General features: G+C 42.8%; 2 protein-coding genes across 4 annotated transcripts; both read left to right on the forward strand.

The window, feature by feature from the left end:
- Nucleotides 1-1,216: 1,216 nt before the first annotated feature.
- TRAPPC10 (trafficking protein particle complex subunit 10) lies at nucleotides 1,217-47,205 on the forward strand. 2 transcript variants are annotated; one of them, XM_074814477.1, is made up of 23 exons: nucleotides 1,217-1,409; nucleotides 11,651-11,732; nucleotides 12,429-12,564; nucleotides 13,663-13,859; nucleotides 15,606-15,801; nucleotides 16,933-17,044; nucleotides 18,056-18,303; nucleotides 20,585-20,731; nucleotides 22,627-22,741; nucleotides 23,918-23,994; nucleotides 26,658-26,749; nucleotides 27,288-27,428; nucleotides 31,168-31,280; nucleotides 32,357-32,871; nucleotides 36,667-36,808; nucleotides 37,897-38,055; nucleotides 39,189-39,418; nucleotides 40,613-40,713; nucleotides 41,172-41,298; nucleotides 42,124-42,294; nucleotides 43,568-43,745; nucleotides 44,146-44,340; nucleotides 45,140-47,205. In XM_074814477.1, the coding sequence occupies exons 1-23, from the start codon at nucleotides 1,319-1,321 to the stop codon at nucleotides 45,376-45,378; spliced, it is 3,804 nt and encodes a 1,267-aa protein (XP_074670578.1). In that variant the 5' UTR covers nucleotides 1,217-1,318; the 3' UTR covers nucleotides 45,379-47,205. The 2 variants fall into 2 exon arrangements, with proteins under 2 accessions (XP_074670578.1, XP_074670579.1); XM_074814478.1 differs by lacking the exons at nucleotides 1,217-1,409; nucleotides 11,651-11,732 and having other exon boundaries at nucleotides 13,622-13,859.
- A 626-nt stretch (nucleotides 47,206-47,831) lies between these two features.
- On the forward strand, nucleotides 47,832-67,606 carry PWP2 (PWP2 small subunit processome component). Of its 2 annotated transcripts, XM_074814479.1 has the most exons (21): nucleotides 47,832-47,958; nucleotides 48,050-48,162; nucleotides 48,973-49,067; nucleotides 49,437-49,536; nucleotides 50,607-50,750; nucleotides 51,186-51,321; nucleotides 51,843-52,063; nucleotides 53,279-53,422; nucleotides 54,218-54,288; nucleotides 54,988-55,124; nucleotides 56,232-56,380; nucleotides 56,984-57,131; nucleotides 58,308-58,458; nucleotides 58,806-58,986; nucleotides 59,933-60,080; nucleotides 61,190-61,298; nucleotides 61,765-61,830; nucleotides 62,192-62,410; nucleotides 64,779-64,929; nucleotides 66,024-66,098; nucleotides 66,274-67,606. In XM_074814479.1, exons 1-21 carry the CDS (start codon nucleotides 47,842-47,844, stop codon nucleotides 66,431-66,433), a joined length of 2,835 nt encoding a protein of 944 aa, XP_074670580.1. In that variant the 5' UTR covers nucleotides 47,832-47,841; the 3' UTR covers nucleotides 66,434-67,606. The 2 variants fall into 2 exon arrangements, with proteins under 2 accessions (XP_074670580.1, XP_074670581.1); XM_074814480.1 differs by lacking the exons at nucleotides 47,832-47,958; nucleotides 48,050-48,162; nucleotides 49,437-49,536 and having other exon boundaries at nucleotides 48,998-49,067.
- Nucleotides 67,607-143,228: the final 75,622 nt, after the last annotated feature.

The raw sequence follows: 143,228 nt of genomic DNA on the forward strand, positions 1-143,228 counted from the left end.
CCTGGAATGGAGATACACTTATGATTGTGCCTCCTTTGCATGAGCCAGTTTTGCCCTTGTATCTCATTCACCTCCCCTTACTCACCTGCCCATGCTATGTGCTCTTTTCTGTTCTTTATAATCCTCCCTCTGAGCTCACACTCTATACACACAACTCCTTATCCTTTCTTCTTCATGGTTTCCATGCTCCAAGAATGCAACCCGTGAATTATAGGGCCTGCCAGCTGTTGCCCGATTCACTATGATCTGTAAAGCCTGTCTTCAAGATGGCCTGCAACAAAACTGCTTAAAGTATTTGAGGTCAGTGGAAAATATGATCCCTAATGCACTTACTCCCATTAAACTATCTGAGCTGTAGGCTCTAACAGCCACAGGAGTGACCTAAGGCTCTGAAGCACGAAGCATGTGCTACGGAGTCCTGCGCGTATGCCACTTTTCTTTTCCCTGCCTGGGCTGAAAAGATAAAACAGTAGCTCTCCATGCTGCCACAGGGGATTATTCGAAGGTGATGAGCAGAAGCTTAAACCCACTTGTGAAAATTAGCAGCGCACCTGCCACACAAACCACCGCCGCCTCCTGGCCCAGGGACAGCCCAGCCGCGGCCCAGCCGGGCAGGTCCCTCTCCCAGCCCCCTGTCCCGCAGCCTGACAGGGCCACGAGATCTACCAGAGCCTCACAGAAGCCCCGTAACAAATTTAAATAAAGCTTCATGTCGCTCACGCCGGGTGTCAGCGAACCGGGCGGCCGGGGGGGCTCATTTCCCCCAGTCGCCTCAGAGCACCCGGCGGTGGCAATCTCTCCCCCTCTCGCCCTGCCAGCGCCCTGGGGCTACCGGCGGCGGGGACGAGGGAAGGAGCCCTCCGCCCGCCAAGGGCTGCCCCACGCCCGGAGCGCGGGGACCGGCGGCACCGAGGGGAGCGCGGCCCCGGCGCGGGCTGTGGGGAGGAGGCTGCGCCCCGCCCGCTCTGCGCAGGCGCGCCCGGCCCCGCGCTTCCCCTTTCTTTCACCCGTTTTCCGGGTTAACCCCCGTGCGGCCGCGCTGGGCCCGGGCGGCGGCGGCCGGCGGCGGCGGCGCTCCCCGGAAGCGGTAATGCTCCGCCGGTGATCCAGGAAGCGGATGAGCTCGGCCGCCTTCCCCTCCGGAGCGGCGCTGCGGGGACGCGGGGAAGGGGGTGGGGGGAGGCGGGGGGGGGGGCGCCGCGCCAGCAGGCCCCGAGGCGGAGCGGCCCGTCCCAGCCCCCCGGCGGGGGGGGGGAGCGGCGGCGTTTCCATGGCGCCGAGCGGGCGGGGGAGCCGGGGCTGAGGACCCCGCCCGCTCATGGACCCCGCCGCGGCGGCGGCCGCCGAGGAGGAGGGCAGGGAGAAGCCCCCGGTGATCTACACCATGGAGAACAAGCCCATCGTGACCTGTGAGTGCGCCTCGCGCCCCCGGACGGGCGTTAACGGTCGCTGCGGGGGGAGGGTGGGAGCAGTGGCCGTCCGAAGCGGCGCGGGGGGCGCGGGCCGGTGCCCCCTCCGGGCCCGGGCGAAGGGCGGCTCGGGGCGGTGCCCGGGGGCTGTGCGGGGCGCTGACCTGGCGGGGAAGGCCGGAGCGGGGCGAGGCGGGGAGCGGCCGTTCGGCCCGGCGGAGGTGCCGGGCTGGCCGCGGCTCTGGGCGCCGGCGCTCGGCCCTGAGGGACGCGGCGCCTGCAAGGGGCTCTGATGGCGGGTTTTGCCTCTTTACTGGTTCCCCCCCTCCCTTTTAATGGCAGTGGACAAACTTGGGTCTGTTTCTCTGTGTTTCAGGACTATAGTAAATAATAAAAACGAACGTCATGCTTACAGGTGCTTGGGGAAGAGTCAAATACGACAATAAATCTTAAACGCTAAACTTCTTGCCAGCGAGCTTTGTGTAGTTTTGCTCTGGGTAAGAGAAGTCACGAGAAGTAAGACATCCTCTGTGGTGAGGAGAGATTCCCGCTGACATTATAATTTAATTTGTAACTGCTGGGCTTTGGTTTCATCTCTGAGACAGTTTATTTAACAAACCAGATCGCGTGGTCCCAGCGATGAATTGGTGCTTCCAGGCGTCGGAGGCAGGCAGCTGGGACATGTGCGCGCGGGTCCTGGTGTAAAACGTGGGCTCCCATGCTCTTACAGGTATAGAGAGTTGCCCGCAGAGTTCACTTAAAACACACTGGTAAACTAGACTCGACACAAGGAAGCGTTTCTTTACCGAGAGGGTGGTCAAACACTGGAACAGGCTTCCTAGGGAGGTGGTCGATGCCCCAAACCTGTTGGTGTTTAAGAGGCGTTTGGACAATGCCCATAATAACATGCTTTGACTTTTGGTCAGCTCTGAAGTGCTCAGGTAGTTGGACTAGATGATTGTTGTAGGTCCCTTCCAACTGAAATAGTCTAGTCTATTCTGACTACATTTATAATGCTTGTAATAAAAAGGTGAATGAGAACAGTGTAGAGAATTCTGCTGCCTTTTTTTTTTTTTTTTTTAACAAAAGGTAACCAGTGGCTGTTTGTTCTCAGTCAAAAATATCTCTATCGGTGACATAACAAACTACATACTTCTACTTTATCAGTAGAACACTGGCAATGCTTTATGTGTGTGTGAAATAGAAACTTTCACAGGTCTGTGTCATGTTATTATGAAGCAAGCATTGATGATTAAGGTCTTCAACTGATAGTGATATTTAGAAAAAAATATCCAGCTATAATCTCATAACTATATAATTACAGAACTCTGTATATATATTTTCTTCAGACTGTTTTATAAATGTGCTTTTTTTCTTAAAGTTTTTTTCGGTGCAGTTCATAAATTGAAGTCAGAGATATCTATATTGAATCTTCTGTACTTACATACTTCAAGACTTTTGAAATCCATTTCACTTCAGATTTAAAGTCAGAAAAATGTACATATCCAAAACATCTGGAGGATATTGTTGCCGTCCTTGTTGGTGTTAACACTACTGTTCAGGCTGTGGTAGATTGCTTTTTAGGTTTGCTGACTTTATTCTGTATTCGGAATTGGAGTGTTTGGGGGTGGGGTGTGTGTCCATGTCCGTCCTTACTGTTCCTATATGATTTAATAAGTAATACATCTTTCAGTCTGTTGAAGTACATGCAGTTTTACCTCAGGCTTGCTTTTTTGTTGGTAAATGCAAAAAAGAACTCTTGCCTCTTTGTGCAAGGAAATTTAAAAAATTCCAAACATTAAATTTCATCACATTTCAGTCAAGCCCAATAATCTGATGCTGAAAATAAATATTAAAATAAAATAAAGTAGTGAGTGAGCGTATGTTATGTTTGCAAAATGTTTTGGACTTGCCACCATACGGTACGGTAGCAGCATACTTACAAATGAAATATGAGGTGAACATTATGTATCATTTGTATGCCTTGCTCCTGGACTAAAGGAATTCTTTCTGGTGCTGTGAACAAGTATGACAGTAGTATCGTCACTGGTATGGAGTAGAACTGCTTTGTCTGAGACGAACTAATTAAAAAATAAGGCTAATCGAGTAAAAGTGCTCAGAGATGACCTCTCTGGTGAGTGTAGTAAGGGTGACTGGCTGCCATTTTTAAACTAAAACATTTGCTTTTAATGGGGAATGTGTTTTGCTTTAGCTGGTTTAGTTTCCCTTTTCCTCTGTCCAGGGAAGTGGAGTACTTGGAGACCATAGTATTTCAAACAAATGCATTCAACAAAAATTACTTACTTGAAGGAAAGCTCTTCTAAGCATTATATTGGTTGGAGATTTATGAGGAGGTGAAGCTTGGTCTTCCAGGGAAAGAATTGTTGGCTCGATATTGGCTTGTTGGAAAACACATTCAAAGCCAAGGTATTAGAAGCTGTTCAACAAATACAGTTTATCTTTTGTTTTGGGGTTCTGATTTCAGGCAGTTGGGAGTTGTCTGGAGTAACTGCCCCACCTAGCAGGTGCACATGAGGGGAAAACAGACCTGCAAGGGGATGGCTAGCTTCTTATTATATTGCTACAAGGTTTAGATTAATCTGCCAGATAAATATTTGTATCATGAAATAAATACTGTTAACTCTTAGGGTTTATCCTTAATAAAGGAGAACAGAAGAGTGAGTTTTGTTTGGAATGAAACTTATTTTGAACACTGCATACCAGAGATGTTTTGTAAACAAATGTTTTAATCTACTTGAAATAAATTTGACAGTACTCTGAAAGGAATGCTTCTTTGGTAGAGTTATGCTTTCAAATCTGTGAGTTAGCCTGTATTGTAACAGTAGTTATTTGCTGTACTGGTACAATCCTGAGTTTAGCGCTTTATGTATGTACAGACTTCAGCCTATAGAATAAAAATGGCAGATTCCACGTGGCTTGTATATTTGATGCCAATTGCAAATGCAGTTTTTGTCATGACTCTTCACGTTAGTAACTTAATAATTTTGTCCTCAGAATTTGTGTATAGATGCATTAGCCTTGTATTTATGGTATTTGTATAACTGGTAAACCCCCATAGTTTTAATAGTTTAGATTAATAGAATTCAACTAGGCAAACTGTCTAACCAAAAACTTCTAGAGATGTTTTCTCCAGGCAGACAGACAACCATATTTTGTAAGCGTGGAAAAAGTAGTATATTAATGGAACGATGCTATTTCTTTATGGTTTTTTTGCTTTTCTCAAGATGGCAGTATCCTGTGTAGTATTAAATCATTCTTGTCACTTAGGACTGAGTGCTATGATGATTCCGTTCCAAATTAGTTTGAATCATGTTTTTATACTGTTGGTCTTAGTAGACTGTAAACTCTGTGGGGAGTTTCACTGTCCAGCTGTGGTTATGCTCGCTCTGGCACATTACCTTGCAAAGTCTCAAGTTTGTAGCAATTTAGCTTCATTGCTACCAGACCTTGTATGTTTATGAAGGATTTTGAGTCAGCTTCTAGCTTTCTCACTGCTGTAGAAATATTATTTTTAGCATTATTAATTTTTTTTTTTTTTTTTAAGAGGCAAGTTGAGTGTTTGCATCAGACATCTTAAACTTGGGTAGTTTCTTTGCAATGTTGACTAGACATAATCTTTATACAATTCAGATTGCTTTCCTAGAAAACCAAAACAATGTTGCTTCCTTCTTGTGAGTCCTATTTGAAACTTTAATTTGAGAAAGTCTTTGAAACTTTAATATAATGTTCTTGCACATATATATCAACCAAGTGTTCTGATGAAAGAACTTGTCCTTATGTAGCTGGTTTGCACTTACATTATTAGCTCTGTCTATCCATAGGGAGAGGAAGTTGAAGACTGAAGACAATCCTGCTAAAGGAAGCAATAGGTTTTTCAGAGCTTTTCTACCAAGTTGTTCTTTTGTAATTATCTTCACGCAGTTGTTGAATATTCCTTATCACCGTGTAGTATCTGTTTATATATTGTGTGTGTGCGTATTTGTTCTCACTGTCAAGACTCTGTCTTAGTACAATGAACTTTTTATATAATCTTTGGAGAGAATGGGATGCATCACTTTCATCTGGTCCATGTTCAGAATGTGCTGTGATAGAGCAAGAGCAAAACCATCAGCAAAATCATTGTAGGCCGGAGAATAGAAAACGTTTGCAAATATCTACAAGAGCAGCATGAACAGAAAAGGTTAATAGATGTGAAGGGGGGGGTGGGAAGAATTTACATCTTTTTGGAGTGAAAATAAATGCTTGCAGTTAAGAATATTGTTCTGGAACTGGAAGAGCTTAATTCAAAAGTTCTTCTGTTACTAGTAGGTAGATGTAATAAAAAATGTGCCAACAAGAAGTGGCGCGTAGCCCAAGTGATTAGAATGATTTGCTGCTAGTGAGACCCTTTAAGCAACTATATACTATAAATGCATTTTCCCTGTTCTCAAACAGGACTCCTGTCTGCATTGTAAGTCATCACTGTTGTGTAGTTGATCCAGTATAATTCTGTACTTAAATATCTGATTATATATGTTGTGAGAAGCAGCAGCGTATTCTTGTTAGTGTTAACCCCTATTTTACAGATTTAGTGGGGCAGCAGTAAGTAAAGATGTAAAGTTTCACTAGAAGGGTTTTCTTCTGCAGGCTACTAGTGAATCAGCTGAGATTTTTATATAGCAATTAAGCTGTCTTGTGTTTCGTTTTTTAGACCTTTTTTGAACATGAATCTGGGTGGGGGGGGGGAGGAGGACCTTTAAAAGAAACAAATACTAAAACCCCACTAGCCTTCCAAAACTTAAGCTGGATCTGCTTATAATAGACTAGTGAATTACGAAAAAATATTTATAGCAGAACTTTTTACCAGTGGAAAAATAAGTGGGATCAGTGGTTAGCTGTGACTGATATCTGGGGATAAAAACTAGGCAAAACCACACTGAAGTGTAGTCTTGGCACTGAGCTCTTTTAAAGGTATTTGAAACCTTTTATCTCAGTTGACTGGGTTTGTCATTGGTATCAAAGGAAAATATTTGTCTGCTTCAGTCATCTGACCTCAGGAGTTTTTGTTTTACACGGCCTGTGTAGTTAGTGGGTTGGGATAATTTTCTCTAGAGGAAAAAAATTGTGGAATATTCAGATATTGTAGTGACAAAGCCTATAAACATTAAGAAGATTGGAAAGTGTTAGAAAAAAATAAATTCTTTTTTGGTGTTTTTTAGGCAGCCATCAAACTAAAAACTGTCAGTATTTTATGGTTCTTTTGTATCAGACAGCTGCTACAAAGAGTATGTGGTCCTCTTGAGAGTCCTGGTAAGGCAGTCATTCTGGTTCTTATATCCTTTCTGTACAGATTTGCAGCAGAACAAGTGTCCTAGACAGGGGTAGAGGGAAGGGAGGGTGGCTGCATTGACTTGATTTACCAAAATGTCAGGGAGAAAGACAAGGCGGAAAGAATGGAAAAAAAGAAAATACGGGACCAATAGCATAAAATTTTTAAAATTAGTACTTTGAACATTCATGTGGTCTTTTAAAGCTGTATTTGCTAGGATACTCAGTCACCTTTGCATTATGCTGTAACCTAAACAAGGAGTGTTTTGGTATTAGATGCCTGTCTCAGTTCTTGGCTAACGTAATTTTCAGAGTTTTTCCCCAGGATTAGGTTTATGGTTATGAGCTGCTATGTAGAGATAGAGCCTGTCCTTGAACAAAAGATACAGACGTTCTTTACTTGCTTTACGTAATCAGTTTTTACAGCCAGGTTCACAATTAAGACTCATTTGAGTAAATTTTGTTCCTCTTTTGCCTGACCTGGCCATCTTAACATTTTGGATGTCAATTTGGTGGACATGAAGTCTTTGAAGGTCATAGAAACCTTAACTTACGCTGTCTGATTCAGTGTTTGATTTCGGCTTATTGTAAAACCCTTTTAAGGTTCTGCTGCTTAATTTGCATTTGGTTTCTGGACAGATACCTCTTTGTCTTAATTCGTTTCTGAAGTGTTTAGATAAATGGCAAAGGGCATACTCTCTGAACTTTGTATTGTGGAAAGAGAGGAAACATGCTTTCTCCTTTCTTCCCTTTCTCCAGAAGTGTTTCTTTCTAATGTATATCATTTGAACATTCCTGCTTTATATTATTTTGTTAGTTAAAATGTTACCACTTCACATACAGAACCACCCTATACTTGGAGTGACATCACTTACAGAAAAAACACGGTAATTCTTTATTTGTTGTATGTTGGCATCCAGATGGGGAGTAGATTAATTCAGACATACATGGTATAAAAGCTGAGGTAGGTGCTCCAGAGACTATGGATTAGCATTTTTTTCCTATAAATTTTTTTTCCAAAAAAATTATAATAAATCAAGTATTAAAATAGAGCAATGGAAAATATTTATTAAATTTATAATAGAAATTAGAGAAGTTGTAGAATATATTTTAAAATAGTACCAAATATGTATAATTTTGAAACGTGTTAAATCTATTAAATCTGATTAGTTTAATATTGTTTATAGAATAATTGTATTAGAGAAACTTAATAAAACATAAGATGTGCATTTCTTACTGTGTTTTAAGTGATAAAGGATGACTTTTTAATGTTACTCCCTAGTTATTGTCTCTATTGGATATTTAGGTCTTATTTAATTCTGATGATTCTAAAAGATTCTGAAAGAAAACCCTTTGCTAGCAGGCTGTTTTGTTTTAGTTATGGTAGGATTCCAGAATTACTTTTCTTACCCGTGTACGCACATCCTTCCTTCTCCTTTTCAGCTGTATCTGATCATTCTTTACACTTCGGCTAGGAGTGGCTTTTCTCCATTACTGAGAATCCTTTGAGTGAGGTCTTAGTGTTGAGACCCATCCACTGAAATGAATTTGCTGTGATACAGTTGTGCTTAGGTATCTGGCCGTATTAGTCTGTAGGGTTGTTTTTGTTTTTTCTAAACCTACAAAACAAAACTTCCAAAACAACCATACAACAAAAAAAGACCCCAGCCAAAACAAACACCAGCACCCCTATACCCCCACCTCAAAAACCCCTGACAAAAAACCTATAACAAAATCTTTGAAGCAGTTCTGACTTTTGTGCAGACTTTTGGGGTTTGCTTTAAGTTTGAATTCCAGGGTTACTTGTGGTTTTGGAATGTTTCATTCAAAATTCATAGATTCAGTCAGATGCAAACAAAATTTTCTGTAGTGGTGTGATTTGGTTTCTTCTCTTTTTTTTTTTTTTTTTCTTCTTTTACCTTTTTTAATTTATTCAATATTTTGGAAAGTAGATAATGGATGCAGCAACTACTAAGTCTTCAGAGGCATATATACAGAAGAGAATGAGACTTCTACCCTGCTTAAGGTCTTGAGTCATAGGAATCTTGTACAACATCACTCCAAAACTAGAGCGATCTTTGAGGACTTTTTGTTCTGTTATTTGTGAAGGTTGTGCTCATGCTCGTCTACTTGCTGTGAGGTGTTCCCCTCCCTCGCTGCAGTCCAGTAGCAAGCAGTTACCAATTTAATGTGCATCTTGCCAGTCTTATGGTGCTTACAAGTCCTTACTACTGATATTTGTCCTCTGTCAGTGCTGTGCTATTGTTGTCTGCTGATAACTTAATTTTTAGTTTTCTTGAGTAGCTCAAACATGCTGATTACAGGGTCTAGTTGAGTAGAATCTGAAACGTTATAAACCTTTGGGTGTTTGTAATACGTGGTAGCAACATTTGGTCTGTGTTCAAAAGATAGCCGATGTATTTTGCATTGAAGGTCTGTTCTCTCTTCTAATCCTAGATGCCTTAATCATAAAACACATTCCTAAATGTATTTTATATGCCCTCAAAACCAATGCAGGAGGAAAAATTGACTGGTTTTAAAAGGAATGTACCTTTCTTAAGCTGATAATGTGATGTGGTGGTCTGGAATAACAGGGTGCCTAAACATTATCATTTAGTAGTTCATTTGTATTCTGGAGCAGTCCTTTTTACTCAGGATGTTGAATTCTGAAACTTTTGTGGCATACATTAGATTTTTAGGTGCAGTACAGAAAGAGCACTTTGTTGTGCTCCAGAGGTAAAATACGTCGTTCGTTCTCTCAGTCGGGCTCCAAGCTTTGTGTGCTATCATTTTGATGTGGTCATCGTGCTGTTGCTAAATCACTAAGCCGCATTTTACTTCCTATGGGCAGTAATGACTTGCAAATCAATAGACTGTTCTCCATGGCCTAGCTCACAGAGATGTTGTAACTTGGCATAAGACAGCATTGACAGTATGACTAACACTTGTTTTGGTATTCGACATTTGTTTGTAGTTTAAATAAGATTTGGTACAGTACACTTAATTCGGGCAGAACAAGATGAAGGTGAAGAGTCAAGAATAAAGTGCTTTCTGGAGACTTAAGGCTAAAGCACTAATAGCAGAGTGGGCTTTTTTGTTTGTATTTTGTTTTTTAACTATTCTAGGAAATGCTATCATTGAATAATAGTTATTGTGGTCAGACATCAGAAGAGCTGTTTTTTCTTGTTTTGACAGCTAATCAGACCTTTAAAATTTAATTTTTTAAATTCTTTTATTGTGATAGAATTATGCTAGTGGCTGGTAATGAAAATAATATATAAGAAAATTGGGAAAAGGTGAGTGGACTAGAAGAGGGTTTCCAAGATAAAGTTTAGTGCTAAGCTACTGTGGAAGTAATGCCTGGCTGTGTGCCCGGAGATGAGATTGCGTGGTGGGAGGGAGAAGAAAGGATGTGGGATACTTCCCTACCTGTAGCTCCCTGTTCTGCAGGAAGGTAAGAAGATCTTTCTGTTCAGGTTGGGCTGTACAATGGCAGATGATTGTAAAAAGGAAACAAATGGAAAACTACCAGGAAATATCAGAATTGCCTATATACCTTTTGAAATCTTAATTGGAAAATGTAGCTCTTCCCCTGGGGGAGAGCGGGGTGGGGGGAGGAGTGTCAAAAGTAGAGGCTCAATAGCAGGAAATAAAGGATTTTTTAGAACTAAATTGCAGTTGCTGGTAGAGGGGAATGCAGCCAGCCAAAGATGAGGCAGTAAGGAGGAAGTACAGGGAAGGGAGCAATAGCTGTAATAACTCAGGGCAACATGCAGATGGGAGATCTAATAAGCGATACCATTAAACTAGTATGGGCCAGCTCATTCTCCCAGATTTAGAGAGTGAACGTGACATAACAGATTTTAGAACTATGATTGAATGCAGTGGCAAATATATTTTTGATCTTACTCCCTTCTCATTTGGATGTGCCTGTTTGCCAGATGTCAAATGCCATGTTTTCTGTTTAAGTATCATAAAAGACTACTTGGGCATTATGCATTGGGTGGTATGGTTGACTGATCAGTCTGACAAAGTACCTTGTTCCAGAGTTTACCAGCTCTTTGATCTAAGATGCTGACAGCCATCAGAAGTTGGAAGAACTTACTTGAAGCTTGTCTTTTCCTTGTCATGTCCTCTCCCTGTACCCAAAGGAAAAGAACAGAATTTAAGAGTTGATATTCATGGGTTACTGATAATATATTTTTTTCATATGGTAGACCCTAGATTTTGTTCTGTCTTGTATACAAGTAGCTACTCCAGTGGTGTTGCATTTCATGCAGTTGTTCAAAGCTCAAATGAATTAAGCCTGACCACATATCTGTGTGACAGTGTAGAGCTAGCTCCAGGGGACCTGCACCATGTTGAACAGACCTGATGTTTCTGAAGGCAGCAACAATAGCATGGTGGTCACGGAGCTGCTTCGTATTAACAGCAGCCTCAGAATAATGGGGAGAGAGGAATCAAACCCAGTAAAACACAGAACATACTAATGCTAATTTTTTCATGGTAGGCCCAGCTACACAAGGGATGTGAACCACTGTCTAACCAGTCTTCTGGTCTCAAGAATTTAGCCTTCACAGGTTTTTTAAATATATTTTGTTTAGCCAATGACTCCACCTAAGGAGCTGATTGTTTATGGATACTGCTCTCTTCGGTATATGGATTATGTAGCTATGTGGAGAATCATAATAGGAAGTTAAAACAGTATATGTATTATATGTCTTGTTAAAGTGTTGAATTAGGTCATGAGAGCGTGCGATTTTAAAAAGTCTAGTTCAGTGCTAGTCTCCAGTTTCCACACAGCAGACAAAATTACATCTTTTTATTGAAAGAATAAACCATTAATAGTATAGTTTATTAATCTCTTTTCTATAATTTGCAGATGATAATAGATTAATGCCTTTCACTTTTAGGTGCTGGAGATCAGAATTTATTTACTTCCTTATATCCTACACTTTCTCAGCAACTTCCTAGAGAACCCATGGAATGGAGAAGGTAAACTTACATTTTTATTCTGTGATACTATTTCAGTGTGTGCTTTCAGACTTGGGAGTGTGTATGTTTTTTGTGCTCTGAGAAGCTCTTACCATAAATTGAGTTGAATATAGCAACTGACTTGAGGAAGGGAGGACTTAGGTAAATGTTGTTCAGGATGATCATCTCTACTCAGCTATGTTGAACTTCACCGAAAGAAAAATTGTAGTAATGCTGTGTTTCTCTTTTTGATTTTGTGGTTTGTGGGTTTGTCTGGGTGTGTACTTTGATGTGCTTTGGCAGCCATGTTCTGAAAGTGACGTGCTTTCTTCTTAATGAGAATGAAGGTGGAACTTATGTGGAATTAAATGTACTTTCCTGCAAAAAGTTTGGTATGGCACACTGTTTTCTGATTGGAAAAAAATATTCTGGGAATTTTCTTATTTGGAATTTTGTACCTTTAGAGGTCCTAGAGATATAGACAGTCTTCTAATGAAAGCTGAAAAGCTTCTAGCTCCTGTTTTTGCAAAAAGGAGCATCTATCTCATTTCAAATGATACCAAGTTTTAGTTAACTTTATACAAACTGCAGTAAGTGTAATTTGTGAGTTTCCAATACCAGAGTATTTCAGTTTATTCCTCTTCCCCAAAATAAATGTTCATTTTTGTATTTGCTATGTATGTCTCGTCCACTGATTTCAGTTTTTAAACTTTGTAGGTCTTACGGCCGTGCTCCGAAGATGATTCATCTAGAATCTAACTTTGTTCAATTTAAAGAAGAGCTACTACCCAAAGAGGGGAATAAGGCTCTCTTGACTTTTCCCTTTCTTCATATTTATTGGACAGAATGTTGTGTAAGTATTAGAAAAATACTGGGAAAAACTGATTACTCAGATTTATAAGTGAAATGATTTTGACTTTCTGCTTGTGCTCTCTGGTATTTTTCATTTGCTTTTCACGCTTATTTGAACAATTAAGTCTGCATTGTATAAACATGCATACCCAATATTATTGAAAATAAAACTTAGTCATCTTGAGTACTTTTTGCCATAAGCAGTATTTCTTTGTAATGTTGCTTGATACTAAGAGGACAGGCTTTTGAATAATCTATTTTCAGTACTTTGTCATGAAAAAACCCAGGATCTAAGTGTTACTGCAGTACAACACACTTGCTTCATGATACAGAAATGTTGCCAGAGTATTTCAGTTATGATCTATTCATAAGATTAAATCTTAAGATATGTGTTTTTTCTTTAGCTCATCTTCCATATGTGTCAGGTATTAGTACATGTCAGCAATCAAACTGAGCAAGATTTGGAATGTCTTAATCCTGTTTATCTACAGTTCACTGCTTTTTGGTTGGCCTCTGTTATGAATTAATTTTCCAGTTGAAGGGCAAAGGTGACATCTGATCTGTGACCAATCAAAAAGTATCCAGAACCGCCCTAAGATCTAAATTGATTTGTTTGAAACCAACCCAGAAGCCAAAAAAGTGCCAAACAACGCTTCTGTGTTTTTTTTTAATTTTTATGAAAAAGCTTTTAAACAGACTGAGATTTGAGCAGTGTTAGAAGGCACAAATATCACACTTCTGTTACTATGTGAGAATAAAACAGTTCAGCTTTGTAATTTCAAACATTTTTTGTTGTGAAGTTCAAGAATGTGTAAAAATTTAAATTGTTTTTAAATCTTAATTTCAGTAAGCTAAAGAATGATAGTTTACCAAATACTAAAATATATTTACTGTTAAACAAAATACTAGAAATAAATTAAATTCAAAGAGTATAACCTTACTATACTTTATCTCATTTGATTTCTTTCAGTAAGTGAACTTATTGTCACTAATTCTATTTGATATGTCTTTCTGTTTGTCTTCTGTTGGAACAAAACTTGCCTTTTGAAATTGTTCAGAATGTCTGTTTGATTTGATGATTCACCACTTCTCATCCCAGGATACGGAAGTGTACAAAACTACAGTCAAGGATGACATCACCAAGTGGCAGAATGTTCTCAAAGCTCACAACTCAGTGGACTGGCTAATTGTGGTAGTTGAGAGTGATGCCAAGAAAAAGAACAAAACAAATATCCTTCCCCGAACCTCTATAGTAGATAAAATAAGAAATGACTTTTGTAACAAACAAAGTGACAGGTAAACATTCTTTTATCTGCAAACATTTTAACCTTTTGACTAGTGTGCTGATCTAAAAACTCAACTCCCTGTGTAACAGGTTCCTTGCTCATTTAAGGACTTTCCTTGATGTCCAGCATTCAAACTGGTGGTACCTTAAGACCTGTGCTTTGAAGAAGACTGACACAAGCAATAAAGGGAGGAGTTTATTTTCAGTTCTTTCTGAATTTGTGGTGGCTTTGAAATGTGTTCCAAAAAAACTTTCAAGTATCTCCTCCTGGTTAGGAGAGGCTTAAGAGGAATAGTGTGGTAATAATTTTTTAAAACTTCAGGGCTTTTTGTTTGCTGAAGTGCTTGCAAAAGTATTACCAGCATTAAAGGTAGTGGGAGTCAGGTGAGAGGGGAATATGAATCCAATAGGGCCTATTTTTTACCATTGTACTTTCTGCCTTTTCACTTAATCACCTTTCTGCTATAATTGACTTAAAGCCATTTTTTTTTCAGATGTTTTTATTCTAAGGAAAATAATAATGAATATAGGAAACTGTTTCTGCTCTCATTGAAGTCAACAAAATACACAAATGTTAATTTGAAACCAACTTTAATAGATACTGTCTTCCTCATTCTGAAACATTGCACTGAATGTTATATATTACATTTTTTTCTTTTAACCTTAAGAGTTAACTTTAAACAGGAGATTTTCCCCCTAAAAATGAGTGACAGGGTAAACATTTGAAGTTCAAAAGAGTAGATGGAAGCACTTACTCTGTACCTTGGTGTGAGCTGACAGTGACTGGCAGGTCATCATGTTATAACATGCTGTACATTGGCAGCACTTTCTTTGTACCTAGACAGTGTTTGATATATTACAGGATTATTTGGGCAAATAGTTTGAACAGCTCTAATTCAACAACTTCTTTTGGTTTCTAACTGATTGATTGACTTCATTTAATCATTTTGCCATGGGATGAGATTACTTTTCTAACCAGAAATGGTGTTTTACTTGGATGAGAAATTTTCCTGCCTTTAGAGATACCAGTAGTTTTTTGAATGTTACTAAATTATGATGGAAAAACTGAGGAAAGAAAATGCTCTAAAAAAGACTGATATATTTATGAATTAATGGGATCTTTTTATTTATTTTCTGAGAAAAGCAGTGGAAGTTTTAGCACATAGGATGTGTGTAAAAAAAAAAAAAAAAAAAAAAAAAAAAATTTGAGATACTGTAAGAATATATTATGGAGGATTATTTTAAGTGACTTAGGAAAGACTGACTATATGTGATCTAATGGATCTCGATTTGTATATTGCATAATCCTTGCCAGGAATAACTATGATTATTCTGCTGATTTGTATTGCTAAACAGACTTTTTTTTTCTTGGATAGCTACAGCATTACTTGTGTTTAAGTAATTGAAATGATGTATCCATTATTTGCTTCAAAAAAAGTAAAACTTTGTAGTACTCATTTTGTGGAAAACACTTAACTCTTCTCATAAACTCTGTCACAGACTTAAACATAAATGAAAAAGTTTTTAAAAAGCTACCAAAACCCAACCAACCAAAAAAACCCCTCAAACCCCAACATACCCCCCAAACAAACAAGGATAACCCTCAACTTTGTTTTTTTTCCTCTGATTAGTGTTGAACAAAAAACTAAATTTTACTCACTCTGAATCTGTCAGGTATGCACAGTATTCAAGTGTGCATTTATATGTGAATTTTATGTTTACCTCCTCAGAAGTAATTTTTGTCAATCTCTTTACAGATGTGTGGTACTTTCTGACCCTTTGAAAGACTCTTCCCGTTCTCAGGAATCTTGGAATGCCTTCCTGACCAAACTCAGGACATTGCTACTCATGTCTTTTACCAAAAACTTAGGCAAGTTTGAAGATGACATGAGAACTTTGAGAGAGAAAAGGACTGAGCCAGGGTGGAGCTTCTGCGAGTATTTCATGGTCCAGGTAAGAGTCTGTTTTTACTGAAGAAAGAACTTGAGTCCTAGTTTTAATAATGGCTTTCTTTTTTGTTGTAGTTGGCTTTCTGGTATGTATAATGTTCTGCTCGTTCTTTGAAGTTTTTGATTCTTTTGCTTGTGGCAGGAAATGTGAAGACAGGTATAAAAGCAGCATTTTTAGATCTTGTTTGCATTGTGTTGTAATACAGTGCTATTATAGAAGCAGAATCTTTTCAGGCTTGTCAAAGTTTTGTGAACCTCAGCTGAGGCAAACAAATTGCTTCTAGGAAGTGTTTTAGTAGTTGCTGTTGAATTTTGGGTAAATGTCCCATTACTGTGCTTGTGCAAAGACACTCAAATTTGTAATTGCTATTTAGTATGAACGTTGCTATGCTTTCTTTGATTGGGTTATTATCAGTATGTACAGAGGTGATTTTTAGAAAAATGTTTATTTTGAAGTAGCCCATATAGAGAATGCCTTGGATTCAATTTTTTTATATTTCTAAGTATGTCTTTTTTTTTTAGCTGGTATAGAAAAAAGGAAGAAACTCTCAGTAGAATTAGAGGTCTTCATCCCATTTGAGTTTTCTGGATCCTGTACAGTGCTGTTCTCCACACCAATTCCACCTCATCTTCATATCTCCTTTGACTTTATGCACTACCTCTTCCATATGATATACCTAATTTTCAGACATTTTCTACTTACCACTTTGGCTTTCTTTTCTGTGTACAACTGAACCTTTTATTAATACTGCAGTTGGTGCCTTCACAGTGTAAACAGAGGGGAAAAAATTATTACTGTTATGGGAAATGAGGCTTCAGCAATTTTTTTTTTTTTTTTAAACTCGAACTTTTAATAGATGTATGAACAATTATCTGCTAGTGAATCAGGATCTGGATATACAACAGAGTTTACTGGCATAGCTGTATGACTTAATCTCCTTTTGTGATCCTCTCTGTGTTAGGAAGAAATGGTACATCTGCTACAATGGCAGGTTTTCCTCTGTGTGAATACTGGAAGGGAAAGAATGTTGGGAAAAGTAGTTCCCTGAGCTCTATGTATGGATGGCGGTAGGCTGTAATACCAGACATGACTAATATCAGTAACATGCTCCTTGTGTTGCTTGTGTGTCAAAAGGAAGAACTGGCCTTCGTGTTTGAGATGCTGCAGCAATTTGAGGATGCGCTAGTGCAGTATGATGAACTGGATGCCTTGTTTTCTCAATATGTTGTCAACTTTGGGGCTGGTGGTAAGTGTCTTAAAATGTTAAATAAATTATAAGTGTATTAATTTCTTCGCTATGCTTCCACTAAACAGCCCAGTGCTTTGGGTACCATATGTGTACATGGGAGAAAGATGGTACGTTGCAGTGAAGATGCACTACACAGCCTGTGCTCTTGTTTTATGCTGTATGCAAACTCAAGCGTACATCAGTTAGAATCTATTAAAGTTTTGTCTTTCATCTCTGAGGCTTAGAAGCAACTTTTAATGAAAACCTGCGTTTTGCTCTTACTCTTGTGATCGTTACAAAGGGAGCCGTGAAACTCTATAATTACCCAAGTATCGATCTGGCTGAGAGACAGTTGCTGTTTTCGCAGCTCTCTTCTAAGTTATTCAATAAAGAGCTTCCTGGAGAAACGCATTCAATTTTGCCTCACATTACGTAAGACATTTGGTAATCGCTACAAAACTGAGTAGAAATATGTGCGTAATCTGCACTACTCAAGATCAAGAAAAATTACTGTGCAAGAAGTATTGAATAACTTCAAACTGTTTTAATGAACTAAAGCATATGTTGTTATAGAACAGTTTTAATCAGGTATGTGTTATGAATCTTGTAAAAATATAGTACAGGAGTAATTGCAGTGAAATACATTTGCCCTGACTGAACGTGATGCTATATCTGAAAATGGGGGCACATCTATCCATGATAGCTGGATAAAGCTTGTTTGTTTTGAACTTCAGGTGGGTTTAACTGCTAAGAAATACATTACAACTCATTGCCACTATACAAATAACTAATATGCCTAATAAGACAAAATGCCAGTGGTGTTTGAATGTTCTGAAATTCAGTTATCTAATTAGCTGTGGAAGTTCTGCTGGTTTTTTGGTTTTGTTTTTGAAGTTAAGACATTAAGCCAATTATCGGTATGATAAACTTTAGAGAAAATAAGCCAGCTTGCAACCTCTGGAGGGAGGAGGAAGCAGCTTTGATAGAAAGCAGTGGTTGATTCTTGGATGTTAACTTTTATTTACTTAGATGGTGCAAACTGGCTGACCTTTTTTTGCCAGCCAGTGAGGAGCTGGAATGGTTTAATTCTCCGAAAACCAATAGACATGGAGAAGAGAGAGCTAATTCAGAATCAAGAAGCTACTCTACTGGACTTGCGTAGTTACCTATTTTCTCGCCAGTGCACGTTATTAATCTTCCTGCAGAGGCCATGGGAGGTTTCCCAGCGAGCACTGGAGCTTCTTCACAACTGCGTGCAAGAACTCAAGCTATTAGAAGTGAGTCAGTGTAATATATTCCATTATGTGAATGATTTTATTCAATGATGATCTAACAGGATTTTTAAAGTTGAGATGTTGGTGACCAGAATACAGTAAGCACTGGCTGTGAGTTATCAAAATGATGCTTTAATAACAAATTGTAACAGTGCTACAGTTGAATGTTTCATCATGAGGATGTCTTTGGAAGGAGATTTTGGAGACATCACATCTGGAAACCAAACCTGTATTTAGTTAAACTATTCTAGTCTTCACCTGGAAAGTTACCTTCGTAAGATGGTAGATAATTTGTCTGCTTCTTCCCTGGATTTATTACTAGTCTCTTGAACTATAGTTCCCATCATTTAAATCTATAACAGTATTATATTGAAGAAGATAAGGCAGAGTGGTTAATGTGCTGCTATGCAGGCTAGTAGTCTGTAACAAAAAACAGTTTTGAATTAGAAACAGTATCTACAGTAGGACTTCTTACTGCCATGCCAGTTGGATGCTGCTTTGATTACCTTTTGTGGTTCTTACTGTGATTCCTTTTGGTGCCTGCTAATGCTTTTCTGTGTTATGCATGTGTGTCTGGCTGTCATGCAGTGACAGAAGGAAGAGATGGAAACGAGTGACAGTGCTCAAAGCTTTTTGTCATGTTGCATGCCTCCATGCTTTACCCCTCCTCCCTCCATACTTCAGTTTCTGCTGGCGGTTTTTAATCCTCTAAAGAGGCTTTATCTGGGATGTTGTACACTGATCATCTTCCATGTATGACCACAGATGTATGTGAATTGAAATACAGGAATAGGAACAGTGTAGTGTGTGTGAGAATATTTCTGGATTTCACCTTGTGACTCATCCATATCCTTAATCCCGTGGGTGTCTGCTTCTCTCTTAGTTTTATCTGTGCTATTATAACAGTAGCTGCTAACTTTTGCCTGTCTGACATTGTGGTAGCAAGTTCCATAAGTTCCATCTGTTCATCTACATTTAAAACCAGAAAATCTACTTCAGATGCATTGCTGACACCTTCATGTATTCTAAAACTAATATGTAATTCCCACAGATAGTATGTTTTTTGTGTGTGTTTTGTGGTTGCTTTTTTCTTTCCAAAACAAATACATGCAGCCTTCTAAATATCTGAATGACTTCCTGCAATTCCTCTTTTGCTCCACTCCAAGTCTGCCCTGTGCCTCCAGCATTAGGGGCTCTTCTCTGCACTGTCTCTTATTTCTGATACTTTTGTCTTGATGTGGTGATCCAGACTGAATGCTGGTGTTCAGGCAGTGAGACAGTGACACTTACCTGTGCATACCATGTAGTTATCCCTGTTGTGACCCTTTTTCTTAATACAGGCAAACCTTTTAATGTGCCTTGACACCACTGAAGACATAGCGGAAATCTAAACTGCTCTGTTCTTACGATCTTTCTCTTCCTGAAAATTCTTTCAGATCTTTATTTTTGTTTCAAATGCATTGTGCTTGCGTGTTGAACTTTCCTATCACATTAGTTAGTTACCTTGTTAGTAATTATTAAGTATACTAATTATTAGTTAATTTATTATGGGTTTCAAGACTTTCATAGTCTTTCTAAAAGGAACATTTTTGCATTGTTTATGAACCGGATTTTGAGACACAATTTTTGTGATATATTCCAGATCGTTATGCTTATCTTTATCTTGATTCTTAAAATATTCTCGTATCAAATTCTCCTGTCTCTTTCTATCATGTCCTGACTGATAATCCCTTCTTGGTCCTTTTTTTGTTTGTTTTTATCTCCATTCTTTAATTAGTTGTTCATGACAGATGTCTTATCCTTTGATTAACAGACATTGTTGTGAAGGAAACTTAGGCTAATTTATTTTATTCAGGTTTTTTAATCTACTCCTAGTGTACTTTTAATTTCAGTCTCAGTTAGATCTGATGTCTCCTTAGGAAAGTAGTAGTAAATTTACAGAAATTTTTCATAACTCTGCTTTCCTTAGGCTTGGTTTCCAAATTTTGGGAATTTTTCTAAGTACTAGTACCTATTAGTCCTCTTTTCCTTCTCTTTCATCTTGGTCAATGTATCAAATCTAGTTAATATAATCACTGTTTAGTTGCGTAGCTGTCCTTGTTTCATGAACTGATTTATATGACTTATTCAAGAGGTATCAAGAGTTGGCTTGTCTTTTGTGTATTCTTAGAGTAAGCTCTTCCAAGAGGCTCTGCTACGTTATATCAAGAAAAGTATTTTGCCGAAGTATTTTCTCATCTGACTAATGTTTATTTCCCAGTTAATTTTATCTGTTGATCTTCAGGTCTCTGTTCCTCCTGGAGCTTTGGATTGTTGGGTATTTTTGAGTTGTTTGGAAGTCTTACAAAGAATAGAAGGCTGCTGTGATAGGGCTCAAATAGATGCAAATGTTTCCCACACAGTTGGCTTATGGAGCTATGCCACTGAGAAGGTGAGCAAATGATGTGTTGCAGTTGTGGTGTTACAATTTTGTAGTAGACCATTTGTTTCGGTGGAACAGGTTTTTCCCTTTTTATGGTGGAATTTAATATGGGGTTCTGTATATTGTTTTGGATCTAGTATAGATGAGACACCCAGGTTTAAATCCCCTTTTTCCACTGTCAGATGAGGTCTGGGAATAACTAGAGTGTGTTCACCTCTGTGGTTCCCCCCCACCCCATTTTGATAATGACTGGCTAATTAAACTCCAGAACAAACTCTGTCCATGTCAACTAAGAGAGGGAGTATGAATTTCAGTTGTAGCAGGAGAAACTGCCCGGATTTGGATGCATAGAGATTACAGCAGTCTGTTTGCATAGTTTATTATTTCTTCAGAATGTTAATATGGTAGTAATAGACCCCTAACTTCAGTGAAGATGATACCCTTGGCAGCTTGTGAAAGAGTCAATTAAGTAATAATTTGCAATTTTTCAGTTACCACCCCTTACCATAAAATAAAAGTTGTGAAGTGGCCTTTTCAGTTTGGTTAAGCCCCTTCCCTAATTACATGAATGTCTTTTCAAGTTCCACTTACTCTGTTTCTATGAAAGAGATGGTGTCTGAGGTTGCTGCTGCCTTCCACTGTTGAAAAACAGTTTAGAAAGATTACAAACTCCAGAACCTACTGAAATAGCATGCTGTGATCTTTGTGGATATTTTTGAAGGCCAGCGTAAGCTCATCCTCTTGTTTGCATAGCCTATAGAATATTTTCTATTTATTTTAATCATAGTTTGTTCATATTTCAGTAGACTTAGGAATCCTCTAACTGAGGTCCTTGTCTTATTACAAAAGCAGAGAAAGACAATTTCACCTTGAGGAGTTACTGTTTAAAAAAAAAAAAAAAAAGAGGGGTGGCAGATCAAATAAAGGAAACAGAATTGTTTAAAGTTGTGATGGGTGTATCAAATTCTTCCATGCTCCTTACATGTTTCTATGGAAGGTGTGTACCGGGTTGGAAATGTTCTTCCTGTTCATAGCTCTTCTAACACAGAAGGTAAAGGGAAAAATTGCTGGATAATGAATAGCAGGAAGGTAGAAAAGACTGCATGGAAGAAATTTAGCAACTAGTGACAAAATTAAGTGGAACTTAAAAGGAAGAAAAGTTAATGGCCATCCCCATTTTATATGGTGTACGGTAATATGACAAGCTGAGACCTTTTTTCTTTTGCAGGCTTACCTTGGTAGTTGATTGAGTTATTGTAAATGAATTAGCCAAATGAGCAACAGAACTGAACTTCTTTAAGACAGTATCCTCTGCTGACTTCTGGGTCTCAAGTGCTGTCTAGAAGGGGGGGTTTATGGTAGTTGTGTGGCACTGTTTTAACACCATTAGCTATGCTAATCATCTCTTTTTCAAAAAGGTTTTCACCTGAATACAACACTGCAGGTGAATTTACAAGCTTGTCTAATCAGTGTACTGGAGACTGTCTGCATTTCTTGATTATATAGTTTTCAAAAATACAGACACAGTTATTAGAAATGATCTTCAGCGATAACTGCCAAATATCTCGGGCTTTGTCCATGTTCACATGGAAAAATAGAAGGATTTATTCCGATTAGGTGTTATGCATGTAAGGACATGTGTGTATATGCATGTGTTTTGACGTTGCATCAGTAACCTATATGCAGTTTAATTCTTAATAAAAGCAATTTGTACTGTGAGAATAACAGTTACTTTTAAAAGGTTCTCTACTTTCTTCACATGAAGCAACTTTAATACAGATCTTATAAGCAGTATAATGTGACAGCATTGGAAATGTATTGTAGGAATGATGTAATAGAATAAAAGGAGTGTTTTATATTGATTTTGTAGCCTACTGAAAACAAACATCTAGTTTCTCTTATAGTTAAAATCTTTGGGTTACCTGTGTGGACTTGTGTCAGAGAAAGGACCCAATTCAGAAGATCTTAACAGAACTGTTGATCTGTTAGCAGGGTTGGGAGCAGAACGCCCTGAAACAGGTATTACTGGGAATGCACTCATTCTTTCTAATAACTGACATTGTTTGAAATACATAGTGTATAAATACATCAGTAATTATAATTTCCAAGTATTCCTACATATATAAAAACATTGGTAGAACTGTTATCTCTTACGAGTTCTTCTAGTGTGTGTCTAGTACTTTAAATTATTAATGCATCTCCTTACTGTTCCAAGTATAAATGTTTCCATTAATACTCCATTTATCAGCATTTAGTTAAATAGTCTTGAGCAGTACTGGTTTTGAATAAAGTTTTTAATACTTTCAGACAAGTATTAAAATTATTTGAAAAAGAAGTGGAGCATCCTTGATTTGATGCAAATAGATAACCTGCAACTGGAGCTACAAAGTGATATTATCTGAGTTGAAGTGATATTATTTGAATGGCTGAACAATCAAATTCATTCACTCCTTGTGGATTTTAACACTTGCAAAGATATTTCTGAAGGGAAGAAGCTTTCAGATGTTAAATATGCTAGAACAATTAATATCTTTGAAGCATTAGCTGACAGGCTGATGCTTTACTTGTTCTTGCAGGTATGGTGATGTATGATTCTTAATTCAGTGCCATGGTGCCTGTTGTATTGATTTTAAAATGGGGGCTTTTTTGTTTTAGAAATATTGACACACATTTGGACTGTCAAGGACTTAAAGTGAGCACACTACTTCAGAAAAAAACTTGGTCTTGCTAACCATTTTCCTTTGAAGTACATTGTTTAAAGTAGTAAAATGTCTTTATATTACAGTATACTCTGTCACGCTGATTTATAAATCCAGCAGTGAGGAGTTGTGAGAATATTACTCTTGGCACAATATGGTATTTAAGTACAATTGTGTGTGTTTCTAGGTTGAGTAAGTGTTGTGAAATACTGCGAGGAGAAGTTAGTACAGTTACTGTACTGCTGCTTGCCTCTACACTGCTACCCTGAACATCATTCACATGTGCATGCACACACGGAGAGTTGTGAAACAGCCTTTCTTGATCTTATTTTAGAGCCTGGGAAAGAAACTCATGATCTGTCTCTAAGTGTTAGTGACGTTTCCCACATAAAATTGGTTTTAAGTTTTCTTGCCACTTTCTACTGAAGGGAAAAGGGGGGGTGTTATTAAAATAGGTGTGTATTTGTGACACCTCTTGTTCTGCTTTTTTCTAAAGCCAATGCCTCACAGAGCCCTTATAAGAAACTTAAAGAGGCCTTATCATCTGTAGAAGCTTTTGAAAAACACTACTTAGTAAGTATGAGTTTTGGTTATTTATATTAGTTTTGTGTGTTTACATTATAGACTAAAATTTTCAAACCTGAGAAGATAACATTGAGAATGTAAATATGTATTTTGGTGTCAAAGGTTATTGCTTACACACTGAACACAACAAGACTGATCTGTTTTACAACTGGAATCCTGTATGGGCCCCAAGTTTCAAATATTTGGATTAATTTTAATATTTACAGTTATGAGTTGGAGGTTATTGTCTGTAATTATGTATATTTCATTATTAAAAAAGCCAGTATCATGTCTATCATAGTCTGCTATCCCAAATTCAGCATTAATTGACTCTTCCCCAGAAGAATATTGATGTGTGAATTCAGCTTCCTTTTGAATGGTTTAGACTTGCATTTTGCAATGGGTGGTGCATGGTTTAAGTTATACTGTTGAATTTTTTTATGTAAATGGTGAGACATCTGTGGATAATAGGGTTGGAGTTGGCATAGATTGAAACATGAGAATTCTCATTGTGCTTTAATAGGTATGTTTATTTCCTGACAGCTCCCTTACTGAGGAGCCATTGTAATGATCTTCTGGGTTTTTTAAATAAAAGATTAAAAACCCCCTGACTGTCACAAGAGTGTGTTTGAGTTTTGGGGTCTGGTTTGTTTCAGGTTTTTTTTCCTTAAATAATTTTCTTCTGAAATTTCTTGTATTTGCAGTACGGCTCTTAAAGTTTTCTGGGGAAAAGTTAGAGGAAAACTGAGTATATTTTTTTTTTTTTTTAAATCTGAAAACTAGGTGGTACTTATTTTACAAAGTTGTATTGAAAGAAAAAGTCTCAAAAGATTTCATCTGAAGATACCAGGTTTCATTTTTATACTTCATTTTTTTGTAAGCTGGACCAAAACTAAAATCTTCAGAATTGCTAGCTGCTCTTACATATTCAGTTCCAACCTGCACCAGAAGATCTCTGCGAAATTCAGCAGTATCTTCCTAAATTTAAGAAACTAAGTGGGATCTGCAGAGTTTGCCAATGAAAGAATTGTCATTCCTGTTTGTATTTGACTGCACTTTTATGCAACAGAAATTCAGATATCAGATACACTCTAAAAGATTGTTTTCTATGTAGTTGTCACATAAATATATGCAATTTATATATACCCATATTTTATCCATGTATTCAGTGGAGACGTACATAGAGTTAGTTAAAATTTCCAGACATAGCTAACATAATTTATTTGCATTTAAAATTTTAATGAGTCTGGAAAGTAAAATGCAGCTTTTCAGACATGTTGAAAGCAAGAAGTGATGAGCTTTTATTACCAGAAAAGGCTTTGTTCTCATTCAATGGCTAGTCTCATGCAACAACTTTAGAATCTTTTGTAAGACTGTCAAATCTTCTACAAGCATGTTGGCTTGTACCTTAATTTGTGGGGAATGTAGCTTTTCATTTGTATGTGTAGCTGATGTCTAAGACCTCTCTGGTTATACTGATCTGTTAAGGAGTGATCACTTAGTTGATTGTAGGATATTGTTGTGAGTTCTTAAATAAAGAAGTGATTTTTCTAGGCTCTCCATAAGAAACATTAAAAATGGCCTAAGAAAGGCTTTGGGAGCTCATTTTAGGTTATTTTCCTGCCCCATAGGAATAGATAATTTCTGACAGATACTCTGCAAAATATTTAGGCAGTTGAAAGCTCTTAAGGAATTTGTTTTGAAGGACAGAGTAGTTCTTAATATGCTGAGTGAAGGAGAGTGAACTTCTGTGGAAGGTGACAGCCAGAAGAGGCTGTGGGTATGTAAATATGATGTGAAATGTTTTTATGTATCTGGCCAGAGATTATTATATACTTTAGAAAAAAGTTTGGTGGTGGTATATAGTGTGTGTTGTACCTGCTAATTTTGTGAGAAAGATTTTGTCACTGTTACTACAAGTTGAGGGTAAGGTGAGGAAGGTGATATGTAGACAGTGTGGCTGCATTGGAAATTAAGCTTAAAGATGGCTGAGAAACTTCAACGCGGGATTGCATAACTTCAAGCAAAATTCCTTTAAGGCACTCTTGCGAAAATACTTATCCCAATTGTAACTTAGCATTTTGTGTTTAATTTTATGTTTACATAGAGCAGACTTGCATATACTTGATGGTAGTATGTGCAGCTTTAGTGAAAGAACCATGTAGCATGTTCTGTATGTAGTTGATTTGTTTTGAAGTATTAGTTGTGAGTGTTTGAGGCAAGCTCTAATATTGTTCTAGATATGTTATGCTTTGGTGTATCCTGAAATTATACACTATGCAATCCTGCAGTGATAATCTAATGGCATGTAGTCACTGAGAAACAGGTGCTTTCAAAAAAAAGACAGAAGGATTCAAGTATAAAGAAGTGCTTGAAACTGTATCTCATCTATTATTTTGGTGGGTTTGAGTTGCCTTATCTAATTTTTAATAGGCTTTTTTCTTCTGCCATTTATAACACAGATATGGGATAACAATCAGTTGTAGAAAGTGAAGATGACCTGTTACAAACTCCTCTATATTGTGTGCTGGGGGCAAGGGGAAATCTAGGAAGTGACTCATTCTGGTAATTTTATGGTAGTAACTTAGTTACTGGCTATGAGTTTGTGTGAAATACCATTTAGCTACTAAAAAGATATATAAGCTTATAATAGTTTCTTTTCTTTTAAACAGGATCTGTCCCATGCCACCATTGAAATGTACACAAATATTGGAAGAATTCGCTCAGCTAAGCTTGTGGGAAAGGACTTGGCAGAGTTTTATATGTAAATGAATGTTTAAAATGTCTTAAATGCATTAGCTTTGAAATGTTTGAATATAATCCTTGATGAAAACACACTGTATTTAAAAAGGACTTTTTAAAACATAAACATACCCTAAGTTTCAGGCTGTATTTAAGCCTGATAATCGTGATACTTTCATTGAAGCATTTTCCTGCTTTAAAATTGTTGAGTAAGCATTTTTAGGTTAACTGTCAGAAGCTTGTGATGGTTCTTGTCACATTTGTGGGAGGTAGCTTCACCTCACTTGCTCTGACTTGGGATAGATCTGTATATGAAGCCTTTCATTGACATAGTATATTTACACTAATTACAGTTCTGCATGCTTAAGTGAACTGCATCAAGGTAGGCCAATACGTTGATCTGTTACCAGCAAAATAAAGAGCATAATGATTCACTGCATCGTGGTCTGCATTCATATGCAATGTTCCTCTCCCATCACCACTTTCTGAAAATATGTAGAGAGTTTTCCTGGCTGCAAAGGTTCTTATATCACTCTCTACTCATTTCTTTATTTTTAAAGGAGGAAGAAAGGTCCACAGAAGGCAGAAGTCTATCTTCAAGGAGCACTGAAAACTTACCTTGCTGAGGGCTGGGCACTGCTTGTTACACATACGAGAAAACAGTTAGCTGAATGTCAGAAACACCTTGGGCAAATAGAAAAGTATCCTCTAAAAGGCAGAGCCAGAAAAATCAAGACCAGAGAAAATGATACTTCTGATTGTTTTCTGACATATCCCTAAGTTTTATTTAACAGTAGAGACTGCCAAACATCAGACGGCTGAGTTGTTTCTTGTTTCCATTGTTGCTGTTCATTTGGGGGAGGGTTGGGTTATTTATTTTTTCATTTTTTTTTTTTTTAACATCTGGCTCACTTGAAACCTTTTGCATATAGTTGTGCTCTCCATTTTAAGTATGTCTAGGCTCTAGAGAGTGGCGCAACATGGATAGTGCGAAGTTTGTCATTAGTTCAGCAGATACCATAGAGTTTTTTTATGATTCTGTCATTATGGAAGTTTTTATGTGGTGCTGTTTTTTCATTGGTAAATATGGCATTATAATGTCTTCCTCTATTAAGGAGCTTAATTCCTGGGCTTGCTTTCTATAACTGCTACCACCTTTTTCCTGTATCTGACCTGGCAAGGGCTCTTCTGGTATTTGTAATGGTGACTTTTTCCAAAAGTTAAAACAGAGGCATGGAAGATGAAAATCTTGTGGCTTTGGTGTGGTGTGTGGTCTTTTAATATTTTTTGCTATTATTTATTTTTTATTTCTGGCTTTGATCTCTGCTTCAGAAGGGGAGTGGGAGTTGTTTGCTTTTAAGTTGTGTAAAAGCTCAGCCTTCAGTGTGTGAAAGAAATCTTTTCTGTAAATGCCACAGAAATGCTAAGTAATACTTTGAGAGAATGATTTGGCCCAATCCTAATGTTTGACAGGCTTCAAATTCTTCACTTTGATACTCTCTGCGTTATTTTCACACACCAACTTTATCCGCTACAACTGTACTTGTTTAAATATTAAATCTGTCTGTGCTGTACTGTTCCTACTTTCAGGATAGGAGGTGTGTGTGTAGGGAAGAGTCTACTGACTGGCCTTAGGTGTTTTGTTGTATTCTTTTTGGCATTAGAAACAGCACAATTTGAATTCTGCTTTTCATTTTAGGCTTATATGTTGTTGCCTAAATTTGGTAGCTAAATTAAGTAACTTGGTTCTAATCTGAACTGTTGTGCTGCATGCAGGATATTATGAACTATAGCAAAATGGCAGATTTTCATTATTTTTTTGGTGTTTTGGGGGAAGGGTGCTGCTTTCATTGGTGCCATAGTTGTAAATGGAATTCCTCTAGGTGTTCCAAACTGGGGTGGTTAGCTGAACAGAGTACTTTCTGCAGGACAGTTCTTGTGGAAATTGCAAGGAAAGACAGCTTTTCTTGAATGGTCTTTCTAGCTTTTTTCCAAGCTGTTGGGGTTTTTTTGGATTGTTTTTTAATTTGCCTAAGTGACAGTACTATGAATCTTATTGTAGCTGAAAATCATAGAATACCAGGTTTGAAGGGACCTCAAGGATCATCTGGTCCAAAATTTCTTGGCAAAAGCACAGTCTCGACAAGATGGTCCAGCACCCTGTCCAGCTGAACCTTAAAAGTGTCCAGTGTTGGGGAATCCACCACTTCCCTGGGGAGATTATTCCAACGGCTTGTTGTTCTCATTGTGGAAAATTTTCCTCTCGTGTCCAGTCAGAATCTCCCCAGGAGTAACTTGTACCTGTCCACATCTTTTTTGCATAGTGGAGACCAAAACTGAACACGGTATTCCAGGTGTGGCCTGACAAGCGCTGAGTAGAGTGGGATAATGACTTCCTTATCTCTGCTGGTGATGCCCTTGTTGATACAACCCAGCATCCCCTGGGCTTTCTTTGCCACAGCAGCTCACTGTTCACTCCTATTGAGCTTGTTGTCCACCAGGACCCCCAGGGCCCTTTCCGCAGAGCTGCTCCCCAGCCAGGTAGATCCCAGCCTGTGCTGCACTACTGGATTATGTTTTCCCAGGTGCAAGACCTTACACTTGTCCTTGCTGAAATTCATAAAGTTCTTGTTAGCCCACTCTTCCAGCCTATCCAGGTCTTCCTGCAGGGTGTCTCTCCCTTCCAAGGTGTCCACTTCCCCACTCAGTTTGGTATTGTCAGCAAACTTCATCAGGGAACACTTGATCCCATTATCCAGATGACTTATGAAGATATTAAACAGCGTTGGGCCCGATATCGATCCCTGGTGGGACCCCACTTGTGACAGGTTGCCAGTTTGAAAAGGAGCCTGTGGCTGTAGCCTGTCAGCCAGTTCCCCACCCACCACACAGACCACTTGTCTAGACCGTAACGCATCAGTTTCTCTAGGAGGAGACTCTGGGGAGCCATATCAAAAGCCTTGGAGAAATCCAGGTAGACAGTTGTGGGGGTTTGACCTTGGCTAAATGCCAGGTACCCACCAAGTCGCTCTATCACTTCCCCCCCTTTCCCCTTTTTTTCTCAATAGGGCAAAGAAGGGAAAGAAAATAAGATAGGAAAACAAAACAACCCTTGTGGGTAAAACAACAGCAGTTTTAATATAAGCAAAGCGAAGCAAAGGTCCGCGCGCGGAAGCAAAAAAAGAAAACGGGTTTATTCTCTACTTCCCATTAACAGGCGATGTTGGGCCTTCTCAGGAAGCAGGGCTCCAATACACGTAGTGGTTGCCTCGGAGGACCAAGGGTGACCCCACCTCCTTCCTCCTTTCTCCCAGCTTTATTCTGAGCAGACATCATATGGTATGGAATATCCCTTTGGTCAGTTTGGGTCAGCTGTCCTGGTTGTGTCCCCTCCCAAGATCTTGCCCACCCTGTCCCACTGTGGGGGGGAAATGTCAGAAAGAGCCTTGGTGCTGTGTAAGCACTACTCAGCAGTAGCCACAACACCAGTGTGCTATCAACACCCTGCCAGCTCCCAATATAAAACACAGCACCATGAGGGCTGCTACAGGGGAAAACCAATTCTGGCTCAGCCAGACCCGATACAATAGTGCCCACTGCTCACCCCACATCAGCCGAGCAGGTTACTGTGTCATAGAAGGCAATCAGGTTTGTCAAGCATGATTTGCTCTTGGTGAATCTGTGCTGGCTTTTCCCAATCACATGCTTTATTTGACTTGTGATAGCTCCGAGAAGGATTCGTTCCATAACTTTCTCAGGAATTAGGAAAGCTGAGCTAAATTCAAATATGTAGTGTATTTTGGGTTTTGTTCTTTTTTGGTTTTTGTTTGTTTGTTTTAGAACTAGACTTAGTGTAAATGTCTACCTCCTTTGAAAATTCTTATGCTGCTTTTAAACACTTCAATTTTTCTGCTTCAGTGAAAATGCTCTTAAAGAAACGAAGCCAATAATATTGCAGTCTTAGCTAAATATTTAAATGAGCATTTGTATCCCCAGCACTCAGAAGTATAAAGAATGTCTTGTGACTTAGTTATGATAAGTGATGCTCTAACAGCTGGCAGATTCTCAGCCAAGTGAACTGGAATATAATCAAATACTCAAGTTTAGTTCTAAATCTTGGGCAGCATAATGCAACACACTGGTCTTTAACTAATAAAGAATGAAGAAATCAAAGAATTTTCTATGCTCACTGATCTCTTTGGGTGGGGGAAGATTGAACAGGTTAACAATGGATCATATTTTAGTAGGTCTGCAAAAAGTAGAGAATATTCGCAGATGATAGTAAATCTTCCATTGTTTCTTTTGTAATGAAAGAGTGAGGTGATGATAAAAGCCAATCTTGTATTAAAAGATTAGAAAAGCAGTACTTGAACTGTCTCATTTTCAGTCAGATTTCTGAATGTTGTAGGTTTCTATTTCATGTTTCCTTAACTTTGTTAGTTATCTTCAAACAAGCAGCCTTTTAGCTGGTGATAATCACTTAACAGAAGATGAACGCAAAAGCTTTTGCCAAGAAATACTAGATTTTGCCAATCAGCAAGCAGAGAATCAAGGTAAGTCTAGTTCTTAAATACTTAAAACTTCAGCTGCTCTAATCTGATCTTTCCCTAAATGTAGAGTGGAAGGCTTTTTCTGATTGTTTTCATTACCTTGTATATTACTTCTGAACCAACATGGTTCTTTTCTTGTCACCTCCAGGACATTTATAAAACTTATGCAATAATTAGGAATAGTCAAAGATGAAAGGGTAATTAACATTTTCATCCTGAATACTGGAAAGTCTTTGTTTTCCTTCACTTATCTGTTTCTCTGCTTTGACAGCTCATAACTGATCTTGTGTTGGGTTTTTTCAATTCCTAACTTATCTTTGTCTCTGCATTGCTGGCACACAGATGACAGCATTGTGATGATACTTCTTTTGATGTCAGATCTGTTCCCATCCACTTGCAGCTTATTGTTTTGACCATTGTACTTCTCTTCTTCCTCCTGCTTCAGTAATACTTGTTCTCTGATATTGATCATAATTCAAATTCATACAGAATAATTCCTGTAGATCTGAAGACTGTTCATTTTTATGCAAAAGCTTTTCTTGATGAATGGATGTACCATAAGTAATATCTTATTTTAGACTTGCTTCTTAATTAAGTTTTGATATTGCCTCAGTGTTGGGTTTTGGAATCTAGAAAAGAGAATGAAAAGCCCTTGTGTGGTAAAGCTGATGGCTCAAGGCACCAGTCCAATCATTAATTTCTTAAACTTGTACTTACTCTTAATTTATGCGCTCTGGGAAGTTTGTCACTTTATACTACTGTGTTTGTCTAGAACGCTTTATGCAGTGGTGAAATGCTAAACTTCTCCTTAGACACTATCTCCTAGTTTAGTTGTCTTTAATAGCCTGAGTACTAAACTTGCAGTACATAAAACTGTTAGAAAACAAATCTCAGCATTCCTAAGTCTCATTGCTATGCAAGATAGAACTAAAATATTAAAGTATTTATTTGTTGTGAAAGGATTAATTGTGAGAACTTGTTGATCTGTTTAATTCTAGGGGTTAAATTTGTAGGAGAAAAGATTTGCTGATCTCCAGCAGCACTGGAGAAGAATAAAATCCCTGTTTTTATCTCTCCAGGTCAAAAGGTTATATTGCCTATGCACTCCTTTGCGCAGTTGAAAACTCTGCATTTTGACCCTCCAAATGCTGTTGTCCATGTGGGTGGAAAGTTGTCTATTGAGTTGACTTTGCTGAGCCAAATGCCCATCCCTGTCCAGGTGGATCAGATTGCCATCCATGTTCACTTCAGCATTGAAAAAAATAGTTACAGAAAAACAGCTGAGTGGCTCACAAAGCACAAAACTTCCAATGGTGTTATCAGCTTTCTAAATGAAGTTGCAGGCTTTCCTTTGTCAAGAAACAACTTGCCAGCACTGGAGCTATATGAAATGTACGAACGGAGTCCCTCAGATAACTCTTTGAACACTGCAGGAATTATCTGCAAAAATGTGCACATGCTACTCCGAAGGCAAGAGAGCAGCAGTTCGCTGGATATGCCCTCAGGGGTGACTCTAGAAGATGGGGCTCATGTGTTGAAATGCAACAACTTAATACTGGAACCAGGGGTCAATAAAATAACATTCAATACTCAGGTATGTTTTTGTATTTGAGTGAATGTAGCACTCGTGAAAGAAGAGCTAAGAGCACTAGCTGAGGAAGAGCATAGTGCTGGCAAGTGGTACCTGTATTGCTTCCTGTTACAGCTTGGGTGATGCCATTCTCATTGTGGCTTTCTTTTTTGTTGTTCTAGACCTTAATTTCTCTTGAAAGAAGGCCGTTGTGTTTGTGCCAAAATGTACAGGTGATTCTCCTGTTTGCAGTCATTCCAACACTTACTTTAAACTTCTTGGTTATTGCTGCTAAAAATTAAACTGATAAATTCATATGCAAGATAATGTACTACTCATGAAGTCTGCCTTTGCTGTTGAGCTCATTGAGAATAATGTTTAAAAATTTGGATGGTAATGCATTTTCTAGTCTTTAGTAAGTGACTGTGTGGTTAAATTTGGTTGATAGCCTGTTCTTCACTGTGGAGGGTGGTAGAATATTTTTTTCACTTGGTGGATGTAATAAAGCTACCTGCAAGAAGTATGACAAAGTTAAGCTCAGCTTAAAATATTCCAATTTAGAAGATGTCAGAATAAAAATTGCCCCCATTATTCATCTTAATCACATAAGATATGAAAAGACAAGAACATAAGGATTCTCTGCTACAGGAAGACTAAATTTGCGTGAGCAAACACCTGTGAAAATGGAGTGTCACCATCCAAATACCACCCTCAGAAAATGGATTACAGTCCTGCTTCAGCCATATAGTGTCTATATGAAACTCCCTCAATTCCTGACTTACACACGCACTCTAAATCAGCTTAATACTTAGAGTAATCCATTTTTTCCTCCCACTCTTCCCCAAGCTAGCTAAGTACTCCTGGTAATTGCTGAAATATTTGAGGACAGTGATGCTTATTGCTTCTGGTCACCTTGCATTGCTACTGGATGCATAGTAACTGGAAATCAACAGTCCTGTTGGGTGGCCTTGTGGTCGTGGTTTTTTTTTTGTTTTGTGGGTTTTTGTTTTTTTTAAACTGCTGCTCAATTCTGTGGCCTTGTACTCTGCTGATCTGTGGTTTGTTTGCTTGTTTTAATGAAATGGGGAAAGGGATTTACCTGCTGACTTAGTTTTAGGAAGTGAAATGCCAAGCATTTCCAAAAGCGAGACTCCACCATCTGTTTGGTGTTCCAGGAGTAGGAGCTTCTGGCCTCAATTATCATGTTGTTTTGTCCTTTGGGTTTCTTTAAATACTTTCTATCCCCCTCTCCACCTCTATAACCCTTCATAGCGAAGTATTTAGTAGACTTCAGTGCTACAGTAATGAACATCAGAGTAGGGAAAATTTGAGTGAGAAAAGGCTAAGAAATTCAGCGCAGCATCTGAATGATTAACAAGAGATGGGGCAGCACAATGAGGAATGCAACAAGTGTTTCATAGCTGCTTCATTTTCTGAGCATTATCCAGCATGTATATTGGAGAGGGTATGGATGCTATGAAGAGAGAAAGTTTTGCAGTCATGTATGGTGTATATATGGCTGCTACCTTTGCCATTTTTTAATTGGTTTAAGTTAGCTTTGGTCCCTTTTTGGTCCCTTTCTTTAAACTAATTTTCAAATAAGAATCTACATATCTGCTTTTGATGACTAAAAATTGATAGCTAGACAGAGCTGGCCAGGAGGTTTCTTTAGCATTCTTAGCACATTTTAAGTGCTCCACACCTGAGATTTTAACTTTCTCTGGTTTTTTGGGTTTTTTTTGTTTGGTTTTTTTTTTTTCAATTGTTAATTTCTATCTTGTCATAAAACTTTGTTTAGAGTGAAGCTTTCTATAGGCTTACATACTCTGCCTTTCCATTCCTCCAGCGCTGGGGCAGGAAGCACTAGTGTGATGTGCTTGGTACATGTGCACACACACATTGTGCAACCTGTGTGGATGGCAGGTATCTCAAGTTGAGTTCAGGTCCCTGATGATACAGTGTGAAGTGGCAATAATGTCACTTGAACTACCTACTAACCTAATTTTTTAGGATTCTCATTCTTTCAAAGGATTGGGACAAGTTTATGGGATTTGGAGATGTCAGAGGTCTTGGTGGCTGCAAATGTAGTTTTCTGTAAAAATATATCAGCATGTATGTAGAACTGGATTTCAGGTGAAGGAGCCTTACTAGAATAAAACTGTTAGAGACTGTTCTGAGCAGGCATTTTGGCTTAGTGGGATCAGGAAGCAATCTGAAACCATGGAAGAAGAGATACGGGTGAAAAGCTAGATATCGCTCTGCATTAAATTTGTCTTTTTCTGCATGCTTTTGGTGGCTATTGGAGGATGGAGAGCCTTAACACTTATAACTTTGCTATTTTCCCAACCTTTCTTTCTTGAAAGAACTTTGCATGGGAAGACTGTTCAATGTGAATCTTAAACTTAACTTCATACAGTTGTTCAAAGCATGACTTACGTGTCCTTAAATGAAAAATCTGACTGTGTTACAAATTTGACAGTGTATTACTAATAACATGGTGAAAACTTCTCTAGATTTGAGCTGCAGTATTTACAAAATATTTACTAAAAATCCATTATGATTGTAGAAGTATATTGTGTCTCTTCTGGATTACATAGCTGGCCAGAGGACAAAAACTGATGACAACTTGTTTTCTAAATTTTCTTACAATAATGCTTAATTACACTAATTTTGCAGAAAGAGGAATGACTGTGCTTGTAAGGTGCAGAGGGAGTTTGATTCTTTCCGTAGATCTTAGGCTGATGATTAGCATTATTTATGCTGATAGCAATCTTCCAGTGTATTTTTTTCAAGCTTTAAAAGAGATCCAGAAAGCATTCTCTAAATTCTTCAGACTGATATTCCCATCCGATGTTGAGGTTTAAAGTATATATATATTATGAAATACTCTACTTATGCTTTTCTGTTTATAAACTATTCAAGGAATAAAATTTAGTGACTTTAATTTCAAAATGTATAATACTGAATTTCAGTCAGGATTTGCTTTGTAAATAACTGTAAGTGAGGTTTGAATGTTCAGTTGTTACAGCTTTTGTCCATAACTTCTAATCTTATTCTTTAGATTTAATTATACCCAGCATCAATATTTATGTATTACACTTGTTAAAATGGCACATGGAAACAGAAAACATTTCCCATTCCCCAGCACTGGCAGCTAAGAGCAAATAGAATCAAGAATAAATATATTAGCAGATGTTACAGATTTGCTTTTTATGATGTTATTAAAAAACATCCAGAATCCCATTATTCAGAGTAAGGGAAGAGTTTGAAATTAAATATGTATGTATTACTTCTTTGTAAGCATTCACTCGGTGTGGGGTGGGGAGCATGTGAAATCAATAGCTTGAGCTGAAAGCTGTGCCTTATATAAACGTTGTAGGATTTTATGAATGTTAGCCAAATACGCACTTCACTGCTTGCTAAATATCATTTCAATACTTAATAAATAAAATTATGTTTTAAAGTATGTGGCACTTGGAGGGGGGGAAAAAACCCAGCCAACAAACAAGAAAAAAAGCACCCCAAAATAACAATTTGACAGCATAGCTACTATATTAGTTATTCTGATTATTGGTACATGTTACTTACGATGTTTTTTCCTGAATCAGCCAGCACTCTAGAGCTTCTATCTCCATGGGGCAAATGGTGCCTCTTTTGTAAAAATCTTGTCACTGACTCGGAAAACAAAGTCTCTCATTTTAATTTACAAATGCAAAGTATCTGATAAAAATAAGCTGAAAACATGCTGTTCTTTAGCAGAGGGTTTGTTCTAGAAGTATTTCCTAAATTGAAAAATCCGTTCAAATGTTTTCTTCAAAGGCCAAAGAACCTGGGACATACACGCTCAGGCAACTGTGCACTTCAGTGGGAAAAGTACAGTTTGTCCTTCTTCATATTTACCCAATTGTGCAGTATGATGTATATTCTCAGGAGCCCCAGCTAAAAGTGGAACCGATGACTGGTAGGTACAGTTGCTATGCTGAAGTTGTTTTAATGATTTCTGTTGTACTGTTGTGGGCCTAGATAAAGCATTTTCTGGCTTGAATGTTACTCAGATTTTTTTTTGCCTTACTCTTAGTTAATTTTGAGTCAAAAATAAATTCTAACTCTTCAAATTATTCATCAAGTATGCTTTGTCAATGGTGGCAACATCTAATTCCAGTGCTTGGCTGTGAAACATGTAGTGTCACTTAAATATCAGGTATGATTTGGGCTGCCACACTGATTAGAAGTGAATATTTAAATCTGTAATTGACTGAGCTCCTTATTGGTTAGTTCTGTGACGCTGCAGTCTCTGGTATTTATGAGAAACAGGTAAGAACTGGGATTCTCTACTAGAGGTGAGAATATAAACTTATTAAAATTTAATACTGAATGCGTCCATTGGTTTCATGGATGGCTGAGCATTACTTGGTGTAGAGTTTATTTATAAACGGAAGGTAATAGTGATTTTGTTTTCAGGCTATTGACTGAGGCAGTTGAGGAGCTAACATGCATTTTATGCCTTCATTCCAGTTACAGGGCTTGCAATGTGTGGTGAAGGAAGGGCAGGCATATTGGGCATTAATCAAATTAGCTACCCCTATGAAAGTGGTGGTTGTGATTCAGATGTTTGAGAGTCTGTGTGCATACTGGCATTCTTGTTATCTTGATTATGTAAATACAGCGTGTGGGTATGACTGGCATTGTAGGTGCAAAAATATAAAGCTGTCTACAGTCTGGAGAATTTAACAAAAAGCTTAGTAAATTCTTTGGGATTATTGTATTTCACTGAATTCTGTGCTGCCAGAGCTGCACAGTGTGTGAGCCAGCTAGTCTGAGTCATCCAGGTAACAGTGGTTTTGGTCACTCGAGTTGAAACAATGAGTTTCTCCACACCAGTGTATCTGAACTAGGTTTAATGTGTTGCATAACACCAAAACCCCACACTTTTACCCTAACACATGTGACAGATTGTCTGGGAATATTGCTAACAAGCCTTAGCAGTGCATTGTAACTATCTACTGATGAGTACTGGAATCCATTAACAATGTCTGCTTGCTCCTTCAGATAGCCTTTTGGCTGGCATTCCCCAGAAGGTGAAATTCACAGTGACTACTGGTCACTACACCATGAAGAATGGGGATACTTTGCAGCTCAGTAATGCAGATGCCATGCCTATTCTGTACCATCCAGAGAGCAAGGCAGTGATCTATTCCAACACCAGAGGTAAGAAATGAAGTAAAAATTAATAATCTTTAAATGGCTGGAAATTCAGTAATCCTGAAGTAAACCTGAACTTAACGGTATTAAGAACACTAGTGCTGTCTTTTTCAATAGTTGTTACTAAGAACAATTCTAGGGGCTTGCACCTGAGTACTTCAGCACCAGAAACGTCTTAAACTTTCACCCTCAAAGTAGTGGAATGAACTTTTCATCAAATATAGCTGGACCACTTTTACTTTCATTGATGAAATTCAGTAGTCATGGTGAAACTGCTGCCGAGGTGAGCATCTGTCATGACTTCCAAGTGAATCATGGTGCTCTTTTATTACTGTGCAGGCACTATTTTGACTAGGCCATTTTTATTGTGAAGTAGTTGTTAGTAGGTTTTTATGCAGTGCTGTATGTAAACGGAGCATTTCATTTGGCTGGTGTTTCATTTAAACAGATGACATCCCAGTTCCTTTTTTTTCCAAACATAAGTACTGTATAGGCTCCTCAGTTGCTCAGACACAACCAACTTTTACATAAATGGCAAGAACAGTCTTAACAGACTTCATGAAATTAAGATTAAAATAGACTATACAGAGGCACCCCATGTGTAGTATTTTAAAGATAGATCATGAATGGTGACCAAGAATACTGATGGATGTGTGTTCAGTAAGTTGTAAGTTTGCTTGAAGTGAAATTATGAGACTAAGGAGGTGCAGGACACTTCAACAGGTGTGATATGATGGACTGAAGTAGCTCTTTAGCTAGTTTGAAGCTTGTTTATTAAATTGTCCTCTTAGTTCTTTCTTGAACATTGGAAGGGACTACTACATGGAGTGTGGTGGTTACCTTCCTGCAGTTTAAGCAGGATAGAGCGTTACTATTTGGAAGTTGTGAATAGCAATGGTATTTAAAATGTGCAGATTATAGCTCACTTGAAGAGGTTACCATGGAGTTGCATAACATGTTTTTTTGTTGCTGTTTTTGCAGACATGGAGGTCTTGCTATGAAATAGTTATGGCACCACGTATTTTTCTATGACACTATTGCTTTTTAGACTAGTTTCATTACTTACAGATTAAAATGAAAATTGAGAAGGGATGAACAGGTTTTAAAACTACTTTTTTCCCCATTCTGCACAACTATAGAAAAGATCTCAGAATCATCATTAAGGATTCAGTCTTCTGAAAAGATCACAAGCATCAGTTTGCCAGTAGCTCCTGCATACCATGTGATTGAATTTGAACTAGAAGTCATGTATTTGCCATCAGCCACAGAATCTGCAGTGGAGAAAGAAAGTACTACAAATAAAGAAGTTCACAGGAAAAACAAAGAGAAGCAGAAACAGGACAACTGTATGGCTACTGTTGACCAAAAAGTAAGGTGTAATTTAATGTTTTTATTACAAAATCTGTTTGATCACAGGGGGGTATACTTCACAAAATAGAAGTGGTGGTGAGGGGGGAAACCTGCTTGCATTTGAAGTAATTTTCACTTAAAAGGTGTATGTGCAAAAATCAAGGCAAATGTTATCAATGTAAAGACATAAGCAGAAATATGCACTATATTGCCAACTGACTAGTAATCTGAGTTTTAATGTTCTAACACTCACAGTTTATACAGGATGAAGGATACTCGTGTCTTTGTAAAAGGTAGCATGGTGGTCTTTAAATTCTCCCTTCTGACTCATGGGAAAGATATTTCTTCCACTTGCAAAGAATCTGTGTACTGGGTTAAGGTACTTAACACCGTAGTGTTTCAAGCTGTCACATTATTTAGTTGGAGATAACATTTCCTGTTAATTTTCATTATGAAGGGTGAATAAGTAGTATGGGAAGAAGCTCTTGAGCTGACAGCAAAATGATCTTGAAACCATCAGCTTTTACAGTGTTACTCCTTGTTAAAATTGACCAAGTGTGCTGCCATGTGTCCTTGAGTGTGAAGAGTTGGGTAAAAAGGAATAGCTATAGACTAACATTGCTAAAATGTGATACAACATAAGATTTTTATTTTCTCTGCATATAAAAATAGGTTGTTACATATATATGCGTTACAGTTGGAAGAATGGCAGCATTCACTTCAGGAGAAATTCTTCAGTGAAGTGTGCTGCTTCAAGTTAAATATAAAATACATAGATTTTTTTTTAATATTTTAAGCTTGTATTTAATATATTAAAGTATTATAGAAATTTCAGTAATAGATCTTATAGCAATTTGATATTGACCTTTTACCAGATTATTGCATTAAGATGCTATTGGTATGGTTAGTGTCCTTTTATCTTTTCTTTCTTCCATTCCCCTTCCTTTATTTCTAGTCTTCAGAACTGGGTATTGCAGTTTTCACAGGAGAAGCTTCTTCAGGATTTCATTTCCCACTCACAGGAAAACAAAAACCCAATATTTTGTCAGACTAGTTTTTGACACACTGATTTTTATTTTTAATTTTTTCTTCTTCTGGATGCATTAGATGTAGACACTTGCTGAGAAAAGTTTTGCTTAGAAATGAGAATAAAAGCAAAATTGTTATGCCAAAGACCATTACGAATAAGAACTTTGTTCCCTTTTTCCTTTAGGTAACCATTGATTGTCCTTGGTCAATTTACTCCACTATTATTGCATTAACATTCTGCATACCTTTTAATGCCAAGCATTCCTTATTGTCAGCTGGCAAACGGTAATGTACTCATTAAGTATTTATTGTTTCTTTCTTCTTACAAAATATGGAGCTGGAGTTTCATAAGTAATATTTATAGCAGCCTTTTTTCTTTTTTTTTTTGATTGGACTTATGTTATCTTACACAGCTTTCCATTGGAAGCTTGTGCATTTCCTCTAGTGTTCTATCATAACAATAAAACAAATTTGTGGTTTCAGCTATTTTGGAAATAAGACCACAAGATAAGCCAAGCTAGCCTATTTCTGTGTAGTTATTTGGTTTTGTTTAATAGGAAAGAGGATGTTTTACAACCTTGTTTCTACAGACTTATAAGTACTGAGGAAAAGATTGAAGGAAACAAATATACCTGTCATTCGGTTTTTACTTGAGCTGTGCACTTTGAAAAAATTTTATGGACATATGCTCTTTCAGTGTAACTATTCAACTTTTATTGAACAAACTGTGTTATGTTTTTCAGGAAATACGTGCAAGTCTGTGTACAGAATTTGTCAGAACTCTGTTTCCAGCTTTCAGACAACAGCCTAAAAAATTCTGCTGGCTGTACAGATTTGCAGCTAGTACCTCTGAACCCTGAATCTCAACAGGTAAGGATTCACTTGGTGGTTTATGAGCTCATTGGCAGGACAGCTAGATGAAAGTTCTTGTCAGTGAAATTATTAACACTTCTGCACATTACATTGTAGTAAGTAAGGTTGATGGCTGATATTAGGTCAGACCTTTGTAGTCCTCTGAGTAACTTTGATTCTTAAAGATGCTTTAGAAGGCATTTACACCTATAGATCTCAGACTAAATTCTAAAACTTGCAAAGATTATTAGGTAAGTTTTCAAACTTGTCCATTTACCTCATGCTAAGTACTACATACCTGCTTGAACAACAACTATACAAATGTAATATCGCTAATACCACTGTTAACATTTTAATTTGTTCAACTTATAGCTACAGTTTGTCATTAGGTTTTAGGAAAAAAATCAAGTAGAGACTGTTTTCCAACTAAATACAGCTGTAAACTAGTTAAATTGCAAAACAGTCTCCTTGACGTTTCTTTCAGCCTTGTCTGAACATGATATTAAATTGGTCATTCTTGGTGCCTGGGAAAAGTGTATACACACATTATTATTATCTTTATTAAATTTGACTTCTGAATAAAATATTTTTCACACATACTTGAATGTGAAGTGTTCCCTTTTTGAAACATTGATTCTGACAGTGAAGTGTATCCCTCCTTTTAAATAGATGTGCATTGTTAAAAAGAAATCACTGTAAGTTATTTTGGCTACATATTTTCCCTAATGATTTAGGTAATTTGTTTTTATAAACTATATTAATGCCAGAACAGACAAACATATGTATGTGCATTTCCACTTCTTTCTCAGAGAAGGAGCTAATACTATAAACATTCTCTTTCAGGTCATATACAGTAAGCAATCAATATTCTTTGTATGGGAATTGAAGTGGACAAAAGAGCTTCCTCTCTCCTTGCAGTGCCTGTTTTCAGTCAGCTTTTGTCCAGCTACCTCTGAAGAGCAGTCTCTTACCCTGAAGCCGTTCACTTACGAATTCCAAGTGGAAAACTTTTTTGTAAGTACTCTTCTAAGTATAGCATATATTAGCTGAATCTGGTTTCCTAATATATGGAAAGGGAAAGTCAAGAAATATGTCAGAAAACTTCTGTTTACATAACGAGATTGAATCATTGGAAAGCCAGTTTGTTGAATGGTAGAACTGAAGCCTGATACATGGTGGAATCATATACTTGACACTGGAGTGGGTTGGGGGATGGGACATGGAGGGGACATAATGCTTGAGCAGGTATTTTTGGTCTTGTTTCATGTTTTTCCTGTGTTTTCACCTTCCTGGGCTTGTGCCATGGAGACTGTCATTAGATTACTGCACTGTTTTTTCCCTGCTGGCTTAAGACTGCATTCTCCAAAGCAAATTGCAGTTTCCAAAACATCTTTGCTATTGAAAGCATTTGAGTTGTTTTTTGTAGTGCTTGAGATGAGCTCCTATGATGAAATATTTAGAGTTTTCTAGGCCATTATCTTAAATGTTTCTTCTTTCCCTTTGTGGACAAACTTTTTATTCCTTTGATCAGCTAGGAAGCTTGTAGGTTAGCTATAACTTCCTATTAAAGGAATTGTGTTGCCCTTTTTGATGCTTGGGAAAAAGTAGCAACATGAGAAGACTTCCTTGGTTAAATCCTTTTGTCTACTTTCAGTGTTGCTGTGTGTTCTACCTGCTTATTACAAACTGGCATTGAGCAATATTTTAGGTATTTGTTTACCTACTGGCATGTAACTAGCATTTGTTGGCACCTGTATCAGCATCTTTCTGGAGTTTTTAAAGAGGACTAACTGTGTTAAACAGTGGGGTTTTTTGTTAGAAATTTAATTCTGTAGTAATGAAAAATTAGCTCTTTGATAATGTGGGCACTGTTATTCTGGGACCTGTGATGGTAAGAGTGATGAAGTAGTTCTCATGTATTACTCAGAATTTGAGTGATGTGTCTGGAAAGTGAGGAGCCAAGAAACTAGTAAAAGTTTGTTTAAATAGTAAGAAGATTGGCGTCTATTTAGGAACGTTGAAAGACTGAGTTAAAGTGGAGGGAAAAATGGTATGCTTGCAGCTGGTATCAAACATAGTTTGAATCAAATTTGGTTTGATTATTTTCTCAAACTGAGCAAGATAATGAAGTGAACATTACTTACAACTGAATCTTGTGTTGAAAAGATTTAATAGGATGTGGATGTTATAAATGTAAAGTTTGTACCCTATCAATTGTCCAGTTCAGTTTAAACACAAGTAAACCGCCCCTTTTTTCTTGATAACAGCACTGTTTTCTTCCTGACAGACATTGTATCATGTGAAAACTGAAATTTTTCCACCATTGGGGGCAGAGTATTGTAAAACAGGCTCACTCTGTTCTTTAGAGGTGTCAATCACCCGGCTGGTTGACCTCTCGGAGGTTGACAGAGATGAAGCATTAACAGAATCAGATGGGTATTGCACAACAAAACTTATGTATGAAGGTAAGAATATTTTTCTTAAGCATATTGACAAAATTCCCCAGTAGTTTTGTCTGGATAATGACATCTGCCAGACTTTCCACGGCATATATTCTTGTATTGTGAGTATGGTTGCTCAGTAAAGCAGTTTGCATTTTGTTAGACTAAGAATATTTCATTTTTTCCTTATTAATCTGTCTTCAAGTGAAATATAAATGCTGTTCAGACTGGATGGATACTTGCTGAGGCCCAACTATAGTCTCTTTTGTGTAGGGCTGTTTTCTTGTCTTGCACAGTTCTTCACACTAAAAGCTGGTGGGCTTTTAGATGTTGCTAAAATACTGATACTAAAAGTGTTCTAAAATTATACTGAAGGTTCTCCATTTTTCAGAGAAGATCTTTATAGTGTTTGCTCTTCTTGCAGTTGTTGATAACAGTAGTAACTGGGCAGTCTGTGGAAAAAGTTCTGGAGTGATATCTATGCCTGTAGCAGCTCGAGCAACTCACAAAGTCCACATGGAAGTGATGCCTCTGTTTGCTGGATATCTACCTTTTCCTGATGTCAGATTGTTTAAATACCTCCCTCACCATTCTGCTCACTCCATGCAACTTGATGCTGGTAAAACTATCTTGACTACATGGCTACTTACAGAAATGATTCTGCTTCTTTTGTGTACTTGTGTAGAGAAAAGCAAGGCGAGGAAGCATATTGACCAAGTACTCATAGGTGTCTTTGTTACTTACCTTCACTCACAGTTCTGATTTGAAACTTATAAAATGTGGCTCTAATGGGAACTTTGAATTTGGGTTGCAGCCTTAATCTGTGAGGAGGAATAAGAAATGCATTGCTTTCTTTGAAGATTATTGTGCAAATTAGTTGTCACTGGATTTATAATCAAGTGCAAACTATCTGATAACCCTCTAATCCTGTGGTTTCACTATCTGTAACTGCACATCTACTGTGTCTTCATTAGCTTTGAATTTTTTTCCTAGTTTTTGAAAGAATTAAGTATGAAATAAAAGAAAAATTTGTGGCATATGAATCAGATGAGATGAAGAGTTTAAATTACCACAGCCACCTAGAGTATTTGTCTGTACTGTTAAGTAGTCCCAGAGCTGTAGTGGGAATTCACTCATACAGGCAATTTACCATTTGTCAGCAGAGCTCCAGGAACTGTCAGCGTGCACCCTTCTAGCCTGTAACAAATGTACGGTAACGATACTTAAATTTTCCTTAGAAATCAATATAATTCACTCTGTTACATCTGCTGCTGGCCAAAAGCGTGCACAGACTGTTACCTCAGCAGAGATGATCAGTAACTGTTAACATGTGGTAAGTTGACTGTGCATTTGAGCTCTGAAATAATTTTTGTTTAATCACTCCATAGAATAAAGCTGTGGGTTTTTGTTTTGAACAGATAGCTGGATTGAAAATGATAACCTATCTGTGGACAAGAATGTGGATGATCAAGCTGACAGCAGCAGCATAAGGAGCAGAGGTAGCTTGCATTCCGCAGCTAGCGGGGAACACAAAGGTTTGCCAATGCCCCGCCTGCAGTCCTTTTCATCTGGTCAGGTCTTCAACTGCAGCACGGGTATGCAAATACTTGTCATTCCCAGCAAGGACGACCATGTTCTGGAAGTCAATATCACGTGACAACTCGGTATGAAAACAAGGAAAACAAAAACCCATTAGAAACTGGATATGAAAGCACTTTAAAGGATTATGACCTGATTAGTCTTTGTCGTAACATTCTAACTCTAAGGAGACCTATGGCACTCAACACGTACTGGCCATGGAAGCACCAGACAATTGTATCAATTTAAATGTACAGTGAAGCTTGTGTCAGCTAGGTTATATTGCCACTTTAGTATGTTTTGTGTAAGCTATTGGGTTTTCTCTCTTCAGTCACGTCCTGCATCACAACACGGGGCAACAAAAACAAAAAATCCAAATATTTGGACCACTTCTTTATTTTTGTCTGGCAGCTGAGAGATTTGTTTCATGCTTCCTACATATTTTAGAATTTAGAGTTGGATTATATTAATTATCCAGATCTTGGATTTTTATATAATAATTTACAGGCATTTCCACACATGTGCCAGAAACATAACAGAGCATACAACAGCACATTCACTGGTGTAATAGTTGCTTTTCTGTTGGTTTTTGTTTTGTTTTATCATTGTTAATTCTTGCCATTGCAATTTTATGTTAAACTTCCATTATTTGCATACTTAGATGCATGGAAGAGCTACTGCTATAAACAATCTTAACTGAACAAAATTCCTTAATTTTTTTGAGGCTTTCTCCTTCACAGAGTAGACACTGTGATGTCACATATTATATGATTCTTTGGGGGTGGGGGTTGGGTCATCCTCTTGCATCGTTCTTACCAAAGAAAGATATTGATAGAATTTAATAATAAATTATTTGGCTTATTGAGTTCCCAGATTAATTTCTTTTATTACCATTTCTAAGTGGCTTGGTTTGCTGCCCCAATTTTTAAATTGGGGCAAAAATTTCAGTATGATGTGATACTTGAACAGTCAACCTTTCATCATAAAGGCTTAGTGTAATTATTAATGATTAGAGGCCAGACTTCCGCATTCATGATGGAAGAAAGAGGTTGGTTTGATATAGGAAAGCTTGCAGATGTAGAATAATTGTGAAGCAAAGTTAAAACATGTAACTTAAAGAATTTCATTATTTATATCTGAAATGTAAATACAAAAATTGTAAAAAAAAAAAAAAAGTGTAATTTTTGTGAATGTTGCAAATCCACCTGTGACTGGAAAAATTACAACTCCTTCTGATGTCCTGCTTCTGATACTGAAACTTGTGGATTTAATGTGAGAATGACCTTTTCTACTTGCAGATCTATAATGGTGCGTTGTCAACAGACTCCACAGAGGAAAACTGTCCCATATCAAATACTTGTCGGTAAAACTAAAGTGAGAAACTGCTCATTAGACAAGTTCATTGTTTTTTTTTTTCTAAACTCAGGTTCTGTTAAATTATAAAGGGGAAGAAAAAAACAAACCCTCTTTCCAAAAAGAATTGCAATTAAGTTGAAAAGTAGGCACTCTGCACTGGTCTAAACATTTTTTAAAATTAATTTTTATTTTAAAAAACCAGTACGTCTAAATGGATGTATAAAGTAGACCTGCTAGCTGAAAATGTTCTTGTTTATGCATCTTCTTTCTGTGAAGGAATGCCCTTTCTCTGTGGAAATCATACCATTTTATTCTGGATAAAACCCAAAGCATCATTTAGTGCAAATGACTGCTGGAATTGACTGGAAAAGGTAACAAGTTAGTGACTTTGACACTGCAGGTATTATAATTAATTCCATTTTCATGGTTTGCTATTAAATCATTTTTCACATTGTTCTGTAATATACTGTTAGATTAAACCATTGTACTAAGATTGTTTAATGAAATTGTAAGCGTTACAGTTCTAAATATACATGTTTTAAAAAATCAACTTCTCTGCTGCGGTAACTTCTCCTGTTTTCCTTGTTTGAAGGAGTGATTGTTTCATCTATTTTGGCCAAAGCTATTTAAGCAGAAAATATTTTCTAAACTCCAAGGCGGAGTCATATATAGGATAAGGGTCTGCAGCGTCCTATGCCGGTGTGTGACCGGGCTTGCCGCTTTCTGGGACCAGCCGGGCCAGGGCTGCTGCTCTTCCACTTTCGAGTGTCCCCGCTGCCGCCGGCGAGGCTCACGGACGGTGCCTGGGCTCCCCTCTTTGTTTCTGCTCCCGCTCCGGCTCCCCGGGATCCCGTCGCGGCCAAGCGCCGCCAGCCTGAGGCGAAGCGTTACCGGCGGCCGGAGCACGCGCGGCGCCGGCGGCAGAGGCCGGGGGCGGGCCGGGCCACAGCGCGCATGCGGAGAAGGGGAGACCGATCCTACCGGAGGGGCTGGTGCTGGGGGCCCGCCTGTCTGGCACCGGTTCCCCGCGCCACCTCGCACCCCCGGAGCGGAGGGGAGGGTGGGCCGGTGTCTGCCCCACTCCCCGGCCCGGCCACCCGCCCGCCGCCGGCGGCTTCGCCCCCATCAATGGTCCGGCCCGGCCCCGCCCCCTGCAGGAGGCCTCCACCGCCGCCTCCCCGGGCGCATGCGCGGGCTCGCCCCGCGCTCGCCCCCGCGCTGCCGTCGCTCCGTGGTCCCGCGTGCCCGCAGCGGCTCCGCGCGCTCCTCACGTGGGGCTGCCGCCATGAAGTTCGCGTACCGGGTGAGTGCCCGGCGGCAGCTGCCGCCGCCCTCTCCCTGCTCCTTTAACCGCCCCCTGTTTCTTATTTTCAGTTCCCCTCCTCCCCTCGCAGTTCTCGGGCCTGCTGGGCACCGTGTACCGCCGCGGGAACCTCAGCTTCACCCGCGATGGCAGCGCCCTCATCAGCCCCGTCGGGAACAGGATCTCCGTCTTCGACCTGAAGAAGTAAGCGAGCCCCAGCGCCCTCCTCTCCTCCGCTCGGCCGCCCCAGGCCGCCGGCCTCGCTCTCCGCCAGCCCCGGCTGCCTGGGCCGCCTGCCGGCGGGGAGGCGACGGGAGGGCCTGGTGCCTCCAGCACGGGTTTTTTTGAGGGGGGGAAGTAAAGCTGACGGGAGGTTGTGGAGGCCGACCCGCAAGGCGGCACGGCGCTGCCAGGGCCGCCTTGTCCGTAGTGCGTGTGGGGAACCGCGTGCCGTGCTGGGGGGTGTGGGAGTGCAGCTGGCATGGGCTGGGGTTCTCAAGAATGTTTTGCCTTCTAAAATATCCTGAAAAGTTTCTGGCTTAGCGTTAAAAGGTAGAAGCCTGCCTAGCAAAGTAACTGGTGAGGTGTTGCACGGTGCAGATTTTCTGTATGTAGGCAGGTCTGTGGGCAGAATAGTATAAGGGGTACGTAATGATGTGTTTTAGAAACAAAGAGGGGAAAAATAGTTTGTATATGACTTAGTCATACGGTTTCTTCGTGTGTTTCTCTCTTGTACTGTCTCTCCTGTATGGCAAAGCTTAGGCTGTCATTGCCTTTTCCTATAGGCCAGAGTTATGATTGATGCTCGTTATGCTGGTATTCTGCTCAGGAACCCATCTCTTATGTAGTTTGTATTTATGGGATTGTGACGGCCAAAGAAAGTTGTGGGGGTTTTACATCTAAGTTGATTCAGTGGCTTTAACATAGGTATCAAATCGTATTTCGTTAATACCAAAGATGACTGTTATTTTTACATCCTTGTACCCAATTTACTGTTTTATCTTTTTCTTGTAGTAATAAGTGTGAGACACTCCCGTTGGCTACACGGCTTAATATTGTGTGTGTGGGGCTCTCTCCAGATGGAAGTCTTGCCATACTGATTGATGAAGGTACTTTCATAAAGGAAGTATTTGTTTTATAAAAGAATTAAATAAAAAATACAGCCTGAAGAAGAAAGTCTGTAGTGCTTGGTGTTCAACATTAACACAAACAGCCTACTTTGAAAATTATGTTAGAATTTCAGGGGAAGGTGTCTTTATTTACAGAATTTACAAAAAACTTATTTACAGAATTTAGAAAGTCGATTTGTAATTTTGATTGTATTTTTCTTCTTAACAATATTAAGCACTATCTTGAAAAGTTTCTGAGAAGGTACTTTTTTTTTTTTCCCCTCTAAGTAAAGAAACTGAGCTTGCTAGGGTTACAGTTTCTTTGGAAACTGGATTATTTCCATTATCCTTCTTTTTCTGCCCTTACAGAGGGAGCTGCCTTGCTTGTCAGTTTGATCGGTAAATGTGTGATACATCAATTTTATTTTCACAAGCCAGTTCACAGTGTCAGCTTTTCCCCTGATGGCAAGTAAGTAAAATGTGCATGCTTTAGAACAAAGCAACAGAAAGTACCCCGTAAAGTAACTGTAATTATTAAGGCATTCTAACCAATCTGGGGATTATACCTGTTGATTAACGTAGGGGACATTTTGAGCTGATCACAGTCACTTTATCTGTAAAGTTGAGAGGGGAGGAAAAAAGGAAAAGCAAAGCCTTGGAAACAGATACTAGCTGGAAAGTTGCCTGTTACAGATGTCTGTGGTGGAACTCTTAGAAACACAGAAGATTTGCTATGAGTCTTAACTGTTCTTGCATATTGTAGGCAAGGTGAAAGAGCCCACGGTGTGGGGTGGGACAGGTAGTGCTGCAGAGCTGCATGATGGCACTTAGGATGGTGCAGTTTCACTGCTGACTTGGGTTAGTGTTAGACAACTGTGATACTGAAAGAGGCAGTTCTCTGAATTGAGTGCTGCTTTTTATGTCCCTTATATTTTAACTGCATGGTCACAGATCCAAAGTGTGGTGACATAAATGTTAGTAGTGTCAGAAGGTTGAGAGGAAAAAGTATGGCATTCCCTTTTGGTGGCATTCCTCAGTTGGATTGACTTAAAGTGATCACGAATGAGGTTTTTTTGAAAGTTGGAGTTGCAGTTTTGTGTTAGGGCAATAATACTGGCAACGGGACCAGATTAGAGGATATGTGTGTCAGGGGTGCAGGTGCTTTGTGTTTGTTAAAATGGCTGGTATATGCAGGTGAAGAGAGGTTGAAATAGAGTAATCTGTTCTGAATGTTTGAACTTTTCCTTCCTTTGTGAGAATTAGAGAATAAATATTGCCTTATACAATATATGGGATTTTTACTGAAGGTTTTCTGTCTTATGATCCATAAGGTATACCTGCATTCATGAAGTTGAGGGATAATATCAATCTGCAACTGATTTTTTTTTTTTAATTCAAAACCAACCCATATTTATCACTTCAGTAACACAGAAATCTTTTTGACATTGTTTTGTTTTGTTGTATTGCAGACTGTACTGAATAATCTTTTGGTTTAACAGCTTTGTGTGCAATTATGATTTTTTTCCCCCCATATGACAGGAAATTTGTGATTACAAAAGACAATGTTGCCCTTATGTACCACGCTCCTGGGAAGAAACGAGAATTTAATGCGTTTGTTCTGGACAAAACTTACTATGGTCCATATGATGAAACAACTTGTATCGACTGGACTGATGATTCCAAGTGAGTCATTAAACTAAAGCACTGTCTACCTGCTCACATTATTAAAATTTGTATGCATGTTATAGTCCATTTTCTTTTCTCTAAAGTGCTGTACTAGCTTTAAAAATTCTTTTTGGCTCTTCTGTTTCTCATTCTATCTTGAATTATAATTAGGCAGACTTGAAAGTATAAAATATGCATGTATTAGGGATCAACAGTGCATTCTTGCTTGAAAATATCTAGTTATCCATATAAAGAAAATATCTTAGGAATGTGACCTTTTGAATCTATTCAATCCCATCTACCTTTGCTAGAGTTGCCAACCTCAATTTACAACTCTATTATGTGTAAAATTACTTTTAAAGTGGCGACTGGTGTTTTCCTGCTCAGAACATTCTCCACTCAGTGGAGTTTTGCAAACCAGTGTTCGAATTCAGATTTTCTTTTCTTTTGTAGGTGTTTCGCAGTAGGGAGCAAGGACATGTCTACATGGGTGTTTGGAGCAGAACGATGGGCAAACTTGATCTACTACTCACTTGGAGGGCATAAGGATATAATAGTAGCCTGCTTTTTTGAAGAGAACAGTCTAGATGTATGTATAATCACACAGCATTCTTGAATTTTAATATTAAAATATTTGAAGTAGAATCTTATGTGTAGGTAAAGATGCTGACTATTTTGAGAATATCTCAGAATTTTAAAAATATGTAATATGTCTCTCAGCTCCTCTGCTGTGATCGAGAGTTTACAATTCCATGAACGTTTGAAGAAGTAAACTTTAGAAGGATAGTAAGTTATTTAAAATTTCTCCCCCCAAAAGTTATAATTTTAAATATGAAAAAATTAATTAGCTCTAATGCCAGCTGATAATCAAATTGGCTTTGGTCTTTTCAAAAATTATCTGAGGGCAGGTAAAGTAAATTGCCAGTTCTCAGGACATGTGAATTTTCCAGATCAAAGCACTTTGAATTCTAGAGGACTAAGTGATGTATTATCCTAATGGTAGAGTGCAGACTTGCTAACCCTTCTGTGAGTCTATATTCATAACAAGACAGCAGAGTACAAACCAGAGGTATTACACAATAATTGTGTGTTTGTGTGTTTGTATTCTAGCTGTACACAATTAGCCAGGATGCAGCTCTCTGTGTGTGGCAGTGTGATACAGAGCTTGATGGTTTGAAACCCATGCCCCCAAAAGATGCAGCTAGGGAAAAGAATGCAGAAGAAAATGATGAAGAGTTTCTTGAAGAGCCAAAGGGTGAAGAAATTCATGGGAAAGCCAATCCAAATGAACAAGAGACTAGACATAAGGTTAAATATTCACGTGTTGCAAAGTAAGTGATTTTCAGATTTCCGAAGACAGAATTGCTATGGGGATTTACTGTATTGGGCTTTTTTCACCTTTTATCACGCATTCAAAGCACTATAAAAGTCTGCCCAGGTTTAGTAATTTACTACAGATCCCATTTTAAATAGTTTCGGTAGAACACCTGCTTGTCTTACCTTTATATGAAGGGCAATACCCTCCGCCTTCAGAATAACAAGTCAGTGTAATTTTAATAATGTAAGAAATACTGACATGTGGTGTACGTGTTACTGTTTGAAACTCGAAAAGTGTAATGAGATCTTTAGTAAAGTATCCTCTTAAGTCTGGAGGCTTTGAGCTCTTGCAAGAAGAGAGTGGTTGACTTCAACAGGTGACAACAGCTACTTGGAGATGTCTTGCTGAAGGATCTCCCTATCTGTCCACATCAAAGGAAGTGTGACTGACAAAGAATAATCCAGTTTTAAGATAGTCACAGCATTTAGCTTTGCTTGAGGAGGGGTAATGCTCATAGGCAATCTCTTGTCAGTGGAGTGAGGGACAGATGGGATGCATGTAGGGGCCAGTTGGGAACACTCTATATCAGGCTTCTGTTCTGTCTCTCTGACTGTAAAGGAGGTATAAAGAAAGTCCCACACCCCAGCCCAGGTTGAAATTAGCCATAGTGAACATCACTTTCAGACTGAAGGAATTCGGAGTATACAACTGTTGAATAATGTTCGGATGCTCTTTTATTTGACTGTCATGTGGTGGTTCTCTGTTTAATTCCAGTAAGAAATACAGCTACAGAGAAACTGAGAAGACCTTCTCCAGTAGGCATATAGTATTTACGACTATTGCTTCGATTCCTTACTCTGTAAGAGGACTCGCATATAGAAGGTTAACCAGTGAATTCACGGGAGCCATCCATATCGGTATTAGATGATCAGAAGGGAAATGCACAGGGCAGTTCCTCTGAGGTTAACTTTTGGTCCCTTTCGTTCCATGTGATCAGGTGTCACTTCTGATAATCAGATTACTGTAGCAGCTGTAAACATTGGGGAAAAGAACAGAATTAGCTTTCACTAGCTAAAGTACATATATTTGGCAATTTCTGGAACTGCTGCTTTTTAGTTTTATTGTAGGATACCTTGATCAAAATATTTGACCTATACTGAAATGCAGTTATAACAGCGTACTTTTCTTTCATGTGCTATTTGCTTCTTTCTTATTTCTTTGATGCCAGGTATTTTTTCAATAAAGAGGGAGACTTTAATAACCTGACATCTGCAGCCTATCACAAGAAAACACACCTTTTAGTCACTGGTTTTGCCTCTGGAATCTTTCACCTCCATGAGCTTCCAGAGTTCAATCTGATCCACTCCTTGAGGTGAGGTACAGGGTTGTGTTGCTTTTTGGGTTGGTTTTGTGTGTGGAGTACGTTTTGGGGGAGGAGGGTGGTTCTTGTTTGTTTGACTGAGAGTACACCATGCTTAGTAGTGAAGGATGAATAATCAGAGCAGAAAAATGTTAAAACATGAATATCTAGTATTGTAACTTCTGGAAAGGCAGAGTCATAGTTACTTATGTGATAAATACCGTACAACTCCATTCCATAATTTACAGTGGAAAAGTGAGGTCTGAATGAGGAACTCCTCAGTAGTTAGTTGTTGGCTATAGATTTCTTCAATGCTTTGGACTTTGTTTTCAGCTTGTTTGTAGAAAATAAAGATAATACCTGAAAAAGTTCTTCATATGCAAAATTATTTTACAATCTATAAATTGTCTCTAATTTTAAAAATCATAATTCTTTTCCATTGCTGTATGATGTTAGCTAAAGAATGTGTAGTTTTCCCTGTACAAAAAAAAAAAAATTTTTTTTTAATGTGGGGAGCTTTACTACTCTGCTGGCAAGTACAGCTTTGTTTGGGATGTAGATACTCTGTCTTCATTCCAAATATATACTCTGCCTTCATTCCAAATAAGGCAGTATTGTCTGTTTAATGTTTTTTAGTGTAATAAAGGAAAGAATTAATATGTGGCTTTTGGTGTTACAGTGATACAGATGTTCAGTAAAGTAATGAAAGAACTTGCTTGAACAGAGCTAATAAACATTAGGTTTGAAGTTTTATCACACAAGGCATGAAAACGCAAGTTTGTTTATTGGGTGATTCTCTTCCTTCAGTATTTCAGATCAAAGGATAGCTTCTATTTCTATCAACTGTACTGGTGACTGGATTGCCTTTGGATGTTCAGGTTTGTAAGTTTTGTCTGTGTTCGTGGAAAAACGAGGAACGTTGTGGGCGTGCAAGCCCAAAAAATTCCTCTGACTCATCTTGACTCCAAATGTTAAAGTTTTGTTAATAATTTATAGTCTCATCTCTGTAGTGTCTAGATGTAGTAAAGCAAGTATCTCTAATCTATTTCTCCTGACAGAATTCTTGTGGTTCAGGAAAATACTTTGTTGACAAAGGAAAAAGGTGTATGTTTCATATATGAAAACTCTAGCACAATTGGGATAAAGCCCATATCCCTTGTAGTTTATAATATGCTTTAATTCTGGGCCCAGTCAACTTGTGGCACATGCCATTTTACAAAGCTGCCTGGTTGTTCCAGCATTCCCACTCGGTCCATAATGGTTTGCATGGTAACCAAGATTATACCTTTCTATGTAGCCCTGCTTTTCTTTCCAGTGTATCTATCAGCTGTTTGATAGCACTGCTGTTCTAGCATTGAGAATGTTAATCCATGTAACAGCTCCTGGCTGCTGAGGAAAGTTGCCTTGAATTTATAAAAGGGAAAGGGATTTTATTAGGATTGATAGCTGCACGGCACAACCTGTCTGCATCAACTGTTTTGGGTTTTTTTTTTTGACAATGCAGTTGTGTTTTGTGGCTTGCATTTTCAGGGTCATTGTATTCATAATTCTGGTTAATCCTTTTCATGCGTTTTCAGGTTTGGGTCAGCTGCTGGTGTGGGAATGGCAAAGTGAGTCCTACGTGCTGAAGCAGCAGGGGCATTTCAACAGCATGGTTTCATTAGCGTATTCTCCAGATGGACAATACATAGTAACTGGAGGCGAGGATGGGAAAGTAAGTGAGGCAGTATTACTGAAATATGAACTCTTAATAACATAGTAAGCAGCTTGAATTTCCATTTTATGTAAAAAGCTCTGTTATGATAACTGATACATATTTTTCTTAATACGAAGTCAATAATTTTTTGTCCTCGCTTTTCTTAAATGTTTTTATTTTTCTCTCTAGAGCATATTTTGATTTACTATTATGGGTATTCTCTGCAAATTGCATAACTTATGATTTTTTAATTATAGATGCTGTCACCATACACACAAAAAGATGTAATTCATCAGATACTAATTTATATATGCTTGTGGTGGTTCCATGATGTTTTGGGATGAATGAACTTCAGTCACCCAAATTCATGCCCTTTTAATAATTGGTTTTGATGTGAAATTAATTTCAAATTATTTATAAAAGTGCAATTCCTAAACAGATTTTTCTGAAATGTGCCATTGCAGCAGCTTGTTATTTAAAAGAAAAATTAGCTTCTCATGGATGACTTGTATTGAAATGATAGGCTGTGTATACAGATACAGTATTTTGTAGAGTAATTCCACAATTTCTTGGCACATAAATGGGGAAAAGATAGTATCTTATTTCCTATCAAAACTTCTGAATGTCAGAAGAAGACCTGGCACTTCATGGTTTCTGTCATTTTGATTCAAAATTGGCCAGACCCCAGAAGTCTCAAACTGCAGATAGCTGAACACATAACATTTTTGTTTGGGGAAAAAAAGATTGAAATATCATCTCAACTGTAGCTTCTGGAATGGCTTCACAGTTGGTTTTGAATTTGACAGTTGTCCTATCTGTGGACAGTACAGAGCTTGGGAGCCCAAGATTCTCACAAAGTGCTATAGCTTTCCTTGAAAATTAATTGTGTTTCCAAATTTTTTGTCTATCTCCACTTATATTTTCATGTTGTATATGTGTCTTTAGGGTTTTAATGGTAAGCTACGGCCTGTTTGCTTCACTTGCACAGAATTCCTTACTGATAGTAAAGTCTTTTATTCTGTTGCAGAATTCTAGGACTAACTTTTCTTTACTCTTCTGCTGCCTTATACTTTCTCTCTGAACTGATGATGAAGATTCTAAGAAGGTTTTTCCTGTCTCTTGCAGGTGAAAGTGTGGAACACTTCAAGCAGCTTTTGTTTTGTCACTTTTACGGAACACACCAGTGGTGTAACTGCTGTAACTTTTACTTCCAATGGTTATGTCATTTTGAGTGCTTCCCTAGATGGAACTGTGCGTGCCTTTGATCTACATAGGTAACTCTTCATAAAGCTTTTGTGTCTCAGTTTTCATCTTTCACCCCCCAAAATACAGCAAAGTGCTGACCGCTTGTTTCAAGTTGAAGTTGCACAGTATGAGTACTGCTTTACTCTTTGTTCAGCCTTTGATTCAAATTTGGATAGTAATTAGGAATCCTCTCACTCCATCCAGTTTCTGTGAAGAAAATTCTGGAAGAACTTTTCTCAGAGAAGCTGGCTCTACTACTCAAATGGGGAGAAGGCGCCTGTCTAACAGATTGTTTGCTATAGTTTTAGCGGTTGAACCATTATAATACAGCTGTGTACAGAACTGGATGTGTAAAAAAGCTCATGTTTTCTAAAGAATGGACATGTGCTATGTAATAGAAGAAAGCTCTTCTGTTTGACTGGTTTTGGCTGTTACTTCTGCAGGGTTGTTAATACCTTTTTTGAATCTTGGAATCATGCTGACGTGTCTTAATTTTATACAAAGAATATTTTTTTCTGTAGATAACTTAAAAGACTTTACAACTAAAATGAAATACTTTTTAAAATATGTTCATAAAACACATTTAAATCTACATAAAATGTTCTCATAATTTATTTTCACATTTACAACAGATACCGCAATTTCCGTACCTTCACATCTCCACGACCAAGTCAGTTCTCTTGTTTAGCTGTGGACTCCAGTGGTGAGATTGTGTCAGCTGGTTCCCAGGATTCCTTTGAAATATTCATCTGGTCAATGCAGAGTGGGAGGCTGCTAGATGTAAGGACCTATAGTGTTGGAGGGCTTGAATTCAACTCAGTGTAGAACGTGATGATACCAAGTAACTTTGGGATTAGTCAGAGGTTTTTAATACAATGTGTTTTGTTATATTCAAGAACTGGAGCTATGCTATGTTGCTCTCAGCAATTTTTGATTTATATTGTGGAGACTATCTTGGATTTGTGTGGGAAATAGTTTTTAGAATTTTTGAGTAATGAGCTCTTTCCAGCTCGTGGAGTAACACCAGTATTGCTGAGCTAACACATCGGCATAAGAGTCTTTCCTCCAGTAGTTGTTCAGAGATGTTCTTTTCTACATATTTTCTGCAGGTAGTGAAGAAATTGTAGATGCTGTCCTAAGATTGATACAGATTTCATAGACAGTTTTGCTGGAGTAGAGCAGGGGCATGATTTCTTCTGTAGAAGGTTTTTATTTTGTAGGGTGAGAAAACTGTTAAGTTAAATCCCCACTGTATTGCTGCTAATTTGAAATGCATTCTTTTCAAGAGTAGATGTAATAAAGGAGGGACACGGTACTTCTGAGCAAATCAAACTCATTTGCTGTTTTCAATTCTTAAGCATTATTCTGTGTCTTGTACAAGTAGATGAACTCAGCGATTCATGTATTTAATTTGGCATAGCTATTGAACACAGATCACTGTAGTAATTCAGCATATATTTGAGTGGACCTCCAGAGTTTTGAGTTTAGTTCCTTTCATTGATTTCTTCTGAGAGGAGTAGGAGCTCCATACCATAAAAATCTGTATTACTCTTATTCACAGTTTTGGTTACTGTTTTTTCTTATGTATTTCAGCTGTAGACATACTCAATTCTCAAAGCAATTACTTGCTTTTTCACAGTTGGTTTGATTGTTCTGATAAGAAGGGGGGGAAAAAGCATGCTGCATTCTTAAGTCTTGGTCTCTAAAGGGACTATGTGTGTGCATAAGAGTGGTTAGAGATGCCTGTGCAGTGGTAACTAATGAATTTTAAACTTCTGAAAATAAAAAGTTGAGAATCACTGGTATGTATCATGCCACATGTCCAAAAGTGACCTCAAGCATGTGTGGACAAGTTAGGCAGGGTTTCGTTGCTATATTTAGAGTTTACTGAATACAAACTACATGAATTCCAGTTTCTTTCACCTAATCCCACGTTATCTTTTCTTCTTTTATTAGGTCTTAGCAGGTCATGAGGGCCCCATCAGCAGTTTGTCCTTTAACCCAATGAAGTGTGTTCTAGCTAGTGCCTCTTGGGATAAAACTGTCAAGTTATGGGATATGTTAGACAGCTGGAGAACTAAGGAGACACTAATATTGAACTCTGATGGTAATCTTTATTTCATGTTATCAAATACAAAAATATTGTCAAAAATATTTCAAGAATGAGCAACAGAACATATCAAATACAGACTCATTCTTGTTAATGAAAAACGAAAAATTGAGATAGTTCCCTATAGTACTTAGTTAACAGTGCAAGAAATTTTTTTTTATTTAATACTAGCTCTAGCTTTATAATTAGCTAAACAGTTGTATGTTGTCCAGATAAAAACTACAGTCATACTTGTTACTCTTAAGCTTTTTCTGGTAGTTGAGATAATATCCTAGAAAAACATAGGGTATTTTCTTAGAAAGAAATCTGACTGCATTTTTAACTGTTAATTGCATTCTTTGCAGTTCTTGTTGTTGCTTTCCGTCCTGATGGCAAGGAGCTTGCCGTTGCTGCTTTGAATGGGCAGATAACATTTTGGGATCATGAAAATGCAGTGCAGACTGGCTCAATTGAGGGAAGGCATGATCTTCAGATGGGAAGGAAGGAGCTTGATAAAATAACTGCCAAACAAGCAGCCAAGGGAAAGTAAGTGAGATTGCAGTGAAAAAAGGGTGTCTCACTGGCTTGCTCTTGAATTGTTTCTTTCTAGTGGTTTTTATGTGAAGATTTCAGAGTGCATCTGCTGTTGAAATATTTTGATTCTGGTGTTGGATTTTAAAAGACTGCCTGACTTGACATCTGGATGGACCCTTTTTGTCTTTTGCTGTGTTCACCCGCTGATTGCATCACCACTCTGAACATGTGTTCTTTTTCATCAGTTACAACTTTGGATTGCTAGCATAATATTAAGCTTCTCATGACAAGTTGTTCATTTGCTAAATGTGATAGGTTTTTAAGTGGATATCTTGTTATATAGATATTAGTATGTAACTTATCAGTGTCTAGAAACTGTTACTTTTTTTAAAATGTAAATATGCTGTGGGTTTTATTACATGTTACTATGCATGTGAAGTAACGTTTAAAGGCAAGTTGAATTTGTGTGCTGTCAAAAAGTGCAATATCGAAGTCATGTGTTTCATTCCTCTCTTTTTTTCCTTTGAACCCCTCTTTTATTTCCATGTTGCTCCCACTCAAGATGAAAAAAGGAAGCAATGACTTTTTGAAAAAAGTGGTTTTTTGGTCATGAGCTCTCAACCGTCTCTTTAAAACATGCCATGACATTGGTTTAGCTATTCTGACCATACTTAGTGTTGTACAGGGTGTAGTTGAGAGCTCATTCATTGAGCTGCAACTCAGAATCAGAAGTATGGAAGTACTTAAAAAAGCTGTTGAAGTTCTCAATTGTGATTCATAGTAAAGCACCAAGTACTTGTTTGTGGTAAACAGTTTTGTGTGTTAAGTACGTATCATGTGCATGAAGATCTCCACTTTTTCCATGGAATGGTTATTCTTCTGTGTCTTCACATTGTACTCATCTCTTTTAGCTTGGATGTGGCAGTGAAATTAACTACTCTCTCTTTTTCTTTACTAGATCTTTTACTACTCTGTGTTATTCGGCAGATGGTCAGTCTATTCTGGCAGGTGGATTGTCAAAATTTGTCTGTATATATAACGTCAAGGAACAGATTCTTATGAAAAAGTTTGAAATCTCATGCAACTTTTCTTTAGATGCAATGGAGGTATGTGACCACAGGAGTTGGTTTTTTTCATTCCCCCACCTCCACAAGACTTTGATTCTGGTATAACATCTCATTAAGTGGTGTTCATGAATGTTTTATTAAGCACAGGTTCACTTTCTTAATTTTGTGCGGGAGAGTGGTAAGGAAATGTTTCTCAGGAAACAAAAATTATTACTGACACTCAGCTAACTAAAGTCTTGCCAGATTGCAGTGTGTTTATATTGAATGAGCAGAACTCTTAAGCGTAGTTAGGTCAGTTGGCACTTAAAATTGAAGGGAAAATTTAAATTATCAATATTTTGTACCAAGCTGATTTTCCCTGGGTGTCAGTTGCTTGTGTTAGCAAAGAAATTAAGGAATTTATTGTGGACACAGAACATCACCAACCTTTACAAACTTGGTTTCTGAATATTGCCAAATTCCTTTAAAAGTAAAGCAAATGATGAAAAGAATCAGAAAGAAAAAAATTCCTGTAACCGTTTTTAGTATCCCTTTACCTGGAAGAATGATGATTGTTCTACTGTTCATGTCAGGCTGTATTTGGCTGTGGTTCCTTGACAACAGTGGTTTGTGAAGCAGCCTTCGTTTCTCTGCTGCCCTCTATTGTGCTAGCATAGCTCAACATGTGGCTTAAAAGGATACCAGAAGTGACCCAATTGGAAAAGAATCCTGGAGGGGATGGGTGTTTAAAAATGGGGGACAGGGAGGTTCCTAAATCATCATTTGCATAGCTGACTGGCTACACAGCCCTTACATTAGCCCAGTGCAGTTTTTGAACCTAAAGGGAAGAGAGAGTAGGGCTGCATCTGAGGAAACAGTGCATCTCTTAAGTAGAACAACATTAAAATAGTGTGAAGCCACAGTGTAAACTTGAGTTGTGCTGTTCTGAGGCCTTAAGACTGAAGCAGCCTGAATCTCATCTGCAGTTGGACACTGTTACCTGCTGTTGTGAAATTGTCAGTTTTCTGCATGTTTTTGGAGAAGCTTTTAGAAGAAAGTGCATGGAAATAATCACTAGATATCTCCTGAATGTTACAGAGAATTTTCAATTAATATAGATGTTTGAGAGGAGAGTCAGTGCAGTGCATGGAACTTACATATTTTTCTAGGAGTACTTAGATCGGAGAAAAATGACTGAATTTGGCAGCATGGCTCTGATTGATGAAGGGGCTGGAGGTGAAGATGGTGTTGCCATTCCTCTTCCTGGAGTAAAAAGAGGTATGGGTTTTGTCTTTGCTGTCTTGTTACTAGTTTTATGTGGATCAAGACCTTTGATGTAGAGTCGATACCAGATAAGAAGGGTTTGAATTATTCAGCTCAGTTTTAAAGTTAGGATTACCTGAATGTTCTGTAGCCACAGGGATCTGTTACTCAAGTGTTCAGCTGATGTATGGGTGGGTCCTTTTGCATAGTAGAAGCAACAGGGAGCAGGAGATACTTTGGTCTCCTGGATGTGTAACCCAGCAGTCCTGATTTAATTTTCAAAGAGCAAAATTCAGTCCCACCACTTCAGCTGTAAGATCTCTTGGACCTGGACTGTCCCTTACTTACCCTGTCTTGAAATCTGCCAGGTTTTGGCATGTTCCACATTGTTTTTCAGCATAATAACAGCATAGTTAGTGTAGATAGCTAGACCATGAAGTTTTGGTGACTATATTACATCACTTCTAAACTTCTCTTTTAGGTGACATGAGTTATCGACACTTCAAACCAGAAATAAGAGTGACCTGCCTGCGGTTCTGTCCTACGGGTGAGTATTGACAATTAATGTAGGATTTTTTTATTCCATGTAAAACAAAACAAAAGAGCATTGGAGAAGTAATAATGAAGAACAAATTCCTTGGAGATGGTCTCTCCAGACGTTACACAGTGCTGCTGGATTTGTAGTCTAGTTTCCTGTGCAGCGGATAATTTAGAAACTGAAGTGTACATTGCTTTCAGCTGGTATTTCTTAAAACCACTGTCATTGCTGACAGGTCCAGCGATGATGCATGGCTTTCAGTCCTACCCACTTCCTGTAAACAATGAAGAGTCATCCATTTACCATTACTCTTCTGTTTCCATCCTAGAAAACCCAGCTTTGCTCTTAAATATTGTTACTTCTCTTCTAGGACGAAGCTGGGCAGCCACCACCACAGAGGGTCTTCTTATCTATTCACTGGATTCTGGGCTGATTTTTGATCCTTTTGAGCTGGATATTGATGTCACGCCCAGCAATATACACAAAACACTGCATCAGAAGGAATACACTATGGCTATCATCATGGCCTTAAAGCTGAATGAAAAGAAATTAATTCAGGAGGTCATAGAGGCTGTACCTATCAATGAAGGTGAGTGGATCTTCCATGAAATTTGGCTGAACTAGCTGTAAGCAGAGATTTGTAAGCCAAATATGTTGAGGTGTGAAGGGTAGAGTTTAGCTCCTGGGTGACAGGGAGTATAACATTGATATTTAAGGAGTTTCTACTGTAGCTGAAGACTAAAGAGGGAAGGGATGGTCTTTTGTGAAAAAAAGTAGACTCTTTAGTGTTAACTTATGTTTTAATTTTGCCAGTCTGCTGCATGCTCTTCTAGTGACTTTTGAACATGGAATTTGATCAGGTCTGGATATGCAGGTAAAGTTTTTGGATGCCAGTTCTCAGAAGTAGCTGATGTTGGAGAAGCGCGCAGCAAGTTTAGCATTAGTTAGCAGTGCGCCTGTGTGATGAAGGCAGTTAACTGGATACTGGGCTGTGCTATCAAGGATGTACTCAGCAGTTCAAGGAAAGTGATTAGTCTTCTCTGTTGAGAGTTGTGAGACCATGTCAGGAGTACTGTGCCTACCTAGTTTGGGGCTTGACAGCACAAGACAGACATTGATACTCTGGAGCATCTGGTAGAGGGCTTGGAAAATGATTGGAGGGCCAGAGTGTGCAACAGCTGAGGAGAGGCTTAAGAGAGCTGGGTTCAGTCTTCAGAAGAGAAGGGGAATATTTTTTACTGTCTTCAAGTGCCTAACGGGATGTTAGAAAGAAGGCAGAACCAGACTTGGAGTCACACAATGGTGCAAGACGAAGAAACAGACCTCTTGCAACACAGAAAATTCCTACTAGGTATTTAAAAGCAGTAACATTATGTTGGGGTAGTGAAATACTGCAACAGGCTGACAAGGGAGGTAGTGGATTCTCCACCCTTGGAAGTGCTCAGTGCTCAACTAGATAAAGCTGTGCCAGCTACTCTAAATCAGTCTTGCTCTGGACTGCCAAAATTAGGAGCAACTCTGCAGGTGTCAGCCCTTAGAAGTTCTGATGAGTTTTGTTCCTTTAGTTATAGCGTTTGTTAAATTCATCCCTCTAAACAAATGTAAATATGGTCCTTATGAAGGGCTGTGCTCACACAAACCAAACAGATTATTAGTTATGTGCCAAGCTCTTTGTAACGAGACAGATGCTTTCACAATTGTGATATCAGAAACAAAGGAACAGGTAAGGTGTCACTTGACTTTGGAGGACATTTACTGAAGTCATTCTTTAGCACCCTTTTTATCATTTTGATAACTAATGTGCACATTCATTAGCTATATATGGTTGATACGACCTTAAAAATAAACTTTCAGTAATTGTATTCTCCTTAACTTCATCACTCCACCAACAGTTCCATCATAACTTTGAAGTATATTTTCTTAGCTTTACCTCACTGTTACCCCAGTGAAAGGTATTTATTTCCTTCCAGCATTTCATGTGTAACAAATTAAAAATCCTTTTATCTAGTCAAAACATGCTCAAGTCTGAAATCAGATGTGTTGCAAGCCAGTCGCTCTGTAGGTTTTTCTTACCTTATTCCCTACGTAGCAAGCCTGATAATTATGCGTGTCAGGGTAAATCATCTTTTGCCACCTGAGTTGGCATAATAATGTTTGCCTCTGGCAAAACTTAGTTCTGTTTTACTGCTGTTAACCAAAACTCCATGTACACAGGCAAGACTGGGTAAGTAGGCAGGTGCCAAAACCTCAGGAGTAGAGAAAGAGGCATGGAAATTTCAGGTGGTGTAATCCACTGTTAAGAGAATGAATGTGTACCTGTTTCTTTAAAAGTGGAAAACTTTTTTCATAGTTGAATGTTACATAGACCAGTTGGGGTGGCCACAGAGAGTAGGAGATGGTTATTTTTTAGAGAGAATGATATATGATGAGGTCATCATAGTTACATGAGATTATTTTGAATGCTTATAAATCATGCTGCTTTGTGCTGCACATTTGCTAACAGCATTCACACAGTTCCTCTGTGGGCAGGTGACTTCGCTATCTTTTCAAGTATCCTTTATTGCCTCTGATTATTGCATGTAACTAGTTTCACTGAATACAGAAATTTGTATGAAGTCAGAAGCAACAAGACTTCAATAAAGAGGAGGAAAGGGTGGAAGTAAAAGTTCTGAAGGAGAGCTGGTGGGGAGAGTATTCTGTCAGGAGGAGGAACTTGGGGAGGGGAGAAATTAAGTTCTTGCTTTTAAATACAGTAGCGATTGGAAGGCTTATGGAGGAAAGACTGCCTCTTAAGAGACTGTGGTGCTGTCCCCTGAAATACAAGGTTAAATATCAAATAGTTGCCAAGACAGTGCTTTCTTCTGCTTCCCCTTGTGCTTTCCTGTGGTCTCTTTCATGTTTTTCCAAGTAGTATTTCAACCCTGATGTCTGTGGGCTTTTTTTCCTTTTTTGCCCAGTTGATGTTGTCTGCTCATCACTCCCAGACCTGTATGTGGAGAAAGTATTGGAGTTCCTGGCCTCTGCATTTGAGATATCTTGTCATTTAGAGTTCTATCTTACTTGGGCTCATAAGCTGCTTATGCTGCACGGACAGAAACTGAAAACAAGGTGAGATCTTGTGAAAGTCAAAATGTCGACAAGCATTGTAAAATCTATTTACCTGTCAGTTTAAGGTTTTTATTTACCATTTAGTGACATTCTAGATAATGCATACACAACAATTAGAGCTACTTAGTTTTTACAACTTCTTCACTAATAATAAAAGTCACAGTTTGGCCTTGATGATCTTAAAGGTCTTTTCAAACCTAAATGATTCTATGATTCTAACAAGTGTGTATGATAGAATTGGAATGCATAATAGGATTTGTGAGGATAAATTGCAAAAATATTTTTCAAATACTACAGGGAAAACTTTGCATAGCTTGCTTAGTCTATAAATGCATAAAGATTTCAAGAGTGATAGTAGGATTTCGGCAATTGTATTTTTAAACTGTTATGCATATTAAATATAACTGAAAGATAATGTGCAGGTACTGACTGCTTTTTTTATAGACTTGTGATTACAGCATGCACTCTTAGCTTGTTAGTACTCTGCTTTCCTATGTAGTTCTTTACAGCTACATGGGCCTGGGTCTGTGAATTCTATTCAGCCCTCCCATAGTACAGAGTTATTAAAGACTTTTGGGAACAAAAATAGGTAAATTTACAAATTTAAAATAGGCTAAGTGGGAGGTAATCTGAGAAGGAGTCCTGCAGGTTAAAAAAACCAGTGCATTGTGTAACTCTTTCCTTGCTTCAACATGGGTATTAATGTTCTGGTTACTGAAATGAGTGGAACAAATTTTCTTTTGTTGCTGTTTAAAGTAGAAGAGGACAATTTAAAACAAACGCTTGCTTGTTCAGAAAGTATTGTAGTACCTGGAAAGAACTGCCATCACTACAGCAAGAAGAATTGAGTTCTTCAAGCTGCAGTTTGACATGAGAAAAAAATTATTTCTGACAATATATTACTTGTATTGGGTATAGTCACTGAGGACAGAGTCAAAAGCAAAGAGCTTTCGTCTATTTAGTATTATCTTAAAATGTTCATTTTGAACAGTTAACATGTATGCTTGTTAAAATTCTGAGAGTATAGAAAGAGTTCTAGATTTCCATATGCAAACATAAATTTTACTGCAAGTTGCATGTTTTCTTCATTCAAGGTCAGTGAAGCTGCTCCCCATGATTCAGTTCCTTCAGAAAAGCATCCAACGTCATTTTGAAGATGTTTCAAAACTGTATGTATTGTTATATTTAAAAGTTTAAATCAAAACACTGCACGAAAGTATGGAGTAATTTGGGGGATGATAGTGTGGTATTAGAACTTTTGAGACAGTTGTCTATTTTAGAGTATTTTTACTTTAGGAGGGAAATGGAATCTTGTTTCTAACATGTTCCTATTTATTTTTACAGCTGTGAATGGAATATCTACAATATTAAATATGCATTGGCCATTTCGCAGCAGCGGGGCATGAAACGTCTGGCAGAAGAAGCATCAGTAGATGAAGAAGACTTGGATTCTGACAGTGATTATCTTATGCAAGAAGCTCATAAGGACAATTTCAGTTCCTAGTTACTCTTCATGATGGGGAGAAAACCAAAGGCAGTAATTTTATGCAGTGGTATTCACTGAGAATGAGTGGCCCTCATAGTGGCATAATTTAGGTGGTCTTAACAGTGTGGATGGAGTTACAGGTGAGTTAGTGGGGGGAAATGTAGGAATAGACAAAGTGCCATCCATGGAGTATTTGGTGTACCCTTTGGCTGTAACAACTTGACAGCATTGAATTCTTTTTATTATTTTTATTATTCCTGATTTCAAGTAAGAAAAAAAAATGTATTTTTAGTGAAGTTAGAAGTATGATGGGAAGAAGTGCATTCTTTATTAAAAATGCATTGGACATAGATTAAGAATTGTGAGTTTTGTAACGTGGTCTTGTCATACTTTGGACTCTTTTTATCTTTTTTAAAAATCATTCTTAATTGGAGGTCTATATAGTGCTCTCAACATGTTTTAAATGTTGTTTTACTTCGTTTTAATACATACATGTTACTGGAACACTGTTTTCTTAGTTCTGTAACTTCCAAACCTGATGAAGTTTCAATAATGAGGATAAATAATATACCCATAGCAGTGAACATGGGAGAAAATTTACTGGGCTGTACAACTTTTGCAGAGGTTTTATTAATAATTTTGAGATACTGTAGTAAAAATTTGGAATTTACCAATTCAATAATGTAACTTAAACAGTAAGAGAACATGCTACAAATGTTTCTTTTTCTAATGAAAGCTCTTTCTTGTCTTGTTTTTTAAAATGTTTATTAACATATTAATATCTGAAACTTTATTTCCTTGTTTTTTGTGAATTGGTGTGAGAATTGTCTAATACTGACAATGAAGTCCTGAATACAAAGAACTGTATCTGTGCTCCTGATAATTTCAAGCCACATGTTGAAAGGGCTTTGTTAATTGAAGATACTGCAAATATTAACAATGAGCCAGAATTGATTTTTTTTTTTAGTGTATTCTGTTCTTCTGGATTTGTTTTCTAGTCACTTTCCACTCTTGGAATAGAGGAGAGGTATGAATATTAAAAACTGCTGAAGAAAAAAATAAGTCAAAAATATACAGCAGACATACTGTCAGTTTGAAGAATTTCAGTATGTAAAATAAAGATGCACTTGCTACTTAAAACATAGCAAAGGGATTTGTTTTTCTTACAATAAAAGTTTAAAAATATCTGCAGTTGCTGGTGCCCCCTTGCCTCCTAACATTTTTATGGTCTTGGCAGTGTGAAGGTGTAGCTAGGCTGGAGCGAAGTTTGTGATATTATGATGGGATTTGGAATTACTTGTCGTTCTTCACCCCTCTGCTGCCTCCTCCTGCCATGGCGGAAAGTAGGCTTTCTGCCCTCGGTAGAAGGGAGGCCAAGGTGGGTAGGGAAGTAGTGCAGCAAGAAGACAAAAATCCATCTTGGGATTCTTGTAAAACTGAAGTGCTTAAGATAATATGAAAAACATGGCTGTGTTACCTGATCTGTAACATAGTTGTTACTACTTAAATCATTTTTACTGTTTTTCATATACATTGTCTGCATGCTTTTTTAAAGACCTTTTCCCCAAATATATGACCCACAGCAGACAGGCTGTAATCATTCTGGGACTGTCGCAGCAATAGCTTTATGCTCTGTAAAATAGGAATTGTGCTGGTTTATGAAGTTGACCAACTTGATCCCTAAATTTGTGTTTGTGTCTTAGGTTTACAATATTGCAAAACACAGACTATGGAGAAGATGTGGCCTTTCAGAAAAATACCTTAGAAATATGTTTTGGGGTTATTTTACTCTTCACATTCAAAACGTTTCTGAAGATTAAAACTTCACGAAAAGTATGTTTTAGAAGGTGAAAGAGCCTTGAGAGGAGTAGTGTAGCATCAGTTCTTATATATGAGATAAGGATGTGTTTACTTGTGATAGTCATTTTGCTTGATCACCCATGAACAGCCAACACAGATTTGTCAAGAGTGTATGTCAAATAATCTGATTTTATTCTTTGGTAGGACAGCTGGTTTAATGGATGAAGAGGAAATAAATAGTAGGTGTGTTATTTTGTAGTAAATGTGTCTTTTTATGCTTTCCCACATAAGAATGTATCATCTAGGGAAAAAGTGTTGGTTAATCGTTATCAAAGTAGGAGGAATAAAGGCAAGAAGATGGGTGAGTTTTTGCCCAAAGAGCTAATCAGTATTAGTCACAATAACTGGAATCATGGAATAAAAATGGTGCTTATAAAAGCTTTTTAATGACAGCATGTTGAAAGAAATTACAAGCACATTGAATGACAGGATCAAAACTAAAAATACTGAATAGGTTGGAGAAATCAGGAAGAAGAAATTTCATCAAAAATATAGATCAGGCATCAAATGTAACTCTCAGCCCAGTGTGATGGTGGGACAGAGACAGAAAAGTAATTCTTCCTGAAGGCAACGAGACCGAAAGGAAGCTTAGAAAACGTGATTTGTGGAGGAACTGCATTTGTTTGATATCCCTTGACCAGTTTTCCTTGTAGATGTCTCTGACTGTGTAGCGATTTACTGGAAAAGTTGGTTAATGGGCCAGTGTGTGATGAAAGGTAGGATAAGAAATAATGGCTTTAATTTGAACTCAGGGAGATGTATGTTAAATGCTAGGGAAAAAAAAAATCCAAGTGTAAGAGTAATAAAGCACTGAAGCGGACCTGGTTTGGAATCACCGGATCAGTAACACCTTAGCTAACGTCTGCCAGGCATGCAGCTAGCCTTTAGTGAGGACGAGCTATTAACTCATCTTTGGAGGTAGTTTTAGACTTACATTTATTTCACTTTCACAACTATTGAGTGGGTATATTCTTTTTTTTCCTAACAGATTCGCTTTTTATTTAATTTCAATAACCAAATTCACCAATATTTTTCCTTTTTTTTTTCCTGAGAATGACTAATGCTATTACTAATTTCACAAGAGCAATGCTAAATGGAAGCAAGGAGCCAGTACACTTCTTTTCAAGGGGAGTTCCCTGATAACATTGCTTAATTCTTTATTACACTACTGTGGATTGTAAATCGGAAAAGGCAAATCGATCGGCAGTATAATAATTTCTGTGACTTGTAATAGGAAATGTGGGGAGTGCTGAAACAAGTGGTTCAGAAATACAACCCTAAATTTGAAAGAGCTGTAGGCTTTCATTGTTCAGATACAGCACAGGAGCTCTTAACAAGACAGAGAATAAACAGAGCAACTCCAATCATTTGTTGATTAAAAAGCAAATGCTTGAAGTGGATTTGGCATAACTGGAGAGGTGGCAGTCTGTGCGGGCTGTGCAGATCCTCCGCTGCTTGAGCAGAGGCAGTAAAACCTGTGAATACCAATGCAGCTGAAACTGCAGGCCTCCTCTCTCAGTTTTTCCTTTAAACTGTTGTAAACCTTTTAATCCTTCACATCTACCTAAACTGTTGAATACAAAATCAGTAGAACTGTGGTATTTAATTTTCCTGACTTAGTTCCTAAGCTGTGTGTGGCCAGGTACTGGAGGAAGGATCGGCGTGTGCTGCTCTTGTTCTTGCTCTCTTCCTACGCACTCGCTGCTGGGAACCCCAGGGAACGGAGCGGTGGATTGGATGGACTCTTGGGCTAATCAGTACGGCAGCGTTTGTGTTGGCCAGATGACGGATGCTTGGCCCCAGCAGAGGTTTTAATGACTTTGTTTTTCCTGAGAGTTGTTTTAATGTTACCTGCAGTGACTTGCTAGAACTTCTTTGAAGAGCTGAATGCCCACTCAACAATTGTTAAAAAATTTCTGAGTGAATTGTTAGAGACATTGCTATTTCCGTAGCTACAAATGGTCTGCCAAAGCAGATTCTGTCTTTTTGGAATCGTCACGGTACTGCAAAATCATACTGCGATCATGAGTGAGAACAGGAGTAGGGCACCGAGCGGTGCAAGCAGCTTAGCCCAGCCCCTGGAACAAAGCGCGGAGCTGGAATTGCTGCTCCCGCACCTGTGCGGAGCTGCCGTTGGTCTGTTCAGCAGCTGAGCAGGGCGTTTGCTCAGTCCCGAACTGGAGCGGCTGTATGGCAGGTCCACGCTGGCTTCCTCAGAGACTGATTTGTCGGATGAGCTGTGTGATGTGACAATGTACACAGTCGATTTTAGGGTTAATCTTGACCAGCTGCCACTGTTAAATGCCCTAAATGTTTCTTGTCTGTACTCAATGTTTAAGACCTGCATCAAGGTAGGATAATTTCCCAGTGCTAGTAAGTTTGCATAGCACCCACTGCAGTGGCTTACCCACTCAAATGAGCCAAAGCATTACTGTTATGACATCTGATAAATGAATAAATAGGAGGAAGCTTTAATTTGATTAATATTACTTGGACTTTTATAATGTTATTTTCTGTAAGCATAACTTACAGCATGTGTTTGAAATGAGAATGAAGAAACGATATTTTACTCATTACATATCTCTTCTAACCATCCAGAATTTTCTGATGCTACGCATTTTAAAAACATGCAAGAAAAACGTAATTGGTAAAAGCAAATGATCCAATGCAATCTCATCAAAGGAACAAACTAAAAGCAAATGCTTACTTGCACTAGGCATTGTGGTGCTTTGATTTGTGTGCTGTTTGTCTTTGAAAGTATGGTACTATGAGCTTTAAAAGGAGTAATTCCTTTCTTAATGTGTTGCTAAGCACAATGTTCTGCTAGTACTGCTGCTAGCTGTTTAGGAGTTGCAATTGCAAGACTCAGAAGCCCCATTAGGGCTGTGTCTTTTAGGGGAATGCTTTCTGCTTCCCAGGTATTGGTGTGTGGTTGGGTGGCATCCTTATGTCATCTTGGGAATAGGTGTGTTAAATAAATGCCTTCCCTTTCCCACGCTCCGATCCCCTGCCTCGCAGCACCCTAGCCTGCTGCCCAGGCAAAACTGTGGCATTAATCAAGAGGGCAGTGGTCTTCGTGGTTGGTGGTCCAAGGCCCCTGTAATGTGCTGCAGCACATCAGCAGGTAGCTGCAGATGAGTCCGTGGCACTTAGTGCTACAAGAGAGCGCTTGGAGCTCTTTTCTCAAGCACTCCTGAAAGCTCTTGTATGTTCAGGCGACTAGAAAGCAACCAGCGGGGAGTCACTTCCGTGGCTGAAAAAGGGAAGTCATCATCAGAGAAATGGAATTGAGGGAGAATGTTGCATCTGAAGATGGTATGGACAGGGTAGGCCTGAGACAGACAGGCTCAGTGGGAGAAGCAGCATGGTGGGGAGGGGACAAGAAGTTGACAGGCAGCATGGAGCATTTTGGAACACGAAGCCCAGTGTACCTGAATTTCAAAACGCCTCTGCTGGTCAGCAGATGGCTGTGAATCCCACTGGCAAAATGAAAGATCCTCTAGCATCAGGAAAAAGTCACACCCCTGCTTCTTGCAAGCCTGAGTTTTTTTATAAAGGCACAATCTTAAGGATTTTCACTAGCAGAGAAGTTTCCCTTAAACACTTTCTGTGCATCCTACTTCCTTCGTTCAAAGCTCTGTCCTTCGGTTTGTTTACATCTTCATTAGATTAAACTAATCCACGTGCATCTTAGTATATTTCTAGGAAATATCATTCCCTCATGGACACCCTTTGCTGATGACAGTTGTTTCTGGTTTTGGTTGAATGACATATTTCCTGAGTGCTGGTGCAAGTGTTTAGTTTCAGATTTGTAACCCAGTGAAGGTTTCTTGAGCTAACGGCTTTATGAACCTATTACTGTGGATGATAATGAAGGTGTCAAACACTTGTGTACAAATTGTGTGCGTTCGTACATTTCCAAGATTTATATATGTAAAATCCTGCCAGCTTCACTCCTCAGAATGTGCATGTTATTGTTTAGTTACACCCCGCCCCCCCCGGGAAATATATGCCTATATTAAAAAAATAAGCAAATACCAATATCCAAATCTTTTTGCAAAACCTGAGAGAGATTTCATTTCATTGCAGGCTGGCCATTGCTATGCCCAAAACATTACTATAGATGCCTGTCTAGAGTAGAAGAGTCTCTGTCAGTGGAACTGTCTCCCATGAGTATTTTGGGAGAGCCCTCTAGTGGGAAAAGAGGAGAGTGTTTGGAAGAGGGTTTCTTCTGTCACAGCATGACTGAAATACGCGATGGGCTATGCTGCAATATGGGGAGAGGAAAGAAAATCAAGGACATTTTACTAGAATAATCGAAAGTTCAATGCAACAAGATCATTGTAATCAGACCAGGTAGAGTGCTTTATGGAACTGTATAAAATATGATTATCGTCTTCTGTGTGTTTTTTTCCTAGAGGAAAAAAATCCTACAGGTTTCTTTATATTAGATGTGCTCTATCTTTTTTCTGTTTTTAATAGCAAACTACTGCACATCTTGTCATAAACAGCAGGTGGAAAATCCTTGTATAATTACTGCTTCTTCTAGGACGTAATGCGGTTTCAGATTAGCCTCTGGGAAAGTTCTGTGTTCTTGCTCACATGTGAGCCTTACTAAAATGCAGAAAACCTATGTCCACCACCTTCCCTGCATCCACTACGATTCATGCATTCTGATAAGCTTCACCTTCCTCAGTGGCTGCAGAAGAACATGTAAACATCGTCTGTAAAAGGTGTTAAAAATGGGAAAACTTCATTTACTTTGTATTACTATACCAGCCATTCAGTACAACCCTTTGAGCCCTGCCCTTCAGCAAGTTCTTGAGCCAGCACACCATGTACTGGCTCATCTCACAGTTGGACATCTTACCCAGAAGGATGCTGATCAAAAGCCTTACTAAAATCCAGAACTACATCTCCTGCCTTCCCTTCATCCGCTAGGCAGGTGGAAGGATATGGTAGAAGGGTATCAGATTAGTTGAACAGCCCTTTCCCTTTGTGAATCCCTGTTGGCTGTGCCTGATGATTGTATTATTCCATAAATGCCTATCAGTAGCACCCAGTATGATCTTCTCCATAGTTTTTCCAGGATCTGCAGTTAGACTAACAGCTCTGTAGTTCCCCAGCTCTTCCCTCGTGCCCTTCTTGTAGGTTGGAATGGCACTGGCCAGCTTCCAGTCAGCACGGACCTCCCCAGACTCCCCAGACGTTTGGTAGATGACCGAGAGGGGTTCTGCCATAATATCTGCTGCCTCCTTCAGTACTCTGGGATGAAGCCCATCAGGCCCTGTGGACTTGTGAACATTCCGCTGATGCAGCTGGACCCTTACAATTTCAGTGTCCGCGAATGGAAAGTCACTGTTTCCACACTTGTGGTTCTCAGACTCAGGGGACTGGGCACCCCTAGGTTTATCATTAATATCAAAGACTCAAATATCAAATTACGGCTTGAACGTTTAAGTTTCGGCTACTGTGTTATGATCCCAATTCCCATAATTAAATTTCTTGGAAACAGACAAATGGGATCCAATGCTCGCCCCAGTCTTGAAATGGCTTTGAAACAAGGTGACGGTTCTTCAGTGATCTCTCAGATGTCGCCATCCCTGAGCTTTTTGAGAAGCACTTTATATTAAAAAAGTTCTACAACAGGATTTTCTTGCATAAAGTCTGTTAAAAGAGTAACATTTTTTCCCCCCTTTTCAGTTCCTAGTCTAGTTCCTTGAGATTATTGGTAGGGAGAAAATGACTTGCATGGAAACACCCATGTTTTTCAGTAAGAAATGTTGATTTTACTTCTGAATTACTATGAGACAACAATCTGTTTTCTGGAATTGACAATGTCTTGAGACATTTACTACAGCTCAGTCATTAGAGTTCTGTTTGTGTATTTATAAATCTAGATGCAGCCTTCATCTTTTCAGGAAATGCAACAAAAATCTGGAGATAAGAGGTGGGTAATCATGAATGAGCAGCATCTCAGACATGCTTGTAATAGCATACAATAGCAAATAGGTGACTGTGTGACTTGTTCAGTTATCCAAGGCATCTGCACAAACCTTGGTAGATAATGAGCTGTGTTTATGGCTGAAGCCAATACTGTCAAGAAAACTGAAGTAACTGTTTTGCTGTCCCCACCTGGAAATGTTTGGTGTGTGCCCTTCTCACTGTTCAGGAATTCTCCTTTCAGCCCCCTGTTCTGTTCCTAATGGCTGGTTCTCTAAAGGTGGGAAGATAACAGCCCCCAATTATAGTGTCTGGTAATGACAAGTTATATTTGCCAGGATGTACCTTGCAGGGTGCTGGAGATGTGGGAGAGGAAGGTGGACTCTGACTGCAAGGGGTCTGACTTACCAACAAATGTGGAATGAGCAGCTGATACTTCTTACGGTTGCCTCCCTTCCTCTTTTCAGGCAACATTACGCTGATGATGTGATGTGACAGATCCATGTCATGCGAGGTCAGTAGAAATATCTTTTCACCAAGATTAGTGCTCTGATGAAATTCTGGTGTCCTCAGGAAAGAAAGGAACATCTTGTGGCACAAAAAATGCAATTTAAACTCAGCTGTTTTGTGTTCTCTGTGGCGAAGACAGCCTCCTGCCATCACATCTCCTACGAGTCTTTCTCCATACACAGAGAATAGATACTAAGATACTGTCTGTTGGGTAGATAAGCAGCCATGCGGGGACACGACGAGCTATGACGTGACCTGACATGTTGGCTGTGTGCTGTCTGAGTGAGAAGCCAGTCTCGTCCTCTATGAGTGCCGGGACAGAGAGTCTGTGGCCATGAATGACAGAGCCAGCCATGAGGGCAGCCGGTAGCCTTCACTTGGGCATTGCCTGACTTGTGAGTGGTTGTCCTCGTGACGGTGTTAATGCTCTTTGGACACAGACCTGTTGTGTTGTGTTGTGCTATGTTGTGGAGCAGGCTTGCAAAAACGTGTCCTGTCTGCCCATTGAAACTCAAGGGGTGTTTTCTTCAAGTGCAGCAGCCAGGCTTTGGACAGCCTCGCCTCGTGTTGCTTTTCACTTTGCCAGCGAGGAACAAGATTCCAGCCTTGGGTTTTCATTAAGAAACCTATTGCTGAACAAGTCCTGTTTTAATGGAGTGGCATCTCAAAGAGTGTTACATTGTTAGAAAGCCTTCAGATGAAGCCTGGTGTCCTCTGGACCTCAGAGGATGGTAGCCAGCAGCTCTGTAACTGCTGTAGCTACAAACGTCTGCAACTGCTACAGTCGTGGCCTTTTAACACAGTAACAGAGGCTTACACTTTGTGTTATCAGGCACAAAGCATGGTTTTGTTTTTAATTGTCATTAATCTGGGAAACTGATCATTAGTGTAATATGATTTCATGCTGTTTATTGAACGTAAATAGATTAACATTATACACAGAAAGGATCTGAAAAGAAAGGTAAATAATGCACAAAAAATGGATCTTCAAAGGAGAAAGGTGAAAGAGCTGTGTGTCCTTATGTCATGGGACAACCTGTGATTAACCCAAGTTATGGGCACTGTCAGTGTCGGTAAAATGTCAGAGAGAGAGAGAGGTGAAACACAGAGAAGGGGAGAGGAAGATGGAAGGGAAGGGACTCATCCAAATACTGAGACTAGCCAGATACACATTTGATGCTTTATTTCTGTAAAGAAAGCGTAAGACATTTTAGAAAGAAGGGCATGTGAAGAAATGCTAAGGACTGCCGACAGCCCGTACAACGTATTCCAGCAAAGGCAAGGGCAATAGGCACACATCGGCCGTTCAGTCCGATTACAAACAAATCACTCTGTCAGTGCTCAGATTTGAGGCGGCTTTGTTTGCAGACGGCTGGGATGCCGGCAGTCATTTCCTAACGGCATTTAAAGAATCCTCTATTTATGAAGTGTTTTGGTTGCAGTATACCTTGGGACATCCGTGCAACGGAAGAGAGAATGGGGCACAACGTTGTATTGCAATGTGTTAGCAGAGGCTCCGAGTCTGTATCAAGCACTAGCAAAGAGAGAGCTGCGTGTACAACAGCACCATCGACTCCGGTTATTAACTCCAGACCGAATGCTGGTCGGCAGTTCTCAGTTAGCCACAGAGGCAGGTAAATGAATGGCAGGGAAACGGTGAGGAAGACCACACTGAGGTCTCGACATCTGACGTTTCTCCCTTTCGAGTACATAGGGGTTTTCTTTTTCCCCAAAATGATGTAGGGTTTTTTTTTCTCAGTCCCCTCAGTTTTGCCATAGTGCAGAGCTCCGAGCAGTTGGGAGTTTAATTACTTAGGGCAGCACTTGCTGCGGGTGTCAAGTGAGGCTTTGGCCATGAAGAAAAGGTGGCGTTGCCTCTGAAACACTTCAGGTGCCAGCTGGGAGAGTCGCACCTGAATGTCCGTGCTCTGCTGAGTCCTCATACGACCTGTGCTCCAGACCCTTCACCAGCTTCACTGCCCTTCTTTGGACACGCCCGAGTCATTCAATGTCCTTTTTGTAGTGAGGGGCGCAAAACTGAACCCAGTAATCGAGGTGCGGCCTCACCAGTGCCGAGTACAGGGTAAGATCACTTCCCTGTCCCTGCTGGCCACACTATTTCTGATACAAGCCAGGATGCCATTGGCCTTCTTGGCCACCTGGGCACACTGCTGGCTCATTCAGCCGGCTGTCAATCAACACCCCCAGGTCCCTCTCTGACTGACAGCTCTCCAGCCACTCCTCCCCAAGCCTGTAGCGCTGCTGGGGGTTGTTGTGGCCGAAGTGCTGAACCCGGCATTTGGCCTTATTGAAACTCCTACAGTTGGCCTTAGGCCATCGCTCCAGCCTGTCCAGGTCTCTCTGCAGAGCCTCCCTATCCTCGAGCAGATCAACACTCCCACCCAACTTGGTGTCGTCTGCAAACTTACTGAGGGTGCACTTGATCCCCTCCTCTAGATCATCAATAAAGATGTTAAACAGGAGTGGCCCCAAAACCGAGCCCTGGGGGACACCACTCGTGACCGGCCGCCAACCGGATTTAACTCCGTTCACCACAACTCTTTGGGCCCGGCCATCCAGCCAGTTTTTTACCCAGCAAAGCGTGTGCCCATCCAAGCCACGAGCAGCCCCTTTCGCCAGGAGAATGCTGTGGGAAACGGTGTCAAAGGCCTTACTAAGTCAAGGTAGACAACATCCACAGCTTTTCCCTCATCCAATAAGCAGGTCGCCCTGTTGTAGAAGGAGATCAGGTTTGTCAAGCAGGACCTGCCTTTCATAAACCCATGCTGACTGGGCCTGATCATCTGGTTGTCCCGCACGTGTTGTAAGATGGTTCTCAGGATGAGCTGCTCCATCAGCTTCGCGGGCACCGACGTCAAGCTGACAGGCCTGTAATTTCCCGGATCATCCTTCCGACCCTTCTTATAGATGGGCGTCACATTGGCCAATTTCCAATCTGTCGGGACCTCCCCGGTCAGCCAGGACTGCTGGTAAATGCTGGAAAGCGGCTTGGCGAGCACCCCAGCCAACACCTTCAGCACCCTCGGGTGTATCCCGTCCAGTGCCATAGACTTGTGTGTGTCTATGTGATGCAGCAGGTCAGTGACTGTCTCCTCCTGGATTGTGGGAGGGTCGTTCTCCCAGTCTCTGTCTTCCGGCTGAGGAGGCTGGATTCCCTCAGTACAACTGGTCTTGTAATTAAAGACTGAGGCGAAGCAGGCATTAAGCACGTCAGCCTTTTCCTCATCACTCGTTGCCATGTTTCCTCCCGTGTCTAGCAGGGGATGGAGGCTCTCCCTGGTCTTTCTTTTGCTGTTGACGTGCTTACAGAAACATTTCTTGTTGTCATTGACTGCTGAAGCCCAATTCATTTCTATCTGGGCTTTACAGCTCCTGATTTCCACCCTGCATAGCCTCAGAGTGTCTTTGAAACATTGTGAGTGGCTAGCCGCTTCTTCCAAAGGCTGTAAACTCTCCTTTTCTCCCTGAGTTGCAGCCACAGCTCCCTGTTTAGCCAGGGTGGCGTTCTGTGTCGCCGGCTTCTCTTACAGCACCTGGGGACAGCCATTAAGACTTCCTTCTTAAAGAGTGTCCAGCCTTCCTGGACCTCTATACCCTTCAGGACCGTCTCCCAAGGGATTCTGTCATGCAGTTGCCTAAACAAGTCAAATTACTTAGGGCAGCACTTGCTGCAGGTATCAAGTGAGGCTTTGGCCGTGAAGAAAAGGTGGCGTTGCCTCTGAAACACTTCAGGTGCCAGCTGGGAGAGTCGCACCTGAATGTCCGTGCTCTGCTGACTCCCGTGCAACCATTGCAAGACCTGCAGATCAGCCATGCCATTTCTTTCCCCGGTGGTGGCTGGCACTTGTGTTTTCCCTTCTGAAAGGAGCTTGACCCCATCAGACATCACACAGGGCTGAAGTGTCGAAAGAAGAGAGGCCGTTTCAGTATTTGGAGCTTTGGGAAAAGCTGGTTTCAAAACTCCATTCATGACGGACGGACGGAAAAGGGTGTGTTTGCATCAGTCCAGAGAGAGCTGATCTGCAGGAGGAGGTGCAAGAAAGCCATATCTTATGTAGCTGATCTGGAGTTCTTAAGCTGTTGGAAACTGCAAGCTAGTCCTGTGTGAGCCCGAGTGATAAGAAAGGGTATTCTGCTGTGTGCTGCATACAAGTACTTGCAGCGACCAAAGAGCTGCAGCGGGTGTTCCCCGCTCGGACTCAGCAAGTTGGTTCAGCATCTCTCTGCCAGCTGTGAATAAAAATGCAGTGGAGTAATTCAATGCTCCTGTCCGCTGCCCGTCTGCGTTTTTGTTTTAGAAATTATTTTCTCTTTCCTTCCTGACCTTGACAGGTTTATGAGGTATGCAGCTGTATGCCAAGAGCAGGCCAATACTTTTCTGGAGTTTAGTTGCATTTTTGAAAGGTGCAGTGCTTCGTTCCTGCACACGTAAAGCAGTGCAGCTCTGCTGGCATGATCCACCTTCTTGACACACACTCGGAAGTGTCAAGGAAGTTGTGTGACAAGGGACCATTCTTTGCTTGCGTTCATCAATGTCTTTGTGTCATTTCTTTCAAATCCGTGGAGTCTGACAACATCCACGTTGGTTCGGCATCTCTCTGCCGAGAAGGAGTAGTTGTAAATAAAGCCTGGAGGGTTTTCGAGTCTGGAGCAGTCTGGCCAGCATGTCCCTCCTGTCCCTCCCAGACGACAGGCGCTGCCACGCGTAAGATGCTCCCTGTAATCTGAAGTTCCCATGCCAGCTCCCCAGCTGGGGAGATGTGCTGGCTGGTGGGCACTGGCTGAGGCAGCTGGGCAGTGAGCCAGCAAGGCCTCCTGCGAGGGCCGGGATGGCTCTGAAGGCGGCACGGGGCTGCTTCGGCTTAGTGGCGCGCAAGTGCAATCTGCTGTCCGGAGCAGAAGGGCACGGCGCCTCTCTCCTCGCCTCCGCCGAGGTGGTGCTGGGGTCGCCTCGTGCTCGTCGAAGCCCAGGCGTCAGAGCTCATCGGGGAGTCCAAGCAGCAAAAGTAGATGGGCACCTACAAGGGCAGAGTCAGCAAGCGCTGGTGAAACCATGAGGGCAGGAACAGGCGTGATTTTGTTCCCCGTTCTTTGGGAAGCCCTATGAAAAAGGGGTCGTTCCTGGCACCGGAGAGAGAAGCCTTAGTGGCAGCGACTCTGGTGTTGCTTTGGCCCCTTCTCAACACCTGCGATGCCCTCAGGGCGTGGCAAGTTGACAGAGATGTGCAGTGCCCCCTTGCCAGGCAGCAGGGCTCGGCAGGGAGCCCCCAGGGAGCTGCGATGGGGTCCTTCCCAAAACACGAGCAGCAGCAGCAGCCCTCACTGTCCCGTGCTAAAATGGCAGGCTGGCAGGCAAACAGCACTCTTTTTTTGATTTGTTATTGTGGCGGTTTTCTTTCTCTTCCGCCAGTTTTCTGAGGTGAAACATGAGCTTTTTCAGAAATGCCAGTATCTCAGTGTGTACAGCTCTTTGGAACAACTCCTTACTGCGTCTTTGGGACTGAGGCAGCAGCAGCCAGCGCTAGGGTTGCCAGCTGGCATGGCCAGAAAAGAGGGACTTGGCCTCGTTCTGTAGGTAGCGGGTCAGGGAGCTCAAAACTGTGAGTCTCGTGCGCTTGCCAGGGTGCCTGCTCAGCCTCGCACAAACAGAGCTTCAGCAAGTGCAAAATGAAACCTGCCACCGCTGGAGCGGTCTGTTTCTCCTGACCTACACGTTCTCCCAAGGGCAGGTGCGTGCTTCCTGTCTGGGGCCATCTCTGTGCACCTCGGAAAGATCTCCTATACTCAGAGCAGTGTTCAGAGCCTTTGAAAGATGGACAACAGGGTCTGCTACACACCTGGGCTCCCCCTTCATGTTGCCTGCTCGGATGCCCTCAGTTGCCCATCCCCGACAGCTCCGTATCCACCTTCCTCCTCTTGCTGCCGGGTGGCCCATCACTCCCCTCCGCACAGCCTGCTCTTCTCTTCAGGTGGTGTGAAGAGCCCGGCAACCTTTCCATTCAATAGTACGGTTAGACAGGTAAAGCCACGATAAACATGAAACAATTCTGCTCTTCATCAAAGCTAGCTCATTTTACCTCCTCTCCCCAGATGAGGTCTTTGGGTGTTCGCTTTCTGGGGCGACTGGAGGCACCTGCAATGGAAAGGGGGAAGGTCACAGGTGGCAAGGACCTACCTGCCCCGTTGCTACCTCAGCTCTGAAAGGCAGATCCCTTGGATGGGTTTGCGCAGCCCAACTGAGGCAGTTCTGGTGGGACCACCGCACAAAGTGCAAGGGCCAGCCTGCATCAGCCTTCCTCTGCGCTTTTGCAGAGCCACAGGTTGGTGGATGATCTGGGTTGTCCCTGCAGCGGCAGCAGTCCCCCGTTTTGAGGGGGGAGGCTTTGGTTGTCACGCTGTTTGTGGCCCCGACATACCTCTGCTGCCGGTGCTGGCGACTCCTCAGGCGATGTGCCGGCAAGCCCAGCCACCTCCTCCCCAAAGAGCTCCTCGTGATGGTCAATGAGGAACTCCACCAGCTGAGTCACCTGCACACAGCAAACCACTGGTTTGCACCCGGGTGTGACAGCCTTTCCCACTGCTGTGCCTGGCTTCTGCGCAGCTGTGGGGCTGCTCTTGCTGGCAGCTGCCCCAAGAGCGTTTGCTGAAGAGAGGAGGCAGCCAGGTACCACTGAACAGCAAAGCTCGGGTGGGCCCAGAGGGCTGTAGCTGGCTGGTAAACAGAGCGTACCTTCCCCGTGGCCTGCACCAGGACGTCCAGGGGAAGGGTGTGCTCCTCAGCTGGGCTCAGGAGGTTTGGCCCCACACAGATGGCCAGGTTGCCGGCAGTCATCCTGCTGGTGGCCACGTTCCTGCTGATGGTTTGCAGGAGGGCCAGCAAGTGCTTGAGCAGGACGAGGTTGGCCTCGGGCAACTTGCTGGCCACCCTGAGGGAACAGGACCGCTATGTTAATGAACTAGACCTTGTCAACACATGTCTCCCAGGCTGATCTCACCCAAGCGCGCCCGAGGGAAGGCTCCCTGGCCACACCTGCTCTCCGGCAGAGGGCCCGCCTTCGCTGAGAGAGGGCCACCTCCCTCCTCCCTGCCTTCCCTTCTGGCAAGAGTCCCTTCGTGGAGCAACCCCCAGTGCCTGCGGGCAGCGCTCCGAGGAGAGAAGTGCTCTGCTGTGCCACTTGCCCCCAAAACCCGACGCCACGGCAGCAAGAGGTGGCTGGCAGAAAAAAGGGCTTTTTCAAGGAGGCCGTCGCTCTGCAGACCAGTGCCGGCCTGTGCCGGTGCCCGTGGAGCAGGCAGGCTGCTCGCCACACTTACTCTTTCAGTCCTGCCAGCTTCTCCTGCCTGCTGGTCTTCTGCAGGGCGCTCATCCACTCCTCGTAGAGATGTGCCTCGAGGAGCTTGGAGGGGATCTTGCGCAGGAAGTCCTGCAATGCCAAGGGATCCGGGTGAGGACTTGACCACCACCGCCAGGAGCACAGGCAGCATCCCTGGCACTGTGGCTGACGAGCAGGCGGCTGGGTTTTGGCTCCTGCTCTTGCAGGCGCCCAGCAGCAGCGATGGAGCCGGGAGCTGCCGGGCTCCAGGTCAGCAGGGTTCACCTTCAAGAGGACGGCCAGCACGCACGCAGGCTGGCTTTCGAGCCGGACCTCCGCTCCGGTGTCGAGGGCCTCCCGGAGCTCACGCAAGGCGCGCTCGCTAGCTGCCAGCCGGAAGATCCCCTCCGTGGATGGCCCGTGCTGGTGCAGGAGAGCCAGCAGGTCCTGCGGGGGACAGAGGAGAAGAGTTGCTTGGCTGGAGACAGGCCCTGGGGCAGGTGAAGGTTTCTCAGGGCCAGGAGCGAGTGGGGATGGCTCCGCAGCTCTCCCTGGGGCGGGATGGAGGGGTGGCTGGAGGCTGGGGACGTGGGGAGGAGCCAGCTTTGTCCCTGAGTGCCAGCCGGGGTCCCTCTGCTTGGGATGCCCAGCTCTCCAGAGGAGCCAGCGGGGTGGGGCCTCCCTGGCCAGGCTTGCTTACCTGGATGGGCTGGGGCAGTGTGCCATCCTGGCTGCAGAGGGCTGCCAGGGGCCGGCCAAAGAGAGCCCCGCTGCCGGCAGAGCCCGACGGCCCAGGCGCCTCTGCAGCGGCCGAGGTCCCTCGCCGTGCAAAGGGCCAGGGCAGCCCCCTCCTCCTGCTGCGGCTCCCACCCGCTGTCAAGGGAAAGCAAGCAAAAACCCCTGCATGAGAGCCAGCAGATGAGTGCTCCCAGACCCTCTCAGCGCTGTCCCCCCACCGCCGAGCGCAAGGGAGAGGCATCGTTTGGTAACGAGGGGTCCTGGGGGCTCAGCTGTCTCCTGCACAGAGCGATAGGGATGGACGTGCCCCGAGGGAAGGGCAGCAGCCCCCCTGCAGCGCGAGTGCCCGCCTGCCAGAGGAGGAGAGAAAGGCCGTCCTGCCCCCCTCTTCTCCAAACTCACCAGCCGAGGAGCCACGTCCACCTTTGCTGCCAGCAGGGACGGGTGGTGGCCGCTGCTCTGCACCCGCCTGCAAGAAATGCACTGTGCTCACCGAGCAGCCGAGCAGCAGAAAGGGCCCCCGGTGAGCTGCGGCGGCCCCTGGCCACGTGTGAGAGAGAGGTGGGGACGGCCAAGATTGCACCCTGAAAGATCCTGACCTTTGCCTGGCCCTCGACCAACCTCTCCAGGCTGCTGGCACGTACTGTCGCCACCTGGGCAAGGGGAAAAGAGCAGAAGGTGAGAAGCGATGTGCCTGATGCTGGGCTGGAGCAGCATGTGGGGGCAGAGCAGAGACAGGAGGGACACTCACTGCATTGCAGTGGCTGAGCTCCTTGATCAGGGGCTTGATGGAGGGCAGCTGGGTGACCCGGGCTCCCTCCACTCCTTCTGGTGTCCTGTGTATGGGAAAGGGGCAGAGAAAGAGCTGTGTGAGACCCAAGCTGCGTTTTCCCTCTCCTGCCAGCCCAGGGAGCACTTCCAAGCTGCCTCGAAGCAGCCGGGTGCCACGTGGCAGTCGAGCGGAGAGCAGCGGCAGTGGTGGGGCCAGGGCTGGGCAGGTGTTGGCTGGACACAGGTGGGCAAAGCAGCTCCGCCAGCTCTGCCTGCTCAAGAGCTGCCTGCAGCCACGGGGGCACCTCTCCCCAGCCTGGAGCATCCCCCGTGATGTGAGCACGGGCCTCCCAGGCCGAACTGCCAGGCCGGGCTTACCCTCGGAGTGCGCCGACCCAGAGCTCCTTCTGCGCCCGGGAGCTGCAGAAAGAGAAGAGAAGCAGCCTGAGTGCCCGCTGCTCCCCAGCCTGCAGGCAGAGGCGGGCGCTGGCACAGCCCTGCTCCGTGGGGACGGCCACAGAGGCAGGAGGAAGCCCCGTGGGGCAGGACAGAGGCGCTGCCCCGTCCTGCTGTGGGATGTGGCACCGAGACTCACCGGAAGGTCACGACGCAGGAGCCGCAGGGCCAGACGAGGACAAGGGAGCTGGTGGTCTTGCCTTCCTCCTCCTCAGGGCCATCACCGGCCGCCCCCATGCTGGTGCTCAGCACCTGCAGCTGGCCCAGGGCCAGGCAGAGCTGCGGGCGCGGGGTGCTGCCAGGTCTGCAGAGAGGAGCGGCAGGGAGTGACCTGGAGGTGGCCGAGCCCAGTGGCTCCCCTCTACCGCCCACCTGTCACGGGCATGGCCGTGGGTGCCTCCAGCACCAGGGTGCCGGGGGCCTGGGGCTGCTCCTTGGGTGTCCCTGGCCTGGTGCCGGGGCCGGGGCTTGGCAGGAAAGGCAGTGGGGTTCTGCGAGTCTTACTTGGACTTGGCGATGACCAGGGTGTCCCTGAAGAGGAGGAGGTCCCTTTCCCTCGTCACACGGCCCTGGGTCACCCGCACGCGCTGGCGCAGCAGCGGCTCGGGTGACCCCGGGACAGGCCCGCAGGGCTGCACGGGGTCAGGGTCGTCCCTGCAGAGCAGACGGCGTCGGGCATGAGCAAGGCGGCTGCTGCGGGGCCCGGCTGTGCCAGCGTGTCCCCGAGCCGCGGGGGGAGCTCACCTGGAGCCACGGCAGCAGTTCAGCTGGCCCATCCCGCCGAGGACACCAGAAGTCTCAGGTAGCACACACTCTGGGGCTCCAATGGCCCGAGAAAGGCTGTCGAGGGGGTCTTAGCGCTCTGCAATGCTGCTCGGCGAGACCCCACTACGACTCTGTGCTGCAGGCACACTGTCGCTGCAGCACTGGGGCCGTTGCCGGGGCAGCGCCGGGTCAACACAGTGGGACATTGTGACCCCAACGGTGGTGCTGGGGGGTGCTGGGGGGGGCGGGGCACTGAGGGGCTCTCCCCAGGGTGGCCGTGCCTCTCTCGTCCGGGGGAGGCCACCTGGGCACAGCACTGCAGGCATGGCCTCACCAGCGCTGAGCAGAGGGAAGGCTCACCTCCCTCCAGCTGCCGGCAAGGCTTTGCCCAGTGCCGCCCAGGGTGCCGCTTGCTGCCGCCTTTGGGCAAGGGCACCTTGCTGGCTCCTGGTGAACTTGGTCTCCAGCAGGACCCCCAGGGCCTTTTCTGCCATGTTGCTTTCCAGCAGCTTTGTCCAGGTGCTTTTGGTCAAAGAGGGGTGTCTGAAGAAGGACGTATTGTATGGCTGGACAGCTAGGATGGGCCCGTCACAAATCTTTGCTGTAGGAGAGGAAGTGGTTTTGTCTGTGGCAAAAATCCCAGATTACTGATTAGGCCTAATTCCTCATTATTATTTAGTAGTAATTAGGCCGAGTTACGTGCACTCCTCGGCTTGGATCAGGACGTTTGGCCACACGCAGGTGGCCAGGTTTTCTCGTCAAAGTCCAAGAACCATCAATAAATAAAGTAAATTTAAGTAAAAATAAGAACTGTTTTAAAAAGGACGTGTTGAAAAACACTTAGTCTGTGAGTGTTGGTACTGTGCACTATGCATAAAAAATGCTTCATCTCAGTATTTTGTAATTTAGACAGGCTGCAGTATCAGCTGCTAAAAGCAGGCACACTGCTACCCTTTTCTTGAAGGCAAGACCTTAACGGAATGAAAGTTAAATAAAACGTGTGGTTCTTTACCATGAGCAGAGCACTTATCTTTTAAGTTATTCTTTTCTTTCCTGACGTGAAAATAGCCATTATAGGACTGGGATGCATTCCTGACATTGTTCTTAACGCCGCTGATATAAAACACATACCACCAGATGTTGAATTAAAAACTGGCAAGAATGTTGCATGGATGCATTTACATTTTGGTGACCTTATCTTTTTCTTGTTATTTGGGAAAAACCAAACCCAAACACCCATTACTTTTAAGGTGGAGCAAACACCACAGGACGGCTGTGCTGATGGGAAGGCTCAGTGCCAGCGTATGGAGTGCTCCAGCCCCTCTCCCCTCAATTTCCCTCCTCCACAGCAGCACAGCCCTGCCTTCCCTGGCAGAGGCTCCGGTCCTCCACTGACTCCTCACCCTGGGGATGTGGCTCTCTACATCAGCAGCAACAAAAACTGAGTAACTTCCTGCCAGTTTTCTGCACTGGCTTGCTAAGAGGTCAGACAGGCAGCAGAGCAAGGGAGAGCATCTTTGAAGAACTGAGAAAAAGGTAGTAAATAGTAGGTTTCGCCTTTCCGTGGCTGCAAAATATTAGACAAACGTAGCCTTTTAACCAAACATGAGCTCATTTTCCTCAGATGTTGAAAGATGATTTTTTTTTTAATAATCTTTTTAATAGAATGATTGTCTTTCTGTACCTGTACTAGGAGCTGGTGTTAGGCAGCAAGAAATCTTAATGATTCTTCTCTGTCACAGCCCTGGTTTAAGGCAATGAACATTTATTCCAACCAAAAGGGAAGAGACATTGGTCATCCTTTTTCACCTTTCTGGCTGAAACAACAAAAAACATTGTCCAGAGTACTGTCCAACATACCACAGAAAAGCATGAAAAGAAACTAATTTTTTGGACTAAAGGGCTTCTCTGAACTGGAAATACAGGAATTCGCAGTTGTCTTTGTGTGCTAAGAGAGGGATAGCCAGCGAAGAGACGTGATTGTGCCGTAAGGACTCCAAGCAGCAGAGTTGACTTTGGAAAACGTGCTTTCTACAGAGAGAAAACTGGATGTCTGCATAGAAAAGTGCCTGTAGGAAGTATTCTCTTTCTATAGTGTTGGTGGCAACACAGTTAGGCTGTGTTTGTAAGTCCCCTAAAGCACGTTGAAAAAAACCCCTCATTCAAGATGACAGCTTTTAGCAAAAATTACCTCATAAGGCTACAAATGAACCTTGTGGTTTTACAGACTAATTTTCTGGTTGGCTTATATCAAAATGATCCGGGGAGTCAAGATGATGCAAAGACATTGGTAAAATATCTTGACCCTGGAGTAGTTCAGGGACAGCAAACAGAGGAGAAGGAAGAGTTTTGCCTGAAACCCTAGAAGTTTTTGCAAGTCACATGTTATTGACAGGCTCTAAGGGTCCTGTGTGTGCATTTTCAGCCAAAGTAACTGTAGTCATTTTGTGGAGGTTTAGGGAGGCTTTTTTAGGAGAAATGCCATAACTCTTCACAGCTTCAGCAAAAATGTTGAGGTTAAGTGTGAGAAACAATAATTCATGAGCTAGGAGGAGCCTGTTTCTGCTCACTCTCTATTGTGTGGCATTTTAGGGGTGTTTTTGCTTTTTCCCTCTGCATCTTCTAAAAAGTCCTAAATCTTGTCAACGGACAGTTAGTTAGATGATCACTAACATCTAGGTGACACGAGCTATCTTCTTGATGAACCTCACAGATTTTATATATAGGTAATCAACTGATTTCATGAAATGTTTCTGTATTTTGTAGAGGCCATTTGAATTCTTTGCAATAAAACATTTGTGGAAAATGCAGCTCTTCTACTGATGGATTTGCTAATTGATAGAACTGTAGCTAGCTATTTTGAAGTAAAACGGGAATTCTGAAAAGTTCCTGGGTACATTTAGGGTGAAATGATACGTTGTGCTTCTGGTTTCTGCTTGGCAGGTGTGTCATACATGTTCAAGTTCTTTTGATGGTTGCCTCAGTGTTGCCTGGAGGAACACTTCTCTCTGTGCTGCTGTGGAACACAGGGCACCTGGATGTTAACCGAGTATTTCTTTGTGCAGCATTTCATTCTACACCTCTTACTCACTTTGCATAGTTCTTGCTTGTGCAAAGAATGCCCTAGCTGACACCAAAATAATTCTCTGAGTAAATCGTACACACGGTAACGGGGGCTGTAAGAGCATTCCCTTAGCTTGCATGAGTACATTCTAGGCAGTAGTTCAAATATTGGCTTAACATAGCACAGTGAGACACCAGTAGGTGCGTTCTCTTCTTCTTTTCGATGGACTGAAGAAAAGCAGGAGCAAGTAAATAGATTCCTCGTTTTATGATGTGAGAAAGAGAAGTGCAAATGTGTGTGAGAAAGAGAAGTACAAATGTGTTGATGCATCTGAGATATCTCTAAGTCCGCTTTTAACTTCTCTAAAAAGAACAGGAGACACTGTAATTATCCTGAAAAGCTTTTTGTAAATACCCACTTTTCTAAATCTGTTCACTGACCTTGTCTCAGAACAGCTAATGACATTGGTTCCCCCTTTTTAATTCTAAGCCTGTGACATAATTTTCCTGTAGTAAATAACATTAAGAAAAACCTTAAATAATTGCCTTTTCAAAATGTTCCCGTCTTGTACAAGAGAAGGCTTCATTCTTCTTGTATAAAATTTTCTGCATCCTTCTCCTGCTTTTGACGACACTTGTTCAGCATTGGAGAGGAAGAGAAGGCTAAGACAACAGTGAATAACTGGAATGAAGCTTGAAAAACACTGCTTTTCTCTCAAAGGTACGTTTCTTGGCTTTGCAATAAGAAAACCTCGTCATGTTGCATAAATAAAAATGGTGTGGCAAGTAAGCTCAGGGACAAGAACCTCTGACTTGCAGCCCAATACTATTGTTATAAACACAAAATCCAAGTCCTAGGAAAAGCAGGTGGGTCCCGATCCTGCAGCTGCTTGGTTGCACTGATCTCATGAACGTTTCTGATGCACACTGAAAAAAACAGTTGACAGGGTTGTGTCGAATTCGAACAAACCCCATATGTCACATGCTCATCAAGCAGAAATTCTGAAGGAACACTCTCAGATGAAATTAACTGTTTTAATGAAATTAAAACAGCAGGCATGATAACATGGATTTAGTAAATCTGCCTCCTTTCAAGAAGGAACGCTGGACGAGCTGAGGAATGGTTTAAAGAAACGTAGTGGTGCTATTTGTTCTGCAGCGGTTGGTGTATTTCTTCTTGCAATGTTGGTTTGCCTTCTTATTCTTTACTGCACCAAAACATGCAATTTTCAAAACATAAATCTGACTCTTCCCCCCTTTTCAGGGATGGTGGAGAGAAGCACATCAGTCTTACAAGCCACATTAAAATTTGAACAGGGAGCCTTTTTACAGCAATGCCAGAAAGTCCTTAATTTAAAATGCAGAACATAAAAGATCTCAAGCCACTGCAAAATATATTCAGAAAGAGGACACTCGTATTGCAGTAGGTTCCGTAACTTTCCAATCGATGAAGGCATTGTGTTTTTTTATGAAGACCTCCACCAAGTGACAGCTCAAAACCTTGAGCAACGAGAGTTAGTAACAGGCACACTTCTCTTTCTTCATTATGGCCACAATTATATTTTTGGAAAATAACCCAGGGAGTTATTTGGAAAATAACAAGGATGATGAGAACTTGCATATCTCAGCTTCCTTGACAAGGCTTTCTTTTAAAATTTTGTGCTCAAATTCCTCTCCTAGCACCTGTGCTATTTAGGAGTGAAAGGTCGTTATCCCACAGCAGCTCTTGCTGTTAACAACTATGGGTGTTCATTAAAGAATCTCTTTTCTGTTTCATGCCACACCACACGATTTCTTACTCAAAACCTTTTGGTTTAGCAAATTGCCTCAATAGCCTAGTTTTCTGATATTTGCTGGTAGATTAGATTAAGGTGAGGAGAACGAAAAGCTTGCAGAGCACTCCATAATGCTACCTGAAATGAACGCAATCTAGGTTTTGTTCGTTAGCGTTCTTGAACTGAACTCTGTGTCATTTGTGCAAGTTCTTCACATTTGGAAGATGTTGTGGCTGTGTGAACCAGGATATCAGGAAATGTCGAAGTGCCTCGATTTCAGTTCCGTACCCAGAGAAGCAAACCGACTGGAAAACCACTGTCCCGGAGGACAAGAGAGTTGCCATAGCACTCAGTAAAAGGGCCTGAGTCCTGTGAGTCATTCCTAATAAAGCTGCAGCCTGGGACCATAGTGGGGTAGTTCTTTATAGTGAGGTAATTCTTTACAGTGAGGCAAGTGTTTCTGATGGAGATTGGAGTCGCCAAAGAAAAATAGTAGCAAGAATACTTTCGCTTGGTTCTAAACAGGCCACAGATTTCTGTAATCCTGATTTATAAAGCCCTCGGTTCACGTGGTCTGTTATGGGTGACAAGGAGCACTTAATAAATATGGGTTGGTATGGGGCAGCGCTAGCAAAATATTACGGGGCCTCCAGTCTCTAAGAGCGGCTGCTTTCTATCCCAACAGGAATACAAAAGGTCTGTGATGGTTCTCAGAAATTCTCCTTGTACTTGGGTACCCCGGTTGGTAACGCTGTATCTGAGCTCTCCAGCTGCCGTGCGGACGCGTATTAGCCCTTCCTTTCACCAGCCCCCTAAACAACGTTTGTAAGATGAAGCTGTAAAAAACCCATGGATCTGAAGCTGTTGCTTTAATACTTGTCATGCATGACCGAATATATTCACCTGTGTATCTTTTATATGGTGATTCACACTGTTACAGAGACCAATGTGTTACTCTGATAATTACAGACAAACGATGTACCCGAGCATTTAATTTAGAGCAGGTCCCTTCAACAGCTTTTTCCGAACAAGTCAAAGAACAGTGTTGTGGGTATAACAGGCAGCAAACTCAAATTAGCCTTCAAAGGGGTTGGATTTATTCTTTACAAGTAAACGTTGTACCTCCTGAGTATAAACTTGCCAACATACGCATCATTTGGAATAATAGAAGCTTATTAAGTTCATTAAAAGTGCAACGCTAGGAATTTGAAGGTTACCAGTAACATTACATTGCTATTGTGCATAAACTGCATTTTTTATGCTAAAACTTCACATGTGAAAGCCGAGCAGGAGATTTTGGTTGCATGCATCGTCATTTTTTGGAAGTGATCAGATCAGATCAATTTTCAATTCAGTTGCAGCTGTGACAAAGAAAAGCTCTGAAGTATGGTCATGTGGCCTACCTCTGTTTACTGCACCAGTTTCAAAACCGTATTTTACCATGTTAAGGAATATACCTGAGTGCTAAATTCGTTTTATTATGTTTCTTAGATGCCTGCTAGGTGAGCTCTTCAGGTGCCAGAGGATGCCTGTGAGGGTGAATGAATCTTTCAGTTCATCTAGATGAATCAAGATGCTGGTTTGCTTGGTTAGTTTTGAAATTTGGAGTATTTTGTAATACTTGTAGCTGTTCGATAAATCTAACTCACTTGAACCATTAAAAGTGGCGGTCATAAAGCTTAAGAATTATTATGTATAGCTGTAGGGAGGCCAGCTACGGCAAGAGCCTTTTATTATACACCTAAATACCGTTTTACCTTTTGGACGCTGCTCTCGCCCAGGGCGCCGAACAGAGACAGCTCCTGTTTCCTAAGGGTTGACAAACCGTAAGACTGTAAACACCTTTTTGCCCCCCCCCCCCCCCCCCCTTCCAAGCCCATTCTGGGAGATGAGTGACTCGCCTCCTGGGCTGCTGGCTCCGCGCTACTAAACCACCGCCGAAAACGTGGCGATGACGGTAGCGGGAAGCGCAACTGCCGCCGGCGGGACGTGCCCCCTTCGCCGACCGCCTCCGGGGGGGCAGCCTGCGCTGGCGGGGGGCGGGGGGGGGCGGCAGGGGAGCGGGAGGAGAAGGGAGAAGGGAGGCTGCGGAGGCGCCCCCGCCCCGCCCGACCCCGCCGCTCCGCTCCCCGCAGCGCGGGACGGCCCCGGCGGCGCCGGCTCCCGCGCCGCGTCCCCGGCCCCCGGCCGGCCGCTCCCCGCCGGCGAGAGGCGCTGCGGGGCGGCGGGGCTTGCCCGGCAGCGGCGGAGAGGTACGGGGGGGCGCCCGCGGGGCGGTGGAGGCGGCTCCCCCGGCGGGGACGGCCGGGCGGTGAACCACGGGCGGGCGGCTCCGGCCCTCCCCGAGCGGGGCTGCGGGCGGGGAAGGGGCGAGGCCGGCTGCCGCAGGGCGGCCCCTGCGGGCGTCAGGGCCGGCCCGCCCGTGCGTGACTCTGCGTGTGGGTCCGCGCGTGTGTCCGTGGGTCCGTGCGCGCTGGGGGCGGCGTGTGCGCTCCGCGCTGAGCCCGCAGCGGAGCCCCGCGGCGGCGGGAGCGGGACTTCACCTCCCGGCTGCGCCGAGCTGCGGAGTTGACGGGCGCAGCCCTCAGCCAGCGCCGCGGCGGGGATGCTGCTGCTTGTGCGCATTCTTCTTCTCCTGGCGAGGGTCCTGGTAAGTCCCCCTTTCCTAATAGCAGCTGGGGTTTGTGGTTTGGTTTTTGTGTGTGTGTGGGGGTTGTTTGTTTTGTTTTTCTGCGCCTGTGAGAAGGAGTCGAGGGAGCGGAGGAGGGGGGAGCTTGCGGCGCGGTCCCGGCTCCGCACCCCCCCCCCCCCGCCTCCGGAGAGCGGGTGCTTGTGGCCGGGAGGTGGTTGTGTGTTTGGTTGAGTTTTATTTTTTAATGCTTTATAGCGTACGCTACTATGCAAATTGAAGGTGGCGGTTCTTGCCCGTCAGTGACGCGGTCTGTGGCTATCGTTCGGCAGAAAGGGCTGATAAGGAACGGGCGCTGCGTTGTCCTCTTCGTCACCGAGCAGGTGAGTGGCTCTGTGTGCTCAGGTGAAGATCGGCTCTCAGCTGTGTGCTAGCTAGAGTTTTCCTCCAGGATTTTGCTTTGGAAAACACAGTCTACTTATTATACTTCCATTTTATTATAGGACCGTACAAAGAAAGGAGTAAATGGTGGAGGCTGAGCACCACTTCTATAAAAGCCGTGGGGTCACTTCATAGTTCCCGAGCGCAGCTAGCCCATATGCACTTCAGCGTAGCCGGTGTGGAGTCGTACCACAAGGAGTGGTGAGTGAGGGGATTCTGTGCCCCAGGGTTAGTGATTTTTGGAAAGGCTTGGGAGGGTTGACAAGCAGTCAGCCAGGGAGTAGCCCTTGACATGAATGTGAGAAGATAGAGGAGGAGGTGGGAATATTACCTGTGAGGTGCACAAGTGTTACTGTTTTGCTGTGTGCACTTCAGGTGAAAGATCTGTGTGCAAGGTGCAGCCCACTGCAGTATAAAAAACATTGAAAAGGCCCGGGCTGTAAAACCGCTCAGAGCATATGTTGTCTTGAGTGGCTCCAAAAGGACAAAAGAAGCGGTTGGATCCTTGCCTAGAAATGTCAAGGTGAGGAACAGCATATTTACCCAAGAGAGAAAAGATTTAACAAGATCCAGTGTTGGAAATTTGAAGTTGGACATCCTGAGACTAGACAGAGGGTGCATTTTTTAAAAATAGCAGCACTCATTAGACTAACAAGTTCATAAAGCTTTTTCATCATTAAAAAATTTTAAGCCAAGGATGTTTTTTCTATTTCTAACAGGACTTCTATGGGGAGGGAAATCTTATGGGCTCTACGTAGGAGAGGCTGGAACAGGTGATCATAATGAACCCTTATTGCCTCTATTATGCATATACTCAGGAAAGCTGTGCCATCTCTGAGAGCACACTCTCCACATAGGTTCTTTTCTTCATATCTGTTTTCTTCATACATGTTCTGTTCTTCTTCCCCAAATGCCATTAGATCCAGGGGTGTCTGTGCTTCTGTTTTGCATCTAAGCAATTACAGTGAAGATCTGGAAGGTGAGAGTTGCAATGAGAGTTGCTGTATGTAGATCTGAGTCCGGTTTGAGGAATGTGGTTTGTAAGGCTGGAGGCGTGTGGGTATGCTTTCCAGAGAAAATTGGTGTGTTCAGACATTTGGAGTGATTTAACGTGTTCATGTTTCTAAGCTGTCTTCAGCACTGTGTTTACGGTTAAGAAATACCTACTAGCATGTTTTGACTTTTATAGATTTCATGGTAGTTGAAGTTCTTTTGGGATGGAGAAATGCTTATTTAACCAAAATGCCGTATGAATTGTGGGTTGTAGCTGTATTATTTTAGAGTGGAATAACAGTACCTATGAAGGCTCTTACTAAATGATTTTCAGTGTGATGTTGCAGTCATGGAGTTGTTTGCCTATCTACAAAACATGTTATTACATAATGTTGTCTCGTCTAAATCTCCTTACCAAGAGAGACAAGTTTCGTATCTGATGATTAACTGCTGTCTGTGAGTGAGACCTTTGGTGCTGCAGGGTGGGGAGGGAGCCAGGGAATCTGTTTGATAAAGCGATGGCTGAAGCCAGCTGCAGCGCAGGATTGCTCTGTGACCGAGCGCTTTGTTTCCCGGTGCTCTATTGCTATTGCCTTGCCTACTGAATTTACTCTGCCTTCGACCCAAACTTCCTTTCTGCCAGGGATGAGCGTGCTGATGTGTTGTCCCAGAGCCTGGAAACTTAGGAAAGCCGAATAGGTAAGACCGGCTGAAAGGTTCGACCTTAAAGAACAGCGTGGGTTTGAGAACAAGGGCGGTAGGTAGGAGGTATGTTTGTGGTAGGCGCAGGAAGCTGATAGGTGAGTATTTCTTTTTGGATATTTAGAGTAGCTTTTCTTATCTATCTCTATAGAAAGACCATATCAACATATACATACAACGTATACCAATGAACATATACATGCCATGTATGCTAAGGAAGCCTTCTGCCTTCTTCCTGTTCCAAACAGTCTGTCTCTATTGTAAAAAAAGGTCTTTTTAAGCTTGTATCTTGGTCTGTCCTGGATGTGACTGAGTGGCCCCATTCTGTGTGGCTTTCCATATGCTGTGGCACAGCTTGAGAGCAGAATCAATTGCTCAGGAACTGAATTTGCTTGGTTTTTTTTTTTTTTTTTAATCTTTACCTCAGCCTGCACTGAAATTTCTTCCTAATTCAATTAATCTGTACCTTTTTATTTTCACTGTAACTTTTCTCTGGGTGTGCTTTTTGTATTGCTTAGAAACAAAATTGGATATCAGAAATGACCCAAAATTCCATTGTGGTTTGTACTGTATTCCACAAATGAGTATTAACAGGAATCTCCTTAAATGAGCATTTTATTTATTTATTTTTAAGAGAGTTGCACAGCCTCTTCACTTCAGTGCATCTCTGGAACATTTAAATTCTCTGGGACATCCCTCGTTGTTGATAAGTAAGTTCTCTTTTCAGTTGCTCTCTCTCTTGGTTCCAGGCGAATTTGTCAGCTTTTTGTTTGGTGAGAAATTGCCTTTCCCCACAGTGATTTCATGTGAGGGAGAATGCTGCTAGGAGTGATTGCATTTTGTGTGGGGATAACTTGTGATCGGAATGCAGCTGAATTTACTAGTCTCTCTCCATCAGTACTGTGGTAACTTTTGGATTAGACGACTACGTTTTACCTGTACAGCCTCGCAAACTGTGAAAGTAGCAGTGTGTCAGCAGATAGGAGGAAAACATGTTTGCAGCATGAGTGTGTCAAAGTTTTTATCTAATGTATTAGAGGGATGGGGCCAATGCAGGAATTGTGTACAGCACCAGCGCATTTCCAAGGGTTGAAGAGGAGAGTGGAGCTTCAAGGAAATGTTTTTTTAGATGTGTGGTACAGAACTTGCAAGGTACTGTCTGAATACCATGGAAGCAAATATCCATGGCCATGGGAACACTGTTTCCAAGGATTCTGCTATTAGACAGACTTCTGGGAGAAGGCACTGTTTGAAAGCAAGCCATTTGTCATTTGGAGATTTTCTTTTTCATTTGCAGTTAGTACATGGCACAGTTGATGGCTTTTTGAGCAACTGTATGAGTTGAATCTGAGCTTGTCTCCTTATTTCTGGGGCCATTGCAGAACTCTAGAGAAGGTCAGACTTAGGAAGAGATGTACTTAATATTCCTTGTGAAACGTCATTCCTTTTCCTGAATCTTGGCACAAAATCCCTAGTGCATGGTGGGTTGGGGAAGAGAAAAATGGAGGAAACGAGGAACTGAATTCCCATTCTCGCAATATTAAACCTGCTAAAGGTAATAAATAGGCTAATGATGCCAAGGCTGCCAGGTGTTTATATGCACTGTGACTTCAGAAGGCTAAGAGAAGCACGAGTCATCCATTCAGTTAAATAAAGACCTGATGTAGGAATTAGCATTCATTCACTGTAGGCATTAGTGTAGCAATAGTACTGATTGCATTATCGAGTGTGTTGATGTGGACAGGTGAGAACGTGAGATTTGTGCTGGGAATGGGGAATCTTCGCGTTGTGTAAAGTAATCCAGCAGACTGGAATACGATGAAAGCGAGTATTCTCGAAGCCCATGTTTGTGTCAAAGCATATTTGGGTTTTACCTTGGAGATTAATGGTCAAAAATTGCAATAAGTCTGCCTGCAGCGATACGTTGCATTGCAGAAGGCACTTTTTCTAACAGCTTTTTCTACACTAGCTGTTGTTTCTGTCCAATTTTTCGCGGCTGCCAACTAGAAAACAGGTTCTTTGACTTTTGTCATGCTCTGGAGTTAGAGTACAGGTATATACTTCTCTTCAGGAGTACTTCTATCCCTTTGGTCTCTGGATAAAATATGTAGTAGACTAAAGTAGATGAAGACAATATAGTAGTAAAAGTGTCCGTTAACTGTTGGCATCTGTATCTAGATTAGAGCCCTCTCCATTGTTATTACCAGTGTTCAAGTTTTAGAGGGGAAAAAATAATGAAGGCATAGCTAGGTTTTTAATGGGACAGTTTTTAAGCCTGTCTGGTTTTGAAACCCTTGCTGTTAGAGCAATATGGGTAAGTAGGATGCAGTCAGGAGCAGAAAAATCGTGAATGCACTGGAGAATAATGATTTATTAGGTAAGACAGAAAACTAATAAGGGAGAAGGCTATACCTCCTTGGTATTTTCTGTTTCTGCTGTGAAGTGATGATGGCAGCAAAGAAGGGTGGGGAAGTACGAGTAACGTGTGCAAACACAAGTGTCATCTGGCTGGTGCTGGGGTGAGTAAGGAGTGCCCTGAAAGACCAGGGTAGGAGGAATTCTGCACGCCATGGTGCTGCTGGTACCTTTGTAAACGCTGTGCTTTCATTAGTGTACGTTTGTCTGGCTTTGGCTTTTCTAAGCGCAGAACCTGAACGGAGGCCATTTGGGTGAATGTAACTGCGCATTCTCCCAGTATTTGGGCTGTCAGCATTTCACACTAGAAATAATATTCCTTTGGGTTTCCTGGTTTTCCTGGATGTCTTTAGGCAGGGGTTTGTTTTGGTTATGACTGGGAGAATCTTTAAGGGAATTGTTTAAACAGCGTCATCCCGTGCTAAGGTACGAGTCCCTCTTGATCAAAACTTAAGATTTTTTTTTTTTAATTTTTTTTTTTTAAAGACACAATCTGTGATTTGGCATTGATTTGCAGTCAGCCCTGAAATCACTTTGAACCATGACCTTGCTGATGACATTTCATTGCTATTGTGGAAGGGAGCAGAAACATGTCGGAATGATTTGGGGGACAGGAGTTTTGAAAGTGCACGTTCTCAGTTAAGTGTTTAATTAATGTAATATTGTTTATATCAGAATTGAAATGATGAACTCACTTCTGATTAATTTTGTGCAAGTGTTTTAACGTTAGCTTGCCACACCGTGTTGCCAAGTATGATTAAGACTGTGTTTGGCAGTAAAAGCAATTAAGTGTTAGGCTTTAGGCTTGATGGAAGACATGAACCATTACTACCTGCAGAAGCCTTCTCACTAGTTAGTGAGGATAATGCTGGTGATTGCTACCGCTGTTTCTAGTGTAGTCATTTTTCAGAGTAAAGTTGGGTTTTGAGGAAAGCAAGGGAAAAGAAGTGTTCTAAAGGATTTGTGTTCATTGTCCACATCCTTCAGCTTCCAGTGAGATTGTGGGTGGTTTTAATTGACCATCTCCAGTGGCCGTGAATTAACAAAAAAGAGAGAAGTTTGAATTGCACAAGCTGTTTATAGTGGAATAGTTTATTGTAAGTACTGTGTGTAGTATGTGGTTTTTTGATTGCTCTGTGCTCAAAAGCTAGAAGTAATCCAGGTTTCATTTGGTACTCTTGCCTTCTGACTGGATACAATCCTTATGATTCTGCTTGGAAGTAGACGACACCTGAGGTGTAAACTTGGGCTTTTTTGAAACTGCCTTTATTTTTGACATTCTTAAAAATCCTCCTTTTGACCTTCTGGCTCTTGTTAATGGTGAGGGAATGAGACGAGATTGAAGTTTTTCATTGTGACATTTGAGGAGCAGAGGAAGGACAAGAGGGACAGAATAACATGTCACCATGTGGCAGCCTCACATAGCCGGGGATGTGACTTTTTTTAATGGGGAATTCAAATGACAGAATAATTGGAAACAAGGCAGGGATCACTAAATGGAGCAGAGCTGCTTGTCTTACTGTTGTCACTGGTTTACAGGGGAGATACTTTTCACTTGCGTAAGTGCAAGCTGAAGCCAGAGGCAAAACGACAGAGTGGTTTTCCCGTTTTGGCTTCCGAGTGCTCCGTCCCTCCTGTTGTCTCACTGCGTCAGGTGAAGATGCTGTGATGGAGAGCAGAGAACGCGCTGGGGGTCTACTGCATGCCCCAGGTGGCTAAATCGTATCCCTTGGACTTCAGAGGGAAGAGAGCGCAAACACGACATGGGTGAAGACGATGACAGACACTCAGAAGTTCCGCATTAGTCTGTATAGTATGGAAGCTGTAGCTTTATTCAAGAAGAATGAATACGTATATGTTCCTATACATAGAAGACTCTCTCAAGTTGATTGCCAAACAGAATTTTTTGTTAGATAACTATGCAAATGTCTTCTGACAATTATGCTTGAGGACAGTGATGAAGTAATGCTCAGTTATTAGTGCATAAATTACGTGAGAGAAGGCTGAAAGCTTTCTTTCCGTTACTGCAAATATTCTTGAGCTTTGCTGTCATTGTAAGATCCCCCACTGTTGTCTTTCCACTTATTTTTTTGTTTTGGGGCGGAAAATCAAAAGACCTGTAAATCATAAAGGGTAAAATACATAGCAAGATATTCTTCTTTCAGTATTGTAAGCAGATACTTGAACATCATTTTGGGAAGGAAGGCACTAAAAATACATGTATGAGGTCTTAAAAGGGTGCTATGTTTGGGTTCCTGGGGTTAAAGAATTCAGTCATTCTTTTATGAGATCACGAGGTGTTTTCTTCTACTGTAATACTACCATGTGTACCCAAATAGCAGTTTTTAGGCAAAAGAGTAACAGCAGAAGGATTATGCAATATCCTGTCTCAAGGGGTAGGAGGGAATAAGCAGGAGGCCAGTGACAATTAACAGTCTGTTTTGTGGTTTAGAAAGATTTCTCTTTGCCTCCCAGTGGGTTTCTCTGTTTAGTTTTGAAGGACCTAGTAGACGTAAGCAGCTTGTGGTTCTCTTTAAAAGCTACATAGGATAGAGAGAAACTTGCTCTTTTGAAAGAGTATCTTAAAATAGCAGTGGAAAATACCTCTGATATTATACTCCCTGTGGTATGATTTTCTTTGTTTACCGGTGAATATGGATAGTGGAAAAGAAAATGGGATGAATTCATGGCTCCCTCAAAATACGGAGAATCTTTCAGTTGGTCAGAGTCAGCAGTCAAGCAAATGTTTGTGAATTAGCCAGATGCCAATTCCTGTTGTATTATAAAATTTCTGCACCCTTAAATTAAGGGACCGTGACCGTATTCTTTGCATTGACAATTAATACATTACAAGTTTTCTGTTATTATTTAAGGAATCCCAAAGTGTTGATCCACCCAACTTACTACTGCTGTACCTCTGGTTAATACCTCCTGGAGTCTGAGGATGTAGATTCATAAATCCGCAGCATAGTACAGCATAATTTTGGCTTTCTGCCTGTGGATTTTGTTGCACTGCAATAGTATGATTTTTCAGTAGTAGAGGCTGACTACTCCAACTATGTTTTGAAACCCTATCGTAGAAAGAAATGTAGATGGCAGATCAGCGTGAGACAATCTGTAGAAAGAGTTGAGCAGTCGTGATCGTGACAATGTCATAATGAAATGCTGTGTGGTCCTGGAAAAGTCCAGGATTCTCTAGAAACAACCAGAAATTTTATCAAATACGCTTCTTGGTGGACTTTGGCTGAAAAGGTGTCCAGTGATTCTAGCAGAGGAAGAGTATGCTTTAATGTGCTCAGGGACTGTGCTCCTTTATCGCAACTCCTTGGCTACCTGAGACCTTTTTTTTTTTTTTCCTCTAACCGTTGTAACAAAACATTGTATCAAAGTGTTGAGTTTGAGGGAAACTAAGAAGGAAGCAGAGCCAAACTGAACTGAACCGAACCATATAATGACAATTCTTTTTCCTTCAGCAGAGCAGAGCCACATCAGTTTATATTACTGGAGGAGCTGAATCTGTGCATTGAAAGCAGTTTAAGCTGGGCTCTTTGTCCTCATGAAAAATTCTGTCTTGCCCAATGGATGGGGGAGTCCTTTTAGTGTCCTTCCAGACACAAATTTAAACGGTTAATTCCCTCACACACATGGACATGTGCACCCCTGCACATGTGGAAATCTGCCGAAGGCTGGTAGTTCTCAGTCTTCGATGAAAACTCAAATCGTATGAAATTGATGTGCACATGTTTATGGGGGCAGATTTTAATGACAAGCTTGAAAATCAAAGTAGGCTTTCCAAGGTTTGTGGTAGTTCTGGACTGGAACGAAATCTATACTGAATGGACCCGAGGAGGTTTTATACTAGAGTGAGTTTGAACAGCACGATTGTTGCAGCCATGATGGCTGAAACACAAAATAATTGCCTCAAGCTCTAGCAAAGCCAGATAATTTTTCACAGCTCTGATTATTTCAGCCTTAGAGTCCCTTTTCAAACCCCCAGTACAGTAGTTCTTCACCCTTTTATTCTAGTAGAGCACTAAGGACAGAGTGACTACTTTGCCAAAGTACTGCTACACCTGCCACGCTAAAAGACTGCAAGTATGTAAGTGTATGTGTGTCTGGAGACCTCCTGGAGGTGGGGAGAAGCTGTGAGCAAAAGGAAAGGAAAAAAAGACAGGTTACCTACTTACCGAAGGAGAGCAGTCAGCCAAGGTGAAAACAGCAGAATAGTATTTAAGGCTTGCAACCATTACCCGTGATATTTTGAAGTGAGGTTTCGTGACCCGTGCTAGTGCAGTTTTTCATGTTCTCTGAGAGCAAAGCGTAAGAGTACTTGCATTAGCTCAGAAAAAAGATCCGGCGAGGCTGGTGTTTCTGAGTATGAAGGAACAGAAGGAATGGGGCACACACTGAATACCACCTTCATTTTTCTCCCCACAGTTCTCCATAACTAAATGGAACAAGGGCCCCAATGCTTCCTCAGTTAACTTTGTTTTTGGATGATTGCGATTAATAGACCCGACAGAAGTCTAAATATCAAAGCAAGTTTTCTAAATTTTGTGAAACGTCCTGAATGGAATTGTTTCTATATTGATACCCCAGGGTATTAGTCTTAGCTTTCAGTGCCTTGCTCTCTCAATCTACCAATTTAATGAACTTTTAAACCATTTCCAGTATTGACTTAGACAAGAAAGTCATCAAATGAATTATTCGTTTGGGTCCGTAATGTTCCTTCTTTTTGTGAAGCAAATCGTTTCAGCTGTTCCAGAAACCTGAATTTCGTTGCTTAAGGGATGACACAGATGCTTATGGAAGTCTTGAAAGACCCTCCCTTCTGGTAAGGGTGAGAACAGATGGAATGAGTTGATTTGGATGTATTATAAGTGGCATGACCATTGATTCTTATAGATCAGGTTGCCCAGTATGTTTTGCACATAAGTTGTTTTTCATTTTGTATTTATTTTATTTTGTGGCTTGTTTTTATTTTTCCTTCCCATTCCCCTGGAATCAGCCCAAATTTAAGCCTTGTGAAATTTCTGTCTTCATGTATTTGGTAGCTCTAGCAAGTCTTTATGAAACTTGTGTGAGCTATGCCTTCCTCCACAAGCTTAAAATGTGGTTTTAACCAGATAAATTTTAACAGCGTCTGCAAAAAGATATTCCCTGATAGAAAATGCTCCCTATCCTCTTTAAGTTTGAAGTCCCTGTCCTACAACTTGCATATGAATTTGTGAACATGGGAATTGTTACACCTGTGACAAAGTAAGAGGAATGTGGTGTTTTTTTTTCCTTGCTCTTTTCAGAAACTTTAACTAAAATATGTCCCAAAACATCAGTGTGAGTACCGTGGAAAACTTTCCCTGTGATAGGTAACTTGGCAAAGTTGTTAGGAAAAGGACTTATAAAGGGTCATTTCCATGATAAAAATGGGAAAAAAGTATTGGTTAGTTTCTAATGGAAAGGCTTCCTGACCCACCTAATGTTATGTGCAAACCAAGAAAGAAGGGACCCCGTTTGCCACAGAAAATAAATGGATAACTTTAGCAATTTGACATAATGTGTGCATATTGGTGATGTGTCTGGTATATCCATAATGTCAGTGAGCCTCATGATCCTTGATATATTTTTTCCTTGAGATAACCTCTTGAGGCAAGAGGAGGGGCTGTCCCTGTGTATGCTGGGAGCTGAAGTAGAGAGAAGCTAAGAGATTTGCTGTGGTTTACATGTGGTGGAAACAGTTTCTTCTTAGTAGCGGTCTGCTGTTCCTCTCAGAGGATTATCACTGTTTGTGTTTTCACATGGTGATAGAGATTCTCACGAGCAGTGGTGAGCTGACGATTTTACATGTCAGTGTATCACAGAACAAAAGCGTTGAAGAAATTCCCAAGAATTTTGGGATTTTATAATAATTTACATGGCAATTACTTGCATAGGTAGAACTTCTCTTTTAGAAGCTTCTATAATAAATTAGTGAGGAGACGCGATCTGATTGAAGAGTTAGAGCGCGCCAAATAATATTAAACCCGCCTTATCTTTAAATGCCTTTAAATGAATTGTAGTAAGCTTTGCCTGCTACTGCAGGAGGAGAGAATATTTGAAAAGCTGATGAGAATTTCAGAGCGCTCAATACAAGCAAGATGTCAGAGCATGTAAATTGATGGATGGATTTTGAGAATAGTTTCATGTGATGATATATATGTAAACACATATGAGTATTATGTTTTTCCCAGCGTTCTGGTGAACTTGACAGTCTGAGTCCTGCTTACCCAGTTCTGCAGCAGCATGGAAAATGAGTAACCTGAGTAATCTGTGGCTAGCAATGAAGTGGTCACTTAATCCTGATTTCTCATCTTCTTCTTCAGGCTGGAGGGTACGTTGCAGTGTCTAAAAGCATTCAGATAGTTCCGTTCCCTTTGTCTCCACAATAGGTTGTGAGTAATCTTCTTGTCAGGTGGTTTGTAACAGCAATAAGGCCTGCACTCAATACATCTAGGATCAGTGGATTCATTTATTAAACCAATTTTAGTCCACACCTAGAGACCTGGAAATCTAACTGTGCCTTTCCTTTTGCCTTCCTGGGTAGGACTTCCCTGTTTCCAAACATTTGGGCTGTGTGTAAACAATTCAGCTTTTTTTAAATTTATTTTTTATTTTAAACACAGTATTTCTCAGTATCCTGGCTTACTCCCTTCACAAACAATGAGGAGAACATCCCACGGGTGAGATCATCTCCCATCCAGTTCCTCGGTGATTCGCCAGAGACAGCTTCTTCTTGATCTGCCTGCAATCCCAGGGAGATGCTAGTCTGGCCCAGTGAAACAAATCAGATTTTGCACATGTGTGGGCAAGGTGTCCTTGGCCCAGGTCATCTCCAAGCCTCAGCTTTCTCTTCTTCTAGTGTGCAGGCTTGTGTCTGTTGTCACGTCACAGGAACACACAGCTGTGCCTTGAGCCGTGGGATGGATGCTTCCTGTACACGTCAGGTCGTTTGGAAGGATTGGATCTGCACAAGGAAACTCACCTGGGGATTGGGCTTCCTAGCGGGTTATGACCAGGAAAGATGCTCCTGTCCGCTGCCCGTGTGCGTTTTCTTTTAGAAATTATTTTCTCTTTCCTTCCTGACCTTGACAGGTTTATGAGGTATGCAGCTGTATGCCAAGAGCAGGCCAATACTTTTCTGGAGTTTAGTTCAAGCATAACCCAGAAGTTTAAATGAAGCTGCAGTTGTAATTTAAGAATTCTTAGACAGGACAAACACTGATACCTTTAGATACAGCGTGATACTTGTTACATTTGTGCCTTCCTAACACAAATTTCTTTTTATAACAGTCTAGGAAATAAACCAGAATATTCCTCTTTCCCATCCCCACTCGTGCTGCGTTACAATTGTACAAGATTACAAAAAGTCAGTATACAATAATCAGTATTTTTTTTTCTTTCTCCTGAAATCCAGCATCATTGATAGTCCACAGACACACAGAGCCTTTAATAGCAATTATTTGTAAGTGTCCAATGTTTCCTAGACTGTAGTGGCCACATGCAAACACCTCACAAGTTTTGATGTCTCGGTTGACAGAAATGCCAGTACCTCACAGCAAGAATTATGTAGATGGGATTTGGCATCCTTCTTGCACTGTCAGTTGTTCCTTTTACCTGGGTTATGAAATGGTCTCATCCTCATCCCAGCTGGACTGTTATTTCCAGGACACTCGAGGGATGAGGGCACCTGTTTTGCTCTGGTTAACAACAAAAAAAAAAAGCTAGTCTAAAAAGCATAAGCATTTCTGCAAACTCCACAACGCGAAACCAACTCTTCACCCGTGGGTGGATGGACCACAGGAAGTGGACATTCCGTTCCTTCAGGTGGTTTACCTTTGGGACCTACAGTGAATTTAAGGGTGAGGGGAAAGTAAAGCAATGATTGATGCTGGGAGACTCAGTGTAAACAAAGAGAGATGACGCTTCCTCAAAACGCAAGCTCAGTGAAGGGAATGTAGCCCGTCATATGAACTTACAAGGCAGCAAAAATGAAGGCTTAAGAAACAGCAGATAGAAAGGTGCTTTCACACATTATAGTAAAAAACTACTATCAAAAGAATTGGGAAATGTTATACGAAAGGCTAATTGGAAGGAATGGTGATAGAGATTCTCACGAGCAGTGGTGAGCTGACGATTTACATGACAGTGTATCAGAGAACAAAAGCGTTGAAGAAATTCCCAAGAATTTCGGGCATTTGTTTTTATTTTTCCTTGCCATTCCCCTAGAATCAGCCCAAATTTAAGCCTTGTGAAATTTCTGTCTTTTAGTGTTAGTAGTACGTTGAATGTAGAATTGTAGTTTAGTGTTCTGTCGGTTAGTGTAAACATTAGGAGCTCCCTTATTTGAAATGTACTAAACAGGTCAAATGTAATAACGGCTTTTCTTAGCCACCATATCAATTGTTGAAAAGCAGAATTATCTTTTTGTATACAACAAGTAGTGTGTACTAAAAGTGCATTATTTTTCCTCTAATAATTCAAGTAGGAAATTGGTATATGGGAAACATAATACTTCAGTTTTAACTTATTTGGCTTCTGGGTAATGCCATATATTCTGCTTTACAAATAGAAAATGAAAAGAGAGTTTGTCTTCGCATCCACACGGATTTCTCTTAAAAGGTAAAATATGAATGTACTATCTTTTATAGTAAAATACGTATTTTAGGTGATCCTGATTAGGAAAGTTAAGAGAAACAAAGGCATATATGAATTACAGCAGACTCTTGAGGCATCGTCTAATACCTCACTTTGAGGTCTAAATGTTACTTACAGAGACGTATTGAAAAAGTATTGATTCCACTTTGTCTGTGTGTTCTCTCAAAGCGATGCAAGGCTGTGGAATCTAGAACTAGTAAGTTACCAGCAAAATTGTTATTGTTTTTCCTGACTTCTCAGTACACAGTGTACTGAAGGTGTATTTTTAGATCTATTTAAACTGAAGGTTTCTTTTTTTTTTTTTTACAAATAAAAAAAAGCCTTGCAGATGCAGTATGCTGTTTTAGCTTGTTTTGTTTTGTATTTTGCCCTAGTTGTAGTTAGAGCTAGAAATTAATTGTTTTAATTGGAAAACAGGGAAGGGATCTTAACCCTGGACTCAGCACTGGTGAGGCCGCACCTAGAATACTGTGTTCAGTTTTGGGCCCCTCACTACAAAAAGGACATTGAATGACTGGAGCATGTCCAGAGAAGGGCAACGAAGCTGGTGAAGGGTCTGGAGCACAAGTCGTATGAGGAGTGGCTGAGGGAACTGGGGTTGTTTAGTCTGGAGAAGAGGAGGCTGAGGGGAGACCTCATCGCCCTCTACAACTACCTGCAAGGAGGTTGCAGAGAGCTGGGGATGAGCCTCTTTAACCAAGTAATGAGCGATAAGACAAGAGGTAATGGCCTCAAGTTGCTCCAGGGAAGGTTTAGACTGGATATTAGGAAGCGTTTCTTTACAGAACGGGTCGCTAGGCGTTGGAATGGGCTGCCCAGGGAGGTGGTGGAGTCCCCATCCCTGGAGGTGTTTAAGAGGCGGGTTGACATAGCGCTTAGGGATATGGTGTAGTTGGGAACTGTCAGTGCTGGGTTAACAGTTGGACTAGATGATCTTCAAGGTCCTTTCCAACCTAGATGATTCTGTGATTGGCAGTATAGTAATTTCTGTGACTTGTAATAGGAAATGTGGGGAGTGCTGAAACAAGTGGTTCAGAAATACAACCCTAAATTTGAAAGAGCTGTAGGCTTTCATTGTTCAGATACAGCACAGGAGCTCTTAACAAGACAGAGAATAAACAGAGCAACTCCAATCATTTGTTGATTAAAAAGCAAATGCTTGAAGTGGATTTGGCATAACTGGAGAGGTGGCAGTCTGTGCGGGCTGTGCAGATCCTCCGCTGCTTGAGCAGAGGCAGTAAAACCTGTGAATACCAATGCAGCTGAAACTGCAGGCCTCCTCTCTCAGTTTTTCCTTTAAACTGTTGTAAACCTTTTAATCCTTCACATCTACCTAAACTGTTGAATACAAAATCAGTAGAACTGTGGTATTTAATTTTCCTGACTTAGTTCCTAAGCTGTGTGTGGCCAGGTACTGGAGGAAGGATCGGCGTGTGCTGCTCTTGTTCTTGCTCTCTTCCTACGCACTCGCTGCTGGGAACCCCAGGGAACGGAGCGGTGGATTGGATGGACTCTTGGGCTAATCAGTACGGCAGCTTTTGTGTTGGCCAGATGACGGATGCTTGGCCCCAGCAGAGGTTTTAATGACTTTGTTTTTCCTGAGAGTTGTTTTAATGTTACCTGCAGTGACTTGCTAGAACTTCTTTGAAGAGCTGAATGCCCACTCAACAATTGTTAAAAAATTTCTGAGTGAATTGTTAGAGACATTGCTATTTCCGTAGCTACAAATGGTCTGCCAAAGCAGATTCTGTCTTTTTGGAATCGTCACGGTACTGCAAAATCATACTGCGATCATGAGTGAGAACAGGAGTAGGGCACCGAGCGGTGCAAGCAGCTTAGCCCAGCCCCTGGAACAAAGCGCGGAGCTGGAATTGCTGCTCCCGCACCTGTGCGGAGCTGCCGTTGGTCTGTTCAGCAGCTGAGCAGGGCGTTTGCTCAGTCCCGAACTGGAGCGGCTGTATGGCAGGTCCACGCTGGCTTCCTCAGAGACTGATTTGTCGGATGAGCTGTGTGATGTGACAATGTACACAGTCGATTTTAGGGTTAATCTTGACCAGCTGCCACTGTTAAATGCCCTAAATGTTTCTTGTCTGTACTCAATGTTTAAGACCTGCATCAAGGGAGGATAATTTCCCAGTGCTAGTAAGTTTGCATAGCACCCACTGCAGTGGCTTACCCACTCAAATGAGCCAAAGCATTACTGTTATGACATCTGATAAATGAATAAATAGGAAGCTTTAATTTGATTAATATTACTTGGACTTTTATAGTGTTATTTTCTGTAAGCATAACTTACAGCATGTGTTTGAAATGAGAATGAAGAAATGATATTTTACTCATTACATATCTCTTCTAACCATCCAGAATTTTCTGATGCTACGCATTTTAAAAACATGCAAGAAAAACGTAATTGGTAAAAGCAAATGATCCAATGCAATCTCATCAAAGGAACAAACTAAAAGCAAATGCTTACTTGCACTATGCATTGTGGTGCTTTGATTTGTGTGCTGTTTGTCTTTGAAAGTATGGTACTATGAGCTTTAAAAGGAGTAATTCCTTTCTTAATGTGTTGCTAAGCACAATGTTCTGCTAGTACTGCTGCTAGCTGTTTAGGAGTTGCAATTGCAAGACTCAGAAGCCCCATTAGGGCTGTGTCTTTTAGGGGAATGCTTTCTGCTTCCCAGGTATTGGTGTGTGGTTGGGTGGCATCCTTATGTCATCTTGGGAATAGGTGTGTTAAATAAATGCCTTCCCTTTCCCACGCTCCGATCCCCTGCCTTGCAGCACCCTAGCCTGCTGCCCAGGCAAAACTGTGGCATTAATCAAGAGGGCAGTGGTCTTCGTGGTTGGTGGTCCAAGGCCCCTGTAATGTGCTGCAGCACATCAGCAGGTAGCTGCAGATGAGTCCGTGGCACTTAGTGCTACAAGAGAGCGCTTGGAGCTCTTTTCTCAAGCACTCCTGAAAGCTCTTGTATGTTCAGGCGACTAGAAAGCAACCAGCGGGGAGTCACTTCCGTGGCTGAAAAAGGGAAGTCATCATCAGAGAAATGGAATTGAGGGAGAATGTTGCATCTGAAGATGGTATGGACAGGGTAGGCCTGAGACAGACAGGCTCAGTGGGAGAAGCAGCATGGTGGGGAGGGGACAAGAAGTTGACAGGCAGCATGGAGCATTTTGGAACATGAAGCCCAGTGTACCTGAATTTCAAAACGCCTCTGCTGGTCAGCAGATGGCTGTGAATCCCACTGGCAAAATGAAAGATCCTCTAGCATCAGGAAAAAGTCACACCCCTGCTTCTTGCAAGCCTGAGTTTTTTATAAAGGCACAATCTTAAGGATTTTCACTAGCAGAGAAGTTTCCCTTAAACACTTTCTGTGCATCCTACTTCCTTCGTTCAAAGCTCTGTCCTTCGGTTTGTTTACATCTTCATTAGATTAAACTAATCCACGTGCATCTTAGTATATTTCTAGGAAATATCATTCCCTCATGGACACCCTTTGCTGATGACAGTTGTTTCTGGTTTTGGTTGAATGACATATTTCCTGAGTGCTGGTGCAAGTGTTTAGTTTCAGATTTGTAACCCAGTGAAGGTTTCCTAGAGGAAAAAAATCCTACAGGTTTCTTATATTAGATGTGCTCTATCTTTTTTCTGTTTTTAATAGCAAACTACTGCACATCTTGTCATAAACAGCAGGTGGAAAATCCTTGTATAATTACTGCTTCTTCTAGGACGTAATGCGGTTTCAGATTAGCCTCTGGGAAAGTTCTGTGTTCTTGCTCACATGTGAGCCTTACTAAAATGCAGAAAACCTATGTCCACCACCTTCCCTGCATCCACTACGATTCATGCATTCTGATAAGCTTCACCTTCCTCAGTGGCTGCAGAAGAACATGTAAACATCGTCTGTAAAAGGTGTTAAAAATGGGAAAACTTCATTTACTTTGTATTACTATACCAGCCATTCAGTACAACCCTTTGAGCCCTGCCCTTCAGCAAGTTCTTGAGCCAGCACACCATGTACTGGCTCATCTCACAGTTGGACATCTTACCCAGAAGGATGCTGATCAAAAGCCTTACTAAAATCCAGAACTACATCTCCTGCCTTCCCTTCATCCGCTAGGCAGGTGGAAGGATATGGTAGAAGGGTATCAGATTAGTTGAACAGCCCTTTCCCTTTGTGAATCCCTGTTGGCTGTGCCTGATGATTGTATTATTCCATAAATGCCTATCAGTAGCACCCAGTATGATCTTCTCCATAGTTTTTCCAGGATCTGCAGTTAGACTAACAGCTCTGTAGTTCCCCAGCTCTTCCCTCGTGCCCTTCTTGTAGGTTGGAATGGCACTGGCCAGCTTCCAGTCAGCACGGACCTCCCCAGACTCCCCAGACGTTTGGTAGATGACCGAGAGGGGTTCTGCCATAATATCTGCTGCCTCCTTCAGTACTCTGGGATGAAGCCCATCAGGCCCTGTGGACTTGTGAACATTCCGCTGATGCAGCTGGACCCTTACAATTTCAGTGTCCGCGAATGGAAAGTCACTGTTTCCACACTTGTGGTTCTCAGACTCAGGGGACTGGGCACCCCTAGGTTTATCATTAATATCAAAGACTCAAATATCAAATTACGGCTTGAACGTTTATGTTTCGGCTACTGTGTTATGATCCCAATTCCCATCATTAAATTTCTTGGAAACAGACAAATGGGATCCAATGCTCGCCCCAGTCTTGAAATGGCTTTGAAACAAGGTGACGGTTCTTCAGTGATCTCTCAGATGTCGCCATCCCTGAGCTTTTTGAGAAGCACTTTATATAAAAAAAAGTTCTACCACAGGATTTTCTTGCATAAAGTCTGTTAAAAGAGTAACATTTTTTTCCCCCTTTTCAGTTCCTAGTCTAGTTCCTTGAGATTATTGGTAGGGAGAAAATGACTTGCATGGAAACACCCATGTTTTTCAGTAAGAAATGTTGATTTTACTTCTGAATTACTATGAGACAACAATCTCTTTTCTGGAATTGACAATGTCTTGAGACATTTACTACAGCTCAGTCATTAGAGTTCTGTTTGTGTATTTATAAATCTAGATGCAGCCTTCATCTTTTCAGGAAATGCAACAAAAATCTGGAGATAAGAGGTGGGTAATCACCTCACCGTGAGCAGACGAATGAGCAGCATCTCAGACATGCTTGTAATAGCATACAATAGCAAATAGGTGACTGTGTGACTTGTTCAGTTATCCAAGGCATCTGCACAAACCTTGGTAGATAATGAGCTGTGTTTATGGCTGAAGCCAATACTGTCAAGAAAACTGAAGTAACTGTTTTGCTGTCCCCACCTGGAAATGTTTGGTGTGTGCCCTTCTCACTGTTCAGGAATTCTCCTTTCAGCCCCCTGTTCTGTTCCTAATGGCTGGTTCTCTAAAGGTGGGAAGATAACAGCCCCCAATTATAGTGTCTGGTAATGACAAGTTATATTTGCCAGGATGTACCTTGCAGGGTGCTGGAGATGTGGGAGAGGAAGGTGGACTCTGACTGCAAGGGGTCTGACTTACCAACAAATGTGGAATGAGCAGCTGATACTTCTTACGGTTGCCTCCCTTCCTCTTTTCAGGCAACATTACGCTGATGATGTGATGTGACAGATCCATGTCATGCGAGGTCAGTAGAAATATCTTTTCACCAAGATTAGTGCTCTGATGAAATTCTGGTGTCCTCAGGAAGGAAAGGAACATCTTGTGGCACAAAAAATGCAATTTAAACTCAGCTGTTTTGTGTTCTCTGTGGCGAAGACAGCCTCCTGCCATCACATCTCCTACGAGTCTTTCTCCATACACAGAGAATAGATACTAAGATACTGTCTGTTGGGTAGATAAGCAGCCATGCGGGGACACGACGAGCTATGACGTGACCTGACATGTTGGCTATGTGCTGTCTGAGTGAGAAGCCAGTCTCGTCCTCTGTGAGTGCCGGGACAGAGAGTCTGTGGCCATGAATGACAGAGCCAGCCATGAGGGCAGCCGGTAGCCTTCACTTGGGCATTGCCTGACTTGTGAGTGGTTGTCCTCGTGACGGTGTTAATGCTCTTTGGACACAGACCTGTTGTGTTGTGTTGTGTTGTGCTATGTTGTGGAGCAGGCTTGCAAAAACGTGTCCTGTCTGCCCATTGAAACTCAAGGGGTGTTTTCTTCAAGTGCAGCAGCCAGGCTTTGGACAGCCTCGCCTCGTGTTGCTTTTCACTTTGCCAGCGAGGAACAAGTTTCCAGCCTTGGGTTTTCATTAAGAAACCTATTGCTGAACAAGTCCTGTTTTAATGGAGTGGCATCTCAAAGAGTGTTACATTGTTAGAAAGCCTTCAGATGAAGCCTGGTGTCCTCTGGACCTCAGAGGATGGTAGCCAGCAGCTCTGTAACTGCTGTAGCTACAAACGTCTGCAACTGCTACAGTCGTGGCCTTTTAACACAGTAACAGAGGCTTACACTTTGTCTTATCAGGCACAAAGCATGGTTTTGTTTTTAATTGTCATTAATCTGGGAAACTGATCATTAGTGTAATATGATTTCATGCTGTTTATTGAATGTAAATAGGTTAACATTATACACAGAAAGGATCTTTTCCTCTTCAAAAGCAATGAGCAACTCTGAAAAGAAAGGTAAATAATGCACAAAAAATGGATCTTCAAAGGAGAAAGGTGAAAGAGCTGTGTGTCCTTATGTCATGGGACAACCTGTGATTAACCCAAGTTATGGGCACTGTCAGTGTCGGTAAAATGTCAGAGAGAGAGAGAGGTGAAACACAGAGAAGGGGAGAGGAAGATGGAAGGGAAGGGACTCATCCAAATACTGAGACTAGCCAGATACACATTTGATGCTTTATTTCTGTAAAGAAAGCGTAAGACATTTTAGAAAGAAGGGCACGTGAAGAAATGCTAAGGACTGCCGACAGCCCGTACAACGTATTCCAGCAAAGGCAAGGGCAATAGGCACACATCGGCCGTTCAGTCCGATTACAAACAAATCACTCTGTCAGTGCTCAGATTTGAGGCGGCTTTGTTTGCAGACGGCTGGGATGCCGGCATTCATTTCCTAACGGCATTTAAAGAATCCTCTATTTATGAAGTGTTTTGGTTGCAGTATACCTTGGGACATCCGTGCAACGGAAGAGAGAATGGGGCACAACGTTGTATTGCAATGTGTTAGCAGAGGCTCTGAGTCTGTATCAAGCACTAGCAAAGAGAGAGCTGCGTGTACAACAGCACCATCGACTCCGGTTATTAACTCCGGACCGAATGCTGGTCGGCAGTTCTCAGTTAGCCACAGAGGCAGGTAAATGAATGGCAGGGAAACGGTGAGGAAGACCACACTGAGGTCTCGACATCTGACGTTTCTCCCTTTCGAGTACATAGGGGTTTTCTTTTTCCCCAAAATGATGTAGGGTTTTTTTTTCTCAGTCCCCTCAGTTTTGCCATAGTGCAGAGCTCCGAGCAGTTGGGAGTTTAATTACTTAGGGCAGCACTTGCTGCGGGTGTCAAGTGAGGCTTTGGCCATGAAGAAAAGGTGGCGTTGCCTCTGAAACACTTCAGGTGCCAGCTGGGAGAGTCGCACCTGAATGTCCGTGCTCTGCTGAGTCCTCATACGACCTGTGCTCCAGACCCTTCACCAGCTTCACTGCCCTTCTTTGGACACGCCCGAGTCATTCAATGTCCTTTTTGTAGTGAGGGGCGCAAAACTGAACCCAGTAATCGAGGTGCGGCCTCACCAGTGCCGAGTACAGGGTAAGATCACTTCCCTGTCCCTGCTGGCCACACTATTTCTGATACAAGCCAGGATGCCATTGGCCTTCTTGGCCACCTGGGCACACTGCTGGCTCATTCAGCCGGCTGTCAATCAACACCCCCAGGTCCCTCTCTGACTGACAGCTCTCCAGCCACTCCTCCCCAAGCCTGTAGCGCTGCTGGGGGTTGTTGTGGCCGAAGTGCTGAACCCGGCATTTGGCCTTATTGAAACTCCTACAGTTGGCCTTAGGCCATCGCTCCAGCCTGTCCAGGTCTCTCTGCAGAGCCTCCCTATCCTCGAGCAGATCAACACTCCCACCCAACTTGGTGTCGTCTGCAAACTTACTGAGGGTGCACTTGATCCCCTCCTCTAGATCATCAATAAAGATGTTAAACAGGAGTGGCCCCAAAACCGAGCCCTGGGGGACACCACTCGTGACCGGCCGCCAACCGGATTTAACTCCGTTCACCACAACTCTTTGGGCCCGGCCATCCAGCCAGTTTTTTACCCAGCAAAGCGTGTGCCCATCCAAGCCACGAGCAGCCCCTTTCGCCAGGAGAATGCTGTGGGAAACGGTGTCAAAGGCCTTACTAAGTCAAGGTAGACAACATCCACAGCTTTTCCCTCATCCAATAAGCAGGTCGCCCTGTTGTAGAAGGAGATCAGGTTTGTCAAGCAGGACCTGCCTTTCATAAACCCATGCTGACTGGGCCTGATCATCTGGTTGTCCCGCACGTGTTGTAAGATGGTTCTCAGGATGAGCTGCTCCATCAGCTTCGCGGGCACCGACGTCAAGCTGACAGGCCTGTAATTTCCCGGATCATCCTTCTGACCCTTCTTATAGATGGGCGTCACATTGGCCAATTTCCAATCTGTCGGGACCTCCCCGGTCAGCCAGGACTGCTGGTAAATGCTGGAAAGCGGCTTGGCGAGCACCCCAGCCAACACCTTCAGCACCCTCGGGTGTATCCCGTCCAGTGCCATAGACTTGTGTGTGTCTATGTGATGCAGCAGGTCAGTGACTGTCTCCTCCTGGATTGTGGGAGGGTCGTTCTCCCAGTCTCTGTCTTCCGGCTGAGGAGGCTGGATTCCCTCAGTACAACTGGTCTTGTAATTAAAGACTGAGGCGAAGCAGGCATTAAGCACGTCAGCCTTTTCCTCATCACTCGTTGCCATGTTTCCTCCTGTGTCTAGCAGGGGATGGAGGCTCTCCCTGGTCTGTCTTTTGCTGTTGACGTGCTTACAGAAACATTTCTTGTTGTCATTGACTGCTGAAGCCCGATTCATTTCTATCTGGGCTTTAGAGCTCCTGATTTCCGCCCTGCATAGCCTCAGAGTGTCTTTGAAACATTGTGAGTGGCTAGCCGCTTCTTCCAAAGGCTGTAAACTCTCCTTTTCTCCCTGAGTTGCAGCCACAGCTCCCTGTTTAGCCAGGGTGGCGTTCTGTGTCGCCGGCTTCTCTTACAGCACCTGGGGACAGCCATTAAGACTTCCTTCTTAAAGAGTGTCCAGCCTTCCTGGACCTCTATACCCTTCAGGACCGTCTCCCAAGGGATTCTGTCATGCAGTTGCCTAAACAAGTCAAATTACTTAGGGCAGCACTTGCTGCAGGTATCAAGTGAGGCTTTGGCCGTGAAGAAAAGGTGGCGTTGCCTCTGAAACACTTCAGGTGCCAGCTGGGAGAGTCGCACCTGAATGTCCGTGCTCTGCTGACTCCCGTGCAACCATTGCAAGACCTGCAGATCAGCCATGCCATTTCTTTCCCCGGTGGTGGCTGGCACTTGTGTTTTCCCTTCTGAAAGGAGCTTGACCCCATCAGACATCACACAGGGCTGAAGTGTCGAAAGAAGAGAGGCCGTTTCAGTATTTGGAGCTTTGGGAAAAGCTGGTTTCAAAACTCCATTCATGACGGACGGACGGAAAAGGGTGTGTTTGCATCGGTCCAGAGAGAGCTGATCTGCAGGAGGAGGTGCAAGAAAGCCATATCTTATGTAGCTGATCTGGAGTTCTTAAGCTGTTGGAAACTGCAAGCTAGTCCTGTGTGAGCCCGAGTGATAAGAAAGGGTATTCTGCTGTGTGCTGCATACAAGTACTTGCAGCGACCAAAGAGCTGCAGCGGGTGTTCCCCGCTCGGACTCAGCAAGTTGGTTCAGCATCTCTCTGCCAGCTGTGAATAAAAATGCAGTGGAGTAATTCAATGCTCCTGTCCGCTGCCCGTCTGCGTTTTTGTTTTAGAAATTATTTTCTCTTTCCTTCCTGACCTTGACAGGTTTATGAGGTATGCAGCTGTATGCCAAGAGCAGGCCAATACTTTTCTGGAGTTTAGTTGCATTTTTGAAAGGTGCAGTGCTTCGTTCCTGCACACGTAAAGCAGTGCAGCTCTGCTGGCATGATCCACCTTCTTGACACACACTCGGAAGTGTCAAGGAAGTTGTGTGACAAGGGACCATTCTTTGCTTGCGTTCATCAATGTCTTTGTGTCATTTCTTTCAAATCCGTGGAGTCTGACAACATCCACGTTGGTTCGGCATCTCTCTGCCGAGAAGGAGTAGTTGTAAATAAAGCCTGGAGGGTTTTCGAGTCTGGAGCAGTCTGGCCAGCATGTCCCTCCTGTCCCTCCCAGACGACAGGCGCTGCCACGCGTAAGATGCTCCCTGTAATCTGAAGTTCCCATGCCAGCTCCCCAGCTGGGGAGATGTGCTGGCTGGTGGGCACTGGCTGAGGCAGCTGGGCAGTGAGCCAGCAAGGCCTCCTGCGAGGGCCGGGATGGCTCTGAAGGCGGCACGGGGCTGCTTCGGCTTAGTGGCGCGCAAGTGCAATCTGCTGTCCGGAGCAGAAGGGCACGGCGCCTCTCTCCTCGCCTCCGCCGAGGTGGTGCTGGGGTCGCCTCGTGCTCGTCGAAGCCCAGGCGTCAGAGCTCATCGGGGAGTCCAAGCAGCAAAAGTAGATGGGCACCTACAAGGGCAGAGTCAGCAAGCGCTGGTGAAACCATGAGGGCAGGAACAGGCGTGATTTTGTTCCCCGTTCTTTGGGAAGCCCTATGAAAAAGGGGTCGTTCCTGGCACCGGAGAGAGAAGCCTTAGTGGCAGCGACTCTGGTGTTGCTTTGGCCCCTTCTCAACACCTGCGATGCCCTCAGGGCGTGGCAAGTTGACAGAGATGTGCAGTGCCCCCTTGCCAGGCAGCAGGGCTCGGCAGGGAGCCCCCAGGGAGCTGCGATGGGGTCCTTCCCAAAACACGAGCAGCAGCAGCAGCCCTCACTGTCCCGTGCTAAAATGGCAGGCTGGCAGGCAAACAGCACTCTTTTTTTGATTTGTTATTGTGGCGGTTTTCTTTCTCTTCCGCCAGTTTTCTGAGGTGAAACATGAGCTTTTTCAGAAATGCCAGTATCTCAGTGTGTACAGCTCTTTGGAACAACTCCTTACTGCGTCTTTGGGACTGAGGCAGCAGCAGCCAGCGCTAGGGTTGCCAGCTGGCATGGCCAGAAAAGAGGGACTTGGCCTCGTTCTGTAGGTAGCGGGTCAGGGAGCTCAAAACTGTGAGTCTCGTGCGCTTGCCAGGGTGCCTGCTCAGCCTCGCACAAACAGAGCTTCAGCAAGTGCAAAATGAAACCTGCCACCGCTGGAGCGGTCTGTTTCTCCTGACCTACACGTTCTCCCAAGGGCAGGTGCGTGCTTCCTGTCTGGGGCCATCTCTGTGCACCTCGGAAAGATCTCCTATACTCAGAGCAGTGTTCAGAGCCTTTGAAAGATGGACAACAGGGTCTGCTACACACCTGGGCTCCCCCTTCATGTTGCCTGCTCGGATGCCCTCAGTTGCCCATCCCCGACAGCTCCGTATCCACCTTCCTCCTCTTGCTGCCGGGTGGCCCATCACTCCCCTCCGCACAGCCTGCTCTTCTCTTCAGGTGGTGTGAAGAGCCCGGCAACCTTTCCATTCAATAGTACGGTTAGACAGGTAAAGCCACGATAAACATGAAACAATTCTGCTCTTCATCAAAGCTAGCTCATTTTACCTCCTCTCCCCAGATGAGGTCTTTGGGTGTTCGCTTTCTGGGGCGACTGGAGGCACCTGCAATGGAAAGGGGGAAGGTCACAGGTGGCAAGGACCTACCTGCCCCGTTGCTACCTCAGCTCTGAAAGGCAGATCCCTTGGATGGGTTTGCGCAGCCCAACTGAGGCAGTTCTGGTGGGACCACCGCACAAAGTGCAAGGGCCAGCCTGCATCAGCCTTCCTCTGCGCTTTTGCAGAGCCACAGGTTGGTGGATGATCTGGGTTGTCCCTGCGGCGGCAGCAGTCCCCCGTTTTGAGGGGGGAGGCTTTGGTTGTCACGCTGTTTGTGGCCCCGACATACCTCTGCTGCCGGTGCTGGCGACTCCTCAGGCGATGTGCCGGCAAGCCCAGCCACCTCCTCCCCAAAGAGCTCCTCGTGATGGTCAATGAGGAACTCCACCAGCTGAGTCACCTGCACACAGCAAACCACTGGTTTGCACCCGGGTGTGACAGCCTTTCCCACTGCTGTGCCTGGCTTCTGCGCAGCTGTGGGGCTGCTCTTGCTGGCAGCTGCCCCAAGAGCGTTTGCTGAAGAGAGGAGGCAGCCAGGTACCACTGAACAGCAAAGCTCGGGTGGGCCCAGAGGGCTGTAGCCGGCTGGTAAACAGAGCGTACCTTCCCCGTGGCCTGCACCAGGACGTCCAGGGGAAGGGTGTGCTCCTCAGCTGGGCTCAGGAGGTTTGGCCCCACACAGATGGCCAGGTTGCCGGCAGTCATCCTGCTGGTGGCCACGTTCCTGCTGATGGTTTGCAGGAGGGCCAGCAAGTGCTTGAGCAGGACGAGGTTGGCCTCGGGCAACTTGCTGGCCACCCTGAGGGAACAGGACCGCTATGTTAATGAACTAGACCTTGTCAACACATGTCTCCCAGGCTGATCTCACCCAAGCGCGCCCGAGGGAAGGCTCCCTGGCCACACCTGCTCTCCGGCAGAGGGCCCGCCTTCGCTGAGAGAGGGCCACCTCCCTCCTCCCTGCCTTCCCTTCTGGCAAGAGTCCCTTCGTGGAGCAACCCCCAGTGCCTGCGGGCAGCGCTCCAAGGAGAGAAGTGCTCTGCTGTGCCACTTGCCCCCAAAACCCGACGCCACGGCAGCAAGAGGTGGCTGGCAGAAAAAAGGGCTTTTTCAAGGAGGCCGTCGCTCTGCAGACCAGTGCCGGCCTGTGCCGGTGCCCGTGGAGCAGGCAGGCTGCTCGCCACACTTACTCTTTCAGTCCTGCCAGCTTCTCCTGCCTGCTGGTCTTCTGCAGGGCGCTCATCCACTCCTCGTAGAGATGTGCCTCGAGGAGCTTGGAGGGGATCTTGCGCAGGAAGTCCTGCAATGCCAAGGGATCCGGGTGAGGACTTGACCACCACCGCCAGGAGCACAGGCAGCATCCCTGGCACTGTGGCTGACGAGCAGGCGGCTGGGTTTTGGCTCCTGCTCTTGCAGGCGCCCAGCAGCAGCGATGGAGCCGGGAGCTGCCGGGCTCCAGGTCAGCAGGGTTCACCTTCAAGAGGACGGCCAGCACGCACGCAGGCTGGCTTTCGAGCCGGACCTCCGCTCCGGTGTCGAGGGCCTCCCGGAGCTCACGCAAGGCGCGCTCGCTAGCTGCCAGCCGGAAGATCCCCTCCGTGGATGGCCCGTGCTGGTGCAGGAGAGCCAGCAGGTCCTGCGGGGGACAGAGGAGAAGAGTTGCTTGGCTGGAGACAGGCCCTGGGGCAGGTGAAGGTTTCTCAGGGCCAGGAGCGAGTGGGGATGGCTCCGCAGCTCTCCCTGGGGCGGGATGGAGGGGTGGCTGGAGGCTGGGGACGTGGGGAGGAGCCGGCTTTGTCCCTGAGTGCCAGCCGGGGTCCCTCTGCTTGGGATGCCCAGCTCTCCAGAGGAGCCAGCGGGGTGGGGCCCCCCTGGCCAGGCTTGCTTACCTGGATGGGCTGGGGCAGTGTGCCATCCTGGCTGCAGAGGGCTGCCAGGGGCCGGCCAAAGAGAGCCCCGCTGCCGGCAGAGCCCGACGGCCCAGGCGCCTCTGCAGCGGCCGAGGTCCCTCGCCGTGCAAAGGGCCAGGGCAGCCCCCTCCTCCTGCTGCGGCTCCCACCCGCTGTCAAGGGAAAGCAAGCAAAAACCCCTGCATGAGAGCCAGCAGATGAGTGCTCCCAGACCCTCTCAGCGCTGTCCCCCCACCGCCGAGCGCAAGGGAGAGGCATCGTTTGGTAACGAGGGGTCCTGGGGGCTCAGCTGTCTCCTGCACAGAGCGATAGGGATGGACGTGCCCCGAGGGAAGGGCAGCAGCCCCCCTGCAGCGCGAGTGCCCGCCTGCCAGAGGAGGAGAGAAAGGCCGTCCTGCCCCCCTCTTCTCCAAACTCACCAGCCGAGGAGCCACGTCCACCTTTGCTGCCAGCAGGGACGGGTGGTGGCCGCTGCTCTGCACCCGCCTGCAAGAAATGCACTGTGCTCACCGAGCAGCCGAGCAGCAGAAAGGGCCCCCGGTGAGCTGCGGCGGCCCCTGGCCACGTGTGAGAGAGAGGTGGGGACGGCCAAGATTGCACCCTGAAAGATCCTGACCTTTGCCTGGCCCTCGACCAACCTCTCCAGGCTGCTGGCACGTACTGTCGCCACCTGGGCAAGGGGAAAAGAGCAGAAGGTGAGAAGCGATGTGCCTGATGCTGGGCTGGAGCAGCATGTGGGGGCAGAGCAGAGACAGGAGGGACACTCACTGCATTGCAGTGGCTGAGCTCCTTGATCAGGGGCTTGATGGAGGGCAGCTGGGTGACCCGGGCTCCCTCCACTCCTTCTGGTGTCCTGTGTATGGGAAAGGGGCAGAGAAAGAGCTGTGTGAGACCCAAGCTGCGTTTTCCCTCTCCTGCCAGCCCAGGGAGCACTTCCAAGCTGCCTCGAAGCAGCCGGGTGCCACGTGGCAGTCGAGCGGAGAGCAGCGGCAGTGGTGGGGCCAGGGCTGGGCAGGTGTTGGCTGGACACAGGTGGGCAAAGCAGCTCCGCCAGCTCTGCCTGCTCAAGAGCTGCCTGCAGCCACGGGGGCACCTCTCCCCAGCCTGGAGCATCCCCCGTGATGTGAGCACGGGCCTCCCAGGCCGAACTGCCAGGCCGGGCTTACCCTCGGAGTGCGCCGACCCAGAGCTCCTTCTGCGCCCGGGAGCTGCAGAAAGAGAAGAGAAGCAGCCTGAGTGCCCGCTGCTCCCCAGCCTGCAGGCAGAGGCGGGCGCTGGCACAGCCCTGCTCCGTGGGGACGGCCACAGAGGCAGGAGGAAGCCCCGTGGGGCAGGACAGAGGCGCTGCCCCGTCCTGCTGTGGGATGTGGCACCGAGACTCACCGGAAGGTCACGACGCAGGAGCCGCGGGGCCAGACGAGGACAAGGGAGCTGGTGGTCTTGCCTTCCTCCTCCTCAGGGCCATCACCGGCCGCCCCCATGCTGGTGCTCAGCACCTGCAGCTGGCCCAGGGCCAGGCAGAGCTGCGGGCGCGGGGCGCTGCCAGGTCTGCAGAGAGGAGCGGCAGGGAGTGACCTGGAGGTGGCCGAGCCCAGTGGCTCCCCTCTACCGCCCACCTGTCACGGGCATGGCCGTGGGTGCCTCCAGCACCAGGGTGCCGGGGGCCTGGGGCTGCTCCTTGGGTGTCCCTGGCCTGGTGCCGGGGCCGGGGCTTGGCAGGAAAGGCAGTGGGGTTCTGCGAGTCTTACTTGGACTTGGCGATGACCAGGGTGTCCCTGAAGAGGAGGAGGTCCCTTTCCCTCGTCACACGGCCCTGGGTCACCCGCACGCGCTGGCGCAGCAGCGGCTCGGGTGACCCCGGGACAGGCCCGCAGGGCTGCACGGGGTCAGGGTCGTCCCTGCAGAGCAGACGGCGTCGGGCATGAGCAAGGCGGCTGCTGCGGGGCCCGGCTGTGCCAGCGTGTCCCCGAGCCGCGGGGGGAGCTCACCTGGAGCCACGGCAGCAGTTCAGCTGGCCCATCCCGCCGAGGACACCAGAAGTCTCAGGTAGCACACACTCTGGGGCTCCAATGGCCCGAGAAAGGCTGTCGAGGGGGTCTTAGCGCTCTGCAATGCTGCTCGGCGAGACCCCACTACGACTCTGTGCTGCAGGCACACTGTCGCTGCAGCACTGGGGCCGTTGCCGGGGCAGCGCCGGGTCAACACAGTGGGACATTGTGACCCCAACGGTGGTGCTGGGGGGTGCTGGGGGGGGCGGGGCACTGAGGGGCTCTCCCCAGGGTGGCCGTGCCTCTCTCGTCCGGGGGAGGCCACCTGGGCACAGCACTGCAGGCATGGCCTCACCAGCGCTGAGCAGAGGGAAGGCTCACCTCCCTCCAGCTGCCGGCAAGGCTTTGCCCAGTGCCGCCCAGGGTGCCGCTTGCTGCCGCCTTTGGGCAAGGGCACCTTGCTGGCTCCTGGTGAACTTGGTCTCCAGCAGGACCCCCAGGGCCTTTTCTGCCATGTTGCTTTCCAGCAGCTTTGTCCAGGTGCTTTTGGTCAAAGAGGGGTGTCTGAAGAAGGACGTATTGTATGGCTGGACAGCTAGGATGGGCCCGTCACAAATCTTTGCTGTAGGAGAGGAAGTGGTTTTGTCTGTGGCAAAAATCCCAGATTACTGATTAGGCCTAATTCCTCATTATTATTTAGTAGTAATTAGGCCGAGTTACGTGCACTCCTCGGCTTGGATCAGGACGTTTGGCCACACGCAGGTGGCCAGGTTTTCTCGTCAAAGTCCAAGAACCATCAATAAATAAAGTAAATTTAAGTAAAAATAAGAACTGTTTTAAAAAGGACGTGTTGAAAAACACTTAGTCTGTGAGTGTTGGTACTGTGCACTATGCATAAAAAATGCTTCATCTCAGTATTTTGTAATTTAGACAGGCTGCAGTATCAGCTGCTAAAAGCAGGCACACTGCTACCCTTTTCTTGAAGGCAAGACCTTAACGGAATGAAAGTTAAATAAAACGTGTGGTTCTTTACCATGAGCAGAGCACTTATCTTTTAAGTTATTCTTTTCTTTCCTGACGTGAAAATAGCCATTATAGGACTGGGATGCATTCCTGACATTGTTCTTAACGCCGCTGATATAAAACACATACCACCAGATGTTGAATTAAAAACTGGCAAGAATGTTGCATGGATGCATTTACATTTTGGTGACCTTATCTTTTTCTTGTTATTTGGGAAAAACCAAACCCAAACACCCATTACTTTTAAGGTGGAGCAAACACCACAGGACGGCTGTGCTGATGGGAAGGCTCAGTGCCAGCGTATGGAGTGCTCCAGCCCCTCTCCCCTCAATTTCCCTCCTCCACAGCAGCACAGCCCTGCCTTCCCTGGCAGAGGCTCCGGTCCTCCACTGACTCCTCACCCTGGGGATGTGGCTCTCTACATCAGCAGCAACAAAAACTGAGTAACTTCCTGCCAGTTTTCTGCACTGGCTTGCTAAGAGGTCAGACAGGCAGCAGAGCAAGGGAGAGCATCTTTGAAGAACTGAGAAAAAGGTAGTAAATAGTAGGTTTCGCCTTTCCGTGGCTGCAAAATATTAGACAAACGTAGCCTTTTAACCAAACATGAGCTCATTTTCCTCAGATGTTGAAAGATGATTTTTTTTTTAATAATCTTTTTAATAGAATGATTGTCTTTCTGTACCTGTACTAGGAGCTGGTGTTAGGCAGCAAGAAATCTTAATGATTCTTCTCTGTCACAGCCCTGGTTTAAGGCAATGAACATTTATTCCAACCAAAAGGGAAGAGACATTGGTCATCCTTTTTCACCTTTCTGGCTGAAACAACAAAAAACATTGTCCAGAGTACTGTCCAACATACCACAGAAAAGCATGAAAAGAAACTAATTTTTTGGACTAAAGGGCTTCTCTGAACTGGAAATACAGGAATTCGCAGTTGTCTTTGTGTGCTAAGAGAGGGATAGCCAGCGAAGAGACGTGATTGTGCCGTAAGGACTCCAAGCAGCAGAGTTGACTTTGGAAAACGTGCTTTCTACAGAGAGAAAACTGGATGTCTGCATAGAAAAGTGCCTGTAGGAAGTATTCTCTTTCTATAGTGTTGGTGGCAACACAGTTAGGCTGTGTTTGTAAGTCCCCTAAAGCACGTTGAAAAAAACCCCTCATTCAAGATGACAGCTTTTAGCAAAAATTACCTCATAAGGCTACAAATGAACCTTGTGGTTTTACAGACTAATTTTCTGGTTGGCTTATATCAAAATGATCCGGGGAGTCAAGATGATGCAAAGACATTGGTAAAATATCTTGACCCTGGAGTAGTTCAGGGACAGCAAACAGAGGAGAAGGAAGAGTTTTGCCTGAAACCCTAGAAGTTTTTGCAAGTCACATGTTATTGACAGGCTCTAAGGGTCCTGTGTGTGCATTTTCAGCCAAAGTAACTGTAGTCATTTTGTGGAGGTTTAGGGAGGCTTTTTTAGGAGAAATGCCATAACTCTTCACAGCTTCAGCAAAAATGTTGAGGTTAAGTGTGAGAAACAATAATTCATGAGCTAGGAGGAGCCTGTTTCTGCTCACTCTCTATTGTGTGGCATTTTAGGGGTGTTTTTGCTTTTTCCCTCTGCATCTTCTAAAAAGTCCTAAATCTTGTCAACGGACAGTTAGTTAGATGATCACTAACATCTAGGTGACACGAGCTATCTTCTTGATGAACCTCACAGATTTTATATATAGGTAATCAACTGATTTCATGAAATGTTTCTGTATTTTGTAGAGGCCATTTGAATTCTTTGCAATAAAACATTTGTGGAAAATGCAGCTCTTCTACTGATGGATTTGCTAATTGATAGAACTGTAGCTAGCTATTTTGAAGTAAAACGGGAATTCTGAAAAGTTCCTGGGTACATTTAGGGTGAAATGATACGTTGTGCTTCTGGTTTCTGCTTGGCAGGTGTGTCATACATGTTCAAGTTCTTTTGATGGTTGCCTCAGTGTTGCCTGGAGGAACACTTCTCTCTGTGCTGCTGTGGAACACAGGGCACCTGGATGTTAACCGAGTATTTCTTTGTGCAGCATTTCATTCTACACCTCTTACTCACTTTGCATAGTTCTTGCTTGTGCAAAGAATGCCCTAGCTGACACCAAAATAATTCTCTGAGTAAATCGTACACACGGTAACGGGGGCTGTAAGAGCATTCCCTTAGCTTGCATGAGTACATTCTAGGCAGTAGTTCAAATATTGGCTTAACATAGCACAGTGAGACACCAGTAGGTGCGTTCTCTTCTTCTTTTCGATGGACTGAAGAAAAGCAGGAGCAAGTAAATAGATTCCTCGTTTTATGATGTGAGAAAGAGAAGTGCAAATGTGTGTGAGAAAGAGAAGTACAAATGTGTTGATGCATCTGAGATATCTCTAAGTCCGCTTTTAACTTCTCTAAAAAGAACAGGAGACACTGTAATTATCCTGAAAAGCTTTTTGTAAATACCCACTTTTCTAAATCTGTTCACTGACCTTGTCTCAGAACAGCTAATGACATTGGTTCCCCCTTTTTAATTCTAAGCCTGTGACATAATTTTCCTGTAGTAAATAACATTAAGAAAAACCTTAAATAATTGCCTTTTCAAAATGTTCCCGTCTTGTACAAGAGAAGGCTTCATTCTTCTTGTATAAAATTTTCTGCATCCTTCTCCTGCTTTTGACGACACTTGTTCAGCATTGGAGAGGAAGAGAAGGCTAAGACAACAGTGAATAACTGGAATGAAGCTTGAAAAACACTGCTTTTCTCTCAAAGGTACGTTTCTTGGCTTTGCAATAAGAAAACCTCGTCATGTTGCATAAATAAAAATGGTGTGGCAAGTAAGCTCAGGGACAAGAACCTCTGACTTGCAGCCCAATACTATTGTTATAAACACAAAATCCAAGTCCTAGGAAAAGCAGGTGGGTCCCGATCCTGCAGCTGCTTGGTTGCACTGATCTCATGAACGTTTCTGATGCACACTGAAAAAAACAGTTGACAGGGTTGTGTCGAATTCGAACAAACCCCATATGTCACATGCTCATCAAGCAGAAATTCTGAAGGAACACTCTCAGATGAAATTAACTGTTTTAATGAAATTAAAACAGCAGGCATGATAACATGGATTTAGTAAATCTGCCTCCTTTCAAGAAGGAACGCTGGACGAGCTGAGGAATGGTTTAAAGAAACGTAGTGGTGCTATTTGTTCTGCAGCGGTTGGTGTATTTCTTCTTGCAATGTTGGTTTGCCTTCTTATTCTTTACTGCACCAAAACATGCAATTTTCAAAACATAAATCTGACTCTTCCCCCCTTTTCAGGGATGGTGGAGAGAAGCACATCAGTCTTACAAGCCACATTAAAATTTGAACAGGGAGCCTTTTTACAGCAATGCCAGAAAGTCCTTAATTTAAAATGCAGAACATAAAAGATCTCAAGCCACTGCAAAATATATTCAGAAAGAGGACACTCGTATTGCAGTAGGTTCCGTAACTTTCCAATCGATGAAGGCATTGTGTTTTTTTATGAAGACCTCCACCAAGTGACAGCTCAAAACCTTGAGCAACGAGAGTTAGTAACAGGCACACTTCTCTTTCTTCATTATGGCCACAATTATATTTTTGGAAAATAACCCAGGGAGTTATTTGGAAAATAACAAGGATGATGAGAACTTGCATATCTCAGCTTCCTTGACAAGGCTTTCTTTTAAAATTTTGTGCTCAAATTCCTCTCCTAGCACCTGTGCTATTTAGGAGTGAAAGGTCGTTATCCCACAGCAGCTCTTGCTGTTAACAACTATGGGTGTTCATTAAAGAATCTCTTTTCTGTTTCATGCCACACCACACGATTTCTTACTCAAAACCTTTTGGTTTAGCAAATTGCCTCAATAGCCTAGTTTTCTGATATTTGCTGGTAGATTAGATTAAGGTGAGGAGAACGAAAAGCTTGCAGAGCACTCCATAATGCTACCTGAAATGAACGCAATCTAGGTTTTGTTCGTTAGCGTTCTTGAACTGAACTCTGTGTCATTTGTGCAAGTTCTTCACATTTGGAAGATGTTGTGGCTGTGTGAACCAGGATATCAGGAAATGTCGAAGTGCCTCGATTTCAGTTCCGTACCCAGAGAAGCAAACCGACTGGAAAACCACTGTCCCGGAGGACAAGAGAGTTGCCATAGCACTCAGTAAAAGGGCCTGAGTCCTGTGAGTCATTCCTAATAAAGCTGCAGCCTGGGACCATAGTGGGGTAGTTCTTTATAGTGAGGTAATTCTTTACAGTGAGGCAAGTGTTTCTGATGGAGATTGGAGTCGCCAAAGAAAAATAGTAGCAAGAATACTTTCGCTTGGTTCTAAACAGGCCACAGATTTCTGTAATCCTGATTTATAAAGCCCTCGGTTCACGTGGTCTGTTATGGGTGACAAGGAGCACTTAATAAATATGGGTTGGTATGGGGCAGCGCTAGCAAAATATTACGGGGCCTCCAGTCTCTAAGAGCGGCTGCTTTCTATCCCAACAGGAATACAAAAGGTCTGTGATGGTTCTCAGAAATTCTCCTTGTACTTGGGTACCCCGGTTGGTAACGCTGTATCTGAGCTCTCCGGCTGCCGTGCGGACGCGTATTAGCCCTTCCTTTCACCAGCCCCCTAAACAACGTTTGTAAGATGAAGCTGTAAAAAACCCATGGATCTGAAGCTGTTGCTTTAATACTTGTCATGCATGACCGAATATATTCACCTGTGTATCTTTTATATGGTGATTCACACTGTTACAGAGACCAATGTGTTACTCTGATAATTACAGACAAACGATGTACCCGAGCATTTAATTTAGAGCAGGTCCCTTCAACAGCTTTTTCCGAACAAGTCAAAGAACAGTGTTGTGGGTATAACAGGCAGCAAACTCAAATTAGCCTTCAAAGGGGTTGGATTTATTCTTTACAAGTAAACGTTGTACCTCCTGAGTATAAACTTGCCAACATACGCATCATTTGGAATAATAGAAGCTTATTAAGTTCATTAAAAGTGCAACGCTAGGAATTTGAAGGTTACCAGTAACATTACATTGCTATTGTGCATAAACTGCATTTTTTATGCTAAAACTTCACATGTGAAAGCCGAGCAGGAGATTTTGGTTGCATGCATCGTCATTTTTTGGAAGTGATCAGATCAGATCAATTTTCAATTCAGTTGCAGCTGTGACAAAGAAAAGCTCTGAAGTATGGTCATGTGGCCTACCTCTGTTTACTGCACCAGTTTCAAAACCGTATTTTACCATGTTAAGGAATATACCTGAGTGCTAAATTCGTTTTATTATGTTTCTTAGATGCCTGCTAGGTGAGCTCTTCAGGTGCCAGAGGATGCCTGTGAGGGTGAATGAATCTTTCAGTTCATCTAGATGAATCAAGATGCTGGTTTGCTTGGTTAGTTTTGAAATTTGGAGTATTTTGTAATACTTGTAGCTGTTCGATAAATCTAACTCACTTGAACCATTAAAAGTGGCGGTCATAAAGCTTAAGAATTATTATGTATAGCTGTAGGGAGGCCAGCTACGGCAAGAGCCTTTTATTATACACCTAAATACCGTTTTACCTTTTGGACGCTGCTCTCGCCCAGGGCGCCGAACAGAGACAGCTCCTGTTTCCTAAGGGTTGACAAACCGTAAGACTGTAAACACCTTTTTGCCCCCCCCCCCCCCCCCCCTTCCAAGCCCATTCTGGGAGATGAGTGACTCGCCTCCTGGGCTGCTGGCTCCGCGCTACTAAACCACCGCCGAAAACGTGGCGATGACGGTAGCGGGAAGCGCAACTGCCGCCGGCGGGACGTGCCCCCTTCGCCGACCGCCTCCGGGGGGGCAGCCTGCGCTGGCGGGGGGCGGGGGGGGGCGGCAGGGGAGCGGGAGGAGAAGGGAGAAGGGAGGCTGCGGAGGCGCCCCCGCCCCGCCCGACCCCGCCGCTCCGCTCCCCGCAGCGCGGGACGGCCCCGGCGGCGCCGGCTCCCGCGCCGCGTCCCCGGCCCCCGGCCGGCCGCTCCCCGCCGGCGAGAGGCGCTGCGGGGCGGCGGGGCTTGCCCGGCAGCGGCGGAGAGGTACGGGGGGGCGCCCGCGGGGCGGTGGAGGCGGCTCCCCCGGCGGGGACGGCCGGGCGGTGAACCACGGGCGGGCGGCTCCGGCCCTCCCCGAGCGGGGCTGCGGGCGGGGAAGGGGCGAGGCCGGCTGCCGCAGGGCGGCCCCTGCGGGCGTCAGGGCCGGCCCGCCCGTGCGTGACTCTGCGTGTGGGTCCGCGCGTGTGTCCGTGGGTCCGTGCGCGCTGGGGGCGGCGTGTGCGCTCCGCGCTGAGCCCGCAGCGGAGCCCCGCGGCGGCGGGAGCGGGACTTCACCTCCCGGCTGCGCCGAGCTGCGGAGTTGACGGGCGCAGCCCTCAGCCAGCGCCGCGGCGGGGATGCTGCTGCTTGTGCGCATTCTTCTTCTCCTGGCGAGGGTCCTGGTAAGTCCCCCTTTCCTAATAGCAGCTGGGGTTTGTGGTTTGGTTTTTGTGTGTGTGTGGGGGTTGTTTGTTTTGTTTTTCTGCGCCTGTGAGAAGGAGTCGAGGGAGCGGAGGAGGGGGGAGCTTGCGGCGCGGTCCCGGCTCCGCACCCCCCCCCCCCCGCCTCCGGAGAGCGGGTGCTTGTGGCCGGGAGGTGGTTGTGTGTTTGGTTGAGTTTTATTTTTTAATGCTTTATAGCGTACGCTACTATGCAAATTGAAGGTGGCGGTTCTTGCCCGTCAGTGACGCGGTCTGTGGCTATCGTTCGGCAGAAAGGGCTGATAAGGAACGGGCGCTGCGTTGTCCTCTTCGTCACCGAGCAGGTGAGTGGCTCTGTGTGCTCAGGTGAAGATCGGCTCTCAGCTGTGTGCTAGCTAGAGTTTTCCTCCAGGATTTTGCTTTGGAAAACACAGTCTACTTATTATACTTCCATTTTATTATAGGACCGTACAAAGAAAGGAGTAAATGGTGGAGGCTGAGCACCACTTCTATAAAAGCCGTGGGGTCACTTCATAGTTCCCGAGCGCAGCTAGCCCATATGCACTTCAGCGTAGCCGGTGTGGAGTCGTACCACAAGGAGTGGTGAGTGAGGGGATTCTGTGCCCCAGGGTTAGTGATTTTTGGAAAGGCTTGGGAGGGTTGACAAGCAGTCAGCCAGGGAGTAGCCCTTGACATGAATGTGAGAAGATAGAGGAGGAGGTGGGAATATTACCTGTGAGGTGCACAAGTGTTACTGTTTTGCTGTGTGCACTTCAGGTGAAAGATCTGTGTGCAAGGTGCAGCCCACTGCAGTATAAAAAACATTGAAAAGGCCCGGGCTGTAAAACCGCTCAGAGCATATGTTGTCTTGAGTGGCTCCAAAAGGACAAAAGAAGCGGTTGGATCCTTGCCTAGAAATGTCAAGGTGAGGAACAGCATATTTACCCAAGAGAGAAAAGATTTAACAAGATCCAGTGTTGGAAATTTGAAGTTGGACATCCTGAGACTAGACAGAGGGTGCATTTTTTAAAAATAGCAGCACTCATTAGACTAACAAGTTCATAAAGCTTTTTCATCATTAAAAAATTTTAAGCCAAGGATGTTTTTTCTATTTCTAACAGGACTTCTATGGGGAGGGAAATCTTATGGGCTCTACGTAGGAGAGGCTGGAACAGGTGATCATAATGAACCCTTATTGCCTCTATTATGCATATACTCAGGAAAGCTGTGCCATCTCTGAGAGCACACTCTCCACATAGGTTCTTTTCTTCATATCTGTTTTCTTCATACATGTTCTGTTCTTCTTCCCCAAATGCCATTAGATCCAGGGGTGTCTGTGCTTCTGTTTTGCATCTAAGCAATTACAGTGAAGATCTGGAAGGTGAGAGTTGCAGTGAGAGTTGCTGTATGTAGATCTGAGTCCGGTTTGAGGAATGTGGTTTGTAAGGCTGGGGGCGCGTGGGTATGCTTTCCAGAGAAAATTGGTGTGTTCAGACATTTGGAGTGATTTAACGTGTTCATGTTTCTAAGCTGTCTTCAGCACTGTGTTTACGGTTAAGAAATACCTACTAGCATGTTTTGACTTTTATAGATTTCATGGTAGTTGAAGTTCTTTTGGGATGGAGAAATGCTTATTTAACCAAAATGCCGTATGAATTGTGGGTTGTAGCTGTATTATTTTAGAGTGGAATAACAGTACCTATGAAGGCTCTTACTAAATGATTTTCAGTGTGATGTTGCAGTCATGGAGTTGTTTGCCTATCTACAAAACATGTTATTACATAATGTTGTCTCGTCTAAATCTCCTTACCAAGAGAGACAAGTTTCATATCTGATGATTAACTGCTGTCTGTGAGTGAGACCTTTGGTGCTGCAGGGTGGGGAGGGAGCCAGGGAATCTGTTTGATAAAGCGATGGCTGAAGCCAGCTGCAGCGCAGGATTGCTCTGTGACCGAGCGCTTTGTTTCCCGGTGCTCTATTGCTATTGCCTTGCCTACTGAATTTACTCTGCCTTCGACCCAAACTTCCTTTCTGCCAGGGATGAGCGTGCTGATGTGTTGTCCCAGAGCCTGGAAACTTAGGAAAGCCGAATAGGTAAGACCGGCTGAAAGGTTCGACCTTAAAGAACAGCGTGGGTTTGAGAACAAGGGCGGTAGGTAGGAGGTATGTTTGTGGTAGGCGCAGGAAGCTGATAGGTGAGTATTTCTTTTTGGATATTTAGAGTAGCTTTTCTTATCTATCTCTATAGAAAGACCATATCAACATATACATACAACGTATACCAATGAACATATACATGCCATGTATGCTAAGGAAGCCTTCTGCCTTCTTCCTGTTCCAAACAGTCTGTCTCTATTGTAAAAAAAGGTCTTTTTAAGCTTGTATCTTGGTCTGTCCTGGATGTGACTGAGTGGCCCCATTCTGTGTGGCTTTCCATATGCTGTGGCACAGCTTGAGAGCAGAATCAATTGCTCAGGAACTGAATTTGCTTGGTTTTTTTTTTTTTTTTAATCTTTACCTCAGCCTGCACTGAAATTTCTTCCTAATTCAATTAATCTGTACCTTTTTATTTTCACTGTAACTTTTCTCTGGGTGTGCTTTTTGTATTGCTTAGAAACAAAATTGGATATCAGAAATGACCCAAAATTCCATTGTGGTTTGTACTGTATTCCACAAATGAGTATTAACAGGAATCTCCTTAAATGAGCATTTTATTTATTTATTTTTAAGAGAGTTGCACAGCCTCTTCACTTCAGTGCATCTCTGGAACATTTAAATTCTCTGGGACATCCCTCGTTGTTGATAAGTAAGTTCTCTTTTCAGTTGCTCTCTCTCTTGGTTCCAGGCGAATTTGTCAGCTTTTTGTTTGGTGAGAAATTGCCTTTCCCCACAGTGATTTCATGTGAGGGAGAATGCTGCTAGGAGTGATTGCATTTTGTGTGGGGATAACTTGTGATCGGAATGCAGCTGAATTTACTAGTCTCTCTCCATCAGTACTGTGGTAACTTTTGGATTAGACGACTACGTTTTACCTGTACAGCCTCGCAAACTGTGAAAGTAGCAGTGTGTCAGCAGATAGGAGGAAAACATGTTTGCAGCATGAGTGTGTCAAAGTTTTTATCTAATGTATTAGAGGGATGGGGCCAATGCAGGAATTGTGTACAGCACCAGCGCATTTCCAAGGGTTGAAGAGGAGAGTGGAGCTTCAAGGAAATGTTTTTTTAGATGTGTGGTACAGAACTTGCAAGGTACTGTCTGAATACCATGGAAGCAAATATCCATGGCCATGGGAACACTGTTTCCAAGGATTCTGCTATTAGACAGACTTCTGGGAGAAGGCACTGTTTGAAAGCAAGCCATTTGTCATTTGGAGATTTTCTTTTTCATTTGCAGTTAGTACATGGCACAGTTGATGGCTTTTTGAGCAACTGTATGAGTTGAATCTGAGCTTGTCTCCTTATTTCTGGGGCCATTGCAGAACTCTAGAGAAGGTCAGACTTAGGAAGAGATGTACTTAATATTCCTTGTGAAACGTCATTCCTTTTCCTGAATCTTGGCACAAAATCCCTAGTGCATGGTGGGTTGGGGAAGAGAAAAATGGAGGAAACGAGGAACTGAATTCCCATTCTCGCAATATTAAACCTGCTAAAGGTAATAAATAGGCTAATGATGCCAAGGCTGCCAGGTGTTTATATGCACTGTGACTTCAGAAGGCTAAGAGAAGCACGAGTCATCCATTCAGTTAAATAAAGACCTGATGTAGGAATTAGCATTCATTCACTGTAGGCATTAGTGTAGCAATAGTACTGATTGCATTATCGAGTGTGTTGATGTGGACAGGTGAGAACGTGAGATTTGTGCTGGGAATGGGGAATCTTCGCGTTGTGTAAAGTAATCCAGCAGACTGGAATACGATGAAAGCGAGTATTCTCGAAGCCCATGTTTGTGTCAAAGCATATTTGGGTTTTACCTTGGAGATTAATGGTCAAAAATTGCAATAAGTCTGCCTGCAGCGATACGTTGCATTGCAGAAGGCACTTTTTCTAACAGCTTTTTCTACACTAGCTGTTGTTTCTGTCCAATTTTTCGCGGCTGCCAACTAGAAAACAGGTTCTTTGACTTTTGTCATGCTCTGGAGTTAGAGTACAGGTATATACTTCTCTTCAGGAGTACTTCTATCCCTTTGGTCTCTGGATAAAATATGTAGTAGACTAAAGTAGATGAAGACAATATAGTAGTAAAAGTGTCCGTTAACTGTTGGCATCTGTATCTAGATTAGAGCCCTCTCCATTGTTATTACCAGTGTTCAAGTTTTAGAGGGGAAAAAATAATGAAGGCATAGCTAGGTTTTTAATGGGACAGTTTTTAAGCCTGTCTGGTTTTGAAACCCTTGCTGTTAGAGCAATATGGGTAAGTAGGATGCAGTCAGGAGCAGAAAAATCGTGAATGCACTGGAGAATAATGATTTATTAGGTAAGACAGAAAACTAATAAGGGAGAAGGCTATACCTCCTTGGTATTTTCTGTTTCTGCTGTGAAGTGATGATGGCAGCAAAGAAGGGTGGGGAAGTACGAGTAACGTGTGCAAACACAAGTGTCATCTGGCTGGTGCTGGGGTGAGTAAGGAGTGCCCTGAAAGACCAGGGTAGGAGGAATTCTGCACGCCATGGTGCTGCTGGTACCTTTGTAAACGCTGTGCTTTCATTAGTGTACGTTTGTCTGGCTTTGGCTTTTCTAAGCGCAGAACCTGAACGGAGGCCATTTGGGTGAATGTAACTGCGCATTCTCCCAGTATTTGGGCTGTCAGCATTTCACACTAGAAATAATATTCCTTTGGGTTTCCTGGTTTTCCTGGATGTCTTTAGGCAGGGGTTTGTTTTGGTTATGACTGGGAGAATCTTTAAGGGAATTGTTTAAACAGCGTCATCCCGTGCTAAGGTACGAGTCCCTCTTGATCAAAACTTAAGATTTTTTTTTTTTAATTTTTTTTTTTTAAAGACACAATCTGTGATTTGGCATTGATTTGCAGTCAGCCCTGAAATCACTTTGAACCATGACCTTGCTGATGACATTTCATTGCTATTGTGGAAGGGAGCAGAAACATGTCGGAATGATTTGGGGGACAGGAGTTTTGAAAGTGCACGTTCTCAGTTAAGTGTTTAATTAATGTAATATTGTTTATATCAGAATTGAAATGATGAACTCACTTCTGATTAATTTTGTGCAAGTGTTTTAACGTTAGCTTGCCACACCGTGTTGCCAAGTATGATTAAGACTGTGTTTGGCAGTAAAAGCAATTAAGTGTTAGGCTTTAGGCTTGATGGAAGACATGAACCATTACTACCTGCAGAAGCCTTCTCACTAGTTAGTGAGGATAATGCTGGTGATTGCTACCGCTGTTTCTAGTGTAGTCATTTTTCAGAGTAAAGTTGGGTTTTGAGGAAAGCAAGGGAAAAGAAGTGTTCTAAAGGATTTGTGTTCATTGTCCACATCCTTCAGCTTCCAGTGAGATTGTGGGTGGTTTTAATTGACCATCTCCAGTGGCCGTGAATTAACAAAAAAGAGAGAAGTTTGAATTGCACAAGCTGTTTATAGTGGAATAGTTTATTGTAAGTACTGTGTGTAGTATGTGGTTTTTTGATTGCTCTGTGCTCAAAAGCTAGAAGTAATCCAGGTTTCATTTGGTACTCTTGCCTTCTGACTGGATACAATCCTTATGATTCTGCTTGGAAGTAGACGACACCTGAGGTGTAAACTTGGGCTTTTTTGAAACTGCCTTTATTTTTGACATTCTTAAAAATCCTCCTTTTGACCTTCTGGCTCTTGTTAATGGTGAGGGAATGAGACGAGATTGAAGTTTTTCATTGTGACATTTGAGGAGCAGAGGAAGGACAAGAGGGACAGAATAACATGTCACCATGTGGCAGCCTCACATAGCCGGGGATGTGACTTTTTTTAATGGGGAATTCAAATGACAGAATAACTGGAAACAAGGCAGGGATCACTAAATGGAGCAGAGCTGCTTGTCTTACTGTTGTCACTGGTTTTACAGGGGAGATACTTTTCACTTGCGTAAGTGCAAGCTGAAGCCAGAGGCAAAACGACAGAGTGGTTTTCCCGTTTTGGCTTCCGAGTGCTCCGTCCCTCCTGTTGTCTCACTGCGTCAGGTGAAGATGCTGTGATGGAGAGCAGAGAACGCGCTGGGGGTCTACTGCATGCCCCAGGTGGCTAAATCGTATCCCTTGGACTTCAGAGGGAAGAGAGCGCAAACACGACATGGGTGAAGACGATGACAGACACTCAGAAGTTCCGCATTAGTCTGTATAGTATGGAAGCTGTAGCTTTATTCAAGAAGAATGAATACGTATATGTTCCTATACATAGAAGACTCTCTCAAGTTGATTGCCAAACAGAATTTTTTGTTAGATAACTATGCAAATGTCTTCTGACAATTATGCTTGAGGACAGTGATGAAGTAATGCTCAGTTATTAGTGCATAAATTACGTGAGAGAAGGCTGAAAGCTTTCTTTCCGTTACTGCAAATATTCTTGAGCTTTGCTGTCATTGTAAGATCCCCCACTGTTGTCTTTCCACTTATTTTTTTGTTTTGGGGCGGAAAATCAAAAGACCTGTAAATCATAAAGGGTAAAATACATAGCAAGATATTCTTCTTTCAGTATTGTAAGCAGATACTTGAACATCATTTTGGGAAGGAAGGCACTAAAAATACATGTATGAGGTCTTAAAAGGGTGCTATGTTTGGGTTCCTGGGGTTAAAGAATTCAGTCATTCTTTTATGAGATCACGAGGTGTTTTCTTCTACTGTAATACTACCATGTGTACCCAAATAGCAGTTTTTAGGCAAAAGAGTAACAGCAGAAGGATTATGCAATATCCTGTCTCAAGGGGTAGGAGGGAATAAGCAGGAGGCCAGTGACAATTAACAGTCTGTTTTGTGGTTTAGAAAGATTTCTCTTTGCCTCCCAGTGGGTTTCTCTGTTTAGTTTTGAAGGACCTAGTAGACGTAAGCAGCTTGTGGTTCTCTTTAAAAGCTACATAGGATAGAGAGAAACTTGCTCTTTTGAAAGAGTATCTTAAAATAGCAGTGGAAAATACCTCTGATATTATACTCCCTGTGGTATGATTTTCTTTGTTTACCGGTGAATATGGATAGTGGAAAAGAAAATGGGATGAATTCATGGCTCCCTCAAAATACGGAGAATCTTTCAGTTGGTCAGAGTCAGCAGTCAAGCAAATGTTTGTGAATTAGCCAGATGCCAATTCCTGTTGTATTATAAAATTTCTGCACCCTTAAATTAAGGGACCGTGACCGTATTCTTTGCATTGACAATTAATACATTACAAGTTTTCTGTTATTATTTAAGGAATCCCAAAGTGTTGATCCACCCAACTTACTACTGCTGTACCTCTGGTTAATACCTCCTGGAGTCTGAGGATGTAGATTCATAAATCCGCAGCATAGTACAGCATAATTTTGGCTTTCTGCCTGTGGATTTTGTTGCACTGCAATAGTATGATTTTTCAGTAGTAGAGGCTGACTACTCCAACTATGTTTTGAAACCCTATCGTAGAAAGAAATGTAGATGGCAGATCAGCGTGAGACAATCTGTAGAAAGAGTTGAGCAGTCGTGATCGTGACAATGTCATAATGAAATGCTGTGTGGTCCTGGAAAAGTCCAGGATTCTCTAGAAACAACCAGAAATTTTATCAAATACGCTTCTTGGTGGACTTTGGCTGAAAAGGTGTCCAGTGATTCTAGCAGAGGAAGAGTATGCTTTAATGTGCTCAGGGACTGTGCTCCTTTATCGCAACTCCTTGGCTACCTGAGACCTTTTTTTTTTTTTTCCTCTAACCGTTGTAACAAAACATTGTATCAAAGTGTTGAGTTTGAGGGAAACTAAGAAGGAAGCAGAGCCAAACTGAACTGAACCGAACCATATAATGACAATTCTTTTTCCTTCAGCAGAGCAGAGCCACATCAGTTTATATTACTGGAGGAGCTGAATCTGTGCATTGAAAGCAGTTTAAGCTGGGCTCTTTGTCCTCATGAAAAATTCTGTCTTGCCCAATGGATGGGGGAGTCCTTTTAGTGTCCTTCCAGACACAAATTTAAACGGTTAATTCCCTCACACACATGGACATGTGCACCCCTGCACATGTGGAAATCTGCCGAAGGCTGGTAGTTCTCAGTCTTCGATGAAAACTCAAATCGTATGAAATTGATGTGCACATGTTTATGGGGGCAGATTTTAATGACAAGCTTGAAAATCAAAGTAGGCTTTCCAAGGTTTGTGGTAGTTCTGGACTGGAACGAAATCTATACTGAATGGACCCGAGGAGGTTTTATACTAGAGTGAGTTTGAACAGCACGATTGTTGCAGCCATGATGGCTGAAACACAAAATAATTGCCTCAAGCTCTAGCAAAGCCAGATAATTTTTCACAGCTCTGATTATTTCAGCCTTAGAGTCCCTTTTCAAACCCCCAGTACAGTAGTTCTTCACCCTTTTATTCTAGTAGAGCACTAAGGACAGAGTGACTACTTTGCCAAAGTACTGCTACACCTGCCACGCTAAAAGACTGCAAGTATGTAAGTGTATGTGTGTCTGGAGACCTCCTGGAGGTGGGGAGAAGCTGTGAGCAAAAGGAAAGGAAAAAAAGACAGGTTACCTACTTACCGAAGGAGAGCAGTCAGCCAAGGTGAAAACAGCAGAATAGTATTTAAGGCTTGCAACCATTACCCGTGATATTTTGAAGTGAGGTTTCGTGACCCGTGCTAGTGCAGTTTTTCATGTTCTCTGAGAGCAAAGCGTAAGAGTACTTGCATTAGCTCAGAAAAAAGATCCGGCGAGGCTGGTGTTTCTGAGTATGAAGGAACAGAAGGAATGGGGCACACACTGAATACCACCTTCATTTTTCTCCCCACAGTTCTCCATAACTAAATGGAACAAGGGCCCCAATGCTTCCTCAGTTAACTTTGTTTTTGGATGATTGCGATTAATAGACCCGACAGAAGTCTAAATATCAAAGCAAGTTTTCTAAATTTTGTGAAACGTCCTGAATGGAATTGTTTCTATATTGATACCCCAGGGTATTAGTCTTAGCTTTCAGTGCCTTGCTCTCTCAATCTACCAATTTAATGAACTTTTAAACCATTTCCAGTATTGACTTAGACAAGAAAGTCATCAAATGAATTATTCGTTTGGGTCCGTAATGTTCCTTCTTTTTGTGAAGCAAATCGTTTCAGCTGTTCCAGAAACCTGAATTTCGTTGCTTAAGGGATGACACAGATGCTTATGGAAGTCTTGAAAGACCCTCCCTTCTGGTAAGGGTGAGAACAGATGGAATGAGTTGATTTGGATGTATTATAAGTGGCATGACCATTGATTCTTATAGATCAGGTTGCCCAGTATGTTTTGCACATAAGTTGTTTTTCATTTTGTATTTATTTTATTTTGTGGCTTGTTTTTATTTTTCCTTCCCATTCCCCTGGAATCAGCCCAAATTTAAGCCTTGTGAAATTTCTGTCTTCATGTATTTGGTAGCTCTAGCAAGTCTTTATGAAACTTGTGTGAGCTATGCCTTCCTCCACAAGCTTAAAATGTGGTTTTAACCAGATAAATTTTAACAGCGTCTGCAAAAAGATATTCCCTGATAGAAAATGCTCCCTATCCTCTTTAAGTTTGAAGTCCCTGTCCTACAACTTGCATATGAATTTGTGAACATGGGAATTGTTACACCTGTGACAAAGTAAGAGGAATGTGGTGGTTTTTTTTCCTTGCTCTTTTCAGAAACTTTAACTAAAATATGTCCCAAAACATCAGTGTGAGTACCGTGGAAAACTTTCCCTGTGATAGGTAACTTGGCAAAGTTGTTAGGAAAAGGACTTATAAAGGGTCATTTCCATGATAAAAATGGGAAAAAAGTATTGGTTAGTTTCTAATGGAAAGGCTTCCTGACCCACCTAATGTTATGTGCAAACCAAGAAAGAAGGGACCCCGTTTGCCACAGAAAATAAATGGATAACTTTAGCAATTTGACATAATGTGTGCATATTGGTGATGTGTCTGGTATATCCATAATGTCAGTGAGCCTCATGATCCTTGATATATTTTTTCCTTGAGATAACCTCTTGAGGCAAGAGGAGGGGCTGTCCCTGTGTATGCTGGGAGCTGAAGTAGAGAGAAGCTAAGAGATTTGCTGTGGTTTACATGTGGTGGAAACAGTTTCTTCTTAGTAGCGGTCTGCTGTTCCTCTCAGAGGATTATCACTGTTTGTGTTTTCACATGGTGATAGAGATTCTCACGAGCAGTGGTGAGCTGACGATTTTACATGTCAGTGTATCACAGAACAAAAGCGTTGAAGAAATTCCCAAGAATTTTGGGATTTTATAATAATTTACATGGCAATTACTTGCATAGGTAGAACTTCTCTTTTAGAAGCTTCTATAATAAATTAGTGAGGAGACGCGATCTGATTGAAGAGTTAGAGCGCGCCAAATAATATTAAACCCGCCTTATCTTTAAATGCCTTTAAATGAATTGTAGTAAGCTTTGCCTGCTACTGCAGGAGGAGAGAATATTTGAAAAGCTGATGAGAATTTCAGAGCGCTCAATACAAGCAAGATGTCAGAGCATGTAAATTGATGGATGGATTTTGAGAATAGTTTCATGTGATGATATATATGTAAACACATATGAGTATTATGTTTTTCCCAGCGTTCTGGTGAACTTGACAGTCTGAGTCCTGCTTACCCAGTTCTGCAGCAGCATGGAAAATGAGTAACCTGAGTAATCTGTGGCTAGCAATGAAGTGGTCACTTAATCCTGATTTCTCATCTTCTTCTTCAGGCTGGAGGGTACGTTGCAGTGTCTAAAAGCATTCAGATAGTTCCGTTCCCTTTGTCTCCACAATAGGTTGTGAGTAATCTTCTTGTCAGGTGGTTTGTAACAGCAATAAGGCCTGCACTCAATACATCTAGGATCAGTGGATTCATTTATTAAACCAATTTTAGTCCACACCTAGAGACCTGGAAATCTAACTGTGCCTTTCCTTTTGCCTTCCTGGGTAGGACTTCCCTGTTTCCAAACATTTGGGCTGTGTGTAAACAATTCAGCTTTTTTTAAATTTATTTTTTATTTTAAACACAGTATTTCTCAGTATCCTGGCTTACTCCCTTCACAAACAATGAGGAGAACATCCCACGGGTGAGATCATCTCCCATCCAGTTCCTCGGTGATTCGCCAGAGACAGCTTCTTCTTGATCTGCCTGCAATCCCAGGGAGATGCTAGTCTGGCCCAGTGAAACAAATCAGATTTTGCACACGTGTGGGCAAGGTGTCCTTGGCCCAGGTCATCTCCAAGCCTCAGCTTTCTCTTCTTCTAGTGTGCAGGCTTGTGTCTGTTGTCACGTCACAGGAACACACAGCTGTGCCTTGAGCCGTGGGATGGATGCTTCCTGTACACGTCAGGTCGTTTGGAAGGATTGGATCTGCACAAGGAAACTCACCTGGGGATTGGGCTTCCTAGCGGGTTATGACCAGGAAAGATGCTCCTGTCCGCTGCCCGTGTGCGTTTTCTTTTAGAAATTATTTTCTCTTTCCTTCCTGACCTTGACAGGTTTATGAGGTATGCAGCTGTATGCCAAGAGCAGGCCAATACTTTTCTGGAGTTTAGTTCAAGCATAACCCAGAAGTTTAAATGAAGCTGCAGTTGTAATTTAAGAATTCTTAGACAGGACAAACACTGATACCTTTAGATACAGCGTGATACTTGTTACATTTGTGCCTTCCTAACACAAATTTCTTTTTATAACAGTCTAGGAAATAAACCAGAATATTCCTCTTTCCCATCCCCACTCGTGCTGCGTTACAATTGTACAAGATTACAAAAAGTCAGTATACAATAATCAGTATTTTTTTTTCTTTCTCCTGAAATCCAGCATCATTGATAGTCCACAGACACACAGAGCCTTTAATAGCAATTATTTGTAAGTGTCCAATGTTTCCTAGACTGTAGTGGCCACATGCAAACACCTCACAAGTTTTGATGTCTCGGTTGACAGAAATGCCAGTACCTCACAGCAAGAATTATGTAGATGGGATTTGGCATCCTTCTTGCACTGTCAGTTGTTCCTTTTACCTGGGTTATGAAATGGTCTCATCCTCATCCCAGCTGGACTGTTATTTCCAGGACACTCGAGGGATGAGGGCACCTGTTTTGCTCTGGTTAACAACAAAAAAAAAAAGCTAGTCTAAAAAGCATAAGCATTTCTGCAAACTCCACAACGCGAAACCAACTCTTCACCCGTGGGTGGATGGACCACAGGAAGTGGACATTCCGTTCCTTCAGGTGGTTTACCTTTGGGACCTACAGTGAATTTAAGGGTGAGGGGAAAGTAAAGCAATGATTGATGCTGGGAGACTCAGTGTAAACAAAGAGAGATGACGCTTCCTCAAAACGCAAGCTCAGTGAAGGGAATGTAGCCCGTCATATGAACTTACAAGGCAGCAAAAATGAAGGCTTAAGAAACAGCAGATAGAAAGGTGCTTTCACACATTATAGTAAAAAACTACTATCAAAAGAATTGGGAAATGTTATACGAAAGGCTAATTGGAAGGAATGGTGATAGAGATTCTCACGAGCAGTGGTGAGCTGACGATTTACATGACAGTGTATCAGAGAACAAAAGCGTTGAAGAAATTCCCAAGAATTTCGGGCATTTGTTTTTATTTTTCCTTGCCATTCCCCTAGAATCAGCCCAAATTTAAGCCTTGTGAAATTTCTGTCTTTTAGTGTTAGTAGTACGTTGAATGTAGAATTGTAGTTTAGTGTTCTGTCGGTTAGTGTAAACATTAGGAGCTCCCTTATTTGAAATGTACTAAACAGGTCAAATGTAATAACGGCTTTTCTTAGCCACCATATCAATTGTTGAAAAGCAGAATTATCTTTTTGTATACAACAAGTAGTGTGTACTAAAAGTGCATTATTTTTCCTCTAATAATTCAAGTAGGAAATTGGTATATGGGAAACATAATACTTCAGTTTTAACTTATTTGGCTTCTGGGTAATGCCATATATTCTGCTTTACAAATAGAAAATGAAAAGAGAGTTTGTCTTCGCATCCACACGGATTTCTCTTAAAAGGTAAAATATGAATGTACTATCTTTTATAGTAAAATACGTATTTTAGGTGATCCTGATTAGGAAAGTTAAGAGAAACAAAGGCATATATGAATTACAGCAGACTCTTGAGGCATCGTCTAATACCTCACTTTGAGGTCTAAATGTTACTTACAGAGACGTATTGAAAAAGTATTGATTCCACTTTGTCTGTGTGTTCTCTCAAAGCGATGCAAGGCTGTGGAATCTAGAACTAGTAAGTTACCAGCAAAATTGTTATTGTTTTTCCTGACTTCTCAGTACACAGTGTACTGAAGGTGTATTTTTAGATCTATTTAAACTGAAGGTTTCTTTTTTTTTTTTTTACAAATAAAAAAAAAGCCTTGCAGATGCAGTATGCTGTTTTAGCTTGTTTTGTTTTGTATTTTGCCCTAGTTGTAGTTAGAGCTAGAAATTAATTGTTTTAATTGGAAAACAGGGAAGGGATCTTAACCCTGGACTCAGCACTGGTGAGGCCGCACCTAGAATACTGTGTTCAGTTTTGGGCCCCTCACTACAAAAAGGACATTGAATGACTGGAGCATGTCCAGAGAAGGGCAACGAAGCTGGTGAAGGGTCTGGAGCACAAGTCGTATGAGGAGTGGCTGAGGGAACTGGGGTTGTTTAGTCTGGAGAAGAGGAGGCTGAGGGGAGACCTCATCGCCCTCTACAACTACCTGCAAGGAGGTTGCAGAGAGCTGGGGATGAGCCTCTTTAACCAAGTAATGAGCGATAAGACAAGAGGTAATGGCCTCAAGTTGCTCCAGGGAAGGTTTAGACTGGATATTAGGAAGCGTTTCTTTACAGAACGGGTCGCTAGGCGTTGGAATGGGCTGCCCAGGGAGGTGGTGGAGTCCCCATCCCTGGAGGTGTTTAAGAGGCGGGTTGACATAGCGCTTAGGGATATGGTGTAGTTGGGAACTGTCAGTGCTGGGTTAACAGTTGGACTAGATGATCTTCAAGGTCCTTTCCAACCTAGATGATTCTGTGATTGGCAGTATAGTAATTTCTGTGACTTGTAATAGGAAATGTGGGGAGTGCTGAAACAAGTGGTTCAGAAATACAACCCTAAATTTGAAAGAGCTGTAGGCTTTCATTGTTCAGATACAGCACAGGAGCTCTTAACAAGACAGAGAATAAACAGAGCAACTCCAATCATTTGTTGATTAAAAAGCAAATGCTTGAAGTGGATTTGGCATAACTGGAGAGGTGGCAGTCTGTGCGGGCTGTGCAGAACCTCCGCTGCTTGAGCAGAGGCAGTAAAACCTGTGAATACCAATGCAGCTGAAAC

This window comes from Strix aluco, chromosome 2, assembly GCF_031877795.1.
Source record: "Strix aluco isolate bStrAlu1 chromosome 2, bStrAlu1.hap1, whole genome shotgun sequence".
NCBI classification, from domain to species: Eukaryota; Metazoa; Chordata; class Aves; order Strigiformes; family Strigidae; genus Strix; species Strix aluco.

Coding starts and splice junctions, on each gene's coding strand:
- PWP2 (XM_074814479.1), top strand. CDS start 47,842: ATGCGCGGGCTCGCCCCGCGCTCGCCCCCGCGCTGCCGTCGCTCCGTG. Junction 50,751..51,185: donor GACTGGACTGATGATTCCAA/GTGAGTCATTAA, acceptor TTTCTTTTGTAG/GTGTTTCGCAGTAGGGAGCA. Junction 58,459..58,805: donor ACTAATATTGAACTCTGATG/GTAATCTTTATT, acceptor CATTCTTTGCAG/TTCTTGTTGTTGCTTTCCGT.
- TRAPPC10 (XM_074814477.1), top strand. CDS start 1,319: ATGGACCCCGCCGCGGCGGCGGCCGCCGAGGAGGAGGGCAGGGAGAAG. Junction 40,714..41,171: donor TTATTGTCAGCTGGCAAACG/GTAATGTACTCA, acceptor TATGTTTTTCAG/GAAATACGTGCAAGTCTGTG. Junction 42,295..43,567: donor TCCAAGTGGAAAACTTTTTT/GTAAGTACTCTT, acceptor TCTTCCTGACAG/ACATTGTATCATGTGAAAAC.